At 36.3% G+C, this 120128-nt stretch overlaps 13 protein-coding genes, 1 long non-coding RNA gene and 3 pseudogenes across 20 annotated transcripts; 7 read left to right on the forward strand and 10 right to left on the reverse strand.

The window, feature by feature from the left end:
- Positions 1-1215: 1215 nt before the first annotated feature.
- On the reverse strand, positions 1216-4703 carry LOC147500537 (HMG (high mobility group) box protein with ARID/BRIGHT DNA-binding domain-containing protein). Of its 2 annotated transcripts, none has more exons than XM_086562143.1 (7): positions 4513-4703; positions 4119-4390; positions 3423-3501; positions 2808-2970; positions 2617-2724; positions 2036-2427; positions 1216-1954 (listed from the first exon to the last, which is right to left on the reverse strand). In XM_086562143.1, exons 2-7 carry the CDS (start codon positions 4358-4360, stop codon positions 1484-1486), a joined length of 1455 nt encoding a protein of 484 aa, XP_086418269.1. In that variant the 5' UTR covers positions 4361-4390; positions 4513-4703; the 3' UTR covers positions 1216-1483. The 2 variants fall into 2 exon arrangements, with proteins under 2 accessions (XP_086418269.1, XP_086418270.1); XM_086562144.1 differs by having other exon boundaries at positions 4495-4518.
- LOC147500538 (uncharacterized) lies at positions 2178-2802 on the forward strand. The gene is made up of 2 exons (XR_015196412.1): positions 2178-2317; positions 2638-2802. It is a non-coding gene; the product is annotated as an uncharacterized LOC147500538 (long non-coding RNA).
- Positions 4704-14015: 9312 nt separating the features above from the next.
- On the reverse strand, positions 14016-16302 carry LOC147500539 (dynamin-related protein 4C pseudogene; annotated as a pseudogene). The gene has a single exon (XR_015194694.1). The product of XR_015194694.1 is annotated as a dynamin-related protein 4C pseudogene (transcript).
- An 8347-nt stretch (positions 16303-24649) lies between these two features.
- On the reverse strand, positions 24650-32481 carry LOC147500540 (dynamin-related protein 4C-like). Its single transcript, XM_086559361.1, has 2 exons — positions 30309-32481; positions 24650-24862 (listed from the first exon to the last, which is right to left on the reverse strand). Exons 1-2 carry the CDS (start codon positions 32337-32339, stop codon positions 24833-24835), a joined length of 2061 nt encoding a protein of 686 aa, XP_086415487.1. The 5' UTR covers positions 32340-32481; the 3' UTR covers positions 24650-24832.
- Positions 32482-33490: 1009 nt separating this feature from the next.
- On the reverse strand, positions 33491-35382 carry LOC147500541 (uncharacterized; annotated as a pseudogene).
- An 11354-nt stretch (positions 35383-46736) lies between these two features.
- Positions 46737-52700, forward strand: LOC147500542 (Sec14p-like phosphatidylinositol transfer family protein). The gene is made up of 14 exons (XM_086562145.1): positions 46737-46929; positions 47061-47294; positions 47708-47807; positions 47927-48193; positions 48299-48376; positions 48461-48562; positions 48659-48708; positions 48838-48937; positions 49088-49186; positions 49277-49387; positions 50037-50127; positions 51381-51775; positions 51879-51953; positions 52267-52700. Exons 2-14 carry the CDS (start codon positions 47101-47103, stop codon positions 52294-52296), a joined length of 1692 nt encoding a protein of 563 aa, XP_086418271.1. The 5' UTR covers positions 46737-46929; positions 47061-47100; the 3' UTR covers positions 52297-52700.
- Positions 52701-53434: 734 nt separating this feature from the next.
- LOC147500543 (uncharacterized) lies at positions 53435-56855 on the reverse strand. Its single transcript, XM_086563654.1, has 4 exons — positions 56066-56855; positions 54325-56019; positions 53895-53959; positions 53435-53820 (listed from the first exon to the last, which is right to left on the reverse strand). Exons 1-3 carry the CDS (start codon positions 56720-56722, stop codon positions 53900-53902), a joined length of 2412 nt encoding a protein of 803 aa, XP_086419780.1. The 5' UTR covers positions 56723-56855; the 3' UTR covers positions 53435-53820; positions 53895-53899.
- A 1431-nt stretch (positions 56856-58286) lies between these two features.
- On the forward strand, positions 58287-63631 carry LOC147500544 (uncharacterized). The gene is made up of 11 exons (XM_086562146.1): positions 58287-58547; positions 59002-59343; positions 60558-60630; positions 60801-60913; positions 61096-61180; positions 61347-61419; positions 61711-61766; positions 62033-62098; positions 62587-62652; positions 62744-62868; positions 63323-63631. Exons 1-10 carry the CDS (start codon positions 58378-58380, stop codon positions 62822-62824), a joined length of 1125 nt encoding a protein of 374 aa, XP_086418272.1. The 5' UTR covers positions 58287-58377; the 3' UTR covers positions 62825-62868; positions 63323-63631.
- Positions 63632-66799: 3168 nt separating this feature from the next.
- LOC147500545 (receptor like protein kinase S.2-like) lies at positions 66800-69555 on the forward strand. Its single transcript, XM_086562147.1, is given in 3 exon segments — positions 66800-68706; positions 68709-68761; positions 68763-69555. Coding segments are annotated over 3 exon segments (2463 nt in total). The 5' UTR covers positions 66800-66992; the 3' UTR covers positions 69459-69555.
- An 890-nt stretch (positions 69556-70445) lies between these two features.
- On the reverse strand, positions 70446-72905 carry LOC147500546 (Calcium-binding EF-hand family protein). Its single transcript, XM_086562148.1, has 5 exons — positions 72485-72905; positions 71419-71667; positions 71113-71312; positions 70836-71007; positions 70446-70744 (listed from the first exon to the last, which is right to left on the reverse strand). The coding sequence occupies exons 1-5, from the start codon at positions 72498-72500 to the stop codon at positions 70632-70634; spliced, it is 750 nt and encodes a 249-aa protein (XP_086418274.1). The 5' UTR covers positions 72501-72905; the 3' UTR covers positions 70446-70631.
- A 6-nt stretch (positions 72906-72911) lies between these two features.
- LOC147500547 (protein PHR1-LIKE 3-like) lies at positions 72912-78012 on the reverse strand (annotated as a pseudogene). The gene is made up of 6 exons (XR_015196414.1): positions 77722-78012; positions 74509-74585; positions 74301-74355; positions 73877-73957; positions 73715-73784; positions 72912-73604 (listed from the first exon to the last, which is right to left on the reverse strand). The product of XR_015196414.1 is annotated as a protein PHR1-LIKE 3-like (transcript).
- Positions 78013-81060: 3048 nt separating this feature from the next.
- Positions 81061-86167, reverse strand: LOC147500548 (Leucine-rich repeat protein kinase family protein). Its single transcript, XM_086562149.1, has 17 exons — positions 85956-86167; positions 85251-85794; positions 84980-85170; positions 84719-84835; positions 84504-84621; positions 84355-84423; positions 84211-84279; positions 84044-84112; positions 83766-83837; positions 83614-83682; positions 83296-83534; positions 83007-83212; positions 82625-82751; positions 82443-82511; positions 82108-82297; positions 81900-82032; positions 81061-81633 (listed from the first exon to the last, which is right to left on the reverse strand). The coding sequence occupies exons 1-17, from the start codon at positions 86032-86034 to the stop codon at positions 81415-81417; spliced, it is 2580 nt and encodes an 859-aa protein (XP_086418275.1). The 5' UTR covers positions 86035-86167; the 3' UTR covers positions 81061-81414.
- A 4111-nt stretch (positions 86168-90278) lies between these two features.
- On the forward strand, positions 90279-99101 carry LOC147500549 (NADH dehydrogenase ubiquinone complex I, assembly factor-like protein (DUF185)). 3 transcript variants are annotated; one of them, XM_086562150.1, is made up of 14 exons: positions 90279-90407; positions 90486-90559; positions 90644-90755; positions 91027-91109; positions 91534-91599; positions 91821-91921; positions 92294-92412; positions 92743-92783; positions 93521-93609; positions 93691-93871; positions 95544-95660; positions 96507-96551; positions 97938-98066; positions 98495-99101. In XM_086562150.1, the coding sequence occupies exons 1-14, from the start codon at positions 90341-90343 to the stop codon at positions 98627-98629; spliced, it is 1359 nt and encodes a 452-aa protein (XP_086418276.1). In that variant the 5' UTR covers positions 90279-90340; the 3' UTR covers positions 98630-99101. The 3 variants fall into 3 exon arrangements, with proteins under 3 accessions (XP_086418276.1, XP_086418277.1, XP_086418278.1); XM_086562151.1 differs by having other exon boundaries at positions 98505-99101; XM_086562152.1 differs by having other exon boundaries at positions 90294-90396.
- An 876-nt stretch (positions 99102-99977) lies between these two features.
- Positions 99978-102152, reverse strand: LOC147500550 (large ribosomal subunit protein uL13w). Its single transcript, XM_086562153.1, has 4 exons — positions 101804-102152; positions 101598-101714; positions 101411-101498; positions 99978-100335 (listed from the first exon to the last, which is right to left on the reverse strand). The coding sequence occupies exons 1-4, from the start codon at positions 102073-102075 to the stop codon at positions 100192-100194; spliced, it is 621 nt and encodes a 206-aa protein (XP_086418279.1). The 5' UTR covers positions 102076-102152; the 3' UTR covers positions 99978-100191.
- A 2292-nt stretch (positions 102153-104444) lies between these two features.
- FMA (basic helix-loop-helix (bHLH) DNA-binding superfamily protein) lies at positions 104445-107027 on the reverse strand. Of its 2 annotated transcripts, XM_086559369.1 has the most exons (4): positions 106819-107027; positions 105436-106104; positions 104830-105270; positions 104445-104727 (listed from the first exon to the last, which is right to left on the reverse strand). In XM_086559369.1, the coding sequence occupies exons 1-4, from the start codon at positions 106849-106851 to the stop codon at positions 104638-104640; spliced, it is 1233 nt and encodes a 410-aa protein (XP_086415495.1). In that variant the 5' UTR covers positions 106852-107027; the 3' UTR covers positions 104445-104637. The 2 variants fall into 2 exon arrangements, with proteins under 2 accessions (XP_086415495.1, XP_086415494.1); XM_086559368.1 differs by lacking the exon at positions 106819-107027 and having other exon boundaries at positions 105436-106415.
- A 2913-nt stretch (positions 107028-109940) lies between these two features.
- Positions 109941-111022, forward strand: LOC147500552 (putative germin-like protein 2-1). The gene is made up of 2 exons (XM_086562154.1): positions 109941-110142; positions 110311-111022. The coding sequence occupies exons 1-2, from the start codon at positions 110028-110030 to the stop codon at positions 110844-110846; spliced, it is 651 nt and encodes a 216-aa protein (XP_086418280.1). The 5' UTR covers positions 109941-110027; the 3' UTR covers positions 110847-111022.
- A 1044-nt stretch (positions 111023-112066) lies between these two features.
- LOC147500553 (putative germin-like protein 2-1) lies at positions 112067-112977 on the forward strand. Its single transcript, XM_086559370.1, has 2 exons — positions 112067-112178; positions 112427-112977. The coding sequence occupies exons 1-2, from the start codon at positions 112067-112069 to the stop codon at positions 112960-112962; spliced, it is 648 nt and encodes a 215-aa protein (XP_086415496.1). The 3' UTR covers positions 112963-112977.
- Positions 112978-120128: the final 7151 nt, after the last annotated feature.

Consider the following 120128-nt stretch of genomic DNA (forward strand, 5'->3'; position numbering starts at 1 on the left):
CTTTATTGAATTTAATATGGTTATTGACCTGTTTCTAACTCATTATCGTACACAAATGTAACTAACAAGTAACACCATTGCAGAAAAAGGTGTTGGATCGTACAATTTGATATAGATTAGTAGTAATTAATAGTTACATCTTCTTTTAAGAATGTTCTTGCCTGGTGACCTTTCTTCTTATTAAAACATCATCATTTGAGTATTTCTAACTCGAAAATTAAGCTGACGGCAAATGTACAATACTATAATGTATACAGTGGAAATTGTAAGATTGATTACGACTAGGTAACCACTGTTTGAAAGTGAGGAATACAAAAGTAAACCCTTCCTTGGAATATAAAGGTTATCACATGCGTCGTGCAAAAACTATTTGTTCACCTAGATGGCCCTTATGTGTGTGTGTATATGTCCTGAATAAGAAATGTATGTTAGATTTTTGCTGAGAGAGATGTCATGTGTTCTCCCACATGGCTATCAGTAGTCAGCACCTAATGGATTGTAATGATGATTAGTGAGTTTGTTGCACTAATTTTTGTAGAAAGTGAGGTGACTAACAATTCAGATTATTCTACTTAAACTAGCATTATCATCAACATCATTATTTCCAGGCCCTGATTAGTTAATTTTTGATGAATTTGGGCATTGAGAAATCTGTAGCTGTCTCCCTTCAGATTTTTTGTTTTAAGGGGCCTGAAGATACCAGATTTGGCTTTACTAGAAATAAAATGAATGTTTTTGCCTCTTTGGGCTAGTAAGGAGCCACGTTATACCATTATCTGGACTCGAGCATGAAAAGCAAAATGATGAGACCCCATGAGGTGATTTGCAATCCTACTCTCAAGTCTCAACAACAAATACTCTGAATAGGGTTGTGAATTATCTAGAATTCTATATCAATAGTCAGATCGAAATCTTTTCTAATGAACTAGGCTCGAATTCTAATCCTAATATCATGAATTCATGAACATAACTGTCTCATCCATCTTTTGATTTGACATAATTCTATGCATGACCTTTTGAATTATCTTGTTCAGCTTCCTACTCACTGACAAGTAAGTTTGTGGTTCTACAAGATTGCATCAGTATATGCCTAAGGATTGTGGTTTCACACTAGTAGCACATAAATGTAGAACTATCAAACTTGCAAGTGTAAAGAACAGAAATAGGGTTCAGTGTTCAAATAGTTCAGTAGTTAGTTTAGATTGACATCACGGATGAAACATCAATAATCAGATTCTATTTCCACGGACAAGAGTCAAACTAAGCAAAATTTGAGTTCCCTTTCCGCCACAATGTGTAACATCATTTGCAGCCTACATACAATACAACAAAGATGAAACAAACCATAAACATAAGAGAAAGCTACCTGTGAATCACTAACTATGCTACTCTAGTAAGTATAATTGACAACATTGCTTTCGGACGACTAGAGTTAATGTTCTTAACTAGATTAGTGGTGAATATTGGATGACACTGCAACATTTCACAAGTTTAAATCTTGCACATCGCCATCCTTTTGATCCCTCTGCTGCACGTTGCGCTCATCTCCATCATTTTGTTCCCTCTTCCGCAATTTGAAACCGTCATCCTTAGTTGCCACATTATCAGATTCTATTTTATTCTCTACTCCAACAGATATCTCCATCTCTGAAACCGTATCTGCAATTTTTTCCTCAGAATCACTTCCACCCAAACTACTTCCATTTTCTCGAGTATGGATGGAGTCATCTTCCATTTGATCTTCGCCTGAGTCATCTTCCTCAGTTTCAAATTTATCTTCTTCTCCAACTTCCATTTTCTCATCGCGTTCTACCATAAGTACCTCTGGTGGTGCAAGTCTCTGCTGGATAGGAACGGCATCACTGATAATCTGACCTCTCTTTAAGTTCTCTTTGTACACTAGCATCTCACATTTGTATCTCTCTTTATCCTTTAAGCCTCTTTCCTGATAAACCTAATATCACAATCAAAAGAAAAAGATTAACAATCTTTTGCACGCTTATGTAGAACTGTGTACTTTTACACTTTTACTTACGGCTTTCTCTGTTTCTGTTACTTTGCTCCATAGTTCACCGATCATTTTACTGATTTCCCTGTCCTTTCCAGGATGGAGAGGTTTCAGTCTCGCATGCTGCTCTTGAAAGAAGAAATTGTACCCACTTCTATTGGGTTTTGGATGGGCGGGGTCTCTCTTCTTCAGTTCAGATTTTTTCCGGCGACGGCGACGGCGTACAGCCAGTGGTGCAGTGTCCCTGCCTTTCTTGTTAGCACTAACAACAGTATGTGATGGAGCATGGTCAGTTGGATTGGAAAAGAGGTGATACAGAACACCTTGTAGCTTTTCTGTGCCAACCGAAACTGTAACAAGATAACCATGTTCGAATTTCCCATCAATTACCCCCATCACATGACTCCCTAAAAGACTTGCTGAAAACAGAGCAAAGAGATAGAATTGTTAGTACCATCAAATATGATACGTTTTTAAATTGAAAACTATTGTTTATTATGTATTACTATGGTTCATTCTACTTCTACGTTACCTACTTACGTATCATGTTCACATAACAGGTACGGTTCTTTTTCAACGGAGTGCTGATGAAGAAAATTAATACTCACCTTTTCTTTGTTCCTGGACAGAAGCCACTTGAACTTCTGATATTGGAGGCACTGGTGCAGTGGAGCTTTGAACTGGAATTGGCGTCAGAGGAGAATTCAGTAAAGGATCTGCAAAATGTTGCAAATAGTTGAGATAGGTTCACATAGCTAATAAAGAAGGAGAATGAAGGTATGAAATTTCATCAACGTACCAGGCTCAGAACGAGTCCAACCCTTGGCTCCAAAGTAGTATAGCTGCTCGTAGTGATGAATTAAACTGACATAATATTTGCGGAGGATAAAAGATGCATTTGTAGCCGTAGAGGGAAATTTGAAAACAGAAGTGATCTCTTTCCATCTTCTCTCCCTAACAACCTAGATCATCTTGAACAGTGATTAAGGTGAGCACTATGGGAATAACTTGATATAAAATGAGCAATGTCTAAGCTAATGCTTTTGAGTGTAAAAACCTTCAGAAAAACAACTAATTATTGCAATGCGAGACACATACACTACATTTAGAAGTTTTTTTGAACACACATGAATAATTCCTTTAAGCAAGACATTACAAGCCAATGAAGACAATGATTTGTTTCAGGCAATAACTTGTAAGCACCATAGATAGGCCACATAACCACAGGTACAAATTGATCATCAATCTTCAGATAAAGGAATAAAATCATACAGTTGTCAAAAGATTACTACGTAACACAAACTAATCATAAATTTTTAAATATGGATTCAAAAAGGATGCCAAAGAATGAAAGACACCATTTAAAACCAAACTAATCATGAGAAGTAGCAATGCACATCTCACTCCATCTCACCTTTTCAATACCACCTCGAGAAGTAACCTCCACAAAGAGCCGGTGCAAGTCTAGCTCCTTTCCCCCTATAACGGGAATCCTAAAACCCAAAAATAGAAGTCAAAACACAAAAACATGAATGCTAAACAAGTTAAACTAAAATGAAAAAAAGCAAAAGGAACTTCCAATAAGTCACGAGTCACACCTATTGGGAGAAGTATGTTTTGAGAGAACCAACATTTATGATAGCAGATTTATGAGCTAAATCTTAAATAAAAAAGATTTACTCATAGCTAATAAACTACTTAAAATTCTACTCATTTAAAAAATATAACCACAGTCCAACTTCAACTTCAAAAAGGAAAGCTACATCAAACAAACAAAAGTTTTGCACACATGTGGAAACCTCAATCTCTCAATATGCTTATACCCCTATAATGTATCAAATTAAACAAATAAAGGTGTATACAAAGGGTATTTTTTGCTGAAGTCTGTATATAATGTATCAAACAAATTTCTTCCAAATTCCTAAACCATAATAATGACAATGTAGAACATTGTTACATTGTCATATTTAGCCCATGTGGACTTTACAAACTTAGAGAAGGTTAAACAAAGTTTAAATAAGAACCACATACTGACATACACACAGAGCAAAAGACTAATCATGAATGTAAAATAAAAAGTTCATGATAAACATTTAGGCATTTAGCTTACATGAACTTAGTACGCATAGTGGCATGAAGTTTCTCAAGAGTACTCATGAAGACCCCCGGATCAGCTACAATTTCCTCATATTTTGCAAGTGGTGAAGGGTAAACATATAGCTTAGCGGCAGAAACATCAGCAGCAATAGCAGGATAACAAGAGGAGGGGCCAGCAGAAGAAGATGGGGCCAGTGCCAACTCCTTCTTAGAACTACCACTAATATCTGCCTTTTCACTCTTCTTGTCCACCATTACTTCTTAAAGTTATATTTTCAACCAAAACTGCATTTTCAACACAATATATACAGTGATGAGAACAGAAACCCAGTCATAATGGAAAAGGAAGATGTCATGGAGAAAGCAAAACAAACAAAATGCATGCAAACATTTAAGATCAAACCAACCATCCAAAGAAACAGGTTTCAGAAGAAGAAAGCTCCCACCAGTGAACCAACAAATGAGTAACCACCAATAACAACAAATATTGAAGTGGTTCAAAATCCAAGGAAATCCCCTAGTACAAATTAGCTGGCATATAGCCATGAACTCCTCTAAAGTCTGTGAGAACATAGAACCCAAATCTCCATATCCTCTTAGACCCATTAGCCTACTAGGGGTCAGCTTAAAAACCATAGGTTCAAAGTGTTTTATGTAGGTTATCACAGGGCTATTTGTTACTACTTTCCACCTTTTAACACACTGACACATGTATATATTACATAGCATCATATAGGACACATTGATAGTACTCCTCTTAAATACTGAAAATAAATAGTGCTTTCAATCAATGTTTTTGTTATCTTATCTCTCTCTCTCTCCATAAATCATAGTACTCAAAATATTCCAATCTCTCTCACTGTTCAGTGACTAAAATATTCCTTCCCATTATTTTGCAGCCCCACCTCTTTGAAAGTTCAAAATGATATTATGCATAGATGACATAAGTATAAAGTATAGAATAAAATAATGAAGAATATATTACTCTTAAGTTAACCAGAGAGAGAAATGTAGATTACAAAAACACAAACATGGCCTATAAACATAACATAAACATAAAAGCAAAGCAAAAGAAAACTAACCTTTAAGAAAAAAATAAGATGATGACCTCACAAATATAACAACCTTGTATCTCTCTGTTTAATATTGTGTGTGTGTGCAGTTGATGGAAAAACATATAAAATGTGGGGTAGTGGGAGCTACCCCATATATATATGATATAGAGAAATACTAGCAAATATACAATAACGTGTCATATTGACTGACTCCCGTTGTAACCGGCATATATCTCATATACCAAAGGATAAGAATGATAACAAAAATGTGGTTAATACTTGCTGATAAATCCCCGTAACAGATGCTAATGCAGTTAATACCGCATTCATTTTTACATTTTTAGACCAAGTCATCTTTTCTATTCACATTATTATGTTTCTGTCTCCCCAACTACTTATGAGACCAACATTACTAACTAACCTTTTTTGGGGGGCTATATAGAGTTTTAGCCAATGAGGACATTTTCTGTGCTTATTTGTGTTTAGAAATTTTTTGGGGCTTGGGGTTTAACCAATGAGGATGTTTTTTGCCTATTGTCTTAAGGAATTTGCAATTAATAGCAGTGATTAATACTTTGTAATTTATTCACCAACCAACCATCCTACCGCGTACTTTTCCCAATCCCTATTTAGTTTAGGCGGGACTCAAGGCATGTTTCAGTTGTCAAAGTATTATAATTGACGTTGGTACCTTGGTGGGATCCAGGCCAGTAATAATTTAGGATTTTCAAAAATCTGATACCAAACAGTAGTGCAGTGCCCATGGCAAACTTCAATGTTGTGAAGTTTTGAAAAGTCTAATGAGATGTTTGGTTCTCATTTTTTTTTAAAAAAAATATTTTTATGAAAAAGTATTTATTCTAAAAACAGTTTTTCAATAAATATATTTGGTTGTAATTTTTTTTAAAAGTTATTTTATCAAATTAGATTTCATATTATGTTTCTCGATATATTTTAGTATATCATGGCATAAATCACTAAAGTCTAAAACATCCGGAGAATTCATTTGCCTTGAGCACCAAAGTGTTTCCTTCAAAGAAAAATAATTTTTTAACTTGAAAAACAAATTTTACCTAATTATCATAAAACAAGTTTTTGGGACCAAAAAGTGTTTTTTAGATGAAAAACTATTTTTTTTTAAATAGAAACCAAATACATTTATTTAAAAAAAATATATTTTTTTCACTAATAAACACTTTTTGGCAATAAATAAATAGGATCCAAACACCCCATAATTGTTCTTTCAATTTCTCATACACACTAATTTCTTCAGAATGCTAGAAATGTTCACTTTCCTACATTGTTGGTAGCGTTGGATTTCCATAAATTTTTGGTGTTTGTAGTTGTTGGAATGTTGTAAATTTGTAAGTAATGTTTGAGTCGTCATGGCTTCTCCAAATTAGCTCTAGAAGGACCATTTTCCGGCGTTAATTAGAGGGATTTTTTTTTACTGCAATGTACACCACCTGGGTTCTTAATTACAATTTACAAAACGTTTTTTTCTTCATGCATTTCGGACGTAAAGTTGCATAAATTATTTGTTTTTATAGTTGTTTAATTTCGCACTAGTGAATTAGTTTTGGACTCAAATTTGTTGTTTTACCTCTCCAAGAAGATCAATAATTAAGCCCTCTTTTTTCGTTTCTTTTATAGATTCAAGAATTTATATCAGCTCACTGCATGCAATTACCACCATCACTATGTGAAATTATATATATGTAGATCGATGGTACAAAATTTAAAGTGAGTTGTTTTCACTCTGAGAATGTGAGTTGTGATGCTTCTTTTGAAAAATTTGTGCTGTTTATTTATTTGGAGCAAATTTCTCCTCTGTTGATCTTGATGATTTCAACTTACTCTTGCATAGTTAGATTTTCTAATAGGAAATGAATCAAATGATCGTTAACTACTTAATTAGAATGCTTCTTCCACAATGCTGGAAAACTTTACCAAAAGTGTAGACATTTTTCATAGGACAATCACAATGAAAGATCGAGTAAATAAGCAAGTCACAGGAAAGCACCACTTACAAACAAAAGAATAATTAATTACTTCACGAAAAATGCAAAAGAATAATTAAGAAAATGAATATCATAGGACATATATAGTATACCAAATATGTATGAATTAATGTAAATGGTGAAGATACGAAATAATATTGAATGGTTAGTACTCACATTGGTGAAAAATGGTATTCTAATGACCCATTTTGCGTTTAATGCTTGCTACCATGGGGTTGGTGAAGTGAAACTAATAAGAACATTATATGCCTTTGGAGTTATATTATGGTTAGGAGGTTAGGCCTCGTTTATAACGATATTTGTGTAGCTAGGGAAGACCATCTGTACAACATGTAAAGAATGAGCTAGCAACCGTCTCTGAATCTACATGCACAATTATGAGATAACTATACCCTCAAAATTTACCAATTACTCATGAAATTCTACCTCCAGTCCTCCACTGTTCAATTTTTTTTTATTTTCGCAAGCTTATCATCACAAGCTCTGAATCTCATTCAATTCCTGGGTTTTTAAAAAGATTGAGTTGTGTTTTTCATATTGTGTACACTGCCCTCTACCTTCTCTACGAGGCAAGTATACTATTCTCTTGCCATTGGGCTGTCTATGACAAAATTCTAGGCCCATTGTTTAGTCGCCTAAAACAGAGGCCCAAACCTTTGATCCATATGTTTACCTTGCTAGCATTGTCAACAGAGACGAGTGATTTTTTGCTCCCAGTGTTGGTCCTCCAAGTGCTCCAAGGGAATTTTGAGCCCTACACGTCTAATCGTTTCCACAAAAAGAGAGAAATTACAACCGTCACAAAATCCTCAAAATTTCTAATTTTATTAGTTTGTCCCTCATAAAGGAAATAAAAAGAATGTAAAGTGGAATAAACTAACAAACTGTGTGTATTTCTTCTTTATCTTCTTTTTGCAAAAACGTGTTAATAACAATAATATCATATTCTTGTTATTCTTTATCTTCTTTTTGCAAAAACATGTTAATAACAATAATATCATATTCTTGTTAACTTGTTCTTAATGCATCCATCGAATTTTTCATATTTTAATTCCTATTTTTTGTTTTGTTTCCGTTTCATTTTTATTTCCTTTTAACTAATTGAGGGACAAACTAGTAAAATCGAAATTTTGAAGATTTTGTGCGAGGTGTAATTAGTGTAGGGAATGGGTCGGATATAGTTATATCCGAATCCGAATAGTTTGACAATATCTGAACCCAAACCCGAATCAAACCGAAAATTTCAATCCACTCAAATAAATAAACTGATATAAAAATCGACCCGAACCTGAACTATTCAGATCGGGTAAGATTTTGGTCAAACCCGACCCGATTTCTTATCCTAGGTCTAACTATTTTTTTTTGGAAAAAATGAAAAAGGTGTGAATGTAACTGATAATTTCCTTAAAACGCTTGGAGTAACCAACGCTCGGAGCAAAAAAAATCACTCAAACAAAGACTACATGTAGACGCGCCATCTTATCTGTCATAACCTTTATGTTAATCCTTTTGAAGAGTAATCACAACAATGGCGCGGCATACATCTGGCAAGTGGCAAGGGAAGCCTCCTGATTTGTCATATTTGCATGTAATAAAACACTTGTACAGAGACGGTCAGATACACAGACAAAAGCCTTCCACGCAGACCACCCTTCACAAACAGAAACAGCCCACCCTAAAACCTTCCAGGCCCAAACAAGTTACAGAAAGGGTTGAGAATCGAAGCAAGAAAGCCAAAAAGTAAATAATCGCTTTGTTCTTTAGTCTTTTTTACTAGATTTTTGACCCGGGCATACGCCCGAGATCTATTAAATATTTTGTGTGATGAAAAGGCTTTACAAAATGTCTCACACAAATTTTCAAATCAGAATATATTTTGATTGAAAATAAACCGAAATACGTTAATGAGCAGCGATTATGGTGCATAAGTGTTTGGAAACTAAGGGATCAAATTGAGATAGTATCTTCACTTTGTGGTTTAGGATATTAATCTATAATTTTTCAAATGTAATTATCTTAAACTCGATCTAGCTTGTATAATAGTTTTCTTAGATTTATAATGATTTATCAGTAAATCATCACCGCTCGGCTTACGTACTAATGTGTACAAATCACTAAAATATCTATCAAATCACTAAAACAGATTGATTGTTTCCATATCTTCAAAGAATACACGTACTACTCCCACTTGAAAATATTTATCACATGAACGTGTTCTACGATGAATTAATGAATACAAAAAAATTCTCTTTCAAGAAAATGCATTCACCTACTTAGAATACTATCCCAAGTATTTTCTCTTTTTCTAAGTGATTGTTTATATACATGCAAAATATACTTATTCAATTCCAACATGAATAACATAGAAGATCATGTCGTTCTATGTCTATCGTCAATGTGAACATGTCAAAGTCTTAACGTAAGATTGGGTGGGTAAAATGAGTAATGATCATTAATTTTCAGATTTGAACAATCTAATAATCAAATGGATGGAAGAAGAGTGTGACTTTCAAATAACATTCCCTTTCCAAACTTGAAGCTTCTAACACACACCTTGAACTTACAATAAAATGCTCAAATATTCCATCTTATTTCACCTTTTTCTTTATTTCTTATAGTATATTTATATATTCTCAATATTTCTGCAAGCACATTGCAAAACAAAGTTCAGATGAAGAAATAGTACCACAAAGTTCTTCCAATATTGAACTAATGTTGAAAGGGTTAAGTTTGATAGTATCAATAAAGTGTCACAAAAATAAGTATAATAATAATTAACACAAACACTCTTCACTCTTTTGGACCAAATAATTATCATCCATCAATTATCAGTAGAATACTCGTAAGAATTTTTAAGTTTCAATATAATTTACTTTAAAATATAATTATTAAAATTCCTACAACCAAAAAATGTTTAGGTGACTCTCTTTGCAACCAAAGTTTGTTGTGTATCGAATAAAGGTTGTTGAGCTATTGTAAGTTCAACTATAGTTCCATCGCTTTGAAATGCTAATCACAATGCAAATTCAATAATAGGTTTCTTATGCAATACCAAGAGTAGCTCGTATAGGACATCATATTATTATACAACTTGGCAAAATCCTACTCCATGATGATATGAACATTCTATAAGCATCCACACCCATTTATGAAGTTAGAGAGGTGAAACATACTTGGCAGGATCCTACTCCATGATATGGACATTCTATAAGTATCCTGACCCATATCTTTTAGCATTATCACATCTTCCTACACTCAGAATGAGTACAAATTTTGAAATCTTATTTTTAGCACTATCCCATTTTCCCTCTACGGGAAAAAAAGGAACAAAACTTAGGAAACCAAAGATAGCCGCCTCGATTAGTTAATTTAATCATCGCTCTGAATGAAGTGATTCACTTACGATTATCTTGTATTTGTTATAAAGAGTCGGTTCAATTTATGTTCCAATTTGAAATGAAATGTAAGAAGGTTGTATGTATTCAGTTCAAAGAAAACCAATGTTGTTTATAAATGAAATTAGTTAAGTACATATACTTAAGGTTTTGCTTACCATTTGGGCCCTAAAAGAAATCGTCCCCAGTGCCAAATACAATTTTGCTTTTGAGTTCATTTGTGTTTCCCAATGATATCCGAATACAAAATCTAGATTGTTATAGTCAGCTCTTATTGTGATGGAAAAAGCTCTATGAATTCACATGTAAATGTACTATATTGCTCTATATATATTGAATAGAAAAACAACATCACATGCATAACCACCATGCATTACATCTACCTGTCTTCCAAATATGACTATCGGTGATCGTCCGATCCTTTCAATTCATAGTATTCTTAAACCGATAGAAACACATTTATCTACATTAATGAGAAAGAACTTGGGAGAGTTTGCACCTTAGCATTTGATCTCGTGTTAACTTTGACATTTTCTGAATCGAGTGTTCGAGTGTATGTATGTGAGAGGTTGTATTTGGATGATTATTAAATATATCATTAAATTGTCTAAAGAAACAATGTCATACAAAGAAAAACACCCCTTCATAATAAGTTGGTGTTCTTTTTACAGGTTTAGACTTTCAATATGTATTATCATATTATAGCATGCATGTGTTTGAAAATCAAAATGAGATCCAAGAAAGAAAATCAAAATGAGATCTAAGAAAGAAAAACGAAAAGGAATAAAAGTGTATATGTTAAAAATATGAGAGTGCGTGATGGGTATTCAGGCACTTACTCGAGAAGTATATTGGTCTACTTCTTAAGAAGTTAATAACCAACAACAAATGCAAATTCTAGGTATATGAAAGGGTTATGCGGATAACATTTGGAGTGTTCTAATTCGGTATATCTCACATAATTCTTAGAAAATATGGGGAACCGTCGGAAGCTAATTTTACACCCTATAATAAGTTATTAACTGAAGAATATGTAGTGTTTTTGAAGCCACGTTAAGGATATATTGGAAATAAGTTAGTAGACACTAAAAGTGTATGATTTGTAATAGGAAATTAGCTTATACAAATAATCTATTTTTTAGCAATTTTTTTTTATTTGATAAAATATATAAGAATTTGAACACTAAAAGTGTTTGATTCGTAATAGGAAATTACCTTCTACAAATAACCTATTTTTTAGCAATTACTTTTATTTGATTAAATATATAATAATTGGAATCACTCAAACTCTCCAAATATAAGAATTAGAAATACACTCAGACTCTCCAAAGAGGTTCTATGTATGTGGGATTGTAGGCTATTAGAAAGGACTATATTTCATATTAGAGTGTCATGAGAGAGAAAAAGCTAACTCTTATATTAGAGTGACACATAGGAGAGAGAAAATACTAACTCTCATATTAGAGTGCCACATAAGAGAGAGAAAATCCTCCATTGGAGGTCTCTGCTTTAGTATATAGATAGTAGATTGCTAATGGTATATATAAAGTTTTGTTCATTTGTTGGCACTATCGAAGTACCAAGCTAAAAAAATTCATGAAGACATGACCATGGGCGATGGCACCTCAATCCCTTTCCTTTGTTCTTTAGTCATACTGTTGGAAAGGAGTGCCGCTATTCACCATTTAACCACTTATTGGGTTTGGGTTACATCTTGACCATGGGTGTGGAATTTTATCTTAAAAAAGCTCGGTACTAGTTAGTGAACTTTCCATTTTATCAATCCATGATAAACTCTTTTCTTGTTCAACGTGAAATTATTCTTCTTTTCGATCCACACACTCTAACAAAACTGGTTAACAATCCTTAACTATCGAAGATAAAAACAAGAAAGATCAGCATAGTTTAATTAGGTAACATTCTGTTGTTTTAGGCAAATTTTTAGTTTCGAGTAAAAATAATAAAAAGTGTATCAAGGTCTTTGGTTGTGCTGTTGTGCACAGGTGCTCCTAAGACCCTAACGCTAAATTTTGTGTACAACATGTAAGAAAGTTTTGTTCATTTGTTGCCACTATCGAAGTACCAAGCTAAAAAAATTCATGAAGATATGACCAAGGGCGATGGCCGATGGCACCTCAATCCCTTTCACATCTAGTATATATAAGCAAAATTTTCTCCACATTTTTTCGCTATACAGAGTCTATTACATTATTTTTCTTACTTTAAAGTACTTTTCTTGAGATATTTACGAAACTTTACATAGTTTTATATTTACATGGTTTTTACTACCTTTTATCTCTCCGAGACGGCTTAAAACGAAACTACGTGTTTGAAGTTTGAACACTGGGAGTTGCACTATAGTGGACACTTTCACATCAAACGTCTATATATACACCCAGAGAACGCAAATAAACAAGAACACATGCATCCTCCACACAGAGCTAGGAACTGAGTAGTCACATAATATTGAAAGAAGTATGAAGAGGACTCTCGTATGTCTCTTGGCATTCTTGGCCATGCTTCAATTAATGTTTGAGTCAGGGCAGTCTCTTACTTGCACAGAGGTGAATAAGTCTGTACTCCCATGCGTTTCTTACTTGACTGGTGGAGTAGATAAGCCAGCACCAGAATGTTGTGCTGGAGTTCTGCAACTTAAGTTGGTTGCAACGACTACTGAACTTAAACGTATGGCTTGCAACTGCATCAAGCAAGCAGCTTCTCACTACAGCAACTTAAAGGATTCTGCCATCAGTGATCTTCCATCCAAGTGTGGCACTACAATCTCTTTTTCTGTCTCTAGAAATACAAACTGCAATAAGTGAGTCCGGCCGCTCATTTCCAAATTTAGTCTCCATATATTGATGAACTCAAGGCATCGTAATTTGCAATTTGCAATTTTGTATTAGTTAAGTATTTTTATTTCCCCCTTTCAGGATACCCTAGGTACGAAGCTGCATGTGAAAGGAAGACAACCAGTCAGAAGAAGATCGATCTTGTTGCTAGCTAGTTTTTTTTCTTCGAGGTGCTAGGTCCCTGAGAATCTTGTTTAGAAGACTAACGAGTTATATATTTGCGTTCTAGTTTGTATCAACATGTTGTTGTAATTAAATGGAAGTACTTAGAGAGTTCGTCTTATAGGGTTCCTTGTATAGATCTCACTCCAAAAGCAGAAGGTAAATTTGATCAAGCTTATAGGTCACAGAAGCACTCTTTAGTTGCAGTGATCTCCGATTCTTAATTGGCCAGTAGGACATCCTACGAATCAAACTTCTGCGTTACATTTTGTGCTCTGATAGCAGTATCTGTAAGTAAAACTTTTGTTAAATGCTCTGAAACCAGAAGAACTAATTTAGATAGAACGGAACAAAATAGATGCCGTTGTGTCCATAGAATTCAAAGATACCGTAACATGACATCCAGAAAAAAAGAGATCCGGGGCTGGTTTACCAAACATAAAAAGATCGCACAATATACTAAGATATACCACAGAAGTCCCCACTGAAGAAGCATACCAAAATCACAATCAGAGCTTCCGAGTTAAACAAAATAAAACCTACAGAGAGGTATCTAACCAACTAAGCAAAAACAATGCAACCAAAATGACCTTCAGACAGCAAAGACAATTCATCAAGAAGGAACAACATTCATTCAAGATTCCCTTGTGAAGCAATCTTGTCCATGATCTTTGACACAATTTCTTCTGAATCCTTCAGCAGCTTGATACTTTTCTTGAGCTTTTCTCGCCTTGATGCCACAGAAGGTGATTCCTCCAGCAACCTTTGGATACCTCCACTGTCAGGTCCCATCAGTTCGTTGAGGATCTCCCCCTCCATCTCTTTGTTCACTAGATTTTGCACGCTAAAGAGAAGATGTAGTCCCAAGCTATCAACCAACCTTTCCAGAACAATCTTCCAATATGACGTAAGTCTCATGTTCATATCATAAGCTTGTTGCACCACCGATTCCTCTTCATACCTAAGGTGGCCAATGTCAACCTCTTCATACTCGGAAAGAGTAAACTTAACAGGATTTGACTGGTCGCTGAGTGCTTTCATGAAGTTACTCTGCTGGGACATGAGTGCATTCCATGTACTCGTGTACTCTGGATTACACGTATAATCCGCATTCTTCTCCATCCCAATCATCTCTCTTACTCTATCAACAGAGCTTTGTTTCATCTTCAAAATAAGATTATGAGCTGCCCTCCTAGTAGAGTTCTGAAGTTGAGGGTAACTTTCAGAATGAATTGTTAATATCTTTAGAACAACATCCTCAATGTAATTCCACAACTTTCGGACAAAGTCAATAGGAGTCTCCGAAATCTCCTTCACTCTTCTCTGTAACAGAGTGAGGAAAACTGTTCTAGGGAGGAAATTTGGAAGCCCAATTACCTTGGTTTCCTCCAACAATCGAATTTCTTCCATCAGAAACTTGTATTTAGAACACCAATTATCAGACTTCGAATGAAGATCTTCCGAGAAATCATTCAGCATGTCTGCCATTCGAGCTGTGCAGTGCATTTCCAGCTCATCAGGGTGCTCATCAAATTCTCCTCTGACAAGTACTTTCCTCATAGACTCTTTTGCGGATCCGAGAATTCGCATAAAAGCAGTCATTGCATCAGCAATACAAGCCAAATTCTGAGGCATTCTGTTCAAATCAGAAACATTTTGGTTTAGTTTCTCATTTATCTTCTTGACAATATCAGGCAAGCATCTGCCAATGCTTGTAGCTTGAATCTCAACCAGTTTCTGAGCTAAAATAGGAATACCAACTATAGATTTATCGATTTTAGACAAGAGCTGGTGAGATTCAAACAGCCTCGCCTCCTCCATTCTTGCTTCGTCATAGCTCTCAACACCAACACGATTCCTCACACAGACATACCCAAGACCAATATTTACAGCATCAGTAGTTACCTTCTCAAGTAAACCTTCGGGCGCTTTATCGGCTTTCGTAACCACAGCTAAAGTTCTCGCACCATTCTTGTCAACTCTTTGAGACATTCTAATGGATTCACAAGTAGGAAAATCAACGGTAGCAGACAACACATTAAGAATTATACTTTCCTTTGGACTAATATATTCCAAAATAATATTAGAAATCTGTTCATAGATGTCTTCCGGTTGTCCATGAACAGGAACTCTAGTGATACCAGGCAAATCAATCATAGTAAGATCCGGAACTCCATGCTTTTTAACTACAAGAGTTAACGTGGAGTTCGAAATACCTTTGCCATTACCAGCTATCTCATCTGTAGCAACGGAAATGGCATCTGAGATGTTAGCTTCAGTAGTTGGAACTGTTTTACCATGAAACTCCAAGTAAAGTTCTGGAACTGGAGTGGTGTGGTGCTGCAAACGCATAATGAGAGGCACCCTTGTGCAGATACCTTGACCACGAGGAAGACTAATGCCTGCTAATGATTCAAGAACACTAGATTTCCCTGAAGACTGGTCACCAACTACAACAATTGTAGGGAGTTGAATACCTTCTTTTGTCACATTGAGATGGCGAAGTTTGTCCACAGCATCAAGAATAGGACGAATTTTGTCGTTGTAGTTGGTAATAAGAGAGGGTGGTTGAACTTGAACTTGAATAAGTGGAAGCTTTTCTTCATTGTTGACAGTTTTTAGACCGTCATTGTTGGATGCTTCGATTTTGTTGGAAGATCTGGACATTTTTGTGAGATATGCAAGGGACATTTTCTTCATTGTTCCCTTATATTTTTGTGAGATATTTTTCCCTTACATATACAGGTGGAAGAAGAAGGGGATTGAATTTTGGTTATACGGAGTTCGCTAATTAGCGAGTTCCCTACGTATCTTCTCTTGATTTAGGGGCAGAGAAGAATAATATCTGACGTAGTTTATGTAGGTGGTATTTATAGGCACAAAAGAATGTTGATCTTTCAGATACGTGTACTCTCTTATACATATGTAGGGTGAAAATTACGAATGAGTGTTAGGTTGGTTCTGGTAGGAAGACGGTGATCATTGGGAGCAGTTGCAGTAGTTTATAATTCCCGTAATTGGAAGTACATATGACTTTGGTAATGATTATCTTTGGATTAAGGAAAATGTCTTTATCCGAAGCGTTCCACTCTAGGTCGTTCAGTTTTTTTGGAGCGTTCTTGAGCGAGCTGGAGTGTACTACCTATATAAAGCGAATTGCTTGCGAGTCAGTCTTGGAGGACGATGTCCTAATTACACAGTGATTTCTATTTATATTTAATGTGTGCTTAATATTCTTTAATGAGGATATTATTCTCTTATAAGATAGAAATTATATTTGGAGTAAAATGTTAGTTGAATGTGTTGTAGTTGAATTAGTTGAAAGATATATGTCTCTCAATTTTATAGTGATGCGATAGGAGCTAAAAATTCTGTAAGAACTTTAAAGTTGGAACGCACCATTTGTTGGTGGAGATCTTAAGAGAAACATGAGGCAATGATGGCATTTACCACTCTTACGTCTACTCATAATCTTGAGTATAGCTCTAGAAACGAGAACGATTTTGGAGGTAAGTATGAATGGGAGTACAACGCATGATTATGGACGATACTGCAAATTCTTGGTCCAGATCCTTCTCAAGATCTGATTAATGGGCCAAGTGATTCCTTGAAAGTGTAATCGACATAGTAAGAATGTCTACAGGTGCATGGTTTCAAAATCTCTATACACCGTTCCTCCACTTTAATAGCACGTGGTTACATTGGAATTCGAATGCTAATGATACCAATTATGTCCATTTCGTTGGATTAGTATGATAGAATCGACTGAAATAGATTGTGTAGAGTTCCAACATGTAAAACTAAAAGGAAATCAAGCAAGATAATGTTTTAGAGATTTTTGTCAGTTTATACCCATGGAGTTAAACCACAACACGCTATGTTTACTAATCACTTAATTGGCTACTCACTGCTCATTGGGACAATTTTTTTTGCTTGAATCTCTTCCATTCCCGGCCAACTCGCAATATGTAATTCATGTTTGATCAAGATCCACATAAAATTGTGATTGGTGTGTGACTCATGTTTGATCAAGATCCACATAAAATTGTGATTGGTGTGTGACGATTATCTGCACGTCCTAACTCCCTGAAACCACATAATGTTTCCTTTTCTTATTTTTCATGAGTCCTGTTACTGACAGACTCTGATTTGTGTTGGGCAGACTCTGAGTTGGGTGAGCTAATTGTGTTGGGCAACCATACACCCCCAACATTACCACCTTTCGTAAAATTCACAAACAAACCTACCAAAACCACAAACAAAAAATTGCGCTCGTTAATTCACAAAAAAACCTACCAAAAACAAAAAATTACGCTTGTATTCTCCCTCTCGACAGACCCCATCTTCCAAGTGAACTCCACAAACTTCTTCTCGCACTTTCAAATGTATTTTCTCTAAAAAATTAGTGTTTTTTTTATATTTTTTTTATATTTTGTCGATTATAGATTAGAGATATCGTCTTCTTCTTCACTTGCTTTATCAATGTATTCTTCCAGGTATCCTACCAACAATTGCTTACAAATTTTTCTTGAAGAACATTTCTGGTAAGTGTTTAAACTTTAAAGTTGGGGATTTTGAGTGTGTATTACTGAGACAGTCAAACAATTTGAGTGTACATGCAATTGTTATGTGTTTATACTCTATATTATATACAGGCAGTTTGTGTTATGTGTTATGTGTTTATATTTTATATTATATATGGTGAGAATACTGGTGTGGTGAATAACTCAAAGACAATAGCTACCCAAGGTTGTTATGCAGAACTGAAAGTCCCAGGAACCACACAGCTAGTGTTAGTCCTTATGCAGGCAATTCTGGCATTCAGTAGCAGCAAATGTCAAACTGCAGTAATAGCGTGGTGAAGGCACAGGGTGTGTTATGTACCAGATGAGTTGATGGTTTCGCGTGAATACTCGAGCATAAATTAGTCCACGCCACCATTACTAACAAGTTGATCGAGCTATTATAGTAACCAAATGCCGAGTCACTTAACATTTTACTCAGAGAGTTGCATACATACAACTCTTAACAAAAGTTGTTGCTTCTCTTTTCTATTTTGTCTACTTCTATATTTCCAGTGTATGTTCATATAATCTTATTAACTTATTAGGAAGATGTAGCTTTTGTTGAAACTAGTAGTCTTACGCTAATCCATTGAATACACTACTTTTATGGAAGATATGGTTTCACTTACATTTGTTGTAATTCTTTTCTTTGCTTGTTGGTTTGTTTTTAATATGGGCTTTCTTACATTATTATGCATTCCTTGCAATTAAACGGCGATAAAAGTCCTTTTCAATGAACATTTGTTAATTAGGTATGGTCTGTTCCTATGTGTTTTTATCTGTCCAAGTACATCATCAAATGCCCCTTGAGAGTGGTAGTTTAAGTTAATGATTTCAGTTTGCGGAAAATTGAAAATTGATATATGTTCAGTGGCATCTTAAGTAACTTTCAAATTCTGGTTGGATATGGATGGGTTCATTTTTTTCATTAGCTAATGTTTGCCATGTGAACCAGCGCCCCATCAATCAATATCTTTCTCTTCCTTGAAGTTCATCTCCAATTGAATACTCCAAGTCTAGTTTAGCTTTATCGTTGTTGTAGTATTTGAATTCGTCATATTATTTACCATCTTAATTCCACAAAGCCATTTTTTATTCATCATTGTTTCCCTCTTCCCTTTCATCTCAAATCGTTAACAGTTTCCCCCTGCTCTTAGCAACGTTAACACCCACCTGCTTTCAAATTCCAGCAACTGCTTTTACGACTGGCTCATTAATCGTGCTAAGGTTGATTTAATTTGATTGCTAATGACTATATTGTGTATGTTCTGCCATTAATTTTGTGAAACTGTAGGAAATAAGAACATGCATGTTCCATCTATGAGTTTTGATTGAAAACAAATTTGAGATACTTTTAACCTTCTCTGAATTATATTAATTGATTTCTAGGGACTGGAAATTTATTTATTTATTCAATTTACTTATTATTTATTTATTTTGGTATTTTGTAGCAATATTTCGAACAAAGAATATGAAGAATGTAGCAAAAAGTATTTTCACGGGTGCTAAGAAGTTGTTAGGTTGGAGGAGTAGTAGTTCGGGTCACGGTGACCCGCCTGAGAAAAAGAGAGGAAGGAGAACAACCACTTCAGCATCAGTTCGTAGAGGGGATCGAAAAGCGGATGATCCCAGTAATGTAGTTGTAAGTGGTGTAGAGTTAGGAAATCAAAAGAGAAAAAAAGGGACGGTTTTGAGTGATGTAGATGTAAATGTAGATGACGATGACGTAAATATGGATCGTGGGAAGAGTGTAGTTGTAAGTCATATTGATAGTGAAGAAGATGATGAAGAGGGTGTTGATGATACAGAAGAGAAGAATGACGAGGAGGAGGAGGATGACGAGGAAGTCCCTGTACCTGTACCTCCAGTGAATATTGTGAGAAAGTCTAACAATGACTTGGAGTTCCAGAGAGGTGTTTATGGAGGTGACCCTCGTATGCCACATCTGTTGTATGACTATGCGGTGCACGTGGCTCGCGATGTTTGGGAGGGGCAGGTAATATTATCATATAATGTCTATTAGTATTTAAATTTTGTATTACGAAACCTTGTACATACATTAATACTGAGTTTTTGTTGTTTTAGGCGGAGCGAGGGGTGTTGAAGTGTCATGAGCACCTAAACAAGTTGGTACAATGGGATATCGTCGGAGAGTACGTGTTCAGACTGTTCTAATTTTCACGTGGAGCTTCAAAGGACCGGCTTATGTGCTCTGGTCTTAGGTGTATACAGGCATCAGGATCCTGTGTTGGTCTCTGCGTTTGTGGAGAGGTGGCATCCAGAGACCAACATGTTTCATATGTTGTGGGGCGAGATGACAATCACGTTGGACAATGTTTCCCAACTCTTAGGAGTTCCGATCAGAGGCAAAGCAGTGACTGGGGACACTGATTTGACCCTGGAACATACAAAAAGGCTCATCCACAAAGGTCTTGGCATACCCATGGACAAGATAGATGCGGAGATGAAATCCAATAAGTTCACTTCCAAAGTTAGATTGGATTTCTTGATGAAGCAGTTTGCTGGGAAGGTAACGGATGAAGATTTACGTGATGAAAATGGGTTTGTTGTGAAGAAGGCGTCAACCCAAAAAGAGTTGCAGTTTGTTGTGAGTAAAACTCTATTGGTCGTTGTACTCCCAAAGTGAATGTGTTGATCTGTCCAACAACATACGAATCGATCCTTATAAAGCAACTAAGTCTCTCGCAGATAACTAACAAAATTAAAGTATTCAACCCTATAATGTTTTTCCAAAGCAGCAATTCTACGGTTGAAGATATCCTCAGTCCTCGATTTTACTACAGTGTTCCACGAGAACTGGCCTTTATCTACAAGTTCTGTGGTGGGAAAAAAATCATTGCATTTCTGAAGGACGCACATAGAGATATGCCATCTACAAAGATGCTTGTGCGCGTCAGGAAACACAATATCAGCGGCACTCATTAAGGTCAACTCCCCATCGGACACGCGATCCTGAGATGACCTTTCTTTACCCAACAAGCTGTTAAACTGACGCAAAGCCCACTCATAGTCTATCGCTGTTTCGGACTGAAGCAACACTTGATAGACCGTGAAAGACTTCCAGGTTGAAGTCACCCCCACAAACTGTACAAAAGGCCACCGATACTTATTGGTTTTGTAGGTGGCGTCTATGATGAAAACTTTTGGAAAAGTCCGAGCCATTTTAACACCGTCCGGATGGGCCCATAACAATCCTATTATCTCATTCGTATTCGTATCCTCTCTCACCTCCTCGAAATAATGGTTTTCTGCTAACAACTCACGCAATCTCGCATTTCGCGGCGATCGTTCATATCCAATGTCCTCACCTTGTGCCTGACATTATAGATTTGACATATGCTAGATAGGTTATCAGGAAACCTATGTTTGATGGACTTCAAACTTCTTTAGGCTTAACTCCATTTTGAGTCATCTCTGACAAGAACTCGAATTGTGGAACGGTCAGTCGAGTAGCAAATGCATGTCCTTCAAGGGGTCGCCAATGGATGGTTGTGAACACCATTAAGAACGACAATTTTCCAACTATCGACAGTGCCGCGTTGGAAAATACATCTTAACTTAAATGGACATCCACGTTTCTTGGTTCTCGTATTTCTCTTATTAGCCTTCTCAACTTTTTTGTGTGAACGATACACGGCCGAACTCTTGCAAGCTAAATCCGGCCTTTGGTACTTTCGGTTCTGTTAGTATTCTGCGACTTCCCAATTACCGCAACCACATTATATTGTTTTCCCGGAGCAGTTGTCCAACCAATTACGTCATTACGTGTATGAAATACCTAAAGATATGAAAGCAAACAACAATCAATAAACTAATATAATTTCATTTAGAAAATAAAAACAAGTGAAAACAATGCCTACTATGTACCTCTTCCGTAGTAAATATTTCTGTTGATCCACTGAAAGTGGTTGAACATCATCCACGTCATTCGAGTTTCCAGAGTTCTCGAAACACACTGAAGGATCATAAATGAAGAAAAGTTGTTAATTGATGTATTATGGACCCCGTAAAGACATAGCCACACCGTTTGGCTTAAGTACCAAATGCCACAAACACACCGTTTACCCCTTTGTTTGTGTTTTTTATGTTGTTCAAATCCTAAAACAACATGGCCACACCATTTGGAATAAGTCCCAAATGGTGTGGACATACTGGTAAATAGGCCAAACAATAGAACTCTATGTTTTTCCAAGTTCAAATCCCAAACGACTTGGCCACACCGGTTAAGAAGCCAAAAAACAGAACTTCATATTTTTTCAAAGTTCAAATCCCAAACGACATGGCCACACCGTTTGGACTGGACTAAGTCCAAACGGTGTGGCCATGTCGTTTGGGACTTAGTCCAAATGGTGTGGCCACACCGGTAATTTTTTTTTCAAAGTCCAAATCTCAAACGACATAGCCACATCGTTTTGGACTCATCCCGCGATGATGTGACGGATGTTTGGTGTGTAATAATCTGAAACGACCTAGCCGTGTCGTTTAAGCCTCAGTGTTCCAATTTTTCTCTTTCAAATACTATATATCATCAGACACATGCATAATTACTACATGTATAATTACTACATGCATAATTACGTTTAATTTAAATTTACCTTATTCTTATTAAATGCATCATCATCCATTTCTCTATTTTCTTTACTTTGAATTTGTTCTACATTTTCTTCTTGAATAGGGTCACTTGGAACTTGTTCTATATTTTCTTCTTGAATGGGATCACTTGGAACTTGTTCTACGTTTTCTTCTTGAATGGGGTCACTTGGAACTTGTTCTACATTTTCTTCTTGAATGGGGTCATGATGCATTACATTTTCTTCTTCATCTTCATGTTCTAAAATGGGGTTGGGCTCTTCCATTAGTGTTTAGTGTTATGATATAGTTTTCTTTAGGGTTTAAGGGTTTTGATGGTGGAAGAGAAGAGAATAGAAGAGAAAGACTGAAAAGATTGCAACAAGTCAAATTCACATTGGTCTGGGAGGTGCCCAACACAAAACGACTTTTGGGGCCAATGACACATTTGTAATAATTGTTTTTGTTTTTGGGGTCTACCCAACACAATATGGGTCGTAGTAACAAACACCTTTTTCATTTTGTTGTTGGACTTAAAATTCTTTATATAATGAGTAAAGCCCACCTATACTCCTCAATAAAGCCCAACTTGACATAAACCCGGTGGACTGTAAACGGAGGCCTGCGCAACCAATACTAGAGGTTTGGGTTGTTACGCAGGTTCTCTCCAGGTTGAGCAGAGGTTCCATTGACGTGAGTGGAGGAGGGCATGGAATGCTTATTAATCAAGGACATTCACATCTTTGAGGTCAGTGTTGTAGCTGGGAAACAAGTACGATAACTGCCAAGCCCTGGCCATCATTCCAGATGAACATGTAAGAATACTGAACTTCTACTCAACCAGGAGAGAACCTGTGTAGACTGCATCTTCCACTCAGAGGTGGATAATTATGTGCATCTTACATGAAATCTGTTGAGAAACTCCAAAGCAAATTTTGACGAAAGGTAGTTTGAGTAGAAATACATCGGGAAGGGTTTTGATTCTTGAGGGCTTTGCTTGTTCGCCACTATCAAACTACAAATTTTGATCAGCTTACACTCTTTACCATGCCATGCTAATATGCTATGAAACGAAATGCAATACAAGCCATTAATTACTCCGGAGCATATTCCCCTTGAAGCCTAATAACACAATAAGCAGAATTGGTCGACAATATTTTGGTTTTATGTACAAACTTTATTCGCATTTTATATACAAATTTAGATTCGCATTAACGCATTAGCAGGGGATCGGACATCTTATATAGAACCGTAGAAGGCAGAGAAACAACACACACGGTCACACACACACACTAACACAGGGAGTACATTCACATGAATACAAAGTCTCTTGCCATACTTAGCCATGCACAAATTGATTGTTGATTCAGGACAAGCTCTTACTCAGAAATGGAGCAGATTTATAGCCATGCATTCGTTTACTTGATAGGAGTAGCTCAGCCAGCACCAGGATGTTGTGCGCTGGACTTCTGCAACTTGAGGCGGTTGCAAACTTGCAATAGCTCAAAGGACTCTTCCATCAGTGATCTTCCAGCTAACTGTGATACTGCACCTCATTTTCGTCTCTAGGAATATGGATTGCAACACGTGACTCCACTACCGATTTTGGCTTAAATTAATCATCGACATTCAGATATCATATTCAATCATATATTCTGCAGGATGTATTAGTGTTAGACTGTTAAGCGAAAATGGATTAAGATCAGTTGCAGACACCAATATATATTTGTATGCAACGATAAATAAAAAGGACTAGATTACCAGTAAAGATACCAATATGGAATTATAGAGTAGAGTAGTTGGAAATCACATTCTCAGAATGGACGACCGCTAACATGTAAATACATAGTATTCATTCATCAGTCAAACATTAGAAAACAAACGAATATGAGACAATGAGACTAGATGAAATATAAATTTACTAGACCCAAGAGTTCCCACACCAAAAAAGAAAATTAAAAAAAAAATGAAAAACAATATCACATTCAAACTACCCCAAACATAAAACAAACTAAGCAAGAACAATACTTTAAAACCAAGCCAACTAAAAGCATTTAGACCAATGAAACCATAACAGAAACCAACGACTATTCTGCACCATCATCATAGGTAGCAATCTGTAGAGAAAATTTCTGTTTCTCACGGTCGAGCGCCTGCCCGCTCAGAGTGTCTTAGCGACTTCAGCGCTCACTCTCGATGATTTAAGCTGCGCCAAAGAAAGGCGCCGCCATGGCTTTGGCTTTTTACACCATGGCCAGAGAGGGTAAGGCGGCGCCAGCCTGTAGCCAGTCTTTTTATGGCCTCGCTACAAGAATCGCTGATTTTTGGTTTTGGTATAAAAACAAAATCGAGTTTTGGAAAACCTAACTTTTCCAAAACCAAGAAAAGAGAGTGATTACAAGAGAACAATTCTTTGTGAGTTGAGTGTTCATTCTTTGTGAGTGAATTGAGAGAGACTTGTAATCGTTATCAGGACATCTAGTAAAACTTGGAACTCTCGATGTGGAAGTAGGCAAATTACCCGAACCACGATATATCTCGTCTTGTGGTTTGTTCTTCTTTACATTGATTGTTTTATTTCATATGCTTGTTATTTGATATTGAGAAGTGTTGGGATATTGCTTGGAGGGTGTTGAAGTCTTGTCTATTGAGAAAGATCAATCTTTGTGTAGGATTGATCCCGGTTTGGGTAACGCGTTGTTTCCGCAGCTTAATTATTCTCAACAATTGGTATCGAGGCGTAAGCATATCTGACCAGGATTTTGAGTTTAGTACTAAAAAATTTGTGTAGACAAGGTGTTCGATTAAATTCGAGGTGAAACGTTTTCTTTTGGGTTATGTGTGTAACTTGAAAGATGGCTCCCAAGATGTCAAACGCAAGGTTTGAAGTAGAGAAGTTTAATGGGAAGAATAACTTTGGGATTTGGCAAGTCCAAGTAAAGGACATCCTCATCCAACAAGGTTTGCACAAGGCTTTGAAGGGATTAAATCTAAGGCGCGAAAAGTATGAGTAATGATGATTGGGAAGAGTTCGATCTTTCGGGCTTGTTCATCAATCCGGTTATGTCTTGCTAATGAGGTCATGTATAGTGTGATGGGAGAAAATATTTGCCGGTATTTGGCTCAAACTAGAGTCTATGTATATGACCAAGAGCATGACGAACAAGATGTACCTTAAGAAGCGTCTTTATCGGTACATGATGGTCGATGGTTCAACGATGCAAGAGCACGTGAGTGAGTTCCGACGGCGTCTAGCGGATTATTTGAATGTTGGTATGAAGATGGATGATGAGGATCAAGCGGCATGTTTAATATTCTCCTTGCCGAAAAGCTATGAGCATCTAATGACTACATTCATGAACGAGAGAAGTCGCCGATCTTGACGAAGTTGAGTGCTCTTCTTTCTTATGAGTTAATGAAGAAGACGTGTAGAGAATAGCATTGATGCAAGTCGGGGGCTAGTGGCAAGAGGAAAATCTCGAACAGAATTATTCAAGTAATGATAATTCTAGGTCCAAGTCAAAGAAGCCTTTAAAACATGTACTAAAGGCTACAATTGCAATGAAAAAGGACATTACGCAAGTAATTGTCCCCACCAAGAAAAAGAGAACAAGAGAGATGGTCGAGGAAGAAAGGTAAGGCAAAATTTGAGGCAAAATTATGCTTCAGCTCAAGAGGATGAGTTGGTCTTTGTGTGTCCACACAAGACTATATGACCGGTGAGGTGGATTCTTGATTCGGATGTTCCTATCATATGTGCCCGAATAGAAAGTGGTTTACTTCTTATGAGAGCATTGATGGTGGTTCTGCTTTTAATGGGTAATGACGTTGCTTGTAAGGCGGTAGGAATTGGAACTATACGGGTCAAGATGTATGATGGTGTAGTGAGGACTCTAACCGATGTGAGACATGTTCCCGAAGCTAAAGAAAAGTCTTATTTCTCTTGGTACCTTGGATTCCAAAGGCCACAAGTTTGTGGGCTGAAGGTGGAGTCCTAAATATTGTTAATGGCTCTTTAATTGTTATGAAGGGTCAAAAAATATGGAACCTTGTATACTACGATTGGTAGTACGGTGATAAAGCGATGTAGCGATGGGTGCATGTAGTAATGATTCCGAGTGCACTAAGATGTGGCATATCGTTTAGGGCATATGAGTGAAAAGGGTTTGTCCGAGTTGTGCAAAAGCGAGGGTTCTTGAAGAACTTGAAGAAGCCAAGTATGGGGTTCCGCGGAGCATCAAGCGCCTATGGGAAGCAAGTCTGAGTCAAGTTCAAGTCAAGCAAGCACACGACAACAGGCATCCTTGATTATGTGCATACGGATGTTTGGGGACCCCCGGTGGTGGCTTCAAGGGAGGTAACCGCTATTATGTCTCATTCATTGATGATCGACTTTCGCTATGTGTGGGTGTATATGATGAAATCGAAAGATGAAGTGTTTGAGACATTTAAGAAGTGGAAGGCAAGGGTTGAGAATCGCGAGATAGGAAGGTAAAGACATTACGGTCCGACAATGGTACCGAGTATACCTATGGACCTTTCCAAGAGTTTCAAAAAGTGGAATTGCCGCATTAATCGAAAGGGCACGCCACGCCAGTAATGGAATGGCGAGAGAGGATGAATAGAACTTTGCTTGAAAAGAGCAAGATGTTTATTGTCTAATGCCGGTCTAGGCAAAAGAGTATTAGGCGGATGTAGTGTCCATGGCGTGTTACCTGCATAATAGGTCACCGCATACCGACTATAGATTGCGGGACACCTTATGAGGTGTGGTCGTAACCCAAAGTGATTATAGTATTCTTGAAAGTGTTTGGATCGGCTGACTTACTACCACCATGAGGGGACAAGCTAGATCCTAGAGCTAAGAAGGCCATATTCTTAGTTTCATGAAATGGGGTAAAGGGATACAGATTGTGGTGTCTAGAAGCCCACAAGTTCCCCGGTCGCCAGAGATGTTACTTTTGATGAGACTTCCGTGTTATCTTTCAAGGAAGCGCGGGCGAGAATGGTGAGTCCATAGAAGTTCAAGCTCTTGAGCTTGAGTTGTCTCATGCAGAGATGGACCGGGTTAGATCATGATGAGGTACCAAATCATGGAACCACACGCCAACAGGAAGAAGAGCAAGAGCATCCGCGAACTTGTAGTGGTGACCCTAAAGCCACGAGACAAGTTAAAGAAGTGCACAAGTATGGGCACGGTGGAAGCCGTGAAACACTATGGTCGTGGGGATTTAGTGGCATATGCACTGAATATCGAAGATGATGAGCGGATAGCTTCAAAGGAAGCCGTTAGAGATGCTCATTCTGAGATTGGTTGGTAGCTATGCAAGCAGAGATGGAATCTCTTGATAAAAATCACACATGGGACCTAGTTTTATTGCCAAAGGGCAAAAGGACTATCGGCAATAAATGGGTGTTCGTGAAAGAAAGAGGTCCTTCCCCGAGTCCGACAAGATCGGGTACAAGGCAAAGAGTGGTAGCAAAGGGTTTTTCACGAGAAGGAAAGGAGTTGACTACAATGAGGTATTTTCCCCGTGGTCAAACATACGCCCATTCGTGTGTGTTATTAAGTTTAGTTGCTCACTTCAACCGGGAGTTAGAGCAACTTGATGTGAAAAACCGCTTTCTTGCATGGGGATTTGGAAGAAGAGATCTATATGAGACAACTGAAGGGTTTGTCGTTCGAAAGAAGATTATGTATGCAAATTGAATAGGTCATCAGACGGGTTAAAGCAATCGCCTGCAATGGTACAAGCGCTTTGACATATTCATGATGCAACATGAGTACACCCGGTAAGTATGACTGCTGTGTCTACTTTAGAAGGCTTCGTGGTAATGACTTCATCTATCTCCTGCTTTATGTGGATGACATGCTTATTGCTTCCAAAAGCATGGTGGAGATAGACAAGTTGAAATCTCAACTTAGCTCTAAGTTTGAGATGAAAGACTTAGGTGGAGCCAAGAAGATACTGGGCATGGAGATTGACAGAGATAGGAAGAAGCGACGGATAGTTGTATCTCAGAAGAAATACATTCAGAAAGTAATTTCTCGATTTGGTATGGAGAATGCAAAGTCGGTTTCTACTCCTTTAGCTGGGCATTTTAGGCTTTCAGCTAAGTTCTCTCCTAGTTCGGTGGAGGAACAAAAGCATATGGCTAATGTTCCTTATGCAAGTGCCGTGGGTAGTTTGATGTATGCTATGGTGTGCACACGCCCAGACATTTCACAGGCAGTTAGTGTTGTGAGCAGGTATATGGCAAATCCTGGGAAGCAGCATTGGGAGGCAGTGAAATGGGTACTAAGGTACTTGAAGGGTACTTTGGATGTGGGATTAGCTTATGGTGGAGGCACTTGTTATGTCAGTGGGTTTGTGGATTCCCGATTATGCACGGTGATCTAGATAGACGACGATCGACATCGGTTATGTGTTTATGATGCATGGTGCACGGTTAGTTGGAGGTCTATGCTACAGCTACGATTGCTCTATCTACTACCGAGGCGTAGTATATGGCAAAGCGGGAGAGGCAAATGAAAGAGGCACTATGGCTTCGAGGTCTTCTAGATGATTTGGGTATTGAGCAGAGCAGTGTTGCTGTGTATTGTGATAGTCAGAGTGCTATTCATTTGGCGAAGAACCAAGTTCATCATGGTCGGACCAAGCATATTGATGTCCGATATCACTTTATACGGGATGTCGTTGAGGATGGTGATGTAGCACTTGAGAAAGTAGACACCCATGACAACCCTGCTGATATGCTGACGAAAGTTGTCACCGGAGTTAAGTTCCAACACTGTTTGGACTTGACTTCCAAATCCTACATGTTTGAAAGAGCCCCTGTGTGGGCATAGCCGCTTCAAGATTGATCGCAGTCTTCCTTCTTTGGAGGTGTTCCTACCGGATGTGATCTTCTTTGGATGTGTTCGGCTTGGTTTTATGTGTTAAAACCTCACCGAGGTGGAGAATGTAGAGAAAATTTTCGTTTCTCCACGGTCGAGGCCGAGCGCCAGCGCTTCGAGTGGCGCGACTTCGCCACCACTACTCGATGATTTAGCGCCGCTCAAAAAGCGGCGCCGCCATGGCTTTAATACTGTGGCGCGCCCGCAGGCCAGAGTAGCCTTCGGCCAGTCTTTTGCGGCCTGCACAAGAACCACGATTTTTGGTTTTGGTATAAAAACAAAATCAGTTTTTTGGAAAACCTAACTTTTCCAAAACCAAGAAAGAGAGTGATTACAAGAGAACAATTCTTTGTGAGTTGAGTGTTCATTCTTTGTGAGTGAATTGAGAGAGACTTGTAATCAGTTACTCCGGACATCTAGTAAAGCTTGGAACTCGCAGTGTGGAAGTAGGCAAATTGCCGAACCACGATATATCTCGTCTTGTGGTTTGTTCTTCTTTTACATTGATTGTTTTATTTCATATGCTTGTTATTTGATATTGAGAAGTGTTGGGATATTGCTTGGAGGGTGTTGAAGTCTTGTCTATTGAGAAAGATCAATCTTTGTGTAGGATTGATCCGTTTGGTGTGGGTAACGTTGTTTCCGCAGTTAATTATTCTCAACACAATCCTATCCATGATCTTGGACATAACATCCTTCGAATCCTTGAGAAGCTTAATGCTCTTGTTAAGCTTTTCCCTCTTTGAAGCCATAGAAGGAGATTCTTCAAGAAACCGTTCAATACCACCACTGTTGGGGGCCATCAGTTCATTCACCACTTCAAATTCTAAGTCATTATTCACCAAATTTTTAACACTGAACAAGAGATGCAGTCCCACACTGTCAACCATCCTCTTCAACACTATCTTCCAGTACGCAGTAAGCCTCATCTTCATGTCAAAAGCATTTTGAACAACCAATGGGTACCCCCTCAAGTGTCCAACATCCACCTCTCCATAACCTGGAAGAGAAAACTTCTCAGGTCGGGATTCATCATTCAGGACATTCATGAAATTATTCTGATGAGACATAAACTCATTCCAGCAAGTCATGTATTCTGGATTACAAGTGTAATCGGCAAGCTTCTCCATCTCAACTATTTCTTTTACTCGATCAAAGGACCTCTCTCTCATTTTCATAATCAAGTTGTGAGCAGCCCTTCTACTAGCATTCTGTAGCTGTGGATAACCTTCAGAATGGAATATTATAACTCTAACAACCACCTCCTCCACGTAATTCCAAACCCTTTGAACAAAATCAATTGGAGTGTTTGATACGTCCTTCAATTTTCGCTGCAATATTAATATAAATGCAGCTCGTGGAAGGAAGTTCGGAAGCCCGATGGATTTGCTTTCTTCCAAAACTCGGATTTCTTCCATTAAAAACATATCTTTAGAATTCAAGTTATCAGACTTTGACTGAATCTCTTTTGAGTAGTCATTCAGCATCTCTGCCATTCTCGCAGTGCAATGCATCTTCCGATCATCTGGATAATCATCAAATTCCCCTCTCACAAGGATTTTCTTGAGAGAATCTGTTGCACAACCGAAAATTCGCATGAAAGCAATCATTGCGCCAGCAATACTAACCGAATTTTGCGGCATTCCCTTTATTTCAGCAACATTTTGGTTTAACTTTTCACTTATCTGCTTCACAATATCAGGCAAACATCTTCCAATGCTCGTTGCTTGAATCTGAACTAACTTGTGGGCGAGAATAGGAATTCCCACAATACACCTATCAATCTTAGACAAAAGAGGATGGGACTCAAACAACCTGGCCTCCTCCATTCTTGCTTGTTCATAACTTTCATCACCAATTCGATTGCGCACACAAACATAGCCAAGCCCAATATTAACATCATCAGCAGTAACCTTCTCAAGAAGACCTTCAGGTGCTTTGTCTGCCTTTGTAACAACAGCCAACGTTCTTTCACCAGTTTTATCAACTTTCTGAGACATACGGATGGATTCACATGTTGGGAAATCAACAGTAGCTGACAACACATTTAAGATTATACTTTCTTTGGGACTAATATATTCCATTATAATACTAGAAATCTGTTCATATATATCTTCAGGCTGGCCATGAACAGGTACTCTAGTGATTCCAGGCAAATCAACCATAGTAAGATCAGGTACTCCTTGCTTTTTCACTACAAGAGTCAAAGGAGTGTTAGAGATACCTTTTCCATTGCCAGCTATCTCATCTGTTGCATAACATATAGCTTCTGAGATATGTTGTTCATCAGTTGGGATTATTTTTCCATGGAACTCCAGATAAATCTCGGGAACTGAAGTAGGGTGGTGTTGAAGACGCATAATGAGTGGTACCCTTGTGCAGATGCCTTGCCCCCGAGGGAGACTAATGCCAGCTAGTGATTCAAGAACACTTGATTTACCCGAGGATTGATCTCCAACTACAACAATAGTTGGGAGTTGAATGCCTTCTTTCATCACTTTCATACGGCGGAGAGTGTCTACAGCATCAAGAAGTGGTCGGATCCTATCATTGTAGTTGGTGAGTAGTGCTGGTTCTTGCGCTTGAACTAATGCAAGCTGAGGTTCATCATTGATGACAGTTTTGAGGGTCATCTTATCAACTATGTTCTGTTGGGAAGTAGATCCTCCTCTGGTTTGATTCTTATTTTTTGCCATTTTTGCTTGTTAAAGAATGAAGTCGAACGTTCACTTCAGAAAGCTGGGGTTGTTCAGTTGAATGAATTGTAAGTTCCGACTGTCCATTTTATAGTGGTGGATTGGGAATGGATTTCTGTGACCAGTTGGAAGTTGGAAGGTTGCGGTGTAATCTCTGTTGTTTGAGATGTATGAGTTATTAACCATTCTCTTGTTAACTGTGTGATATCCCTTGAAACGAGAATGATTTCAAATAAGGCTAGTGTTTAACCTAAGAATATATGGTGTTACGTGATTTTTTACCTTTGAAATCTGGACCTATATCTAATGTCCATATTAAAATTTCAGCTGATTACCAAGAAAAGAAAAATGTTTCATATCCAAATCATTAATCACAATGTTGGAGCAGACTCCATGTGATCAGATTGTGAGTTTTTTGCTCACCCGAGCTTTTTATGTTACTAATATTGCCAATTCCTAGGGTCAGGATTACATTGCTATGTCATGTTCGATGTGTTATGACTTATGATCGAATAAATAGTTTTTGGAGTCCAGATGCTATTCACCTAGGCTAAGTACAATGGTTTGGTGCGCCATCCCGCCAAACCACAATATCATAGTGTATAGAAGAGGGGCTATTTGTTTTTTTGGGTTAAAGTTAAAGGGTAATTTTGACTTAACCCCTCCACAGATGGGTAACGGTTTGACTAAACCCCCTATTTTTAAAATCATTTGAGTTTGCCCCACTCCATCAATTTTGCGCCAGAAGCAGGACGTTAGTATTTTTAATTTATTGACCATTTTACCCTTATGAAATAGATGTTGCATTGCCCCCCACATTAACACGTTAAACCTAGCTTTACGAAAACCCCCCAAACATTGCCATTATTTAATTCTTGCACTCTCTCTCTCGTATTTTACCTATTGACCATTTTGCCCTTTCTGACAAATTAAGGTTTTTTTTTTTTTTTTTTTTTTTTTTTTTTTTTTTTTTTTTTTTTTTTTTTTTTTCCTTCCTTTAGTTAAAACAAATTAAGAGGTTTACTATTAGTTAGTGTAAACCCCCCAAACGTCAATATACTATTTGCATAAACCCCCCAATTTTTTAGTTAACAGTAAACAAGAAGAAGAAATCTCACAATTGGGACATAGTTGTTCATTTTCCAAAGTTCTCACAATTGGAAGGGTATTGAGCTCTCATGAACATGATGAAGAAATATTTTCATGGCTTCATACGTGGACCAGCATATGGTAGCTGCAGGAGCATGAAATAACACTCTTGCCTTCAATCCTCGCAACAGAGCTTGGGGCCCTTCTTTTGCAACTATCTGTTTGAGCGTCATTCGGATTGAAGTATTGCTAAATTTGTCAACACCACACACACCCTGACATTGCAATCTGGTTTTGACAACATCCAATGGAGTGGTAATCGCTGACTAGCCAAAGCACCGGCCACTCCACCGGTAGTTAGATGAACCAAGATTTGTTCTTCACTCGCATTCTCTAACGATATCTCACTCAAAACTTTCTTCATCGCTTCGTAAGTAGCAAAGTACACAGCCGTAAAAGGCGCATTCATCACAACCGTAATTCTATACGAAGCATAAAAAGCTCTAAACCCCTATTCCTTCAACATCTTTGTCACACAATCCTTAACTCCACTATAAGGACTCTTCTTTAATTGCAACCTCTTTGTTTCACCACATCCAATGGAGTCAATACTACATCACTTGCAGTCATCGCGAGCACGCCTGATGCTGTGATGTGGGCTAACGGGTGGTGTCCTAGCTTATTTCTGCCTAGTTTTTCTTTAGATACTTCAGAAACCATGAAATAAAAACGGCGCGTGAGCTAGACCGGCACCCTAGACCAATAGCACCTATGCCACAAAGAAAAGCCTAATGGACCTTCTTTTCGCATAATTGAGGTAAAAACTTTACCGTATTGTGGGTGGCGGGGATGATGATGAGGCGGTGGAAGTGGTGCCGAACATTTGCATAACGGATTTTGAGAGTGTCAATCGGGAACATTGCCATGTGTTCAACCATGTCCGCCAGAATCGAAGCTCGCTAACATGAATTTCAAAAGCCCATCCCGTCATGGGCGGAATGGTTGCCCGTCATTACCATTCGACAAGATCCATACAATGTTGTGTCTTCTTTGTTTAATTTGATAAGTTTGCCAAAGTAGATCTAATTAAATAGGAAGCCCAACACTGAAATTATCAAATTGTCATTCAACATCAAATAAATCATAATCTAGTACTGATTTTGGATAGCATGGCAGGAGCATTTAGTGGGGTACTATACTTGCGAGGTTAGCAACGCAAATCAACAATCTCAGGTTCTATTATCATATTTCATCTTCTTCTTTACATTATTCTTTTTTTTTTTTTTTTTTGGTAGGTAAGCGGGGTTTTTTAATTAAGAGGTCCCCTACCCCTTCCTCATTGAGGAAAAAAATAATTTGAAACTATTACAATCTTAAATACTCTTTCCCACTAGCATCTTCAAACACAATTTTCTTTATATCTTCAGAAAAAGAGCTAGGGGTGAGTTCAATGAAATAAACAGTAGGAATATTAGCAGCTAGATTATCCGCTACCCTATTACACTCTCTGAACACATGTATTATAGAGAAGTATTCTAAATTACTTGTTCGCTTCCTGATATCTTCTAGAATCTTCTTTATTCTCCATGGTTGTTTGTCCTTCCTTTCGTAGTAAAAACCGATCACATTTGTAGAGTCCGCATGCGAGCTTTTACTTTCCTTATGTTGTGTCTCTGGGCGAGTTCTATCCCTTTTTGTAGTCCTTCAAGTTCGATGTATGCTATTGTATCAAATCTTGACTTGCCTTTTGCTGCCGCCATGACCATTCCTTGCTCATCTCGATAATAATTTTGCCCAACCACCTTCTATCCTCAGAAGGCCCCATCAAAAGATTTAAATTCATGATACCCAAACCCGCTCTTTCCCACTTCGTCTTCTTCCTATTCTCTTGAACTGGTTCCACAAAAAGATTCCATCTCTCCATGAAATCATCTCTCTCCAGCCCTTCATTCATCTTGGTTTTGATCGATCTTAACTTTGTTCTCACCTCTGTTCTGATTTTGTTTATCATCTGCTCTAGGTAGGATGTTTCATGTTTGAAAATCCTACTATTCCTTTCCCGCCAAATCCAGTAGAAGAACGCGTTCATGGTCAGCTTCAATGCATCTTGTCTTATTCCTTTCCCGCTGCTTTTCTGTAATAGCCATTGTAGTTCAACCTGCCAGCTTGTGTTTCTCTGTCTTACATATCCAAATTAACGACATCAGCACCACCCATACATTGAGGAGAATATGAACACTCGAAAAACAGGTGTGTTACCGTCTCAATCTCTCTCCAGCAGAGCACACAAATATCAGCGTTTATCACCCCCCATTGCTTCATCTTATCTCGCGTTTTCAGGCCATCATTAAAAAACATCCAACCTATAAACGAATGTCGAGGTATTTTATTTGCAAACCACACTAAAAAATGAATGTCGAGGTATTTTATTTACATTATTCTTCTTCTTTTACGGTTAACTAAAAAATTGGGGGGTTTATGCAAATAGCATATTGACGTTTGGGGGGTTTACACTAACTAATAGTAAACCTCTTAATTTGTTTTAACGAAGAAAAAAAAAAAACCCCTTAATTTGTCAGAAAGGGCAAAATGGTCAATAGGTAAAATACAAGAGAGAGAGTGCAAGAATTAAATAATGGCAACGTTTGGGGGGTTTTCGCAAAACTAGGTTTAACGTGTTAATGTGGGGGGCAATGCAACATCTATTTCATAAGGGTAAAATGGTCAATAGCTAAAATACCAACGTCTGTTATACACAAAATTGACGGAGTGGGGGGCAAACTCAAATGATTTTAAAAATGGGGGGTTTAGTCAAACCGCTACCCATCTGTGGGGGGTTAAGTCAAAATTACCCTAAGTTATAAGAGGGTCTTATAAGACCATGTGTTATAAGAGGGTCTTATAAGATGGTCTTATAAAGTGGTTTGTTTTTCATTTTAAGTTCCTCTTATAAACACTTGTAAAAATAGAAAAAACAAATACATGACATCTTATAGATGATTATTTGACAAATATAACCCTACTTTACATCACATTTAACTTGAATAGATTAATTTGAAACAAGCGTATAGTTTGATTTTCGATTTCAAATCAATTTTGATAATTAGAATATCGATTTTAGGAAACTATCTTAATTGGCGGTGGTTGTAATGGAGGTGATGATATTGGTCTTAATAGTACGGTGGTGCTGGTAATAGAATTAGTGGATGTCTTAATAGTACTGTGGTGGTGGCGGTGATAGTCTTAATAGTACGGTGGTAGTGGTAGTTGTAGTGGTGGTGGTGGTGGTGGTGGTGGTAGTGGAGGTGATGATATTGGTTTTAATAACACGGTGGTAGTGATGGTGGTGGTGGTAGTTGTAAAAGTGGTGGTGGTTTTAATAGTACGGTGGTGGTGGTGGTGATAGTTTTAATAGTATGATGGTAGTGGTGGTGGTTTTAATAGTACGGTAGTGGTGGTGGTGATAATTTTAATAGTACGGTGGTAGTGGTGGTGGAGGTAGTGATGGTGGTGGTGGTAGTAGTAGAAGTGGTGGTGGTTTTAATAGCACGGTGGTGATGGTGGTGATAGTTTTAATAGTACGGTGGTAGTGGAGGTGATGATGGTGGTGGTAGTGGTGGTGGTGGTTTTAATAGTTTGGTGGTGGTGGTGGTGGTAGCCGATGGTGTTTAGGGCAATGAAGTTATTTGGAGAAGAAGGTAATGAAAATGGAAGAAGAGATAAATGAGGCTAGGGGTATATGGACGGGGGTGTTTGAGTCATTTTTCAAGTTATAAGACTTATAGAATTGAAGTAGATTCAATTTTGGTACTTATAGAATTGGAACCTCTTATAATACATTTCTAGTAAAATGCCTCTTATAAGAAGCAAAAAACAAACAAAAAAAATGTCCAAAATCACTGGGCCACATCTTATAAGAGGTTATAAGACCTCAAGGTCTTATAAGAGGCAAAAACAAACGGCCCCTTAGTGGGGTAGCGTTTTCCAAGCCAATGGTTTTTTTCACAACCGCCAATACCTATAATTAAAGAAAATAAGTTAGTCAGCAGCAGTCAAGACAAGTTAGTCTGCAACAGTCAAGACAAGAATAAAGACATCAATTCAACTAAGCAGAAGAAAGTTTAGAACATTCTTTTGTGTATTAAATGAATACTATATATAAAGTGTAATAGAATAGAATTATGTAAGAAAGAAAATTAACAAAATTCATTAGTCTCAAAACCTATCTTGGTATCGAAGCCTTCGCAAGGTGAAAATTGATCCGCCATGAAAGCTTATCAAATTTTTCATTTTTTTCTTTTACTTTTTCTTTTATTCTCATTGATTTCTCATTGATTTCAATCAATTTATCTTTTGATTAATATCAAATCAAGAAATCAAGAAATTTTCGATCAATCTAAACTACAAACCCTATAATTTTGTATCCATCAATTGAAATCACAATGGTGAGAACGAATCAAGTTCAACAACCTTCTTCATATGTTGATGGTATTAGATCTGATGCTACTGTTCAACCTACTGATGATGCGGTTCTTTTACAGTTGATTTCTCCAAATCAAGAACATTTCGATCACAGAACATTCAAGGTTTGAATTCTATTTCTTGAGGTTTAAATTCGATGAATCTTTCCGTGCCAATGGTAGTTCCACCTACAAATACTCCATACTTGTTTCAAAACATCTTAAATATGGTTACCTTGAAGCTTACAAGGGAAAATTACTTGTTGTGGAAGACTGTTATCATGCCTTTCTTCATAGGATTTGATCTTATTGGAATGATTGATGGAATTGATATTTGTCCACATCGATTTATTGTCGGTGAGAATGGAAATCTAACAAATCATGTTAATCCTCTTTATACAACTGGATCAAGAAGGATCAAATTCTTATGATATGGATTAATGCAACCCTTTCTGATGAAATCTTGCCCTATGTTGTTGGAGTAACTTCTTCAAGGCAGTTGTGGTTACAATTAGAAAAGAGGCTTTCAATCTTGTCAAGATCTCATGTTATTCAACTTAAGTCTCAGCTTCAAAATCTAAAGAAAGGAACCCTTACAATGCCATAATTTTTATAGAAGCTCAAGTTTCTAGCCGATAGTTTAGCTGCTTCAGGAGAACTTGTCTCTGATGGTGATTTAATCTTTCATACATTAAGAGGTTTGCCAGAGGAATATGGACCTTTTGCAACATCCATAAGAACTAGATCACCAAATGATCCAGTACAAGTGGATGAGTTACATAGCCTCATATTAAGTGAAGAACTGTCAATCCAATAACTCAGTAATACTTTGCATAGTGAACATGTTCAGGCTTTTGCTGCAATTTCTCAACACCAATTCAGAGGAAGAGGTAATGATAGCTATAACAACAGAGGAAATGGCCGATCAAATGGTAGAGGAACTATCAGAGATTATTATAGAGGCAATGGCAGGGGAAATTACAACAATAACAATGGATATAACAGTGGTAGAAACAGTAACAATAACAATGGATATAACAGTGGCAAAGGCAGTACCAATGGATATCAACATAATGGCTTTAATAATGGCTATCAGTCTAGCTCTACAAGACCTCAATGTCAGATTTGCAACAAGTTTGGGCACTTGGCAATCAACTGTCACAATATAATGAATCATTCTTATGTAGGAAGGATTCCTCCTACTAAACTTGCTATGCTTGCTAACATTGGAGACTCAACTCCTCAATATAACAATTTTGCTTAATCTTCTCAGTATACTGGTTATGGTTCTGAATCCAGTCATGATTTTCCATTTGATGGTTATGCATCTATCTCAGTCTAATGGATCATTTATCCCAACATGGCTTCATCATCTCATCAGTTCAATGGCCATAATGGATCACACATACCAAAAGACTCTCATTGGTATGCTGACACAGGAGCTTCTAACCATTTGACAAATGATCTTTCTAATCTTTCCATCCACTCAGATTACAAAGGAGCTGATAAAGTTCTGGTTGGCAATGGTCAAGGTTTGTTTATCTTACACACTGGTTCTACTTATTTTATTTTATCAAATTCATCTCATAAATTTCATATGAACAATATTTTGCATGTGCCTCATATTAAACATAACTTACTTAGTGTTCAGAAGTTTGTTAATGATAACAATTGTGTTCTTATCTTTGCTCCCAATGCCTTTTATGTCAAGGACATTGCAACATGGAGGACTCTTTTTCAAGGTCCAACTGAGCATGGCCTGTATCCCCTTCATCTTACTTCTTCACATTCATATCCTTTTGCCTTCATCACCACTAAAGCATCTGCATCCATTTAGCATAAAAGACTTGGGCATCCTTCTACTTCAGCTTTCAATAAGCTTTTACAGAGTCAAAGCATCATTATTCAAGAAGCAAAGACTTCTTCATTATGTTCAGATTGTGCTTTAGGCAAAAGTACAAAACTTTCTTTTGGTTTATCTGTTTGTAAGTCCAGTAAACCTTTACAGTTACTACATATGGATATTTGGGGTCCATCTCCTGTAACTTCAATAAGTGGTTTCAGATTTTATGCTAGCATAGTTGATGAATATACTAGGTACTGTTGGATTTTTCCTTTATGTTTGAAGTCCGACTTTTGTAATGTGTTTCAATCATTCAAACTTCTTGTTGAAAATCTGTTGAGTTCCAAAATTGTGTGTGTTAGAACTGATAATGGAGGTGAATTCACTAGTACAAGATTTGAAACCTTCTTAACCTCTAATGGCATTAGTCATCAGCTTACATGTCCTCACACCTCTGAACAAAATGACATTGTTGAAAGAAAACACAGACATATTCAAGACATGGCCAGAACTCTCATCTCACAATCATGGTTACCACCTGAATATTGATGTGATATCTTTACTAGTTATGTTTATCTTATAAATAGACTTCCATCTACTTCTCTTCAGAATATGTCTCCTTTGGAAAAGTTATTCAATGTTCAACCTAATTACAATAATCTCAAAGCTTATGGGTGCACTTGTTATCCCTGGTTAAGACCTTATACAAACAACAAACTTGATTTAAGGTCTAAAATATGTGTTTTTCTTGGTTATAGTCTCAATCATAAATGTTACAAATGCATGGATATTAATACTAGAAGAGTTTATGTATCCAGGCATGTTGTTTTCAATGAAGAAGAATTCCCTTTTAAAACATTGTCTGATAATTCATCATCTATGTCCCCTCAAGATTTTCTTCTTTATTCTTTTTATATTGATATAAACATTTCAACTCAAACTCCAACTTCAACATCTTCTCTTCAGCTTAATAACACATCTCTCATTTCTGACACATCTCTCACTTATGGCATATCTCTTTCTTCAGCATGTATTTCTGATACTAGCTCCCATTCCATGACAACTAGATCCAAAAATGGCATTTTCAAACCTAAAAGACTTATCTCAACAAAACATCATATTTCATATGCTCTCCAATCTACTCTTTCATCTCTTCCTACTACACCAACATGCTTTACTCATGCAAACAAGGACCCAAACTAGAGTGCTGCCATGGTTACTGAATTCAATGCACTTCTGAAAAATAGTACATGGAGGCTTGTACCATTTTCTCCATTATACAATCTCATTGATAATAAGTGGGTTTTCAGACTTAAACAAAATGCTGATGGAGCTATAGACAAGTTTAAAGTAAGGTTAGTTGCCAAAGGATTTAATTAGAAACATGGATTTGACTATGATGAGACTTTTAGCCCTGTTGCAAAGCCTACTACAATAAGATTGATCATCTCTTTAGCAGTCTATTTCAATTGGGATATAAGACAATTAGATGTATCAAATGCATTTCTTCATGGCCATCTAAAGGAAGAAGTGTATATGAAGCAACCTCAAGGTTTCATTGATCCTACTAGACCTACACATGTTTGCAAACTGATGAAATCCTTGTATGGACTCAAACAAGCTCCCTGAGCCTGGTATAAAGAATTATATCAAGCACTTTTATCATTTGGCTTTGTTATTTCAAATGTTGATCACTCTCTTTTCATCAAAAAGGATTCAAATACAGTGACTTATGTGTTGGTGTATGTGGATGACATACTCATTACTGGAAGTTCTTCCAAAATTTATTATCATATCATCTCTCAATTGAGCATGTGCTTTGCCATGAAAGATTTAGGCCTTTTGCATTATTTTCTGGGAATGGAAGCTCAAAGAAGTTCAAAAGGATTGTGTTTGTCTCAAGTTAAAAGTATACTTTTGATCTATTGCACAAGGCAAAAATGGCTGATGCAAAGCCAATTTCTACACCTATGTCTATAAGCTGCAAATTGGACAATCATACAGGTGAACTTCTCTCAGATCTAACAAAATATAGGTCTATTGTGGGAGCTCTGCAATATTTAACTTGGTGTAGACCAGATATATCCTTTGCTGTTAATATAGTCTGTCAATTTATGCAAAACCCTAGAGTTACACATATGGCAGTTGTTAAAAGGATTTTGAGATATTTAAAAGGAACAATTCATCATGGTATATGCTTTACAAATACTACTTTGAAGATACAAGCTTTTAGTGACGCTGATTGGGCTGGTTGCCCTATGGACAGAAGATCTATAACTTGGTTTTGTGTGTACATTGGTACCAATTTACTGTCATGGTCACTAAGAAGCGAATACAAGATAGCAAGATCCTCTAGAGAGGCAAAAATCTGAGGGCCTTAGCACATCTTTGCAAAGATAAATTTATTGGATTTATATTCTTCTCAAAGATCTTAGAATTCCAATCTCTTCAACTCCATTGATACATTGTGATAATATAAGTGTCATTTCTCTTGCACACAATCACGTCTTTCATGCTCAAGACCAAACATGTGGAAATAGATTACCACTATGTCGAGAATTGGATATAAGCAAGTTTCGGATGTTCAAGATCTTAACACTAAGGAACAGATGGTCGATATATTTACAAAAGCCCTTTCCTCACAGAGGTTTCATTTTCTTACAAGCAAGGCACATGGTCCTTGATCCCCTTGACTTGAGAGAGGGAATTAAGGAAAATAAGTTAGTCACAAAGAGATCAAGATAAGTTAGTCGACCTTGATCAAGACAAGAATAAAGACGACAATCCAGCTCAACCTTTGTCGTGAGAAGAAGAAAGTTTAGAACATTCTTTTGTGTATTAATGAATACTATATAAAGTGTAATAGAATAGAATTCTGTAAGAAAGAAAATTAACAAAATTCATTAGTCTCAAAACCTATCTCCTATGGCGTATAAGATTTTTTTAATCTTTTTTTTGGACTCTCCAGCCGCCATTCTCAAAAGCGTGTGGGGGAAAAAAATGGACTCTCCAACCGCCATTCTCAACAGCGTGTGGGAAAAAAATAAATAAAAATTATAGCCGTCACACAGTGTGGCGTGTGGCTTAGATTTTTTCTATCATACTGGTGTGTGTAGATTTGATGCTATCTCGTTAAAACTGGCACTATATATAGGTAAATTTATACCGATAGCGTTGGCGGGTTAGCGTTTTAAGTGACGCACCATTGGATCAAAATTTCCGTGATATTTGGTGTTTTGCCACACCATTGGACTTAGCCTTATAATTTAGTTTGGTATACTCTAAATTCCTTCTTAAGCTCCTATTCTTTATTTTTTAGTACAACTTATATTGATTCTAGCAAATTAATTATAAACCACAACTTAAACATGCAAATATTTTAAGTGATTTAATCGGGCACTCATGAAATTGTATTGGGAAACTCCAAAAAAAAATGTTTTGTATTGGGCCCAAGCCCAACAACCAATCCAACCGGTCTCGCCATGTTGAAACCACCTGGTCGTTTGAGTATACACTCAAATGGTTTCGCCATGTCGTTTGAGTGTACACTCAAACAGTTTCGCCATGTTGTTTCAGTGTACACGCAAACAGTTTTCGCGTGTCGTTTGAGACAAAACTCTTGGGTTTTTAGCTAGATGATATGGCGGGGTCGTTTGGGTAGTCTCCAAGACGACATGGCTAGGTTGTTTGGGGATTCTCTTAGGTGCCATAGCTGGGTCGTTTGGATTCACTTGTCCGAAGAAGCTTGAAACTAGAACAAGAGGGATGGCTTGTAAGCAACACCAATACTCGTGCAAGACAGCAAGTGAAACGCTATAATGGATGAATGCCATTATCGATTTCCTTAAACGGTTAACCATATAAACCTTGAATGAACTCTCACGTCGTTAATTTCTTCAAGGGATGTACATTTTTTCCGCTTTCTTTCTTTTTCTATGGCTTATACACGTACATGTATTAATGTCTCCACTTTTTTAACTCTCTTTCATTCTACTTTACAAGATAGGCTTTGGGAATCAATTGATAAAGAATGGATGGATTGTTTTTGTGCCGAGCCTGTCGAAAATTTGCTCAATCTTCCTTCTGGAGTTGTTCAAATATTAGTTGGACAAAATTTTGAGTTATTTATATTAATTAAGTGTTAATTTGTAGTATAAACATGACAGAAAAAAAAAAAAAAAAAAATATATATATATATATATATATATATATATATATATATATATATATATATATATATATATATATATTTTTGGGTTCAGTCTCGCCAAGAAAGATGATACCGGCTAAAACGGTTCGAAAAATTGGTAACCCATATGCGTTTCAGTGTGGGAGTATATTGGGCTATGGCTATTGGGCTTCTTGTTGGGATTGGGCTGGAGGCTGCCCAATCGAATTCCGTGGTTGCCCAATACAGGACCCATATTTTAACTTGGAGTATAAGTAAATAATCTTGTATAAGATGGAAGTTCGATTCGATATGATCCACTTTTATTTTGCAATTTTGTGTCAATTCTTTTTATTTAATTTATGCGGCATGCTAATCATGCATGGGGTTTAGTTGCTTGCAGATCACTATCTCAATAACTCAATAAGCATCAAGATGCCGAGCAATCAAAGCATTACTTAAATTGGATGGTCATTATACTTTAGGTTAACTTGATTATACTCAATTCACAATTCCCATGTCTGATTACAAGGGTAGCATGGCAGGTTCAGAATAAAAAATGAGTTTAAGGGAAAAGATGTGGATCTGACTCCTCTTCCACACAGGGTTAGAAACCTTCCATTTACTGGAAACACTCATTATTTAGAATGAAGGCTTTATCACCTCCATAGAATAGCCAGGCCATATAGTAATTACTATAGATTTGACTAGTATGCAAGCCGAATCTTATTATTAGTATTTATATATATTCGCAAAAAAACAAGTGACATATATAGCATCCGTGAAGATGTTGCTTAATGATTGTGTCACCACTCACCACACCACTTCTTCAATTTGGTAACTCGTTTTCATCTATAATTCTATGTTTTTAGCGTCTTTTTCATTTGGTAGACGGTGAACTGAACGGTGAACCTAAAAGGAATCCAAATAGTTATCAAGAAATTAAACAATATATATTTTGTCCAAGAGGACTGGCATAAATTTAAAACAGTGAATGTCCATGATACTTTCTTATGCTAAGGCCTGAATATGTTGGAGCGGAGCCAGTCGAGCTTCAATATGTTTTGGATCCTTTGTTATTAAATGCCCGCCCCTAAAATCTATACAGGCTCGAATTCCATAGTTACAGGGACGAACCAAGCCCTAACCGAGCACCTGCAGATTGAGTCTGAACAGATTTTCAGGGCTGTGCTCATTTTCCAGCCTTGAGGCCATGTTCTTGGTGATTACAGAATTGTTTCACCAAACATTCTCAAAAGAAACTTTACATTTAGAGGGAACTAATAAAGGTGGAAACTCCCATACTATACCTAGAGTTTCCTATAATATAGGATCTTAAGAACAACAGGACTTCTAAGAAGTCACAAACTCTTGTTATCAAAGCAGAGTTTTCTTTTTTTGTTTCATCATTTTAGTTTTGCTTCCATAGGGGAAATACTTTTTTCCTTTCCATAGCAAACAAAATACACCAAACTTATGCAAAAAGGTGGACCACTCCATACTTTTCCTTTTTCCCATCAGTTTTTGCTAAAACAAACGCAACCTAACTTTCCTCCACAAAAGTCATTTTATCCGATATCACGGATGAGATGTTTGATCATGTTGATTAAAATTTTAGTTTTTTATTTTTATAATCACTTTTCATTATCTGTTAGTTTATGGTGGACTACTGGCTAGGTATAATGTTCTTCTCGATCAGGGGATCGATACGATCGATTTCAGTCATTACTCCAGTACTAATATACTGTTGCACTTCAAGCTAGGTAGGTGTTTGTTTGGGTTAATATCGGTCTTGGGGTGTAAGTGTTTGCTTTTATAATGCATTCTTGAATTGCAATCTGTCTTCACAAATGAGATTATTTGTTCCTAGTTCAGCTTTCCATCATCGGCATTCTTAGTTAACGTCATTTATGGCCAATCTATTGTTGTTCAAAGCCTAATTCCTATAGTGGTCTCAGTCAGTCAGTCCATACCGAACCAGTTACAAAGTATGCACGGTTGGCAGAGCTAGGTAAGACAGCAAGGTGTTGCCGAAACAGTGTGTTATTTCGAGTCATTGAACTGGTCACTGACTTGGGAAGCAAGTTTCACGAGGTTTTGTTTTCCTTTTGTCTACAACGTCTTCTGAATCCTATTGTACCAAACCATTAAAATTTCGCTTAAACAAATAACTTAAGATTACTCTGCCAGTCTGGCGAATTTATTTATTTTTGGCATATAACACAAAATCAGGTAACTAATATAATATGCTATATATATATATATATATATGAAAATAAAATTTCCCTATATAAAATATGGAGTAAAACAGTGATAGTTAGAGAAGGTGAGACTCCAATGCAAATGTGAAAAATAATTTCAGACGGAATGTTAGATTCTGCCTGAATGTAAAAATCGAAAAAACACGTCGGACAGAATGAAACATCCCGTCTGAAGTTAAAAAAACAACCGAAAAAAAAGTCGAAAACACGCTAGACAAAAAATAAACTGATATCCCGTCCGAAATTCACAATTCATCCACTATTTCAATTGAAAATTTTATTCTAATTTTAATTTGGGAAAATAATCACTTTCATATTTACTTTTTAGGCAAAAAATTTAAAATATCTAAAGAGGAATATTTTCCCATTCTCACCGTATCCACCAGCCCACTGACAAGTTGGACCGGTATTTCCAAGGTCTAAAATTGCAGGCTTAAAAACAAAGTACCACTCCGACAATTCATTTATTCTTCTTCTATTATATATTGTCGACACTGAAAGCAACGCAAAGCATTTTTTTTGTACGGCTTATTACGCCATATATATATATACATAAACTGTTTGTAAAGCTAAATAGCAATAACAAAAACACGATAACTTTCCACCTCCCCTCATAACCAACAACAACACACTCTCTCTCTCTCTCTCTCTCTCTTTTTCTTTCTAATTAATTAAAACACCGAAAGCGAAAGAGAGAAAGAGAGAAAGAAAAATAAAATAAAATAAAATAATATTTAATTTCATTTTGTAAAATAATCATACCAAATAGGTACAATTTATTATTCTTCATAGATCAAGTTTGATTCTGAATTGTAATTTGGTTTTGTTTGTGTTTTATTCCAGTTTTTGTCTTTTTTTGTTTATTCTAAATTGAGATCTGGTTATTTTTTTTGAATGTAGAATTTGGGAAATGTTGAAGGTGGAGATCTGAATATAGACAATGCATGCTTCGATGAAATTGTCACATAATCTTAGGAAACGGAGTAAAAGAGTTAGAGATTGTCAGTCTTTATCGTTTCCGATTGAAGATGTTCGAGATGCAAAGGAAGAGGAAGCTGTTGATGCTTTTCGTAGGGTCTTGATTGCTCAGGATCTACTTCCACCTCAGCATGATAGTTATCATACAATGTTGAGGTAAATTTTAGATACTTAGAGTAGTTATAGTTGAATTAGCTGTTCAAAGTTGTGATCTATGTATTGAAACAAGCAGATCCTATTGGTTTGTCTTTGGCTTTACTATTTCTAGCTCACTATTGAATGCTAGAACCTTTTTTGTTGAATTATGATACTTGGGCAGTTGACAATGCGCAACTTCGATATTACTAGGATGGTAGTGGATAGGGACGTGATTAGAGTTAGCTATTCCGTCATTTGTCTTTTCAATTCCTGCAATCGGTGTGATGATTGTATACATATGCAATGGAACTTGGCATTCTTTAGTAATGTGTATCTCTACTGCTATTGTAAGGCCTGTTTAAAAAAAAATTAATAAAAAAAAAAGGGGGAATTTACCAAATGCTCACGGAAACAGGGGTTTGCTACTGCAGATTTTTAAAGGGAAGGAAATTTGACATTGAAAAAGCAGTTATCATGTGGACAGATATGCTCCAATGGAGGAAGGAAAATGGGGTAGACTCTATTATTCAGGTATGGTGTGCAATTAGTGTAACACTCATCTATTCTTCTGTGCTTAAAATCAACGTTGGCTCTACAATTTGTGCACACAATTGTAAAATGAGTTATGGTTATTATGTTACATTGGTCAGGACTTCATTTTTGAAGAATCAGAAGAAGTTCAACATTGTTATCCTCGTGGTTACCATGGAGTGGACAAACAGGGAAGGCCTGTTTATATTGAAAAAATTGGTGCAATTGATGTAGTTAAGCTTATGAGTGTTACCACAATCGAAAGGTATTTACGATACCATGTTCAGGGGTGTGAGAAAGTCTTTATTGAAAAATTTCCAGCTTGTTCCGTTGCAGCCAAGAGACACATTGACTCTACAACAACAATATTGGATGTGCAAGGGGTGGTAAGTATTTGATCCTTGAATGGCATCTCTTGTCCATTTGGTGTTATGTTTTTCTGTTATGGACCTACTTGCTAGTCCCATCACTTTTCACGAATTGTTGAACAGAACTGGATGAGCTTCGGTAGGGTCGCTCGTGATCTTGTTATGCACATGCAGAAAATCGGCAGCGACAACTATCCTGAGGTGTCTAATTAGAATTGATTAAATGCTTATAAGTCACAAAGACAGCTCGCCAATCTTTTATTAATATTAGCTCTAATTATGCAGATGTTACATGAGATGTTCATTGTTAATGCTGGTAGCGGTTTTAGATTGTTATGGAACACTGTAAAAGGTTTTCTTGACCCAAGGACAGCTTCAAAGATACATGTAAGAGGAACTTACAAGTTACAGTTTTGCAGTATACCTGCACATTCTAAGTCCAGAGGAACTGACGAGACAAATTTATCTTTTGATTTTCAACAGGTTCTAGGGAATAAATACGAGGCTGAGCTTCTGGAAGTGATAGATTCAAGGTCCAACTTTCTGTCTGGCTTGTATCTAATGAGCTTGGGTTCTGCTTGGTTATTAAATATTTGAGGTTCCCTGTTTCTTCTATGACTATGCTAAAGTTCTTTGTATCTGTTTATTTTCTTTTCCAACAGTCAACTTCCAGATTTTCTTGGTGGTTCTTGCGCGTGCCCAAATGAAGGAGGGTGTCTTATGTCTGACAAGGGACCATGGAATGACCCCGAAATAGTGGAGGTATGAGTTATTTACACTTATAGATGTTATGATCATTGTAAGTCGATTGAAGTTTCTTTCAAGTAAAATTCATTTTTTAGAACAACCCCAAACTGTTCTCAAGTTCAAGAAGAAAAAAGACGTGTATTTTCGTAATCGGTTTTTTTCCAGCTGCTGATGACAGGAAAACCAACATATTTAAGGGAAGCTAGTAATCTTTCTTATGGGGAAGGGAGAAGGAATGTCGAATTTAAATTACCATTATCTAAGGTGACATACAACTTAAGCATCAGTTCCATTATGCTCGTTGAATGTGAAATCATTTCTGGTGTTGTTTCCTGATATCCTTATTTAATCCAGGATGGCAGTAGTGAAATATCGTCTCCCGGGTCAGGATCAGATTTTGAAAAATTTGACTCTTCAACTAAGATTGAGACATCTGCTTTCTTCCAATCAACTGCATATAGAGAAGTGAGTCTCTGGTATTTGTCTTGCCATAGCATAACTAAGTAGCATCCATTATTTTATTTTATTGTATGGCAGTACTTTTTAATTTTTTATACCTATTCTATCAAACCATGTACAATTGTGATCAATGCGAAAACCTGAATAAGATAATTTGGGTCTGGAATCCGGATATGGCTAGGGATGTATAGATATATTTCTAACAATGTCATCACATGTTCGAAAAAAGAAAAATATTCAATGAACGTATTTTTTTCAGTAAATATTTAAATAATTATGAAATTGAACGAAGGTGTATGAAAAAACTGTCAGATTTATAAAATCAGGTAAAACAAATAAATAGTTTTCTTCTATCAACACAACTTCCACCTTTTTCTCAAGGAAAAGGAAGGCGGATAAATGTGTTTGTGATCCCCAGGTTTAGCTTAATCCCACATCAGATAGGCAGACCCAGCACGGAATAATTATGTGTGAACGGAATTGCAACTAATAACTAGATGTTAAACATATCTTTTCAAATGCAAGCTTCACAAGGTTCCTAATATTATTTTCACATTGTCACATCACATAAAATTTAAGTACTTCCATTTAGTATGGTTGGAGATAGACAGATCCCGGCATCACTATAAGAATATCTTTATGCTTGTGCCTACAGATGTCTCAGGAAAGGATGGTAGATTCTGCAAGCTTACAAAACTTGGTTAAACCTGTCAGGGTTAGCAGCAATATTAAAGAAGATTCAACAGGTATGGGACCAACACGCTCTTCAAGATATATGCTTTGAGCTTGTCAAAGTCACTTAAGTATTTTGTTGTTATTAGGGTTAATTTGTCCAAACCCCCCACTTTTGTCACCACTTAATAATAAACCCCCCACATTTGTAAGCATCACTATTTCCCCCCCCCCCGCTCCGTCTGACTTCCATTCAAGTTCCGTTGGTATTTCACCTAATCCAAGTTCCATACAAAAGCGGGGGGTTTGGACAAATTTCCTCTTGTTATTATGCATATTAAAGGGCATCGGGAAAAGATGAAGTAGGCTCAAGATTGCAAAATGAAGAGATTAAAGCTAGACATGCTTTTTCACCCTCGTACAGAAGTCTATTTGTCAAACCTGGAAATTTAGGAAGGAATCTAACTAAGCTCTGCAATTTATCTTCCCCCAAAAGAAGTTTAAGGCTCATTATGCTGAGAACAGAACAGTGAGGCTCTTCTTGACCTCAAAGTTTATGTTGTTTCTTTGAATTTCTAATGCGCTGCAAACGAGACAGCATTTTAAAGCCTTCAATCTCTTACATGAAAGTCTCATTGCGGCAGTTATTTTGGATATCCGTAAATGGTGTTTGGATATCCAAAATACTTCATAACGTTTTCAACAAGAAGCCAAATAGATTTAGATAGCTACTTACTTTCATATCCGTAAATCCATACTGCTCAAGGACCAAAAGTTGAACCTTGACAATCAATATTGTATGATAGTACTTACTTTAAATACGCAGACCAAATGAAGATGTGTCATCCATTGTGAAAACCTGTTGTGGGGTATCTTTAACCGCAGAATCTTTGAGTCTGCTTGTAGTTTATTTAAAAGACCTATAATCACAAAGAAGTTCAGACGGACGTCGGTTGGCCTCCGATGCTCAAGGCTATAGGAATTTAAGTGCAAGAACTACTGTACCTCAAAAATCAAAACTATAGGATTTGCCACTTGTGGGGTGTAGAAACATCTGTCTGGTTGCCCCGGATAATTTTTTTTTTAAACCCCAGTAAGAGGTCAGACCCACTGCCCTAATTAGTGCACAATCCCAGATCAGTTTCGGCCATGTACACTTTATCAGGTGTGCATAAATATACACCAACAATAGATTTTCCACTCATAATTATTATGTAGTTCATGAGAAAAAGAATTTCCTGATGGTTCTCGGTTATGAAATCCGCTGGTTGGGTGTTCATGTTTGAAGTTGTTCCCTATGATCATTTGAATTTGACATTTGTTGCAGATGGCTCTGTCCATACCATTATCCAAAGGCCGTCAATGAACGTCATTCATTATCTATTACAATCAGTTGTCTATGTTTTAACTAGACTATTATTGATTCTGCATCTTGTGCCCCGAGGGTTTCGAAGAATTGTCCCAGTGTATCATGCTCAGGAACAGGTTGCAAACCATCAGAATATAAATCTGGCTGATGTGAGTTCTCAGGGTCAACTTCCCTCACAGGCTACAGACGAAGACTTTATCCATCCATGCTTGGAGAGGTTGCAGAAATTAGAAGCCCTGGTGATTGAACTGACCAATAAACCCGTTGTAATTCCTCCAGAGAAAGACATCATGCTCCTTGAATCAATGAATCGCATCAAATCTATAGAATATGACTTGCAAAAGACAAGGAAAGTAAGGATTTTCCGCTTTTCCATTCACAGTTTTTACTGGCCATTTTTATCACTAATTGTGGCTGGTTTGGCCTTTTTAACGGATATTAATTATTTATATGTAGGCATTGCATGCAACGGCTTCAAAACAAGTGCAGCTTGCAGAGTCTTTGGAGAATTTAAAAGGAACCAACTTAAGTGTAAGTTTCAGCTCCTGTTGAAAGAAAGCTGGTGAACATCCAGTAATCATGGCCTTTACTTTTGCTTGAGGAATTGTCACACTTGATGATTTCATATAGAACATAAAGAATGATTTTTATTTATTTTTTTCAAAATTAGATAATACTAAAAATTCTCGAAGAAAAATATGGATGTGATGAAATCAAAGATGAGTAGCAAAAAAGGACATTAGAAATGGTTCTGTAGGTGATAATGAACTGCATGATATTTAGTTACAACAGTGTTAGTAACAGCTTCTGTAAATAAGCTGATAGCAGATTTTGTTGATTGCAGAGGAAAAGATCTTGCTGGAAAGGAGATTGAGGATCCATTACCAGAGAATTCAAACTACAGTTTTGAAGAAGAATGAATGCTGCAGCTGCACAACCCCACAAATTTTGGTTTTAGGACTCGCAGCCTTGAGCTGTTGGTGCAAGTGCGTGTACCTCTCAAAGCTGGAGCATCTTCGTTCTGTTTCCCTTTCCGATTTCCCATAGAAGGGGCCTGTGCGGCAGGTCCCAATACCTTATACACACCATGCGGAAGAATAATGGGGCATTTCCTTCGAAGTGGTACGGCAACACTATTGTTGTAAACTGGCTTCCAACTTGCCAGGCCTCCTCAAGGACACATTCCCAAGCTGTGTACATAAATCATACTGAGTTCATTTGTTTCACATTTCAATCATATACATTAAACATTCATTTTATACAAGTAAAGTTAATCAATCTCCAGTGTAAGGAAAGTCTACTCTTTTCACTGCCACCTTTGACTTTATCTTGAATGTCCATTCCTAGTCTTCATCATGCAGTGGTTCTTCGGTTACAGAGTTCAAAAGCCAAGAGAATAAATAAGTAGAGTGACTACAGTAAAATGAAGTGAATTTTGCCCTTCCATTAATGGGGAAAAAGCTACTTAGCTCTCTGATTTTGTTCTGTGTGTGGCAGACCTAAACAACCAACAGCTAAGTGAATTTCAGGTGGGAATTCGCTTGGTGGGGGTTGGGGGATAAGCTAGTGAAAATGAAACTCACTTATACTAGTTCAAAGGAAAACCCAGAACCGCTCTATTTCACCCAGGACTAGGTGGAAAAGAATATGATTTTCAAAATATGTGGTACCCCCCTATCGACAGTAGTCTTTGAACATAATTAAGTGGGAAACGCTAGCAGCCTAGCACAATTGAGTGAGCTTTGGGCTCTTTAATATTTGATACCAGTATTGACTATGCAAATACTTTTGCTTCAACTCTAGGCACGCACTTGTGAAGGGATACAGAAGAACATAATTGCTAATATTCCTGAATTTTATAAAATCCCAAAGAGTAGGTCATTTGCTACTACACACCTCATGGATGCTGACCAAGTCATCCATGGATGCTAAATCAATCAAATATTTGTAGGGAGTAATTCTACACTGACACAGTAAATTGACTGGAATATGCGTGCACCTTCATGAGTATCTGATCTTAAGTATTTGATCTTTATTATTTGCATTTTACCACTATCAAAAAAAAAGGGGGGGTACTAGAACGTGTACAAGATCCTAAAATGTACAAGCCAAAGAAAGTAATACAACTTTAGGGCATATGGCTGCTGTTACTAAAACTTACGAAGTTCATGGAACATAACAACATTCTGCCCCTCCATCAGTTTAGTTACAAAAACTAAACGGAGAAAACCCCACCAGAGCTGCATGAGTCTGATACCAAATGTGTGCAGCTTTACAAGCTTCATTAAGACACTATCAGTGTGTCCAGCCACACCCATATGAAACAGTGCCTCTCTCTGAACTGCTGGACATAAATATGTCAAGTAGAAGCATTGATTCAGATCTATTAACCACAGCCCTACAGTAAGTAAGAAGTTTATGTGAGATACATAATTAAGAAATCTAAATCTGGTGTATCAATGATCCCCATACCTGTTTTAGCTACTCCCATGGACTCCCCAAGATACACTTCTGCATCTTCGCTTCTTCGAACTGACCTGCAAAAAAAAGAGAAAAATAAGCTCCACCAATGAGCAAATTCAAGTGTGAACAGGCATATGCACCATAACTGCACAATTTTCGGACCCTTCTTTTGGTTACAATTTTAAAACAGACTTTTCGGACATTAACCGTATTTTTGGTTTTGAAGTACAAAGGGGAAAACTTGGGATGTCATTATATCCATTAATATGCAAAGGATGCTTTTGGAAGGTCCATAATGAAACCATTGGCTTCTTATGGTATCAGGGTCTGTAGGAACATTACTTATGGACTTATGGTAGTACAATATCTTTTCAGTGAAAGGATCAAATTTCAGGTGAAATTTAAGCTGCTGTTAACAACTAAAGTCACTTGTGTGCACCTTAGAAGATGAGGGTGGTAAAGAAGCCTGGCGAACACTCTTTACGGGTTCTGTTAGATGTCGAATCTCTTTAAGCTGTTTGGCTATGTCCTCCAACAGTTGCAAATGCAACTTTTCTCTTTCCCTGTGCTCAACAGAAAAGCTCAGCTTCTCTCTTCCTTCTTGAACGATCTTTAGCCTTTCTCTAAGCCATCCTACTTCACTTTCAAGCTTCGACCTTTCGCAATCAACTGAAGACATGGAGTTCCTCCTCATATCAGAAAGTGGAAGTTTTTTGCCTTGTGATTTATCCGACACACTTCTCATGTCTGACATGCTTCTGCGGATAGCTGACTGATTCTCTCCCCTACTTGTACTAAGGTGGTCATTTATGATACTGGGCCTCCTTGAACCAGATGCTTCAGACTGATGAACTGACTTTTTACGCCTGTCTGTAGCAGTATTGATCAAAAGTGACACAGCTTCTTCTTCACTCCCCTGATTACACAACTTAGATCTATCATCAATGACATGAACATCAAGAACAGTTGGTTCAGCTTCTGAAATAGAAGTATAGCGATCGATTCCACCTTGGTCTGCATCATTTCCATGCTTCTCCAGATTTGCACCATCATGTGGTACACCAATTGTAATTTCACCAGTTTGACCAGTCTTCACAGCCATTCCTTGGCATAAACCAGCATTATCATTCTTCCCCTGTTCTTCGTCAACAATAATAGTTTTCTCAAGTAAATTATGTTCCTGATCCTCATTCAACTGATAGAACCTAGAATCTACTTCTGTCATCAGGCGTTGGCCCTGTGGATCAGATGACTTTTCTTCAACGGATAACAATCCTTTCTCCTGAAACTTGTGTTTATACTCACTAATGCTCTCGGGTTTATCATTACTTGGACCACTCCTATAATCTCCACGCTTCCATAAATCATCAATTTCATGCCAGCGTGGTGGTGGTGGTGATGGGAGTGGGGGTGAACCTTCCTCAAAAGTAAGGACTCGGCCTTGTTTCTCAACAGACAAGGTGTTTGAAGAATTCTTCATATTTTTTACCATTTCCTTTTTGTCAATGTATTCACTAATCTGCTGAAGCATCAGTTCGGGATCCTCACTTGAGTCAGATAATGAACGAGTTGTTTGTGTTGACAAACCAACCAAATTCTCATTTCTAGGAGTTGTCATCCTATAAGCTTCAACTTCCTTCTCCAAAAAATGCACCTCCCTCTCTCTCCTCACAAGTATTTCTTTAAGGATGTTCATCTCTTCTTCATCATAAGCAGATTTCTCCTCAATCATCCTCTGATACTGCTTCGCTTCCATCTCTACAGATGCCTTCTCCTTCTGTAGACGCAAAATCATTGCCATAGCTTCATCAGCAGCAGATGCGGCAGCACTTCTCTCCTTCTCTAATTCCTGGTACAGTGCAGCACGAGCAGTGTGCTCTTCTTCAAGCGCTTGTTCCAAGACTCGAATAGAATTTATGTCACTCCGATCAGATCCCATTTCTTGTTGAAAACTGTGTTCTACATCAGAAGCAGATGTCATATCCCTTCCAAAGTTCTTACTTTCACCCATAAAATCATTCCACCGAAAGCTATGTTGGGGTCCCTCGTCCGATTGGATACCAGCATGAGCTTCATTATCATCTGGTATCAAAATAACCATATGAAAATTGCACCCACAAAAAAGTGCAAACATCTTAAGACACCAATAGATATGGCTATGCAAAAGTCAAAGTACTCACCTCGAATGCCATCTCCTCCGGAGCTTTCTTCTCCTTGAGAAATATCTCCCTTGCCCAGCCTCCACCAAAAGGCGACGGAGATGAACTTCTCCTTAACACTTGTTTATTCTCAACCAAAGCTCTACGGCGTCTACGAAAAACACCATACCGTGATCTCTGATTCAATACCCCCTTTCCTTTAAAATCATCAACGCCCTTTTGCATCAACCTAGAATTCAAAGAACCAATACTAACCAATTCATTCTTCTCCTTCAGCCTAGCACCAGTAAAAGAGCTACAAGATGATTCACCTTCCATTTCAAGGAACCCCTCACGACATTCTCTCTCTTTAAGAAACTTAACATTCAAATGACGACCCTCCATTAATATAGAATCAAAAGGGAATTTATTCTTAACAGACATTTGAACTGAAGAGATCCTATTAATAGGTGTATCAACAAGTAATCTTTGTATACAATTACGCCTATTATTACTAGGATCACCAAATAATCCATTACTACATGCACAAGGTAGATTCAATTTAAACATATTCAAAAATTTCGAAGCGAAAAAAGCAAGTGTTGATCCACATAGAAGTAAATAAGCAATTGAAAGGTCAAGGAATGCACCAACTAGTCCAGAAAATGTCCATGTATGAATTTCATTGCAAGCCATCATGTGTTTGAAATAAGTCCCCAAAGAAGGAAAAAATTGAGCTGGGCAGTGTTACTTGTTATGAAATGGTGTTTGATGAGTAGTGTTATTGGAGCAATGATTGTTCTTAATTGGTGTGCTGGTTCAGATGTTTACAGTAACATTTGGTAAGATTCGAGGATGGTCTTGGGAACAGAAGTTGGGACAGTGTGTAATAATAATAAGTCAGATGAATGATTGTTAGAGAGTATGAAAGATTCTAGATTCCATACTCCTGGGACTACTTTTAATGATTGTTTACTTACTAGATCCGTTAATTTTGTTGTAAGATTTGGTATGTTAGGATGGTTCTATTTTCTTGTCGGGAGTTGTCCGGTTGCTCACGTGTACTAACTTTTCAAGCCTTCAGCCCAGCCCGTCTCATGCTATGCTATGGAGGTTGGCCCTTAAAAAGTCCAAGACAACTGTTAACATTGGACACACTTGTAGAATGACTCAACTAGACAAAAACTAATCCAAATGTGTTTGGTTGAAATCATAGTCACAAATTCGGAATTCGGCATTAATTCGACAAACAAAAAATTATTAATCCATACAAATTCGTTAAAAAAATCGAAAAAAATTGGAAAAATTATAAATAATTAAAGTATAAAATAGTATGCAGTATGTGATTGTGCATTATGTCAGGATTACTTCGAACGTATATCAAATTCAAAATTTACAAATATATATGTAAAGTCTTGTTATATCTTAAGATACCATCCAAATAATTGTAATTTAGAAAGTAAAATATTAAAAAAAATTAATAGAAAGCTATCCATCATAATAAATAAATAAATAAATAATCAGAAAAAATTGCTAAATATCGAGAATTAAGAGATTTTTATCATTTTTATTGTTTATTCGTTTTGAAATTCGATTATCTGTCAATTCAGAGACTTTTTACCTTTTTTTAAAAAAAAATTGGAAATTTTTGTGGCTATGGTTGAAATGTTTATTTGTGCTAAATATGATTGTCAAATTCAATGACCAAAATATCGATATCGGTGAATATATCGGTGTATCCAAAAACCGATATATATCGGATATATATATATATATATATATCAGATATATCCATTTTTTTTGTGATCAATCCAAGCTATTTAAAATATTGAAAATATCAGATATATCGGAAATATCATAAATATATTGGAAATATCGAATTTATATTAAAAAATGGTCAAAAAGTCAAATGATATATATCGTAAATACCAATTATATAGGTGATATAAAATTTTATATCATAAATTTCGATATATATCAGAAAAAAAGGATTCAATATTCGGTGGATATATATCAAAAATATCGATATCGGTGTACAAAAAAACGATATATATCGGCGATATTTTGGTCCTTGGTCAAATTAATTTCATTTGTTACTGAAAGGTTGATTGCAAGTCTGAAAGTTTGAGTCGGCATTCAACAATGTTATGTACTCAAAAATAAATATATCTTAAGAAAATGAAAATTGGTTTAGGAAAATAACAAGAAAACAGGAATATACTCGAAGTACATTTTTAGAGTACGTGAGCAAACAAGTCCACAGTACACACAGTCCACACACTTCTTCTTCACCCTTGGAAAGAAACTATATATATTCACTTTGCCAACTTCTTCTTCAGCTCAGAAAAGAGGCCATGTCTATAACAAGAGTTCTTTCTCTTCATTATCCTCCTCCATTTTCAAAACAACGTAGTAATAATAATCTCTCCATTTCAACTCTTTTAACTCTGCATTCATTAACAAAGGAGAAGAAACATGGAGGATCTCTTCTCGGCATTTTCAGCTGTCGAAACAGAGCATTAAGGTAGTTATGAGCTCATCTCTTGTTATGCTTCAATATGTATTACCATTTTGTGATATGAGCTGAAAAGGGTGTACAAGTATTGATATTTGTGTGTAGAATTATCACATTGTGTGACATTGTTTCATTTTCAGCTAATGTAATTTGGTATCTGTTAGGCAGATATCTCAACGTCCCTTTTAGCTAAGTTTATTATACTGGTGATTTTGTTTAATTTTTTTTCCTTAAACTATTTGTAGAATTATTTTGTCAACTTTTTTACTGATATAATAAGAGATTGGGAAAATTATGGAGTAGAAAGAAATTTTTAATGATTAACCAATCTGCTAGCGAAGCGGAGAAAGGAAAATGATGGGATTTGGTAGTTCAATTATGTTAATATCTCTTGGTGAGGAACTAGTAGTGAGAAAATTCATTTCGGCTGTAGGCTGTAATATTTCTCATTTGACATGAACAGGGTTAGAGCTTTGGAACCTCGAGAGGAGGGAAACTCGGAGACGTCCACATCTAGTGACATTCAAAATGGACGTGAGAAAAGAGCTGATGAGGTGCTTGGGGATCTCATGATTGAAACTAGTGACTCAGAGAGTTCATTCTTAGCTAAAATGGCAATTGCTCTAGGGATTGCGGCAACACTCACGATTATATGTGTTGGCTTGAAATGGCCTTCTCAAGGTTCAAATGTGATGCTGCCAGTTCTCACCCATGGTTCATCAACTTCAGCTTCGGCAGTTAATTCTACTGGTTTCACTGTGAAGGCTTTTGGATACCAATTTATATTGCCAGCATATGCACCAGGGTAAGCTCCTAATTTTACACACTGAAAACTGCATCTATAAATCTTGCTATTAGAGTCACACCTGTGTCAGATAAATTGACACAATGGCGCAGTCTAATACGCTTGCTTGCACGGGAGGGTATGGTCAATTTACACATTGACATTCTGTGAAATGTGTCTGGTGAAAGAGAGGGTGTGTGACAGATTCTCCATAACATTTAGTTTCTATACAACTACTTGTGATATGTACTGTTTCCTTTCCTCTTTGGTACTTCACATATCTTAGAAATTTTGTTGGTCCTTGGTTTTTATTTGAGCAATTTTAATTTGATCTAAAAGATGCTATAACCGAAGGTATGAATGCTTTACTCCAAGATCCCCAAAGATGTGGTTGTCAGCTGGTCATGCTGTGCAAATGGGAGTTCAAGCCTAACATGTTTACACTTGACTTTGTGTTTTTCCTAGCTCCTAGGCTTAGTATGGGGAACCAATGCATAAACTGGATGACTTTAGTTTCACTAAGGGAACTTCACAAGACCACAAGTCTGGTACAGATTTAATGTCGACCAACTAAACCCACCATTGGAATGGACTCTTTACTACGTATTTGAGACCTTGTACATGTGATTGGCTTCAGCCATGTTATATGTCTATATAGGGACTGAGCACCTGTTTACCAGCCTGAACCTGGCTGAACAGTTTCCTTGGTCCTTACTAAAATAAAACGTATCAAATTCCTTGTGCACGTTGGCAGACAGAGAGACTTGAATGCAAACAAGTTTCTAGCTTCTTTCGTACGCATCGTATGGAATGTGAAAGTTGCTCTTATCTGTTATCACAAATCATTTCTTTGCTAGGTTATTTCAGTAATTAGCTCAAATCATTTTTTTATGTATGCAGTAATGGCGGCAGGTGTTCAGTTTAATGGTACATCGTCGTCTTAATTGGTGACGAGTGTATGACTGTTGCTATATGCCATAAAAAAATCATACATTAAAATATGTTATTTTCGAAAAAAAAAAAAAAAAAAAAAAAATGGTTGGGATCTAGATATGTTGACCCGTGATCTTTAATACAGGAATATCAAATGGACTGTATTAGTTGATTTTCAATGTGGGGTTTATCCTTCATGCTTAAAACTCGAAAGTATTATTAGTTGATTGCTTTCTCTCTTCATGTGTTTTTTTTTTCTCTAAGATGAATGGTAAAGTATTTCACTCATTATATACTTTCAGATGGATATACTTTTGGTTGCTCATGGCTGCTGGGTGTGGACTTTTTGTTAGCGAAGAGGCTCTAAATATTTGGGTCCGTCCTTACTGGTACTTCTGTTTCACCAACTCAGATTGGTTTACTAATATCCTGTGTTAACTATTTAACTTAACTAGCATTTTAAAGGATGCCCTTTCTGAGGTCTTTTCCAGTAGCTAAGATCAGTCGTAGATCCATAACAGCATTGTCCATAACAAATGATGCAGGTCGGCATATCATTAGCTCGGTTGCTCACTTTAGATGGCACTTGGGCATCATTTGCAGAATCTTTCTCAAGGAATGCCTCATACATAATATCCACAGTTCTATGGGTATACTGGTATGTTTCTCATAATAAATCAGATTTCTCTAGGAATTAAAGAAATTCAAAAGGCTTTCTCTAGTCATATGTTTGGGCAGTAGCTGAATACAGAGTTTTCAATTGACGTTTGAGGATTATTTTACTATATATTCTATTGCTGCAACCTGCTACCACGTCTTACTTGGCGACATAATCCTCAGGGGAGTTTGTATTAGCGATATGGTGCCATTTTACTTTGGGAAGCTTTTCAGACGGACTGGGGCATCAAATGATGTTTGTTCTAAGGTGTGTAAACTTATCAAGACCCTGTGTTCCTAATTATCTATTTCTCTTTTGTGTCTCACATTGGCATTTGAATTGTGCAAGTCACCTAGATTTTTGCTAAACAACAGCATGCTTATTATGTTCTTCACTGAAGTTTATGGTCCTGATAAAGTGATAATAACTGTAGTTGGGTATCGACAAGGAGAAGGCAGTATATATCACAAGGGCTGTACAAAAATATGGAAATCTCATAGGTTTTGGTAAGTTTTGAGAGCTTATCAATATGTAAATGTTAAATTTTCATTTCCCATTTTTCATATTAGGAATGCATAATGGTGTCATGATTTAGTTTATTTTGATGGTATCTTTTGTTATGCTCAACCTGCTCATATTTCACATAGCCATATCTTTGTCTTTCTGATTGGTTTTAAGAATCACATTATTAATAGTAAACTAGTAATTTTTGTTACTATTTGTGATTTGTACATCTGACTTGTGGACGTCATTATGATATTGCTTGTTGATGATTTTTATGTGATCGTCTCATGCAGTGGAACGGTTTTCTATTGGAGTGAGAAACCCAACGGCGTTCTTGGCAGGAGCATTGGTAAGTTATGCTCACGTGGGATAAGAACTTCTGTTACCGAATGCTGAGTTCACATACTGCAGTAAAGTTACATGATCTGCATTGCAGTAAAATGACGAAATTACTTTATCAGAGCACATAGCAAACTTTTACGTAAACAGATTCCTTTTCCCTTTAATCCACTTCTGGATTATTTTAGTTCTATTTTTATTGGAGTTGTGGACTTGTGGCATATATGTTTGTCCTATCAATCATTTCTGCTGAAATGGATGAGTTTATCTATGCAGGGGATATCTGCTGACTGCTTTTTCGCTGGTGTTTGTTTGGGTGGCTTGATTACTCTTCCTGTCCAGGTAAGTTCGGTCTTATAGCTTGAGGTTTTATAATGTAGCTTTGCTTGTTGGTGTTTGGTGTTTTGGAGGAGGCAGAAATTCGGTCAAGACCGATCAATATTCTCGCTAAATTTTTTCTGAATATGGATACTCAGAAGGTTTATGAGATTCTTCTCGTAATACCGTAATAGAATTCTGAAGATTAGTGGGGACTTGTATCTTGATCAATATTTGCCGAGTCTGAGTGAGGTGGTCCCTTGGTGCTTGTTTATGAACCAAGAGGAGGGTTTTCCAACATTAAATAAAATCTTTCTTTGTCTCTTCTGTTACTTATTTGCTTGGTGTTTTTCTTTTGGTTATGTTTATTATGATCTTAAGTGCATAACAATAATATCGGGCAGACACAGATAAATCTTTCACTTCTGTTATTTCTGTTCTCTATAGGAACTTTCTCTTTTCTATCAACCTCTTTGGTAACATAACCTGTTTCTTGTGGTTTTTGAGCTCAGTTGGCAATTGGATTCTTCTTGAGGGAGCGCCCGGTGGTGGCCCTTGCTAGTGTTGCAACAATAGTGGTACGCACGATATTAGATGTTTTTTTTTTGTTTTTTCTTTAAGACGTGTGGTTTTGTTGAAACGAAGGGAGCTAACTTTGCGAAAATACAGGGTATCTGGACTGTGTTCCCATATGCTATGGCAGCTTTAACAGCATTATTCCTTCTCTTGCGCCGACGTTACTCCAGTTAGCTGTGATCTGAAATATCTGCTAAGTCTGAACTCTGTCTGCAAAGGTAAAATTTCAGGGTACATGGTTCACGTAGAGACAAACTTCGTTTAATTTACTTTTCTAGATGAAAACTGCCATTACTTGTGAAGAACCATTTCCATTTGTATTTTTATTTCCAAGAGATGGCCTGGCCATCTCCAATATTTAATAATTACTAATTTGTGAAAGAAATCATTTTACCGCAGTGCGCATTATCAACAGCTTGCGCTTTTAATGTATGGAAATTAGTCATTTTGTTATGATTGGTTTGAGGAACTACAACACATTAGCAAACTTGAAAACATGTAATTTTGCGTCAGGCAATTTTGTCCTTCTCAAGCTCTACCTCTATCTCATGTATTTGGTTAACTTGTTAGGAGAAGAAAATCTACTTAATTTGTCTATGCATAATTCAGGCTATAGATACGTCACCAATTTAAAATGGTGTAATCTGAATGCTTCATTTTGTCTGAATGCAGGTCCAGCGTTTAGAGAGGCTGGGCGTCCTGTTGGACTGGCTTAGGTGAAGAAGGTTGTGTTTCATTTCTCAAAATTGAGTAGAATATGGAGAATCAGCTATGTTGTCTGCCAGTGGGTCATGGAATTATATGGTGTAGGTGTATATAATAGGTAGGTTGAGCAATATCCAATTTGATTTTTAAAATAATATAGGTTAGGTATTTATCCCTTTCATGTTTCATGCCGTCATATTACATTTTTAAAATAATAACTAGTGGTAAATACCTCAAGTAAATACTCGTTTACTTGCTCTCTTCTATGCATAAAAATGTTTTTTTTTTATGAGTATGCATAAAAATGTTGCGATGTTACAAAACAATGTCAATTCATATTAATATTTTAAAAGAGTTCATTATCTTAAAATACAATATTTGCAGAAGACTTATCCATAAAAACCACAAGTTTATTTTGTCTTAAAATACAATATTTGCAGAAGACTTATCCACCACAAGTTTATGTCTAGAAAAAAATATGCGGTCTCCACTTCTTAGAAGAGCTCTCAAAATCAAGGCATTGTTTTACAAGAATCAATGACAATGTTGACTAAGTTACCTTTTTGCAAGTAATATTTTCAAATCTGTCGCCAACAGAGACATAAAAATGGCATTACAAGATAAGTCCCGGCCCACGATGGTGGCTTAAATTCTGTTTTGATATGAAAGTATGAAACATTCAAACATCCCAAAAAAAAATGGGGGCACGGTATTTACAACCCAGCTAATGGAATTGATTGGCACCCTTTTGACAAATTCTCTATTCGTACCCCTCCATCAATCCTATAAGTTCTTATACCCCTCCATTCTCATGGCAATAAACTTCCGCAATCTTTACATACTCACGTCAGCGCGCTACTGTGGTTTTAGAGATATCACGACATTTGTTTGTCGTGAGTTTTGGGATATCACGGTATCCATACGCCACGAGTGTCCAAAATCATTTGCGGCAATGCTTGACCGTGAGATGTGGAAACTCACAGCAACTCACTGCCGTGAAACATGAGAACACAGGACAACTCGCTGTCATGGGATTATCGGGCATGTGATGTGTGGGGTGTAAAATGATATATAAGAAATAACTATTATTCTTATGCCCTTTTCCAAAGGGTGTCATTTAATCCTCATAAAATGGAGTGTAAATACTGCACCCCAAAAAATGTCACATTATCTGGTGTGAGGTTTTTTTACGTATTACACTTTCACTCACTAAATTAAGGTTACAACTTACAAGACGATATGATCGCTATAGCAATAAAGTCAGGGATCTGCATTCCCACGGCCACAAGTGCAAAATTAAGGTGATATACTGATATAACAACTGAAGAAATGACTCTGAAGTTGCATCAAAAAGAAAGTTTGTGATTAGGAAACGAGGTTATACAAGAATGATAGTGCTGAGCTGGGCAGAATCGTTACTGAACTATGAAATTAAGCTTGTCCTAATTCTTAAGTTAAGTTGGTTGATGACTGGTGTATGGTGAGAACAGGTATGCCTAGTCGCTCTCACTTAACTACTCGAGTTTAGTTGTTTAGGTTAAACCGCTTTAGGGACTTTTGGGCCAAGCACCTAACACTCTTGAAAATACTGCTTGCTGGGCATTAATGTTGTTGGGTTACACTGAAGTTAGGTATTGTGCACTGCTCTGATACAAACACTACCAATTTATTTGTTGGCTAAACAGGACTTCGTTTACAATTGCGTCTAACTTCTCGCATAAAATTATCACATTATGCTGCATCACAATCCACAAGCGATCATCCCTTATTAGTCACCAATGCTTTAAGAAAATTCCTAATCTAATTGGCCGTGCATATCGTTTTTCTTAGAGACCATTATATTTTAGTGGATACAAATATACTAACTGTTACTTTATTCCATTGACGTTCTCCTACAACACAGGCCCACTTGAAAGAGAAGAAGAAAAATTAGGCAGCCAACAAAAACACCAACCACCGGATCAAAGAAGAGGAATTAGATACCAAGTGAGGCTCCAACTTGAGACAAAATATGGGCTGTGGACACATGGAATATTTCCCACTAAATTAGCCGTGTGAGTGGAATTGATTACCTACTTTACATTTACATGGGCCAAAAATGAAAATGTCCATTATTTCTCCACTTTTTCTTAGTTGCATTCACACGTGTTAAACGTTAAAGTACACCACTTCTAGAAAATGAAGTTCATAAGATGATACTGTCCCGTATAACACCGATTCTAGTTCTTAAGTTTCAACTTCTAGACTTCTAATATTCAAACTTACAATTTAAATGAAGGTTTAGATTCAATAAATCAGTAATGCTATTAGTTACACAGATTCTAATACCCGAAGAAAATGGTGATTCTTCACGGGTGATTTTGGACACACCTTTAAAAATATTCTCATACTCCAATTTTAAAATAAATAAATAAAATTGTTTTAGACACATTTTTTTTATTAGACATAACAAAACAATTCATTTATTAGAATATGTTAAAGGACCTACTACTAAAATTTTCACTTGTAATTGAAGAAGAACATGTTTTTCTATAAAAAAAATGATTTTGATTTCTTTTCTAATAACTTCTTATTTAGCAACATTTCTCTCACTAATAAACATGTAAGCACTCATTTTTAATTTGAATCAACCATACCAAAATAATGAGGATGAATACCAACCTAATGAAGATAAAAAAAAAAAATCGAAATCAAATTTTCACAAATAGGGAAAGAAGAAAATTGTTGAAGAAAAAAACATTTTTTTTTTTTTTTTTTTGTCCCTATTAGAAATACCCCAAATTAATTTGGGAGAAATTATTGGATTGAGGATGGTGGCAAAAACTTTAGACCTTTAGTTAGTTACGGGAAATACGGGGTATAGGATTGTTTTTATGGGTGTGTCCAAAATCACTTTTTTTCACTCATCACACACTCACACTGTCCCAATAGCATCTTATTTCTTTGGATAGCTGTACGCGGATAAACTGAAACATGACAAAAAAAAAACTCGTTTTCAGTTTTTCACTACATAAAATCCGCAAAATCCGCATACTTTTCTAGTTACCATGGGAAGAAAAAAAAGGTGTATGATAGAGGAAAAAATTACAACAGAAGAAGACTTTGGAAGTTTAGAAATGGTATCTACTTGAAAAAATTTAACCGACCATATCCACTTTTTTTTTTCCATGTCAGCACATAAGAAAGGCCAACGTCGTAATGAATATGAACACCAGTATTGGTTTTGGATTGATATGTAGAGAATAAATCGTGTAGACTGATACTCCAATTTATGGTATTTGTTTTTGCTTATTCACAAAAAGATGTACACCTTTCTTTAAATTTATTTCGATGTTTTAATTTTCTATAGGTTAAATTCATTTTCGACTAGATAGATGTATTATGCCAATAAAAAAACACATCTATCAATATTGTTAGCATAACTTGGACAATTGGAGCTACTAGAAATACCAAAATTTCAATAATTTGGGTGTATACTTTTTCCACAAAAGACATCAGTATTTGGTCTAATCTAGTTGGCTTTACAAGTCAACAAATCAACCTCTCTAGGGAACTGGATAAAAAGCTAGTCCATTTGGATACACAGACCAAAGCTCATTTCCATTCTCCATTTTCTCCATCTATTCCAACTAATGCCATGCATTTGAATCACCTTTGCTTCATTTTACCTTCTGATCTCGATGAACTCGAGTTCTCCAGATGTCGTGAAAAACCAACTTCCATTACAAAAAGTAGTCCTAATAAACATCGCCACCACAGGCAACATATTCTTGGGTCTATTCGCCAATTGTTACGTCATATCTGGAAGCGGAGATGGACTGGGTCATGTCTACACAGTCCTGTGAAAAAGGAGCAGTCTGGGATTTTTCAGGATATACCTGGAGTTGTACTGTCAGAAAGGGTGTGCAGCAATCCAAGAATATTCAGTTATGCTGAGCTTTATATTGGTTCTAATGGATTTAGTGAACATGAGGTCCTGGGAAGTGGAGGATTTGGTCGAGTTTATAGAGCAGTGCTACCTAGTGATGGAACAAAGGTTGCGGTTAAGTGTGTGGCTGAGAAAGGAGATAGTTTCGAAAAGACTTTTGTGGCAGAGTTGATGGCAGTGGCTCAGCTACGCCATCGCAATCTTGTTAGGTTGAGGGGATGGTGTATTCATGAAGACCAACTCCTACTTGTTTATGACTACATGCCTAATCGGAGTCTTGACCATATACTATTCCGACGACCTGGTATGTCTGGCACTGAAATTCCTGATTGGAAACGTCGGTTACGAATTATATCTGGCCTGGCAGCTGCACTTTTCTACCTACATGAGCAGTTGGAAACGCAAATTATCCACCGAGATGTGAAGACTAGTAATGTGATGCTTGATTCCAACTACGACGCTCGTCTTGGGGACTTTGGTTTGGCACGATGGCTGGAGCATGAACTTCAGATTTCTAGTCCCATAGCACCGGCATCAGGAAAGAAACATCGTTTCCGATTAGAAGAGACTAGTAGAATAGGGGGAACGATTGGATACTTGTCACCTGAGAGCTTCCAGAAACGTGGTACAACAACAGCAAAATCTGATGTTTTTAGCTTTGGAATTGTTGCGTTGGAAGTGGCCTCAGGTAGACGTGCAGTTGATCTTACTTATCCAGATGAGGAGATCATCCTACTTGACTGGGTCCGGTGGCTTTCTGATGAGGGTAAGCATTTGCAAGCTGGAGATACTCGGCTTCCAGAAGCATCTTACAGGCTTTCAGACATGAAGCGGCTAATCCATCTTGGCCTACTTTGCTCCCTCAATGACCCCCATTCGCGCCCCACCATGAAATGGGTGGTGGAAGCACTTACGGGCAATATTATTGGTGAATTGCCAGCCCTCCCATCATTCAACTCACACCCTTACTATATTTCACTATCGTCCGAGACAAACAGCACCCAAAGCACAACCACTAGCAAAATCACATCAATAAGAACCGCTTCATCCACATCTTCAACTTATGTCACAGCCTCAGTTGACACCATGTTTGTAACAGCTGATAATGGGAATAGTAATGGTACATTTGGCAATAGTCGCAGCCGTTCAATTACTTTCCGCTCAGTGAACGCACCACAAGAGATATCCTACAAAGATATCGTTGCTGCAACAAACAACTTTGCAAAATCTTGGATGGTTGCAGAGCTGGATTTTGGAACTGCTTACTATGGACACCTTAACGACCGTGACCATGTCCTGGTGAAGAGGCTTGGAATGAAGACATGCCCAGCACTAAGGTCCCGTTTCTCTGATGAACTTCGAAATCTTAAACAACTTCGTCACCGCAACCTAGTGCAGCTCCGTGGGTGGTGCACTGAGCAAGGGAAATGCTTGTAGTCTATGACTACTCAGTTAGTTATTTGCTCAGTCATATTCTTTTTTCACCATCAAGAAAAACGGTATCCAATCTTACAGTGGCACCATCGATACAACATAATCAAATCACTGGCATCAGCCATCATTTATCTGCACGAGGAATGGGATGATCAGGTCATTCACAGAAATATAACTTCGTCAGCTGTAGCTCTTGATCAAGATATGAATCCGCGACTTGGTTGCTTTGCGCTGGCTGAGTTCTTAACCAGAAATGAACACGGTCCTCACACTGTTATCAATCCGAATAGATCAGTTCGTGGGATCTTTGGCTACATGCCACCTGAATACATGGAATCAGGTGAAGCAACTCCCTCGGCAGATATTTACAGTTTTGGGGTCGTGGTGCTTGAGGTAGTGAGTGGCCAAATGGCAGTTGACTTTAAGCGTCCTGAAGTCTTACTGGTGAAGAAGGTTCGTGAATTCCAAACCCGACAGCGGCCACTAGTAGAACTAGCAGACCGGAGATTAGATGGAGAATATAACCGTAGGGAACTAGAGAGACTGGTGAATTTGGGGATAGCATGCACTTGCTCAGACCCAGATTCCAGACCAACCATGAGGCAGATTGTCAGCACACTCGACGGAAATGACAAGTGTTTGAAAGAAGCACAAAAGAACGAGAAAATGGAAGAATGGCAACACAGAAACGGTTCTTCTTTGTCATTGATCAGGAGAATTCAAACTCTTGGCATACAGTGAGAATCATCCAAGACATATACACAGGTTGGTAGTATAATAGGTGTTTTTTCTACGATATGTAACAATCTTTACAAGGTAGCATAAGTTTTTTAGTGCATTTTTCTTTTCGGTCTTTTTGTATAGTTGTACATTGTATACTAGTACTAGTAATGTAGATAGAGGAACTGAGTGTCCGTCCCTGGTAGATTTTCAGATAGATAAACTTAGATGTATAACTACTTTGATTTGTCTATGGAATTAATTTACATGGATAGTAGAATATAACATTTCAAAATTTAGCATGCATATCGACTGACCATCTGTTACTTCAACAACTATCAACGTTTACTCACCTTTTGTTCCCAATTTACACTCTTAACAAGATTGAGTGTAAAAGGTTGTCCACTAACAGAATCTGTCTAAACCCTGCATTTACAACATAATATGAAAGAAGTAATTTTTAATACTTCTCACCACATTGAACAGACCGTAGAGATGAAAGACAATAACATAGTAACTCTCCAGATAACTCAGTTTAACTTCCACATTAACACGACAGCAGAGAGGCTTATAATGTTCTGACTGGTCATTGGTGTCAGCCATTTCTGATGCATCTATGTGAACCTATGAAATAATTGGTCCATCGTGTTATGACCACCTTAGCTTCTTTTAAACACGCCTTTAAGAGTTCTTTGCCAATGAAAAATGGCAGAACTAAGATGGGACACTAAAGGTATTATGAACTTCAACTTGCACAGATTCAACCCTGAAACTAGATTGACCTTAGTCATTGAAATGGCTCAACTGGATATGACCAAAAAAAGGAGGGCGTTTTAAACTTCCAACAGTGGGTAGCACCTAATGAGGAACTCATAAAAAATGTGGGCAAACTACAAGTTTACAAATGGAATTTGTCAGACATGAACCAAATTACCAGCGTCCCTACATTTCATAACCATTCAAACAGCTCAAATTTTATGGACTTGTCTAGATGAGATCAATGGAGCATAGTATCAAACTAAACATTAGTTCAAAAAAGAAAAGAAACACGTTGGGAAGGGGTATCTGAACCATAGATAAATCAAAATATAGACAATTTGGTTATACGGAAAAGTTGCATTGTTACATTCTCACCTTGTTCAGCCTGCTTCTTCCATTACAATTGCATCCCTCTTTTTTCCTTTCATCCGATTCTCAAATTGACTGCTCCTCCTCCTCCTCATCAGTATCAACGCCAACCCACTTGATTAATGCAAAGAGGAACTCCTTGAAGCTGACTTGGCCACTCTTGTTTGAGTCCAATTCTTCTGCAGTAATAGAAGAGTGGATAGGTATACGTAATGAAACCCAACTAAGGAACAGTACAATCACGTATAGCAAAGGAAGTGCAGGAAGTACTGAATCGCGACTTGGTGATGTGCCCAGGGGACCTTTCCCAAGGAGACGCCTCATTCATTGCCTTGACCATCTCTTTTCTGTTCAGCTTTCCATCCCCATTTTTATCAAAAAATAAAAATGCTTCAACAATTGTGTTGAAGGTAGCCTCAAGTTCGGATCCCATTTTTGAAGTCTGAAACAAAACCAGTATTAGATGTCTAAATAAATAATCAGCACAATCAAGATAGGTTATAACACATGAAAAATGTCAATAATAGTTAAAGTTTGTAGCAGTTACAGTGTGAGAAGCGGATGGTTCCATTAGAAGATATATGAGGCAGAGAAGGACAATGAACTCATTGAATTGTATTCCTTTATTTCCATTTACGTCACATGATTGGAAAAGATCTTCAATTTCGTTTTCAGTCAGATGAAGTTGCAGGGTAATTAAACATTTTTTTAATTCCTCGCGATCAATAGTTCCATTTGAGTCTTCATCTAGATAAAAAGATTAAAAAAAAATCATTATCAATTAAGTCAATGAAAATATCAAGGGAGTGAAGAGAATGAACAAGGGGAGCAGACATATTCTCATGAAACTCACCATATTGCTCAAACACACCTCTGATGTTTCTCAAACCCTCCTTAAACTGTGGGAACCTCATAATTATGCTGTTGATAGACCTGAAACTGTTCTTTCCAGACGGGCTTCGTTTTTTGATGGATGCAACAAGTTTCCTTTCAAGCTTTGGATCCAGACTCCTATTTTTGTTTGTTCCATTGCAATGCTGAAACATGCCACCCACTTTGTCAGAGAAGAATGACTTCAATGCAGGACATATGCGAGATGTACCTGAAATAAGGTCACTTTCATGATATTAGAGATATCACAGAGTATAATCTCAATAGCATTGTAGCCTTGTAGGGGTTGCTCCCACAGACAAAAAAAACGTGGATTTTGATTTCAGAGCAGTTCTTTTACGAGTGAACAACATGAGAATTATGGAATTACGCCCATAATTCAACTCAAAATATGTAATTGCAGCATACTATATATACAAGTTTACAACCACAGATTCAATCAGTAACGATCAATTATCACCACAATGCACTGCTAACTTGCTTAGTACCCCTAATTAGAATTGTACTGTAAATTGTCTAAAATGTGAATTTCCAATTTTAAAGTACAAAAGAATATTTCAGCTGGTATAAGCGAAAGAGATTTACAGTTTACCTACAGATTCCCAAACTTGTAAATTTTCCAAATTTGTGACAAAATACTGCTTTTTCTATCTTCCCCAACTCTTTCAAATAAGTTTCACTTTGTACAACAAATTCATCCATCTTGACAATAAGGTCATATAAGAAACATTCTCTAGACAAGTCATGACATATATTCTTCAGTGGAAGATGGAATTAAAACCTCATCACTTTTCTGCATCTAATACTAGCTCAAAAGTTTTAACGCTTTTGCAAAGATCAATTGCAATACAAAAGCATTCGGTGAAGAACAAGTTTACATCAAGTGCATTACGAGGACAAATCTTCATGGGATCAAAACCATGTCTAATTACGCATGATATTCAATATTGTAGAAACAACACAATCTAATTTAAGATGAAAACAAAAACTACTTGTAACAAAATGAAAGGATGAACAACAGAACTTACCAGATGATTCTTTCATAGCTCTCTTCTTAACTTTTATTTTCTTTGAGAAGAGTTTTTCTATACTAAAACTAACCAGTGAGGAGTGAAGAGTGAGGAAAGAACAATAAAAAGTCCCCACTAACTAAAAAAAAAAAAAAATACTACAAATAGAGAAGGTGGGCGAGATGCCAAAGTTGCTTTAATATCAAGCAATGGTACGACCGTCGAACTGCATTTCTTATTCAAACTTCTGACATCCCTAGGTTTCCCAGGTTCGTGGGTGCCGGCACTTTTTCGAGGTTATAATATTGTTTGGTTTTTCATTATTGAAGTCTGAACAGTATTACACAGTGGGGTCAGACTAATGGTGGAGTCAGATCTTTCATGTACTCCTGGACATTAATGCAGTTCATCATCTCATGCATCACATACTCTGGGACTTTCATACTTTATCATGGTCTACCGAAACAGCATGAGCATTCTTTTCTTTTGGTTATCCTGTCATAACAACGCATCAAAAGCAAGGTTCAGAACTAAAGTTGCTTTTATCCCTAAATCACAACTGAGTGGTGTCCCTCAAGTATACATCCTCATAACAATATACAGATCACTGATGCAAAGTTGGAAGAAAAAAGGATCAATGCAGTCAGATCAATTACACAATCCGAGTCTTTCCTTAGTGGGGCTTTCTTGGGGCCTCTCAAATGCTAGTTGGAATCCACATGTCGTGCCGCATGTCGCTCTCCCAAGTCAGTGACTCGCCACTTGCAAACATAGGCCTCTGCCTTTTCTTGATTGCTGCGGACTGCAGGCCCACACCTAATGGAGATAATGGGCTTCCAGTTGAAGTCAGGCAACTATCAGAGCAGTCACCAATCCTAGCTTGTCCATTTGAAAGGAACTTCTCATCCAGGCAACCAGCTGCAATCTCTGCCAAAGAAGGTAGTTTGAGGGAGTCAAGTGGAACTGCACCCAGACAGTCGTTGGTGACTTTGATTGCCAGTTCAGAGAGCTCTTGCCTTGCTTCCTCAAGCCCAACTGATGCCACGGGCTGCTCATTGAGAGCTTTGCATGCTTTCTCAAGTATGGACTGCAGGTACTTGCCTTGTGCTTCAATGCGAAGATGAAGGTGACGCTGGACCTAATCACAGGGTTACAAGAAAATGTGCTTATTGATCATCAATACTAAGCCATAAGTTTTTGAGTACTATGACAACCCAGAGTCAAAAGTTAAATGTCAAAGAGACTAACCTCAAGCTGCTCATGCAATCTTCTCTGGACTTCCATTTGAACCCTTAATGCTTCAGTAACCTGGTAACCACTGCTCAAGTTGAAAGCAGAACAAGATATGTGGTGAGAGGAAGTGACATGCTATATAACCCGTGTAGAAGAAAAGTAACATTTATTACATACTCATTCAAGTCTTGGGCCATCATTCTTGATGATGATGAAGATGATGGTTAATCAGTACCCTGACTTTCCCAATCCCAGAAGCTGAATTTAAATGATATGAAATTATCAGCCAAATAACATTCCAAGAAATGCACATATAATAAATATGCTACATGGAAAGGATTGTACTAGTGCAAAGTTTTTGAAAATTATAAAATAAGTAAGGAAAAAGAAAAGGAGATGAAGATAAATCCATTAACAAGGTCATGATTACACAGTTAGAAATATTGCGGTAGAATTATACATAGTGTTATGTCAGCAGCTTTTTATGACCATTGATAAAATAAGACAGAATGTTCCAATGGTAACAACGAAGAGTGTACAGGAAATATGGTGCTTGAACTTATGGATGCCCAAACTTATAAGAGGGGACCAAGACGTATACCATCTTTTGAGCTGTCAGCAAAGTCCTTGCAAGATTGCTTCCCCAACCTATACTTCTGCAAAACACATCATGGACAGTGCATCAGAGATCATAGCTCAATTTGTAGAGATGGAAGTACAGAATTCAACAAAAGGTAAATAGAAATCAAACATATATATATCAGTATCATATATTGGTTCTGGAAATAGAACGGTTGTTAGACAGGCACCTGAAGATGGGACTTCAAATGATAAAGTGTGAGACCCTTTACACCCATAGTCCTCATGATAGTCTTTGGTGTTGCCTCTGCAAGGAAATACAGAACAAAGGACAGCCGTCATTATTGCTTGGAAGAGTTAACCCATCAAACACAGAGAGACGTGAGTGTGCGTGTGTGCCTGGGTGAGTCGGGGGGGGGGGATGGATTGTTTCGGTCTTGAATCACAGGGGAAGGTCCTCAGGAATCCCTAAGTGAAAATTCACTGTAACTGTAAGTACCTCCAATAGGGAGAACATCAGAATGTGATAGGCTAATTAGGAAGAGTCAACCCATCAGACAGAGAGACATGACAGTGCGTGTGTGTGAGTCAGGGGGTGGGGGTGGGGAGCATTCATAATCACAGGGGAGGAGGATATCCTCATTACCATTTGGGAATCCATACACGAAAATTCACTGTAACTATAAGTACCTCCAATAGGGAGAATGTCAGAATGTGATAGGTTCATAACTCATGTACATTTTAGGAGAAAACTCTCAGACCATTAAGAAAAATGTGTGCTTGTACTTCTATCATACATTGCAATTCAAAAAAAAAACACTTGGGGGGGTGAGGTCTTGAAGGTATTAGTATTCATAATCACAGGGGAGGAGGATATCCTCATTACCATTTGGGAATCATTGGGTTTAAAAATTCACTGTAACTATAAGTACCTCCAATAGGGAGAATGTCAGAATGTGATCGGCTAATAGCTCATGTACATAGCCTCAAAGTTTGGAGAAAATTCTCAGACCATTAAGAAAAATGTGTGTTTGTACTTCTATCATACATTGCAATTCAAAAAAAAACTCAGGAAGAAGATGCATTATTCAGGTTCTCATCACTATCTACATGAAACATATATTCTCGATGAGGTAGCAAACAAAAAACTACACAGTGCTTATGTCATGGAATTTGACCATCTTCATGGGACAGAATCAAATGCTACTGAAGTATTGCTAGTTCCTCAAAATCAGATGTCTTTGTATTTAGATAGATATGAAAACTGTGTGTTGTTTTTATGTAATTCTCCACTTTAATTAAACATGCTCTAAACCACATGAAATGATGAAACTAATAATATAGTAGGTTTATATAATTCAACAGGTGTGGACATAAACATTCAAATTATCCCGAATGACATTTTCTCTCTCAATTAATAGAGATACTGTTTTAATAAAAAACTGATGTAGGTGGAGACTGGAGAGGACCTAACAAGAACCAAAAATCAAAAACAAAAGAAAGAAGATTCTTAGAAGTAACTCATATATACCATGCAAAGACAACTATGCCTAATTCTAAATAACAGACTCCCAGAAACCAAAAAAAAACTAGCAAGGCGAATTTATCAAGTTCCTCTGGCTAAAAGGGAAGAGCAAAGTTCCAAAATCTGACGCCAATGATGGATCACGAAACTCGTTAGCAATCGTAATATGTGTTGTATGATACAGTAGCAAAACTATGCACAAAACTACAATTAGGTTATGCTTGATTGATGTAGGATAGAATGCCTATGTTCTAGATGATTCTAGAATAATATTATTAGTAGTTAAGTTATTTCTTAATTTGTGTCAAATTAGAATAAGTATGAGTTTCTATTTTGTATTGCTTAGAGTCCAAGAAACCATATCTATAAATATGGCTTCTCTAGTATTTTGTGAACCAACCCATTATGATTATTATGAATTGAATTACAATCAAGAATTCTCTCAATTGAGTTATCTTTGTTTATTATCTATCTTTCTACTCTAAATAATCATCTTCTTCTTACTTATTGTTCTAATTCGTTTATATTTCTTATCTTTCTTCTTCACTTCTCTACTAATTGAGATTTCCATATCTCTTTCTTCTAAATCTCTACTTCGTTCTGCATTATTGATGCTCATCACACCAAAGATGATAGAAAATGCTTATTCCACAATGGACCAGTAAATCACATTGAAACAGGACATGATCAAGTGATTTTCCTTCCACGTGCAAAAGAGTGCAGCAACCAGTTGAATATTTACTTCTCTAGAGTTCGTTGATGTTAGAACTTGGAGATGAATGAACACTTTTAAAGGGGTCCCTAGCTTCCAAAATTCTGCCCTGGGGCAGTTTTGAACAACTATAAGAGAAGAAAAGTTTAAAACTTTTGAGTAAAAAATATCATTCGAATACACACGCATTAATAAGTCTAAGAGCTTCCTGATTTGATTCATTCCAGTTAACTTGGGCGAGAGGGAAGTGTCACCTGACCTTTTCAATTCTAGAGAAAAGCAAGGCACCAAACTCTGCCTTCTCCTTTCTTTAATCCACAGGAGGTAAAGTTCAGTCTGCTAACAAGTAGTGAAACTATTTCATTGTATTTGACCTAAAAGCACCATCATTCCCTAAAATAGCATCAGACACATCCATTTATTATTTGCATGAATTAGATAGATTTTCTACCCTCTCATCCTTGCTAAGACAAAACCTTCTTAGCTTCCCATCATTAAGGTTTCTTCAAAGTCAAACACCATGCCAACCAGTGAGAGTTACTTCCAAACCAACTCTTAACTTCCCAATCGTTGAAAGATATACGTAATGAGATGAAAAATCCTTGAAAGAGGTGTCCAAAGTCCAAACCAAATTTTTGTTTGAAAATTAGGTTCATTAAAATGATTATTATAGAACAACAAGAATGAGTGCTAAAAGAACCACCTAATTTCCCAAGCTGCATGATAAGTACAGGACAATATTATACTCCCCATACTAACAATATTCTTCCAAGTCCAAGACAAAGAAGACTAATTGTTCTATTTTGTACCCAACTCATTCATTAATATCAAGACAAAGCCATTTGGTCCCACTCCCACCTAATTATGAGTTCTAGGTCAAATTTTTTTCTCACAGCCCAAATCATTTCTTCAAGTATCAAAAAAATAGCAAAACCCCATTAACAACAATGGCAACGAAGATTTTGGTGATTGTTCCTAGACTTGATTAACATAGTAACAAAACGGAACTTCAAGACAGTAATCAGCTTCTAATTAACTAAATAACCATAATTAGTCCAATTCACAATTCCAGCTACACAAAACATAATCAAACTCAATAAAGTGAGCTAAATTAACAATTCAAGCACCATTCAACAAGCCCAGAGTTCAAAATCGAGAAAAAACCAGAACCCAACCAATCAAATTCAGTAAAAAAAAAAAACTTACTATCAGGTCCACCAAGCTGGGTAACAGCATCAACAAATCGTTCATGAAGTTCAGCCGTCCAACGAAGCCGAGGTTTTGGATCAGAAGTAAGAACAACACAAGCATCAAGTGAACCTCCTTGTAAATCATCAAGTGAGTGAATTGACGAGTACATTTTTCTCAATCTCTCTCAAAGATCAGATTTTTAATAAAAATAAATAAAAAAAGTTTTAGTTTTGGGGCTGTTTTGCCCCGGAAATGTTTTCCCCAACCCAAAAAAAAAAGAGTGGGTTTTGTTTTTGAAATGAAAGGGAAAGAAGGAAGAGAAGAGAGAAGTGCGTGTGGGGTAAAAGAAAGTGATGTGTTGTTTCTCTGTGAGTGGAGAAAGAGTAAAGACTTGTGTTTTTGGACAGTTTTGGAGTTCAACTATGCAGTTTTACTGCCGTCTTCAGTTTTTGTCTTTATATGTCGTGTTGTTTTTTTTTTCTAATTTGGGGTGGTAATAATGACTAATGAGTGAGTTTATTATGGTAAAATTGTAAAAGTGGAACTCAAAGTTTTTTATTAGGATGTATTTATTATTTAAGGGCCACTATGCATGAATTTTGTGTTCAATGATTGTTTTCCCACTAAAATTTAGAGTATGCGTTGGAAGTGCTGGCAATGACTTGTAGTCAACCCTAAAAATGCTTAAACCATCCTAATTTTATAAACCGAGATTGTCCCTATTATTCCTGGTTTGATACATGATTGATTATTTTAAAGCTCACAAACCTCATAACAATATCTTAATTTGTCAATCAATTGGCCATACAACTTAGGACTTATGTATGTATGTCAATTTGTCATAACCAATTCTGGCCTTTTGGCTTGTTTGTTCGGATAACAATAAACTGCAAATTGGACAGTATTTCATCACGTCAAATGGCACACAATAAACTGTAAATTGGACATAACCATGATTCAAAACGACTTCCTAACCGATGTGGGACTAAACCCAATCTAGAATATCACAATTAATGTGTCATGTATATGTATAGACAATGTTTCCATATTGATTTACCTTCCATTCCATTAAATATTTTACATCATTTTGATGTTAATATGTCTTCCCAAATTTGTCACAGATCGTGTGTTCCTGTGTTCTTAGCTAGAAAACAGTAACTCAAAGGCTTTATAAAATATCAACATAAGGACGAATTTGCTTTTTTTTTTTTTCTCCACTAAAACATACATTATGTCAAAATTCATCAATCTTCTGTATAAAATGATGAAAGGAATTATCCTAAAAAAACCTATATATTCATCTGGAGGTCGGAGAGCGAAAGAAATGAGTCTAGGTGATGAAAACTCATGTCTCATGATATTCGAGAGCTAAAGAGACTTCATATGAACAAACCTTTTTTTAAAAAAAAACAAAAAACAAAAAAAAAACAACAACTCATCTTTTGACTACTCTTGTATTGTAAATCTTTAAAATAGACTTCTAACTTTAAAAAAACAAACATATTCAAAATATGTCTTCGGATACAACAAAACATCACCATCTTTATTATCAACAACCAAATTAACATTAAATGTTGAAAGAATATCTTTACTAATCTCCACCACTAATTCTTCGTGAATGTAAAGTTGTAAACTTTCAATTTTTCCTTGCCAAGTTCCCAGATATGTTTTATTAGCATAAACGCGATACAAAACACTCCCTCCCCAAACTCATAATTTGAGTCAATCATTTCTACATACAACTTAACAAATCCAAATAAAAACACACAAAAGTGAAATTATATTCCTCAGTTGAAGAAAGAGATTCAAGATGTAGCCTCCAATACAAGAAATAATTATTGTTTTTAATTATTATTCATATGATTGATAAATGAGTTGGAAAGATATGAGTATAGATGGTGAAACCCATGTCCCACAATATTATCGATAGTTAAAAAGACTTCATATGAAGTTATAAGCAAACCTTAATACTATTTTTTTTGTTTTTTTGTTTTTTTTTCCTTCTTAATTTGTTAGGCTCAGGATAACAAAAAAAATTCCTCCATGAAAAAAATTATTGTCATATTTTCATTTTGTTACCCGTGTGCTTATCAAATTATGAAGAATAAAAAATAAACAAACAAAAACGAAAAATATATAATTTTAAGGTGTTCACAACTTCACATGAAATCTCTTTAGCTCTCGAACATCGTGGGACATGGGTTTCATCATCATCTCTTTCGCTCTCTTTCATCCGATTGATGAATATGTAGGTTTTTTTTTATATTATTTTTTTTCAGACAAATTATTTCCATTTGCGTGTTCATCAATTGCAAATGCGTTTAATTTTAGTTGAAGATTACAGTTGTGCTACTTGAGATTATGGACATGAGTTGAGATTCTCGAACTTTGAGTTCTGAAGACTACATTATTTAAATACTTCTTTCCATTTTTTATTTATTTATTTATTTTTGATGTTCTTAAAAAACAAAGACTTAAAATTTCTTTTCAATTTTCAAATTTGTACTGACCCACTTAGTTTATGGAGACTTTCGTTGTGCTATCTTACTACCACTCAATTCTCAATGCTATCTCAATGCTAGTATGCATAGGTACTACAAATTTTTAAGGAAACAAATTAATCACAGGTAGTAGTGCTATGACTTTCAGATCGATTAGGAAAGGTTGTACAACTTATCTTGTTACAGGACTATAGGAGTGCTACAAAAAAGTCGTGGCTCAAATGATGTTGAGTATTTGTTTTTTGTTTTTTTTGGTAATCAATTAAGATGATGTTGAGTATTTGTTAAAAGCTAATATAACCATGTTGGAGAGCGGGAATTCATGGTAAACAATTATTATGAAGAGATACATTCCTTACTAATTAATGATAGTTTTTCAATTCCATTTCTCCAACAACTTAACTGGGATCAATGTTATTTTGTTCTATATACTATGGTTCAATCATTGCCGTAGCACTTGAGTTTGAAACCAATGACTCTCTCATAATTGGAGGTGTTAATCTTATTGTACACCATCATTAATTGCGGCCGTTGGGGCTAGTAAGGCGAGGAGGAAGCTTCTCTTTATAGTCAGTGGAGCTGTGAATCCTGTGATGTTCACATGCCAATGATGCCAGTTAATTGTATATATGACAATTGACAAGTTATGGTAATTTAAGTTTATCAATTTGCTCATACTATCTGTGATAACTATTTAATTCAATGTTTGTTTCTGCTTAATATGAGTGCATACGGCTTATGTAGATCGTTGTTGTGGTTTGGCTCTGTTCCATAGAGATGTAATAAAGGGGATGAAAACATGTAGAAACTTTGCGCTAATTTCAGGCATACTTGAAAGGTAGATTAGACGACGCAACATATAAGATCTAGTTACTTAGTATTATGAAGCTGCAGTATACGAGCTTAAGAACAATGTCTGAGAACAGTCACATTCATTCAGTCTTCATAAACTCTGCAGATGTGGGAGAGTGGGAGACTTCTTTCTATGCTTTACACATTCTTGATCAGATCTTTTGCTTCAGCATATCTTTCGAAGAGCCAGTACATTTTTCATGTTCCATTTCCCAATCCATATATTAGTTTAACACTAATTCTACAAAATAAGGACTCGCCTATATAATAGCAGTTCTGGTATTCTTGGCATTACATACACGATACAACCTACTAAAAATATGTGAAAGCATTAAATGGAACTAAGTATCTAAAGTCAGCAAGCATAACCCATAGTTGCAAGGAATGATAATTGAATGCCGTAGGCTTCTTTGAGCTCTGCCAATACCTCTGCTATTGTCGGCCTTTGGGAAGCATCTCTTTCCACACAACGGGAAGCAACAGAGGCTGTTTTTCTCATGCTCTCCACGTCATAAGTTCCTCTCAAGCAATGATCCACTATCTCAAAAACACCCGCCTGCAAGTAAGGCTTAGCCTGCAATTTCAAACCAAATACATGAATTACTATCATAAGGCTTTTTATAATTAGTATGAGTATGACAATAGTGCCAAAAGGTATGTATTGGCATTTGTCCTTTTTTTCATTTATTTATTTATTTTTATTTTTTATCAAGGTACTGGCAATTATCTATATGTAGCGCAGGTTTCATGAAATAATTAATTTCCAAGCTGGCCAGGGAACAGATCACAAGAATACACATGAACAATTAATCGAAACTTGTTGAAGAATGATGTGAATACCCATAAAACCAAATTGTAAGAATCTGGACAGCCAGCATGACACAGTGGTTCTCGGCCACAAATGATCTCTAGAAGAACGACGCCAAAGCTATAGATATCACTTTTCTCAGTTAACTGCTGGGTGGCATAATATCTGCACATGAAAGTGAATTAAGAATTGGTGTAATCAACTTGATAAACTTTTACTGATGAGATTCCAGGGACTTACTCAGGATCAAGATAACCGGCCGTGCCCTTGACAACTGTCGTAACATGTGTCGCGTCTGCCTGAGATATTTGCTTAGAGAGGCCAAAGTCACACACTTTTGCATTCATCTCCGAGTCCAAGAGGATGTTGCTGCACTTCACGTCCCGGTGTATAATTCGCGGGCTACTTCCATTGTGTAAATAGTCTAACCCTTCAAAGATAATGACCATTAACAATTTTAAGTAAGTGTATAGGGTATACAATCTAACAAGCTCTACTAATTTGTACGGTAGGAGGTGTTCAAATGCAGAAAAGTTTTCATAAAACATAGAGAAACTTAAGAAAGTGTAGTGTACCTTTTGCAGCATCAACAGCAACTTTCAGTCTCCGCACCCAGCTTAATGTGACCTTTTTACTTTTGGTGCCTGAAACAGTGGCTTAAGTGAATTCTACCAAGAAATTTGAATTACATAGGTGTAGCTGAATAAGTTTGTCGTCTGATAAAAGCATGTGAAGTAATTATGTTCTCACAGATTACCATAAAGATTATCAGACAATGAACCACCAGGTAAATACTCATAGACTAGTATTTGCTGCTTTGCTTCACTGCAAAATCCTTCCAAAGTTACCAGATTCTGATGGCGAATTTGTGATAAGAGATAAACCTGCATAGACACATAATGACAATGAAAAGAATTGATCGAAGGGATAAAGTAGCAAGCACTGTAATAGTCCTACAATTATTTCTGTAACTTTTCATACTATATAATGTGTTATTGCTTAGCCAAGATAAAACTCAATAAGTTTTTCTACGATCGAAGTTCTTTCCACCATTTTACTCATCAGTTCATTGTATTTCACATAATACTAGAATGAAATGGAAGATTTATGAATAACGAAAGTGTTAATAAGTACGTCACCTCATTGATAAACGAATCAGCTCCAAGTTGTGTTTTGTCAAACCGTACTTTAACAGCTACTAGTTTGCCTTCTGGAAACTTTCCAATATAGACAGATCCAAAACTACCTCGACCTATAACCTCCTTGAAGTTGTTTGTAGCTACTTTGATCTCTTTGTAACTTAAAATTTTGGCAGAGTTCCAGTTTCGCATATCAGTTATCGTCCCTAAAATATTACCAGTGGTGAAGTTATGAGAATGTAATGATACTCTCATACAACAACCTTATACAATATTAAGCCTTACATACTATTTGCATATCTGCCTTCAGTTCCTTTCTTCTCTCTGCTGTTCACGAATGCTAAAAGCGAAACAAAGAAGAGGGCACTTAAAGCTCCACAAGCTGTGCCAATTATAATGGTTTTCCTATGATGTCCACTTGTTTTGTTTTTACTGAAGATTGTAACTTCTGGTCGTTCAATTGAATTATTGTCTGGAACACTATTGCATGTCGATGAGGAGAAAGAAAGACACAAGTTCCCCGACGTTCTGCACAAGCCATGTAAACTTTGATGCAATTATTACAATTTATAAAACCAGAAGTAATGGACCATCAGTAATGTTGTACCTGACTTCCAAGCTTTTCCTATTCAAAGACTGTGGTAGGCTGCCTCCAAGTTTATTATTTTCCAGATTTCTGCACAATTGCATACCAAAAAATGCTGAGGAAAAAGAACGCCAATAAAAATGACTGACAAAATAATTCAGGAGTATCCTCACAGCAACTTAAGGTTCCTCAAACTTCCCAAGCTTTCTGGAACATTTCCTAGTAAACTATTGTTCTCCAAGTCCCTTCGTAATACAAAGAGTTCCTGTTAGTATCAGATGCAACCAATATTTGACTTTCAATATAGGTTACGTCACTAGTATACATCAGACAGATCAAGGAAATGGACATGTGTGTCATGTATAACTTGTTTAGACACTGAGTAAAACAGAGTTTAACAGAGTACTTGAGTAAGAGAATTCAAAGTGGTGCTGTGAAGTTTTGAACTTACAAAGTCTGAAGACTAGTCAGAGTGGAAAAATCAGATCCAAAGGAAGTAAGCTGATTAAAGCTCAGGTTCCTGCAATATTCAGCTCATGTTATTCCTGCAATATTTGCTCATGTCATTCACAAAAGAGATTTAAAAAGGGAGTTTGAATGATCCAGGGAAAGCCTTACAGTGTTTCAAGTTCCTGAAGGCTAGCCAAGTTCTGTATCTTCTCTGCAAGGGATGTGTTGTGCAAATCCCTGAAGCATAGTGCCGCAGAAAGTTCAAGGAAATTGAAGAATGAAATTATAGTTACAGGCATTTAAAGAGCTTACAATGTCTTAAGATCGAGTAAATCACCAAAAGTTGGGCTGATTGATCTCAAGTTAACTCCTGAAAGCTCTCTGAACGGTATATGTTTAGAAACATATAAAGGAAGAAAAAATAAAAAATATATAACAGATCAATATCAGATTATACTCACAGAGATGTAACTAGACTTCCTACACATCCAATGTGCTTCCATGGTGTTGGAGAGCATGGATCGTCTTCCCATCCTACTTCTAAGCCAGTGGACTGTCGGATAACTTGAAGTGCTGAAACTGCACAAATAACGGAAGGCATGAAAATCAGTTAAGAGAAACCACCTCTTTAGCAGATTGAAAGGACAAACACAGTTATCTTAAGCAGTTACAACACCTGTAGTTGAGGAAGCCTCCAGAGGAATATCAACAAGCTCATACACCTCGATCGCATTCACTTGTGGGTAAAAGCTGATGTTTTTGAATGTGATATTCAAGGCTCTGATTCCCTTTTCTGTAGAGAAGAGAGCACGAGTTTCCAGGCTATTTATGGTAAATTTTGAACTCACAACATTTCCATTAATCAATACATCGAATGTGGGAGACACAGGCATAATTCCAGCGAAATAGAGGACAATGTGATAGTCTCCAAGTTTACCAAGTGGAAACATATAACTCAAGTCATTCCTCCGAATCAACACCCTTGCTGACTGAAGAACACCAATGGGTGGGCTCTCCTTAAGGCCTGACAGATTTAGCGGGAGTTGGATGTTCAACCCAGTTGACAAGCGAGAAGGTAAAAATTTCTCATCCGCGTCCCATATACGATCATAAGAATCAAAAGGGTACCTGAATTCATATATTTCAATCAAAGACCTTGTACAAATATCTAACAGCATGAGTGATATGAGAAGGAGATTATGTGTTACCGGATTGATCCATTGCTATAACCACAGTTGACTCTATAAACCTTTCTTAACGACTTGTACGGGAAATCACCTATGCCACTTCCATAGCCACCTTGAGGAAGCGGACGGATCTCAAGGGAAGAAATAACAGGATAGCCACCATTTGGAATAGAATGCAAACAAAATGGAAGAGTGTCTTTAGTAACTATCCATATGAACTCTTCTACCTGTGGATCTGAAATGGACAGGTTCACAGTAGTAGTAGTGGCTGTCCCAATAGACACTGAGAATGCTGGAGGTTTACCGAGTCCATCATAATTCTTGTAGTAAAATTGTGGTCTAACAAGTACTGGGGATGACATATTCTTTACAGGGATTCTGTAACACTTGCGGCCTTGTTCATAATTCGGGAAGAACCTTAGGGGCATTTGAGACGATGAATTGCCCTCAATGATATTCACAGTAGTCGTGTTGCCTTTAGTCACGTAAGGATCATCGGGAACCCACGAAATGTTAAGGTTATCAACAAAACTTGCAGTTGAACCACAAGATAAACTCAAGAATCCTATTCAAGCCAAAAAGAAAATAAAAAATTTATGAGTTACATTTTCATCTGTATCTAACATACCACTTCAAACTACCTAACCAAAAACTTAGTTTATGTACTCTGGAGTATGAGCTGAATTCATGAATCACAAAAAGAGAAAATGAAATGAAAGAGTTTACCATTTTGATCAGCAAAAGTAGTGGTGAGGAGGACATGTATTATCATGATAAAGCCGAGGCATACACACAAGTAGCCCATTGAATTCTCCACAAGCTGAGCAGCAGGGAAATTCTGCTTGTATTGAGCTTCTGTAATTTGTAGTTCTTGCTTGCTTAAGTTAAAATTTACAACTGACAAAAGATGGAATGAACCAAAAAGTGACAAAAGGTAAAGAATGGACTAATAATTAGTTATGAGTATAATTCATTATGACTGGTGTGGAGAAGGCATAATGATGAACATGATTTTCTTAGAAGAATTGTTTCCTAGACAAAAAAATAAAGAAAGAAATGATGATTTTCCAATCTATTTGAAATTGTCAAATACTCCTTGTTGTTCTTGTAGTATCTTTGTCTGTAAGGTAGACTGAGTCCACTACATTGTTAAGCTTTTTGAAGGTTATTATTATAAAGTTATTGAGGTAGTGGTAGAAGTTGGCATACAGCACCCATGCATCTATCAGTTTAAAAAATCTTCCTGTAAGAACCATACCAACCGATTCACAAGACTTTTATAGTCTTGTGCACCAAGAATCCAATGATAAGTATAAGCAAAATATAATAACAATAAGAAAATGACATAGCAATTAGTGTGCGTAACAGTGTTGGACGCAAGCCTGAGCGAGACACCATATAATTTGTATGGGACAAGTAATTTTTGGGATGTTATCGATTTATTCATCATGTAAATCGTCATGGGGCGACTTTGGTAGTCTTCAGATTTAAAGACCATGAAAACTTAAACGAATGATAGAAACTTCGCATGGCAGTTATACTAAGGGCATCCAAATGGAGTTGTCTGATAATGCTGAAAGTATAGAATCCATGGATTCACATTAGTTAGGAAGAGAAAACTTTGTCATAGAAGAACAGGTTATGTTCAATTTCTTCCACTTTAAAAGAAACTTCAAACTACATAATTTTCCAAAGAAAAAAGGAACATAATTTCTTACCAACTTATTTGAACTTGAATTATATCCATGCTAGTGTTAGAATGTCAGATAATAGTCGCTATAGTACTAAATGTACGCGGGTGTGGCTTGACTTGTTCTTGATCCTGACTTATAAACAAGTAAACCAAGTGATTTTTTTTAACTACTTTTCGTTTTATACATGGATGATCCTGTTTGAGACTTTTATACATGGATAATCCTTAAAGCAGAAGTTATGACTTTTGACCTTAAGTCTGTATGGCATTCCACCTTGGATGCTTGTTGGATACTCTCCTAGAGTATGATGAAAAATTAAAGCGCAAGTTCCGTTTTCTTTGGGGCCATCATATATCTTTAAATTGACAAAACTCCCCCAAATCACGTCTGCATATGACATTCAGAATAGACAACAGGCACCATAATGGCATAATCACAAAATCATTGAGTAGTGTAGCAAATCATGGAGTAGTGCTACATGGACTTATTTTTAGACCTGCTATTGTGACTCACTATTTGGATTTGGATAACGTTAGTTTGCATTGTAATGCACACGAATACGTATCTCAATATAAATCAATAATTATGACTTTTGACACATCAATAGGTCAAAAAAATATGTCAAATAAGTGTGTGGGTCCATTACTGAAAATCATGTCTTCTGAGTTATTTTTAGGGGTGTGCATGGGTACCCAATTATCCAAATCCGAATCAGAACCGAAACCGTTTATAGCGGTTCTGGGTCATAAAATATTAGATCCCTTTTAAAGTGGGTCTTCAAGAACCGAACCGATAAATAACCGAATAGTAAAAAACCAATGGATACCCGAATCGGAATCGAAACCGATTAGTATGATTTTGATATATAGAATTTAATATTATATTACACTAAATAAAGGCAAACCCAGATATTATTATTATATATCTTTAATATATAGAAAAACGAGGGGTCGAGTGAATAGTGAAGGTGTGTGGACGTAGGGGCATTTTGGTAATTTTATATATTTTTTATTAATATTTTAACTTTTTGAGGGGCAAAATATTATTTTAACGTTTATAAGTTTTAAAATAAAAAATATATATTCTATGGATCCCACGTGGGTACCACGTCACAGTAGCTAGTAGTATATATTTGTTAGATGTAAAATTATACTAAATATATATTATATTTAGTATAATAGTGAATGTGTGTTATTAAATGCATATTTTATAATATTACATTAAATATGTGTATTATAAATGTTAATAATAATGTCTACGTCTACACGTATACTATGAATTAACTAATGCACCGTCTATATTAATTAATGTGTGAACGTGTACGTGTTTGATATATTACATGTGTATATATAAGATAATGAATACATGCAATGCTGACTAACAATTGTAGTACATGTGGTATTTATTCTATATATAATGCATTACGTATAATATAATGTACACATATTTGATTTAAAATATACACATACATATAATGTATGAGAATATATTTAAAGTTTTTAGATAACTTTCAAATACTATTATTCAGCACCGAATTTACCATAACGCCGTAGAATAAGTCTCGAAACTGCCACCTCAACATTATCCAACATAACTAGTAGTAACTCATGCGGATCAAATTTGAAGCTCTCAATCACCACCGAATGTACCAATTCCTTGTGGCTCACTTTTTTCACCCAAAAAAAATTTATTGGTCCAAAAAACATGTTTTATGATAAATAACAAAAACTTGTTTTTCAAGTTAAAAAACAAAATTTTCTTCTCACTTTCTTGTCCACCTCCAAAGGCATATGGATTGCCTATTAGCGAAAAAAAATGTCAAGATATGCTAAGATATTTCGATAAATATCACGAAATTTACTAGTTTGAAAAAATAGCTTTTAAGAAAAAAAAAATCTCAACCAAACATACTTATTTAAAAATTGTTTTTAAAATAAATATTTTTTTTCAGGAAAATACTTTTTTAGAAAAAAACATATTTTTTGAAAAAATGAGATCCAAAAACCCAACACCAACTTACTTCCATTTTATAGAAAAACGGCTCTTTAATTTATAAGATAAATTTATAATGTGATCGCCAATACAAAAGAATACATAAATCTTCAAAACCAGTACTGAAACATCAATTATGGAAACAACACCCTCTCTTATCTCAAAAACGAATTTAGACTTTATTCCTTCCACCAAATAACTTTGAAACTTGTTAATAACACCTCAAATGTGTTGTATCAATATTAAAAACACAAAAGAAACAGCCTCCCCGATCTCGTTTCCGATCTCATAAACGAGATCGGCTCTCTCTAAAATTTTTAGGCACGTCAGCAATGAGATAACATAAAAGAATGAGTAGAGGCACCACAGTGAAAACAATCTCCGCTATTTCTCTTACTGCATCAGTACCATATTTTTGGGTGTTAACGATAAATGCGAATGTTTCTACAGCAATAATAATAATAATAATAATAATAATCTTGCCAACTTTCTAGCGGAACAAATTTTCCTGAAAAATAAAAAATAAAATAAAATAAAAAAGTGAAGTGGTATTTCGTGTCCGAATTCACGGTATGACGGGTATGTACTGTGAGTGGTATTATGGCAAATATATATAACCCATGAAATTTATTTTGTTGTTTACCACCCAAACAAAGCAAAAAACTATACCTATACTATCATTGATGTTTTAAAAAACTATACTCAAGAACCATTAAGATAATGATTGTTCTTAAACGAAAACCATGATGTTCTACATATTGGTTTAATTTGTTTGATTAAAAAAAAAAAAAAAAAAACAAATAGTGGTTCAACAAATAAAACATGAAGAACCATTAGAGATACTGAGATATATAATAATGATTGTTCTTAAACAAAAACTATGATGTTCGATACAAGCGTGAAACAAGCTGCACTACAAGTCATTTATAAATTTGTTTTTTGTTTTTTGTTATATTTTTTGGATTGAGGTTTGACGCTTGTTTAAGAATTGAGAATGAAAGAAATGATGAAGAGTTTACGAGTTTGTTATGGATGATTAAAATTATACAAACTGACATGTTGGTCATTTTGACTTTGGTTATTTGTTTGTCTCATTAACCCATCAAACTTTCAAAGACATATTTGTCTCTCTTCAATAGTTTTGGACTCAAAATAAATGATAAATGATAATTTTGCGATCACAAAAAGAAAAGTAAAAAAAATAAATGGTAAGTTCCGTTGTCTTACAGCCATCATCACAATCACAAAAGTCACAAAATCTCGTCTTCTCTATTATTTACTACTTTTACCATTTTGAGTGAGTGATGGGCCGGCCCAAGCCCAATTTATCATTGGGCTGGGCTCGTAAAACATTGATCCAATCCATCCAAATTCAGACCCGATTACAGAACCCGGTTTCCAACACAGAGAGAGAGAGAGAAGGTGATGAGCCACAGATATTCGGCCATGAAAAAGCTTCCATTGCTCTTCTCCACTTACAGGTACTCAAAAGGTAACAAACCAAAACACTCCTTCTTCTATTTTTCCAGCTCATTTTTAAAAAAAAATTGATCTTTACAACTTATTGCAGTTCTGTTGAGTGTACCAACTTCATATTCAGCCTTGTTCTTTTCTACTAGCATTGTTGGAGAGAAACCAATTCTTGTAAGACTCTTTTCTCTCTCTGTATGTTGGATATGTTGTTGTTGTCATGGTTGGCTTGAAGTTTTGTTTTTGGTGTTTTTGTAGGTAAGAGATTTTATTCAGTCTGCATTGTATGATCCAGAACATGGCTATTTCTCACAGAGATCAGGTTCAGTTGGTTTACTTGAGAAAAGCATAAAGTTCAATCAACTTGAAGGTATTATTACATCTAGTGAAATGTAAATGCTCATTCTTGTTAATAGTTATTTGCAACTTTATGTTCAAGTGGAAAATGATTAGGCATTGTGTTAAATAACCAGCCAATGTTTCTCAAAAGCCCACATTGTCAAAGGAGCGGAAAGTTAATTAAACTAGGATTCTAAAATTCCACGCCCAAGTCGTGTGTATCCTTATTTTTGTGGAGATGAATGTACATTTGGTGCATATTACAATTTGTGCTCACTGATGTTTTGTTGTAAACTTTCCAGGTAGGAGAGCTTATATGCGGTACTTGGACGATATTTACAAGAAGAATGACATAGCATGGTTTACACCGGTTGAGCTTTTCAAGGTAATATCTCTATTTAAAAGGAATCTGCGTTTTAACAAGATCAATATCAGAGTTGTGAAATACCTTTAGATGCTTATAAATGTGGTACTAGAGTCTTCTTTCCTTGCTTTAGAGAATTAGAGGTATCTCACCCTTACTAAAGTGCCTTTCAAGTTTATAATACTGGATTCTATTAGTGTTTTTATATGTTGTTCAATGTGGGACTGTTCTTGCGTTGGTTTGGTGTCTGTGGTAGGAAATGGCAGTGCCTTCGAATCAGGCAGCTTGTTTTCCAATTTTAAAAGAAAACTAACTATGTCCATGCATCTTATGTCATTGTATTCCTGTACCTCTGAAAACAAATTAAAATACGATATCCCCATTGAGTTACTTTTCTTTTCAACAAACCAGATTCTGATTCATGCCCTTAATAATTTCTTTGCAGCCTTGGTACGCCCATGGGATCGCCGAAGCTATAATGCGTACTGCTAACTTTTCAGTTCCACTAAAAGTAAGTACACTTACAGTTATTATTACATCTAAAAGTTGGTAGCCAGGACAATGGTTTTTTAATTGAATTTTGGAGTTTCATTGTAGAGTGGTTCTACCTGAATCTTGGTACCAGTTCATGATCTATGAAAGCTTCTATGCTGTGTTTTGTAATACTTTTAATTGCTAATGTGGTCCATCACACTTAACAGTGATCCTGGTGTTTTTACTTTGTGGACTCAGATATATGAAATTGGTGGTGGGTCTGGAACTTGTGCGAAGTGCATAATGGATTACATATTGTTGAACGCACCTGAGCGAGTTTACAAGAATATGACTTATACGTATGTGTAAAGTCCTTTGTATATAGTTAATTGTCAGGAAATTGCTTTGCTCTTTTCATGTGCTATTACTTTAAATTTGCTATGCACTCTGATATGATCTTGTTCTTCCTGAGATTTAGAAAGTGCAAGCAATTTTTGCCTTTCGGGTTAAAGTAACGTGTGACTGAATCTTTTTTTAGGAACTATCAATATGATTATGTTCATTGTAAATAGCATTATAAGAGTAAGGGCCTAAGTGGTTCGCTTCTCCGTAACGTTTATGAAAATATTAGCTTGCAGTACACTGAAGATTTGGAAACCATGTTTATTTCTTTAAAGGTTCTTTGTTTTTATAAAACAATGTATAATATTCTTCACTCCTTTTTTTGGCAGTTCGGTAGAAATCAGTTCATCATTGGCCAAGAAACAAATAGAAACTGTTGGAGAAATTCGTAGTCACTTGTCAAGGTTTAAGGTAGAATGCCGTGATGCTGCAGATCGGAGTGGGTGGGGTATGTTAATTTTATCTTGGATCTGTTTCTCTTAGCATTTTGATTTTAACTCTTTTCTCAATGATATCTCATAATTTGAGTATCATTTTGGACAAATAAAGTTTCTCGAATGACTCAAACATAATGTCGTCTTTGGTGGGCCTTATCGATAGGTCTTGCCTTGTTCTGTATATGCTTCGAGGCTCTGCATAACTCATCATCATGTAGTTGTTCTTTTGTTGATTATATAGATCGTGTTTCACATCCATTGTTACATTGACCTTTCATCCTTAGATAACTTCCATCCTACTATTGATCCATAATTAACTTCCTTTTTCTTTTGAAAATCAGGGGATGTGGACCAACAACCATGCTGGGTTATTATGCTTGAGGTACACTATATCTTCTTCTACATTTGTTTGGTTGAGGACACAAGATGGGTTATGAATGAAACACTAGATGTAAAGATACTAAGATAGGCTGAGCTTGAAATCTGAATCTGAGTGGAACACTGTGATCCGGAATCCGAACATTGATTCCATGCAGTCTATACGCCACTCCCCCCCCAACTAATAAGCTAGTAATGGAGTATTTAGGTTCTCACGACTTCAAATTCGTCCTATTACTTTCATCAATTTCAATACGCCGAAGAGAGTAAAAAACCTTCAGTAATCTAACATATAATTAAGGAACTTGTGAAGTTGTGAGTGCTAGGCTGTGAAGCATTACAAAATCAACTACAAATAATCAAACAATTCCCAACTTTCTAGAGAGCTATAGCTCATCATATTGGGAGGTCTTTTGGGAGAATGTGGATCAACTTAGCTAGCTCAGAGCTGTATGCATGCTCCAGTTTAAGCTCACAGATTGGCTGATTTTCTCACTACCAATGTGGCACAGTATCTAGTGTTTACAATTATCATTTGTTTTCTCGTATCAACTTTTTGCGGATGGCCTTTGTAGTATATGGCTTAAGTGATATAACCGGAAGTAAGAATATACAAAACAGAGTTTTGGTCCATCGATTAATTTTTGTATCGTAACCCCGTAACCATATCTTAGTGAGCTTCTGGCAGACACTAACGGCTAATATGTCACTGAATGTGATTTTCTGTTTCCTTATTTCTAGGTACTTGATAATCTTCCACACGATCTCATCTATTCAGAAAATCAAGTTTCTCCATGGTTGGAAGTTTGGCTTGAGAGAGAACATGATAGGTATTAGATGTCTTTATATTGAGAAATAAACTTCTTTCCAGTGTATGTAAGAAATTCACTCTGAGGTTTGTTTCTATGTAGCACACATGCCTTCGAGGTTTATAAGTCAGTCCAAGATCCATTTATTTCGCGCTGCATTGAGATCATCGACTTGGATCAGGACCATTCTAAAATGGGAAGTAGTGTGGTTTCAGCGGCAAGAAGTATTTGGTCAAAAGTTTTTCCAAAGCCTCGAAAATCTTGGTTACCAACTGGCTGCTTGGTAAGTGATAGTGATTTCTTTCTTTGGTTAATTATTGTGAGGAAGACAGTTCATGTTTTTAATAGTTAATTTAGACAACATCCAGGACTCGTGTCAACAACATCGAAACACGCTTCTTCCAAACAATTAGTTACTTATTCATATAGTTTTCATAACCTTGTATTAGTGGTGTGCACGGGTCAGGTTTAAGGTCAAACCGAGCACCGAACCGACGTACACGGTTTAAACAAAAGCATAACCGAAACTGAAACCGACATTAAGCCTCAACCGATCTGAAACGATTTTTTTGTTTTTTTTTTAATTTCAAACCAAAATATGGAAGAAAAAGAGGAGATCCAGTACCCAAAAAAAAAAAGAATGAAATATTCATATACAAGATTAAATCTTACAATTTTTACACTAATTTAAAGAACACAAACTTGAAACATTTGAACCAAACGAAAATCGAAATTTTACATCTCAAATATGATTAATGAGAGTAGATCCATCTCATTTAAATTCTAATACATGTAATCCCCATCTAGGTTCACCCTTAAATCTTCAAACATTCAAAGACCACACACTCTTCAAGCATAAGCTTCTTCATTTTTTGGGTTAATTATTTTATTAGTAAAGAGGAAGGAGTTTGAGTGGAGTGAGAATTACTATAAATAAAAAGTTTGAGTGGAGTGAGGAGATGAGAAGTTTGTGATTTGGTGATGTTTGGAGAAGTGGGCGGCTTAGTGAGAGAGAGAAGAGGAGATAGGGTAAAAGAAAATGAACTACATTAGGTTTAGTTTGCTTTTATTCAAGATCCAACGCTTTAAAGATCAAGTTTTGCATCTAACGGTTAGAAGTAGAAAGCTAGTACTAAACCTAATTAAAATTCTGGTTCAGGTCAGTTATCTCGGTTTTCAACTGTTTTAAACCGAGGACCGAACCGAGGGAGTCGGTTTTACACTTTTCCGAACCGAACCGGTTCTGTACAAATAACCGACCAAAACTGCTTGGGTCGGTTCGGTTAGGTCGGGTTAGTCGGTTTGATTGGTTTTTTGCACACCCCTACCTTGTATTATTTATCTTTTTGCAGTAGACTCATGGTTAATAAATGTTTATTTTCACTGTATTCTGGACCTCATATCGATAGTAAAAGAAAAAAACAAACAGGATTAGACGTGTCAGCTGTGATGCCCTGTCAATATATCCCAATGGTATGTATGTTGGAAAGGCGCCTGGCCGTGAGTGGTCATGGTAGCGCCAATGTCTAGTCCCACACTGGTTAGGAGTTGTCCTAGATCGTTCATATAAGTATTTATCTATTACTTACTAACTTTGAGGCCTTTTAAAGCACCAGAGCCCCTAACAACTCTACGTTAAGCATGCTTGGGGCAGTTGTAGGATTGGTGACCTCTTAGGAAGTCTCTTCAAGAACAAAATCCCACATTGCTGGAGGTGCGCAGTGGCGAACTGGGGTATCGACACCTAGTATGTGGTTTATTGTTACATCTGACATCCAGAATAAACTGTATAGAATATAGATGTATTGGTATCGTAAATTTGTGGGGGCAAGTGTGTAAAAGTTACCTTGTGCATAATTTTGTATAATAAGCTTCTTCTTCTTCTTCTTCTTCTTCTTTTACTTTTACTTTTTTTCTTTGTTTCCTTTGTCATTTTATGATCTTTGGATGTTCAGAAACTTCTAGAGGTTCTACATGGTGCTCTACCAAAGATGTCTCTTATTGCTTCTGATTTCAACTACCTCCCCGATGTGAGAATACCGGGTGACAGAGCTCCATTGGTATCTACTAAGGTAAGATTCTTATGCAGGCAAATGGACTATTAACTATTTAGGATCTAGGATTTTTTATGTTTATTAGGATCTAGGATTTTTTGTTTGTTTGAAGTTGAATGCTTTAGAAATTTGTTTAGAGTGGGAGTAATTTTATTGTTTCCAAAAAATAGCACTCTTTATTTTTGTCTGTATATGTCATTGTAAACAATTTTGACTAAAATTGAATGAATTTATCTTTGAGTAGTTTGGAAGGTTTGTAGAATATTTGTTTTACAACTCCAACTGCATTTGATTCTTCATTATATGAGGAGACATGAGACAAATTTATGGGTTTTGTCTATTGAGCTCTCTGTGAAAAGCTTGTCTTAAGAAGTTGAATGCAATGTTATGTTTTGAGTATAACTTGTGCTGTCATTTTTGTGGAAGAAAATCGCCCATTAATTTCATTCTGATATAAGACGCTAAATGCGCTAACAGCGAATCCTGCGAGGACATTTTCTGTCACCAGTTGTCATCTCACACTGTACCAATAATCACCAGTTAAATGAATTTGTTTTACATTTGTCTATACGCAAGTATTCTATTATTAGTCAACAAAGCTTAAGAGAAATGTTTGCTATGTGCTCTCTTGTTCAAACAAGCTACCATTTGGAATGAGTGGATACTGCTTTCTTGATTTTTTTAAACAAAACACTCCATAATCACGGAGTTCAGCACCTATTAACGTAACTAACCATGTAATTTCTTCTTAGACCCACATTTTAGGATAATTTTTTCTTCATTCTTAGTTTTTCTCTAGAAACAATACTTTCAAGTTTAACTTATTTAATATGAATCCGAAACTTGTTTGTCCTTTGTCTGCAGAAAGACGGAAAAAGTACAGATCTTAGAAGCTATCTAGATGTAAAGGTATGCATTTCTTATCTGCCTTTCTCAATTTTTCTTTTCCATAACTGAATGGAGTTGTGCCCTTTTGCTCAATATAATGCGCCAACATCATCTGTATATATAGTAAACATCAGATTGCTTAAGGACAGTATTTTTTGGACCCTGTTGGTCATGCCTATGATGCACACATAATCAAGGCCCAAAATATCGATATCGATGAATATATCAGTGTACCCAAAAACTGATATATATCGGATATATCTATTTTTTTGGTGACGACAAGTCCAAACTATTTAAAATATCGGATATATCGGAAATATATTAAAAAATGGTCAAAAAGTCAACCGATATATATTGCAAATATCGGATATATCGATTATATCGGCGATATAAAGTTTTATATCGGAAATTCCAATATATATCGGGAAAAAAGGGTTCTATATTCGGTGGATATATGTCGGAAATATCGATGTCGGTGTACCAAAATACCGACATATATCGGTGATATTTTGGTCCATGCACATAATACCAGTGGTGTGAATGCCATATGCGTCTTCATTTCTGTATCCAATTCATGGAGAAAAGTACATATGTTTACGAAATTTGGTTTTAGCTAGGTTACATGGACACGCCATATTTTGAAAAAAATCTGTGTTGGATACGTATCCACGTGTCCGTGTCCGTATCCGTGTTGGACACACACAGACACATATTGTATTTAATTTACCTCGAATTTCTGATTTACCATCTAATTTAATAAATTTATAATTATTAAAAAATTAATTAATTATTCCTATCCGTGTCCCCATGTCGATCTTCATCTGCTCGCCGTATCCGACACCCCGTATCCGTGTCGGACACCGACACACGTGCCCGTGTCAATGTAACCTAGGGTTTTAGTGTTTTGTATGAATAGCTAAACATCGTCTAAGTAAATGTTTTTGTTGTACCCAATTAAGGATGCTAAATCTACCAAAATCTATCATACCGAATTCTTCTCGTAATAGGATCTGCGATGTACTATTTGTTTAGTGTTTTGACAAAATGAGTAAGAAAACTACTTGAAATCAAAGAGAAAACTACTTGAAATCAAAGAGATAACTACAAGAGTAGGGGAACCTAAGAACGTTGTATGCTTGGAACATCACTCACCTTTGGGTTGGTAGCAGTCTAGTAGATGATTTGTGGCATGTGAACCTAGTTGGGGACGTCTTTGGCGCGTTGACCCAAGTCATTTAGATGCTATAGCCGTCCCTTGATATATCTATACTTTTTCTCTCCTTAAATAAGTTTTCTTAGGATTTTCTTTTGTTTATCTTGGTAAATCATGTTGAATTTCATTACCGTAAATTATTACTAAATCTCAAATGTACTAACTGCGAACCTTTACTACTGTCTCATGGACAGGGGGACTCTGATATCTTTTTCCCGACGGACTTTTGGCTTTTGGAACGTATTGACCATTACTGTTCTGGTTCGGTGAGTCAGTGGAAGGATAAATCATCCAAGCAAGGGAAGAAAAGACGAACAATAAGAGTGAGTTTTATTCTTCAAATGCTTAAATATGTATACTCCCCACTTACTAGTTAGTTTAAGGTAAATTAGGTAGATTGTGTTGGGTGCCATTATTTCTGTCAATATAATTATTTTTTATCAATGATTGAGTGCATTGAATGTTCCAAAATTCTTGCTACGAAATGCATGAAGTTAAGAACTTCAGCAAAGCAGAAATATTAACCTAGAGGTGTAAGCCTCCATTACTTTGTGGGAGGCTATACTTCAAAGAGTCCGATAATTTTTTATCAGTTTCAGAATTTGGAATTCAAACTGATAAAAAGCTTTGACTGAGACCGCACTTGTATTGCTAAAGTTCTGTAAATTGTTGTCTGACAATTGCTTTAATGCTTCAGTAAAATTTTCATCTCAATTGCTATAATCTGCTCACAACTCACCTTTGGATGTAGCTTGGTACAGATCAGTTCATGGAAGAGTTTGGTCTGCCCTCAAAGACAAGGACCAAAGATGGGTACAATCCTCTTCTAGATGACTTCAATAATACACAATTTTACATTAGTGTGCCAACACATAATACCAGATAGATTCGCCAAACCACTGGTACTGACCGAAAGACAGCTACAGTATAGCAATTCTTCTGATTCGATGGTGTTCGAGGCTAACTTGCACAATAAGCTAATTCGGCAGCATGTCACAAAGAGTGAGTTATACCAGGATGCGCCTGTTTCTGGTTGGTTTTTATCGGCATATATCGCGTAATGATTCATTTTTGTGAAACAAAGTAGGTGCCTGTACGTGTAGAAGTGTACTGTTAAAGATTGGAAGCACTAGTTACATCATCGAATGTGTTAAATTAGCAAGAGACATGTTCACATTCCATCTTCCCGGGGAACCATACAGACAGGCAGCTTAGACGGCATTTACAACAGTTTTTATTGTTTACTGCCGAGTATGCATTCAACGGAAAATAAAATTTCACAAATTGTTTTCTACATTTATTGGAGAATACTAGACTCTTGAGGAAACGATAAATATATTTCTATAATTGTTTTTTTTTGCCTGACATGGTTTCAAGTATGATCTACAAGTCAATTTGGTGAATCCCCTTCTCAGCAAGAGGAAGTCTTCCAAAATTGGAAGGTCAAGATTTTGGCCAGATGGCAAATTACAGTACACAGCAACGAGTTTCCGCTCTCCACCTCCTTTCAGTTATGTTCACAAATTAGATTCCACCTTAGATGTTGATAGCGCCATCCACAATCCAATCCAATAGATGATAGATATCACCGCGTGTTTGATTGGGACATTCTGTATTCGCCATGTATTCAATCTTCAGAATATTGGACTTCCATGCTCAAGCAGAAACACTGTTCATCAGGATTTTTTCAATGATGATTTTGGTACTTTGGAGTTTGGACTATCTTGAACGGCAACGTATTCATATAACGCCAGGCAACATACTCCAATTTACCAGTAATTAGAACTGGATACATATCTTTTTTTTTTATGAGCAGAGCATATATGATTTCAAGTATCTTAACATAAACACGTCCCACTTCTCATCAGGACAAATGACTCGAAAGCAAGGGGCACTCTAGCTATAAAAAACTAAGGAGCAAGACTGACCAACAATAACGTTGTCAACTACCAGTATGCTCTTCGAAGTGCTGACATAATAGAGAAACAAAAGACATGATTGTAAGCTGAATAAATTCAAACTTTTGGGATTTATAATAGATACGCAAAAGAAACAGATGTGGTGCTTACAGATGCAACGATACATGCAATTAGATTTTTTCTTTAACCAGAAACACTGCCAAATGCAGGGGCAATACCTAGTTATCAACATAGCAGCACCACTGCTCATCAGGCCAATAGCTTAAGCACTGAAGGCGATGCAAGTAGTGCAACTGAACATAAACTAAGCTGGTAGACACAAATAAAAATTTAACTCCATAGCCAATTCAAAATTTAGACCTTTACCAACTAGCAAAACTACAATACTTCGCACGTCAATGCCGTTGAGAATAAATAGAAAAACAGAAACAAGTTGGTGAACTCAAGAAACTTAAGATATGAAGCAGAAATATGGAAACAATTCCTCACAAAACTCTCAATGTCTTTTGCAACTAGCATATTTTACGACTTAGTACTTAACAGCAGCAAGGATATCCAGCTGTGGGCCAAGTTGCTCCTCAGCAGTCTTCTCAGCCTTGACTCTCAGCTTGGTGAGCTGCTTCTTCCTCTCATAGACAAGTGTGGCTCTCGCCTTTCTCTTCTCCTCAAGTTCCTGCCAACAAGATAACATGAGAATCAGAAAACGACGACATAATTATAATACAAGTATCTCAGACTTAAGTCTAAATGTCAGTGCTACAATTATAACCTCTGGGGATTGGCTGGAGTTGGGATTTCTAGATACATTCAAATAAATAAATTCCCGAAAAGGTGACCACATGAAAAATAGTTCCAATGTTCTTAATTTAATTTATCCCAATATATTGACAATAAGATTCCTAACCTAGGTTGTGTAAATCTGAGTGGGCTTTGGTCAAACATTGAGTTTGGTTTGGCATACTGAAAAGATTTTTTGCACTTGAGCATATAGCTTGGTTTCAGTAACCCAAGAAAATCAAGTAGAACCAGTTGCAGCAATGATTCTTTCATTTCTTAAAAACAACAAAAGAGACTACAAAGAAGTTGAACTTTCTCGAGGTAACACATATTTAAGTACAAGATATCACACGGTAAAATACAAAAACAAGTCTCCAAACTATTGCAGACACTAATGTGTGAATGGCCCAATATTTCTGTTTACAGGAATTCAGCAATGGCATCAATCTTACTAGTACGAAAAATGAAACAATAGACACGAACAATTACCATATCAGATTTGTCATGAAATACAAATCAGTCAACTCACAAATGCACCATAGTCAAATTAAAATTTTCCCAATGTCCAAATTCAGTTACAAGTGAGGCATACATCTCAACATACCAAAACAATTAACAAAATGGAAACCAATAGAGTTCTTTTAATTCAAAACCATTACATTATTACTCAAAAGATGTTGGCTAATAATGGGCACAGATCGATTTCAAGAAGTACAAATCAATCACAAATAGCCATTTCTAGTCAAATATAATATAGGCAACAGGGAAAAAGAGGAAAACCAATTAGTAATAGTTACCTCGGCAAAGTTGCCTTAATGCATTACAATCACTACCAAATCAAATAATATGCTTCATTGTTACTTCTAATTCTTCAAAAATACATAGGCATTCAATTAAAAACTATTTTAAAGTGATACCAGTCATATCACAGTAAGCCATGTAATGATATTAAAAAAAAAAAAAGATTATACCTTGATGGTTTCATAATGATTCCATCCAACCTCATGAGAAAGCTGACCCAACAAACAATACTTGTGTCCAGGCTGAAGTCGCAAAACCCTAACAACAACAAATCAATCAAAAAATTAACACAATCCCATCATATAAAATTAAAAAAAAAAAAAGCCCATAAGAAAAAAAAACAAAAAAGACACTAACTTGATTGCATCAGGAATAACCATCCTCTTAATCTTATCATAAGGTGGTGGGACCCCTTCATAAGCCTTCAATCTAGCCAACGCCGCTGCTCCTCTCTTAGTCTTATGTGGAATCATTCTACAAAACAAACACAAACACATTCATCGAGATACGTAAAATGTGTATGAAATGAAGAAGAAGAAGAAGAAAAAAAAAGAGATACCCACCCACGGATGGTACGCCAGAGGATCTTAGCAGGAGCACGGAAATGAATAGGACCATGTGAAGGTTTAGTATTCATACGTTTACGTAGGAAACGTAAGTACTTCATTTTCTGACGAACGAGACCACCAGATAAACAGATCTCTTCACAACGAACAACAACAACTCGTTGACCATTCAACAGTTCTTTTGCTATGATTGATGATAAACGGCCAAGCATGTGGTGTCGTGCGTCGACAACCACTCTCTTTGCACAGATTCCTGACCCGGATACCATTTTTACTTTTCTCTCTTGTTGGCTGGTTTTGAGTTTTTAGGATGGAGGTGGGAGAAAGAGTTTATTTAGGGTTTTTTAGGGTTTGGGTTGAGTTGAGTGGGGGGTTTATTATAGAGACTGTATTTACTTGTTATTTTCATTTATGCCACTGTACTTTGGCCCATGTCCATGTCTAGACTCATCTGTAATTGAGTTATGTTTTTCAAGGCCTAAAAAAATTTTGGGCCCTTCTGATTGTAATTTTGATTTCGGCTGGTTAGAATTGGTGGTGTCAGCCCGGCCTCAAACAACGAATCCCTTTCGAGAGCCGGGCCAGCCCTACTCTCATTTGTCTCGAGAGCCGGGTCGGGTCAGGCCAATGCTTAAATGTCAAAGTCTTTACCCGTCCCTCAACCCTTTCGAGAGGGCTGGAAGGGCCGGACTTAAGATCCAACGTGAGGGTCGGATACTATGTTATACATTTGATTTACAAAATAAATTTATAAACATTAGTTAAAAATGATAAAATTGAATACACTTCACAATTAAACTTTCAAACTACTAAAAAAAACGCGGTAAAATTGTATTAGTCAATTAAGATCAACTAAATTCATTTCATAAAATATTGTAATGTAATTATAAGATTGGCAAATTTAAGAGATAAACGTTCTTTTGAGTGATTTTTAGTGTATTAATGTTAAAATAAATTATATTGTAGGAAGATTTATTAAAATATATGTGATAAATGTTGACGGACTAATGAGAGTCGGGTTTAAGGGAGGGCTTAAGTTTCAAAGTCTAAGCCCTGACCCTTTCTTGAAAGGCTTGAGGGCTGGGTAGGGCTAGCCCACGAATGTGTGAGTGCCTCATTTTGAGGGCTTTTACGGCCCATGGGCCGGGTCGGGGAGCAGGCGGGCTGGGGCTTGAGGGCCATTTTGACACCCCTCTTAGAACAAGTTCAACCAATAAGATATTGGTTTGGTTTTGAGTTTACCCTCCACCGAACCGATAAGATGACATTTTAGAAATATTTATGATTAATTTTGTATGTGTTTATTAATTGTGTGACTGAAATTAATCTATTTAATTTAGAATTTATTTGACTTTATACTTTTCGGTTCGGATCGGTTCGATTTCGGGTTATAATATGTCATATTGGTTTAGTTTCGAATGAAATATAATATTATTATCAGTTCGGTTTGGTTTCGGGTTTCCAATTTTCTTATTGGTTCAGAACCCGACCCAAACCGATCCATTTATAGCCTAGTTATACATATTATAATGTTAGAGCATCTCTATGTGGAGGTATCACTTGCATTTTGCCTCCACCTAGAGTTAGTCAAATTTTACGGATACCTGCCGAAATTTTCGGCCTCAAGTATCCAGGTAATACCTCTACCACCTACTCACCTAGAGATGCTCATAGGAATGCAAGGGGCGGGGCATGTCACCTCCATAGACGCGAACATGTCTCTTAAGTTTTTTTTCACTCTCGAGTCTTGACGCGTGTTAAACTATTTTCTCTTTTTTTTTTGTACAACTTTCTAAGTATTATTATATTAATTAGTTCGCAGCTGGTGGTGGCAGGAGGAACCAGGGAGCTGGAACAAGCCCATAGCCCCATAGTAGTAGGCAACCAAATCTATCTCCCTAAGTTAAATGAGCATCGCACAATAACCTAAGCTTGCCCAATAACGTACTTCAGACCTCATGAGTAAGTGTGGTGCACTCTGCATCTCTGACAACCTCAGCTAGGAGCTGCTGTGCTGTAATCGCGGTTGACTCCCTCCCTGGCTTCTTCTACAGCACACGTTGTAAATAGAAAGTCAATCCTTTCGACATTATTATCAGTCTATGTCACTTCAAGCTAAGTGCCAAAAGTGGCTGATGTACAGTCCCAGGCATGTTGGGTTTGGGAACAACGAATGGATGGGTTGCATAAGATAACCGATCTGCCAAATAAAAGGATTATTTAGAGATGTGCTGAGAGCCATCAGCCATGCTATCTAGATCCAGAAATATCCAAGGAAAGACCGGAGAAGAGAGAAAGGGACCCAATATATGGTGATTTGCATTACCATGCAAGCCTAATGCTAACAAAAAAGAATTCTGACAAGTCAACCCATGGTCCACTTGGTACGGCTATGTTGACTTTTGAAATCGAAAAGGTGCCAAACCATTTTAATGCACACAAAATAAAATCCGGAGTTTCTTGTCTCCATGACAGAAACCATTCATGCACAAATTACAAAAGAATTTGAGATTCATTGCATCTATGGTGCATAAGGTTGGATGAGCCGCAATGTCTCCGAAGTTGTAAATATTCTAGTGGTAGTATATATATGGTAATTGACCATGCCCAGTAACAGGCATTTTAAGCATAACTAATAGATTCAGTTTCATGAGATACTTGAATTCAAAAAAGCCTTCAATTTGTTTTATAAATTTAAGTTATATTCAGTAATAGTTTTACAAGACAATGATAACCTTCAAATATAGGAGAAAAACATATAATAGTTCAAGGAGCAGTGCATCGATCTCGATTTAGAAACTAAGTACTAAACAATTTTCTTCATCACAGTATCAGATGGTGCTGCTTGCATGGATGAAACTGAATATCTGTTGAACTGAACTCGCAATGTCTTCTGCTGTAAACCTCGACTCGTTTGCAACCTGACATTTGGAAATTAAGATCTTTTTTAGCATATTAACATGTTAAAAAAGGGTTTGCATGTTGGAGCATTCTTTAGAGCAATAATTAAGTAGTACCTATACCTTGACATTGAAGGAATAGAGGACAGTTTGTTCAATGGTAGTAATATTGGTATGAAGAATGTTGAACTGCAAATCTTCCAATGCTGCTATTGTCTTTATAAGCTGTCCAGGCCTTCGTCGAGAGAGAATCTTTATCAAGGCATCAAAGCCTAAAACCTTAACTTCAACATCAGCTAAGCAGGTCTTGTTTTCAGCTGATTCTTCAAGAAGTCCAGTATCATCATAGTCCCCAAGCTTGATCTGATCACTGGGCAGAGGCATTGGAGGGAAAAATGGTGTTTGAGGCTGTTGAATTGGTAAGGAAGTGGAATCACCCATGTGTCTTGGAGCTTCTCCACTCCCATAGAGTCTCCGTCTCTTTTGAGATTCTAAACACTGAAGTAGTTGCTCCAACTCCCTTACAAATTCTATTGCTCCACCAATGATGGATGCTTGATCTCCCTGTAAATTTTGAGTAAACTAATGGATCACGGGAAGAAATCTACATCCAACTTTATGGAGCGCAATAATTATATCATTTACAGAAAGGAAGCTACGAATGAAGTCTAAATTGCATAACAATGTAAATGGATGTCTTGATGAAATAATGTTAAAAGTGAGACATACCCTTTGTACATAAGAACCAGGCATGAGAGCTCTTAACACTCTTAGATGTTCATTCATTTGTTTCCTTCTATTACGTTCAACTGCAATATGAGTCATCCTTTGGCTCTCAACTTCCTCACTTGTCTTAACTGATCTTGGCCTCTTTCTTCGATTCTTCACTTCAGAACCCGGGTTCTTTAGAAGACTTGCTCCTAGAAAACCAAGTGGTATCGAGTTATTCTCTGAGACTCGAGCTTCTTCTTCCTCTTCATCAACTATAGTGGTCACATTCCTTCCTACACTAACTCCATCAAATACATTCTCATTATTTCCTGTCACTGAATGATTCATTAGAGTCTGATCCTGCAACTTATCATTCAGTACTGGAAACTTGAGGAAGTACACTGGGTCGATCCCATTTTCTTCGGTGTTGATCTTGGTTTGATTCAAAGCCAGTTTTGGTCCAAAGTCTGCAAATTGCATAACTTCTGCAAAGTTCAACTTGTCAAGAGAATTTGAGCCTCCAAAATTAGTAGATATTTGTTGGTGTGGAGGGTTGTTGAACATGTAATCCACCATTTCGACGTTGTTTTCACTTGGATTTTCACTTATCCTTGGCTTCATAAGCTGGGAATGAGGATGATGGTCTAGGGAGTAGTCTAGTCCTCCATAACTCCCAGGCAGATCTGTCTGCAAGAATTGGAATTCTGAGTAAAATAACATGGTCATGGATTGAGTATTATAACCTATCAATTGCACTTTTATACGTGAGAGCTTTGCTTCAAACATTTTTGACTAAGATAACTCACAGAAACATGACTTAAGAGTCAACACAGTGAAATATATGACCCGTATTACTGTTACGAGTAGATTAAACCTTGTGTTTGATCATGTTGTAATTCGTAATAATTTAACCTTGTGTTTTTTTTTGCTTGAGTAATAATTCAACCTTGTTCCCTTTGATGATCAATACTGTCTCCCCTGCATCTTTGGTTAAACGTTACTGACTGTTGCTAGTTGCTAGTTGCTAGTTGCTAGTTGCTAGTTGCTACTAATAATAGTCAAAATGGTGAATTTTAGCTCGTCTTCTGCCTCCTCATTGGTTATTGTGTGTTCGTGCTTGTAGAGAAGAGGGGAAACCAATGTGACAATCAAAATATTCAAATGACAAACAAATATGTTCTGCCATTTTAAGCTAATCAAATGCATTAAACCAAGATTATTGATTGTAAAGATGATGCTAATTTATCAAAACATGGTAACTCGAAAGTACCGCGTCAATCATATACTTATAGAAAAATATAAAATTTTAATGATCTCCATACTTAAATGTACTTCTAATTCTCATCTATCCAACTATAGCTGGGCCATGCATAGTACATAACCTTAAGAAAATGCGCTTACCGCGTAGTCCACCTCTGCTTCTCCTTTCTCCATTACTATCTTCTAAGTTGTCTCAGAAGAATGACACAAAAAAATAAAACATCCTCAAATATGTTGGTTCATCACTAACAATTCATTTTTACAAAAATATGATCCAAGTAAAGCTAATAGATGCATGAAAAGGTATTCTATTGTTTTTGGAGAGAGGAGCCTTTGGTATTAAATGAAGTGGAGATAAATTCCACCTCAATTCACCACCTTTAATTTATATTTTTCACAGGCCACCAACGCTCTTTATATAGCTTTTTTACACTTTTTATCTCCCACCCTTATCTCATGACACCTATTTAATTTTAATTGTCAAAGTCCAATCTCACGAAATGTCTTCATTTTCAAAGCAAAATTGTTTCAATTGGTGCATTCTAGTGTCTAACTTGCCTACCACTATATGGATAAATAATTTGGTGGATTCATTTCAATACATATATATAGACACAGCTCTTAACGCAATAGGCAGCAGAACAATGCTAATAACAAAACCTCATAGATTCACCTAAGGCTCTCTCGGCCTAAAAACTAAAAAGTGACACTCACTTTTGGTGAATTAGATTGTGAAGACTCTGGGTTTGGGTTCGAAGGTATACCTATTTTACTTCCAGTGTTGATCTGGCCCTCAACCACATTCGGCCCGCTTGGCCCTAAATCAGTGGTCGACATATTAAGTCATATATTGGTCCGGCCCAGCCCAGCCCAGAGATTCATCACGAGATGGGAGAATTGAGGGAATTGACTTCTTCACGTTATCAAAAAAAAAAAGGAATTGACTTGAAGTGAATTAAGTGGTAAATATACTTTTGCCGTGATCATGGAATTTTTTTATTATGGAAAATCAATACAATTTATGTGTACTATGTACGGTTCTAAAATTTGCATAATAGCTTTAGATAGATTTATTATGTCACACTACAAAACAAGAACAGTGAAGGGAGTAAAATAAACCAACCGTGACAAAATTTTACTCATAAATCGTGAAATTTATAGACAAATCGAAGATGCATGTAAAATCAATAGGTGCCGATGCTAACCTTGAAGAAGTTATCTAAATGCATGTCTCCACCAAAGTCATATCCATACATTGTTCTAAAAAATGGCGTCTTCTTCTCTCACCCGAGTTGTGTTTATTGAGTACAAATCTATTTTAGCGTTCAAAACGCAAGTAATCAAGTGCTTTATTTTGCTTTTACTGGAAATTACGAAGTCAATTTGATACTTGTGCTAATTCCAACTAAGAAATGCAGACGAGTGTCAACAACGAACTGTCCAAGGTTTATTACAATGTAATAGGCATGCGCTCGTGCGTGCATTACGTGTGTTCCATAAGCAATAAAAATTATGTCTCAACTATTTTCTTTTTCTTTTTTCTTATGTACATTTTGCTAAATTATGTCGTATATGATGACTTTGCGTCATAACTAATTTTTATTGGAAGTTTTAATATTAAATGAATAATGTGGAAGTAATATAATATAAAAAGAGCTTTGAATTACCCTATCTCAATTATGAAATAGAAGTCTATCTCATATTGCCCCAAAACTTTTCCTGCTGCCTTGAGAGTGAGATACGTAGATACATATTATGTCTACGTCAAGTAGGTATTCTGCATGGCCATAATACACCACCACAAAGTCGCTAGTAGTCATTTAAGGTGGAAATTTCCTGAAGATACATGTACGTAATGCCGTAATGGTATTGATGAGCAGTATATGAAGCCTACCTGTTCCTTCAAAGTTCGAGCGGGTCAACATTAGCATTCAGCAAAGCAAAGCAAAAAAGTAACCATCACGGGTTAAAAGATATATTGGACCTCTTACCTTACCATCATCACATGATAACCAAATTTTTTTACGTAGTTGACTATAACTTTTCGTTCAAAATAGGAAATCTATCCAACTATAAAACAGTAAGCGTATGGCGTGGTTTTCATTCCTATCTGCGTTGAACAATTCTTAGTCTCTAGTCCAGGCCTGCCCAAGGCATATGTTGTCTAAGCCCTTGCATATGCTCTCGATATAAACCAAAGAAAGGCCCTGTGAAGCTCTAAAAAACAAAAGCTCACTATAGTGTTAGAAACCCAAACAAAAGCCCATCCACAAGAAAAGAAAAATGAAATAAAGTCCTAAATTTGCAAACTTTGCATTGGGCCTTTCAGACACAGGGCTGACCCTAGTCTCCACCACCAATTTTTTAGCTCTGAGCATTGTCATGGACTGGTCCATTAAATGTTTTACAATAACACAAAATTAGGCCAGTTTACTGTTGCGTAAATAATTGTCGGGCTTGCATTTAGGAGACTGCCATATGGTCTGTGCTGAATGAACGTACATGTTTTAATCAGTGTTTAAAAAAACGGATTTAAACAGGTTGAACCGGGGTCCAACTGGAACCGGTAAATTTTCAATTTAGGTTGGTGAAAACCGAAACTTTTGGTTAGACTTGGGTCTAAGCTAAATCGAGGTTGACCGTGTTTTTTTTTTATCGTGTTTTTTTTGTGTGTAATTTTCTATTTAGTGGGGGGAAATCTTCATTAACCCATAAAAATTAATAACTACTACATGATGTCTGGGGTTGTGTTTGGGATTGTGAAAAAACATATTAAACTAATTTTAGCTCAATTATAAACAAAAGGCTAGAGTGCTGCAGTTCCCAATGGCCATCGTCCAAAACTACAAATAATAAACAGTATAGTTGATATCATATGCCCTGTCTTGGATAATATGCGGACAAATAACTTTGATTTCCGTCCTCCAAATAACTCAACCCAATTGCATAAGTACTTCAATAGAAAAACAAATGCAGCATCTTTGTTACAGACTTACAGCCAATATTGAGTGAGAAGCCATTTTCATTCTTCGTTTAGTTTTAACTTTTATGCAAGCAGCAAATGTTTCACTTCATATGTATAAAAACGTCTAAAGAAGTAAGACCTTGCTAATAGAAACTCTAAGCATGGGACAAGACGGCTTGGATTAAGACCTTGTCAATGTGTTTGGACGGCAATTCATAAAAAATGGTTGATTTCATCCTTCATATTCATGCAAGTTATCTGCTCCATGTAAGTATATATTGAGTGCTCAATCCATGCTAATTTCATAACTTCACCTACTTTTACATTCAAACTTCTATTGCATCGATTCTTTGTCTTTCCAAGAAAGGATTAAGTACAGTTTGAGATGGCCAGCCATATCATGCTATTGTCTCTACTAGCTTTAACTTGCTCTGTTGGAGTTCTTGCCTTTGAGCCTAGTCCGTTGCAAGATTTTTGCGTCGCTGATTCTAATAGCTCAGGTAGTCTAAACTGGATAAATAGATGATAGCATTAGCTTAATTTTGTAATCCACACTTGGATAAATTGTTTTGTAAATTACATAGATTTCGGACTATTTATTTGGTGATACTGGTACATTAGTACATTTAGGAAATGTCTCATGTTTCCTCTTATCCTTCTTTTCGCAGCACTAGTCAATGGAAAAGGCTGCAAGGACCCAAAGCTTGCTGAATCAAAGGATTTCTCTTTTTCTGGGCTACACTTACCAGGAAACACATCCAACTTCTTAGGGTCCAATGTTACCCCGGTCAATGTGGCTCAAGTACTAGGACTCAACACTCTTGGCGTTTCCATTGCACGCATAGACTTTGCTCCATGGGGACTTAACCCTCCACATTATCACCCTCGAGCGAGCGAGATCTTGACAGTATTGGAAGGAACACTTCATGTTGGTTTTGTCACCTCAAATCCCGAAAATCGCCTAATCTCTAAGGTCCTTCAAAAGGGGATGTTTTTTGTTTTCCCAATGGGTCTCATTCATTTCCAACGCAATGTGGGATATGGAAATGCTATTGGCATGGCCGCCTTCGGCAGTCAGAATCCAGGTGCGGTCACTATTGCCAATGCGGTATTCGGATCAAACTTGCCTATTCCAAGTGAGGTTCTGACTACAGCCTTCCAAGTGAATAAGAGTGTAGTTGACTTCCTGCAAACAAAATTCTAGAGGACTGAACAAACGGTCTAGGGGACAAGACTAAGAATTCTATTTTCCTTTCAGCAATGTGTGTGCCGTGTATTTCTTGCTTGAAACTAATATTTTCTGGACAGATTGTAATTTAATTAATTGTTAAAAAAATTATTAATTTATGAATGCTCACTTCTGTGCAGGGCATTGGCTAACATCGGCTAGTAACACTTACAGTTAGTATAATTTTAATGTCTATCTGTATCAACTAAAACACCAAATTGTCATGCATATATAGCCTGATATCACCTTCACCGGCCATCTTTTTTTGGAGATTCGATCTACCTATCAAACAGTTGTTGTAGTATAAATCTTCATTTTGTCAGTTTTGTCCAAGCAAACAAACTAGACTCCTTGTTTAATTTACTAGCGAGTTGCAACAAGAATACAATAGATCGTGCAGGACCAGCAGCCGGGAGTCTGAATCTGTTGTGTTGTGGCTTTCCTGATTATATGTATAGTTACCAGTCGAGTTAGATGAGTATCGATCACTTAGGTATGTCCCGCACAATAGGATGTTGCGCTTGCTCATTTGCTCTGTTGCTCAACGGCCTTAAAGCCTATTACCTTTTTGAGATCATGTGGGTGCATTTTTTCAGCATAAAAGAGGTGATCATGTCCATCAAGAGTTTCCTAATTGATGGACTCAAGCAGGCCGGGCAGAATCAAATATACTTGGGTCTATTTGGAAGTTTTCCTATGGAATTGGAATTGAAAATATAATTCCAAGACTGACAATTTCAAATAATTAAAATTTCTGAATATATAGAAATCTCAAGTTTCTGCCCCTTATAGAAACTAACCATTCATTGATTTTGGGGATTTAAGGTTTTGATTCCGGTGCAAAAAAGGTTGCCAAACAGAGTGATTCTTAATTTTCGGAAATATATTATGAATTCCACCCTAAAATCCTGATTGCCAAACACACCCTTGAAGTGATCAGGCATTTACATATTTCTTTGCTTTTTCAATGTATGGGACAAGAAGGCTTGGATTGAAGTAAGTGAAACTTTATATCTATGTGTTCGGACGACAATTTATTAAAAAAGGATGACTTCTTGAATTCACATTTCATGCAGATTGTCTGCTCCATAACTATATATAGAGTGCTCAATCTATGCTAATTTCATAACTCATGCTACTTATACATTTATACTATTACACCATCACTTTGTGTTTTTCTAAATTCAAGTTTTGAGATGGCCAGTTATATCATGATATTGTGCCTAATAGCCTTAACTTGCTCTACTGCTCTTGCCTTTGAGCCAAGTCCTTTGCAAGATTTTTGTGTCGCTGATTCTGCTAGCCCAGGTATCTTATACTAGATGGCCGGAGGCAATACCTTACTTGTGCAACGGAATGTGGATAAAAATTCTTTTGAGAATCACACACATTCTGAATACTTATTCGGTGTTTATAATTTGTTTACATATACATTTCAGAGTACTTGCTCCAAAATTTCTGCTTCTAAACCTGGTTATTTATAAATATTGTACGTTTGTTAAATTATTCATCTCTCACATTTCCCCTTTTCCTTCTTTTGTGTGTTTGTGTGGCAGCACTAGTGAACGGTAAATTCTGCAAGGACCCAAAACTTGCTGATGCAAAGGATTTCTTCTATTCTGGGCTACACTTACCTGGAAACACATCCAACTTCTTAGGATCCAAGATCACCCCGGTCAATGTGGCTCAACTACCAGGACTCAACACTCTTGGAATTTCCATGGTACGCATAGACTTCGCGCCATGTGGTGTCAACCCTCCACATTATCACCCTCGAGCCAGCGAGATCTTCACAGTATTGGAAGGGACACTTCATGTTGGTTTTGTTACGTCGAATCCTGAAAATCGTCTAATTTCCAAAGTCCTTCTAAAGGGAGATGTTTTTGTTTTTCCAATGGGTCTCATTCATTTTCAACGAAACATGGGTTATGGAAATGCTATAGCCATAGCTGCATTCGGCAGTCAGTATCCAGGTTCGGTAACTATAGCCAATGCCGTATTCGGATCAAATTGTAATATCCCAAGTGAAGTTCTCACTAAAGCTTTCCAATTAGATAACAATGTAATTGATTATCTAGAAGCAAAATTTTAGAGGAACTACGGGACAAGATTAAGAACTCTAATTCCCTTCATCAATGTGTGTGCCATGTATTTTTTCGTTCGGAACTAGTACCGACTTGATATATATATTATAATTTGATTTACACGTGATTTTTTTTTTATGAATTAGTGAATGGTTGCTTGAGTTAACACTCTTTGTATGTAAATTTTCAACTTTTAAATCAAAAAAAATTTTGAGACAAAAAAAACAACTCAGTCTTCCGCACCATTTTATTTATGAAATTGTTTGTGATTATTAGGTCTCATTCTAGGAACTCACCTAGGGCCCCCCAAAACTCAGGGATACCCCTAGTTGTTGCATCAACTGAACAAAGCCCAATTGAATTGAAAATTTATGATTTTTTGCGTTGCAGAAGGATAACACTGGACAACTTTAAAAGTTGGCCATTCCTGGAAACAAAATGAAAAATTAAGTCGAAGAAACGATATACAAACGATATACGAATAGGTTGGGCCGGTACCGGTGCAATTCAATCTTGGTTGGACGTGCCATAGTATTTAAGAGTACTATGAATCTTCAATCTCTCTCTAGGAAGTTTTTTCACAGCATATGTAAATTGTGAACCAAAACAAGAATCGAGCAAAAATATACACAAATTTTGTAAAAGTGAGTTTGTAGAGACAAAAAATAAAGTTTGTAGATACAGAATCTCTTTCTTCAACTTTTATAAGATTTCACTGTGAACCCAATATCTTCTTACAAAAGAAAAAAAAAAAACTCATTTACGTTGTACCTGTTGTTGGTGATGTTTTTAGATAATGCAAAAACTTCCAATTCAAGCATAACTAGTGTTCTAAAAAGCGCTAGGCGGTAATTGGGCGGTGGGAGAATGCAGAGCGCCTAGGCTTTCTAGGCAGTGTCTAGACGGGCTAGGCGCTTAAGTTTTTTTCCCCTAATATATATAGTAATACACTAATACACACCTATACTACAAGAAATGAAAAAAATCATTTACTATAACTCAAAAAATAAACATATACAATGATACTTATTACAAAAATGCGTAATAGTTGAATAATATCGACTTCATATAAAAACATACTCTTTGTTATAGTAATATATAATTTACATTAGACTTTAGTCTTTTAAACTCATTCAAATCTTAAGCCTACACGGGCCTTTAATTTTTGACATTTAATCATTCAAAACAAAAAACAAAAAACAAAAAACAAAAAACAAAAAACAAAAAACAAAAAACAAAAAACAAAACTTGACATTGGATGAGCTAAAGAGTCCAACAACCTACCCCCTAAATGGTAGGTATATAGCCTCACCTAAAAAAGTTCCCACCACAATCCCACTCCCAATGAGAAGGTCCTCCACATAGTAACCTAAATTCCAACTGTCTTTCAATTCTTCACTAATTGAATAAAAAATTCCATTCTGCACCCCTCTCCTAATAAACATCCCAAGGGCAGAAAACAAATAATACCTGTGCAAACCCCTCAAACCACCAAGAGAAAACTGTTTCACATAACCTTGTAAGATTGAACATCCACTACTCTTCTTTAGTTTACAAAGAACTCAAAAACACCCGCAAGCCCACCAGTCAAAAATGAATGAGATTTGCCAAAAATAGACTCCCCTAATCCTCTCAAACAAAATACTAGACAATCATTTGAAAAAAAAAATCGACCCATTGGCCAATGCCCCTTTCCAAATTAAAAACTCATGTACCCTAACATTTGTTTTCATATCAGAAAAAACCCTTGTTGTTGTTCTATGAAGATTTGAATACGAGGTATAGATAATTGTTGTAGCACCAACAACAATGGCAAAATAACTTAAATCTTTAACAAAATCTGATTGATAACCATTTCTCAATACAGTTTTCATTGAAAGAACTTTTTGTTCTTGTTTACCATTCAAATAGTCAAAAAATGGTCGTTGAACAGGAAAGATATAGTTGCAAACTCTACTCATTTTGAAATGGAAGGGAGTTAGTCGCTAAAACCGATATTCGCTAGAAGGTAAGGGGTTACGAAGGTAAAGATTTAGTTTATCGGGAAAAAAAAATGAATGTAAGGGTTTTATTCAATGGAAAGTCAAAATCAAAATATAGGGTCTAAATTAACATTTTTTTTATAAATATATAAGAGTCAAAATTAACATTTTTTTTTTATTAATATATAGGAATCAAAATTAACACTTTTTTTATAAATATATATATATATATATATAAGTCAAAATTATTAACGAAGTAAAAATAATAATAAAAAAATAGTTTTTTTTTTTTTTTTTTTTTTTATTAGCTAAAAAAACAACTTTGGCTAAAACAACTAAATGAACCAGGTAGTAACGTGGGACTTAACCTGCATCGAGGACATATTTATAGAATTCTTCACCGCACAACAACTCATCACATCACAAACAAAATTAAAACGATTAGACAAAACAACTAGGCAAACAATTTAATAACCATCTTTCAATTATATAAACATATAGAAATTTTTTTTATAAGATAATAGATTTAAAAGAAAAACCCAAATTACAAAATAAACCAAAAGTTGAAGTATCAAAGACAGGTTGGTATCTACATATAACACTTTGGTACTCTGAAACACAATAACGAGGCATGAATTGAACATGTGGAATGAACCCAGATCAGAGGCCATAATTATTGAATTCTTCACCGCACAACAACTTATCACATCACAAACAAAATTGAAACAACTAGGCAAACAATTGAAAAACCATCTTTCATATATATAAACATATAGAAAATAAATAAATAAATAAATAAAAAGGACTCAGATCTAAATGAAAAAACCAAATTACAATGTCAAACAAAAGTTTTAAGCATCAAAGACATATGCTGGTGACTGTAGTTGACAATTTGGTGTTCAGAAACACAAGATCTAGGCATGAACATGTGGGATGAACCCAAATCAGAGGTCGTAGGGATGTCTATCTTGCCCGAAACACGCCCAAAACCCGAACAAAATATCTGCATCGAACCCTGTCCAAACTTGACAAAACCCGAACTCGAATCCAAACTGATTTACATAGGGTAGGGTTTGGTCACACTCTCGAAACTCGGACTGACCCGATAATTTACCTCCAAACCCGTTAAAAAGGCTAAAAAACCCGAAACTGAACCCAGACCGAAATCAAATCCCAAATCTGGTTTCAATTGCATACTACTAATCTCATATAAAAAAATGAGTTAAATAAATATTTGGATTATGATCTCATTCATGTTTATAATGATGGGTTATTTAATATATTAGATTATGAAAAAAATTTATGTCGGAATTTCTAATTTTTTCAGTAATTGCACGTGATCATATGTCTATAATTTATTCTGAGTCCATCTATTTTTAAATCATATTAAATAATTATGTCCGAGTATAAGTGATAATTACTTCTAAATTTATTAGAAGTTATTTTGTTTAAAGAATTGGTAGATAGCCGAATAAAAAATAAAATGTAGATATATATTTCAAATAAAATTTTTTATTGTATTCTTTTTTCATTTATACCGTGCTTTATTCTATCCGAAATCCGAACCCGATGGATACCCGAAATATAGGATTAGAGTAGAGTTTGGTCACACTTTTCAATAAAATACTTGACTCCGAACCCAACCCGCTGAAAACTGGTCCGGATTTGGGTAATTCGATACCCATTTAAAACCCAAAAAATCGGATTCAAACCGGGTCGGGTACTCCTTTGGACATACTACAGAGGCCATAATTATTGAATTCTTCGCTGCACACCAACTTATCACATCACAAACAAAATTGAAACAACTAGACAAAACCATGATGATTAAATACAAGCACTACATGAACGATGACACATGAAAACAAAGGAAGGAAAAGAGAGAAGGTTGAGAAGATAGGAGAGGAGGCTGCGAGGAGAATGCAAATATGGGAGGTTAGATGGTTAGATAGATAGGAAAAGAAGTTTGTAAACGCACGGGTGTCATTATAGAGTGCCGCTTTTCTCTGAGGCTAAGTCCAATGGTACTGCAAATCATCAAATTTAACGTAAAATGTGATCCAATGGTACGTTAAAACGTTATACCGCCAACGCTATCTTCATAAATTTCTCTATTTTTGCAGTCAATTTTAACGTTATAGCGTATGATGCTCAGACGCCATTGCCAATGGCGGGCAATCAAAAAAATCATTATTAGTGTTGCACGCCGTAGCCAGTGGCGGGTAGGAGTGTGAATTAATTTAAATAATAAGTTACACGCCACTCACAATGGCGTACAGAATTCAATTATTAATTCAAATAATAAGTTACACGCCACTCACAATGGCGTACAGAATTGATTCTTTTTTTTTTTGTTTTTTTAATAACTTAATTTGTGCAATTACCATTCTATCCTACCCTTTTAAATTTTTTGATTTATTTGTATCTCTTTGTTATAATTTCAATTTTAAGATTAAATTTATGATGGCGTGTACACGCCATCCTATCAGAACCAGAAAGCTATTTAACGGCAATGGAAAACTCTAGAATGATAAGACTAGAAATTTTAATTGTGAGAACGTATGTGATCAAGATGAACTATTTCACCAAATTACAGTACGCCGATAAAGTAGTCTTGCCACCTAAGCAAAAACAATACAAACAAAATGGAAATGAATATCTGCCCTAATCCCCTAAGTACCACATTTGGGAATCACATTTATCCCAAACAGCAAAGTGAGCATTTATTATTATAGAAAGAACGGGTTGCTGAACCAGGAAGAAAAGGATTTAGTCCTAATCTGCTCACTTTCACACTACAACAATGATAATATAAAGTCCAGATGATCAATGAGATATTAGGATCAACTTCTACTTCCTACGTATACTAGTCCAGTAAGTAATGGGGACCTCTAATATTGGTGAATTAAGGCCTATTAGCTTGGTAAGCATTTTGCTTAAACCTCAAGAACCTATAACCTCTACAGTGACAAACAAACCGCCATCCACATTGCCAGTAATATAGCCTCCCAATAGCGAATTAAAAACCCTGAGGTCAATTGTCACTTTGTCCACAAGAAAGTTGTTATAATTTATGATGGAACTTGCTGTAAATTTATGATGGGAGAGATACAAAAAACCTTGTACGCCAGAATTTATGATGGCGTATGGTTTTTTTGGTTTTTTTTTTTTTTTTTACACGCCACTGGTGATGGCGTACAAGGTTTTTTGGTTTTTTTTTTTTACGCCATAATTGGTGATGGGCATAAAAAAAGTTTTTGGTTTTTGGTTTTTTTTTTTTTTTTTTTTTTTTTTTTTTGTTTTTTTTTTATTTCTTTTTTGTGTTATGGGTTTTTTTTAAAGGGCAATATAGGAAGATAAATACCTACACGCCACTGGTGATGGCGTACAAAAAAGTTTGGTTTTTTTTTTTTTATTTCTTAAAAAGTTTGGTTTTTTTTTTTTTATTTCTTGCCCGCCACTGGTGATGGCCTACAAAAAAGTTTGTTTTTTTTTTTTACCGATATTTAATATTTTGTGTTGGACGCTGCGGCTGGAAAAATAAACCATTGGATTTGATTTCGCTATCTCACTAACTGTATCTACTGTGTTATTGTGGTTTGGTGTTTTGGCGCACCAAACCATTGGAGTTAGCCTGACTCTTACTGCGTCATGACTCTTGACTTTTCACCTATCGTACACCTGTTGTTACCTGTTACATGTATCCAGCCTAGATTTCCCTGTTAGAAAACCAAAACCACAGAGGTACAATAATAGAAACTCCACACGTACATTTGGGAGATAAATTGTGCCATAATATAATCACGCGTAAATCGTGCCGTAATATCATGGAAGGATTTAAATCTTTTTTTTTCCGAGAATCCATGAAAAGAATTAAATTATAAAAGGAATTATGAATTACAAAACAATAGTTACCGTTTCAATAATATACTAGTCCGTGCATACGCACCGGCTCTTTTGAAAATATTTAGATTTAAAAAAAAAATTAAAGCTACCGTTTTAGTTGCTAACTCGTTTATAATTAAGTTTTAAAAATCCATTTTTAATAAAATTTTAATTAAGTTTTAAAAACCTGTTTTTTCAATTAGGAGAGAGATCATGTTTTAATAGGAGAATAATTCCCGTTCTGATTAGATATGCTAGATTTTCTCTTTTCAATAGGGGAGGAATTTCCATTTTAATAAGAGAATGATTACCGCTTTAATTAGAAGTAATAGAATTTGTTTTAATATGAGAGAAATTCTCGTCGTAAAAAAAAAATTCCGTTTTTCAAATAGGAGAGAAAATTCTCGTTTTAATAGGAGATGACGTGGAATTTTAATAAAGTTCGAAAAATACCTATTGTAGGAGCTTTAATATTAAGACTAGCTTGTAGGCCCGTGCATACGCACCAGCTCTTTTGAAAACATTTATATTTATTTTAGAAAATTAGGATTACCAGAAAATTAGGATTACCGTTTTAGTCGCTAACCCGTTTTAATTATCTAACAAATTGTTTTAAATAAAGTTTAATTAATTTTTAAAAATCCGTTTTTTCAATTGGAAAAAAGACATGTTTTAATAGAAAAATAATTTTCGTTTTAATTAGATATGTTAGATTTTCCCTTTTCAATAGAGGAGGAATTTTCATTTTAATAGGAGAATGATTCTCGCTTTAACTAGAAGTGTTAGAATTCTTTTTAGTAAAAGAGAAATTCTCATTATAATAAGAGAGGAATTCCCGTTGTAAAAAAAAATTCCCGTTTTTCAAATATGAGAAAAATTCTCGTTTTAATAGGAGATGACGTGAAATTTTAATAGAGCTCGAAAAATATCCCTTGTGGGAGCTTTAATATTAAGACTAGAAAGTAGACCCGTGCATACGCACCGGCTATTTTAAAAATTTGCTTAACAATCATAACTATACATATATAAATTTTCTAACAAATCGTGATTCCTATTTTTGTCGCTAACTCGTTTTAATTTCCTAACAAATTGGTTTAATTAAGTTTTAAAAACCCATTTTTTAATTGGGAGAGAGATTCCGTTTTAATTTAAAAGTGTGATTCTCCATTTCTAATAGGAGAATGATTCCCGTTTTAATTAGAAGTGTTAGATTTTTCTTTTTCTATAGGGAAAGAATTTCCATTGTAATAGGAAAAAGATTTCCGTTTTAATTAGAAGTGTTAAAATTTCCCTTTTCAATAGGAGGA

The sequence above is a fragment of the Coptis chinensis genome, chromosome 5 (assembly GCF_015680905.1).
Source record: "Coptis chinensis isolate HL-2020 chromosome 5, ASM1568090v1, whole genome shotgun sequence".
Taxonomy (NCBI): domain Eukaryota; kingdom Viridiplantae; phylum Streptophyta; class Magnoliopsida; order Ranunculales; family Ranunculaceae; genus Coptis; species Coptis chinensis.

What these genes read in the sequence shown, in the direction of transcription:
- LOC147500537 (XM_086562143.1), bottom strand. Translation starts at nt 4,360, where the DNA reads ATGGTGGACAAGAAGAGTGAAAAGGCAGATATTAGTGGTAGTTCTAAG. An exon ending in ACTATGCGTACTAAGTTCAT is followed by an intron (nt 3,502 to 4,118) that starts GTAAGCTAAATG and finishes TTTGGGTTTTAG; the next exon opens with GATTCCCGTTATAGGGGGAA. An exon ending in CTCGAGGTGGTATTGAAAAG is followed by an intron (nt 2,971 to 3,422) that starts GTGAGATGGAGT and finishes AAGATGATCTAG; the next exon opens with GTTGTTAGGGAGAGAAGATG.
- LOC147500540 (XM_086559361.1), bottom strand. Translation starts at nt 32,339, where the DNA reads ATGGCAAAAAATAAGAATCAAACCAGAGGAGGATCTACTTCCCAACAG. An exon ending in CCAAGATCATGGATAGGATT is followed by an intron (nt 24,863 to 30,308) that starts GTGTTGAGAATA and finishes TTTTCTCTACAG; the next exon opens with ATTGCTACCTATGATGATGG.
- LOC147500542 (XM_086562145.1), top strand. Translation starts at nt 47,101, where the DNA reads ATGCATGCTTCGATGAAATTGTCACATAATCTTAGGAAACGGAGTAAA. An exon ending in CTGGAAGTGATAGATTCAAG is followed by an intron (nt 48,709 to 48,837) that starts GTCCAACTTTCT and finishes CTTTTCCAACAG; the next exon opens with TCAACTTCCAGATTTTCTTG. An exon ending in ATGACCCCGAAATAGTGGAG is followed by an intron (nt 48,938 to 49,087) that starts GTATGAGTTATT and finishes GTTTTTTTCCAG; the next exon opens with CTGCTGATGACAGGAAAACC.
- LOC147500543 (XM_086563654.1), bottom strand. Translation starts at nt 56,722, where the DNA reads ATGATGGCTTGCAATGAAATTCATACATGGACATTTTCTGGACTAGTT. An exon ending in CGGAGGAGATGGCATTCGAG is followed by an intron (nt 56,020 to 56,065) that starts GTGAGTACTTTG and finishes TGGTGTCTTAAG; the next exon opens with ATGTTTGCACTTTTTTGTGG. An exon ending in TACCACCCTCATCTTCTAAG is followed by an intron (nt 53,960 to 54,324) that starts GTGCACACAAGT and finishes TTTTTTTTGCAG; the next exon opens with GTCAGTTCGAAGAAGCGAAG.
- LOC147500544 (XM_086562146.1), top strand. Translation starts at nt 58,378, where the DNA reads ATGTCTATAACAAGAGTTCTTTCTCTTCATTATCCTCCTCCATTTTCA. An exon ending in CAAATGATGTTTGTTCTAAG is followed by an intron (nt 61,181 to 61,346) that starts GTGTGTAAACTT and finishes TAATAACTGTAG; the next exon opens with TTGGGTATCGACAAGGAGAA. An exon ending in TGATTACTCTTCCTGTCCAG is followed by an intron (nt 62,099 to 62,586) that starts GTAAGTTCGGTC and finishes TTTTGAGCTCAG; the next exon opens with TTGGCAATTGGATTCTTCTT.
- LOC147500546 (XM_086562148.1), bottom strand. An exon ending in AGGTGTGTTTGAGCAATATG is followed by an intron (nt 71,313 to 71,418) that starts GTGAGTTTCATG and finishes CTTTTTATCTAG; the next exon opens with ATGAAGACTCAAATGGAACT. An exon ending in AACCATCCGCTTCTCACACT is followed by an intron (nt 71,008 to 71,112) that starts GTAACTGCTACA and finishes GTTTTGTTTCAG; the next exon opens with ACTTCAAAAATGGGATCCGA.
- LOC147500548 (XM_086562149.1), bottom strand. Translation starts at nt 86,034, where the DNA reads ATGGGCTACTTGTGTGTATGCCTCGGCTTTATCATGATAATACATGTC. An exon ending in AGGAAAAGCTTGGAAGTCAG is followed by an intron (nt 83,535 to 83,613) that starts GTACAACATTAC and finishes TGGCTTGTGCAG; the next exon opens with AACGTCGGGGAACTTGTGTC. An exon ending in ATTGTCTGATAATCTTTATG is followed by an intron (nt 82,512 to 82,624) that starts GTAATCTGTGAG and finishes CCACTGTTTCAG; the next exon opens with GCACCAAAAGTAAAAAGGTC.
- LOC147500549 (XM_086562150.1), top strand. Translation starts at nt 90,341, where the DNA reads ATGAGCCACAGATATTCGGCCATGAAAAAGCTTCCATTGCTCTTCTCC. An exon ending in TACAAGAATATGACTTATAC is followed by an intron (nt 91,922 to 92,293) that starts GTATGTGTAAAG and finishes TTTTTTTGGCAG; the next exon opens with TTCGGTAGAAATCAGTTCAT. An exon ending in TGCAGATCGGAGTGGGTGGG is followed by an intron (nt 92,413 to 92,742) that starts GTATGTTAATTT and finishes TTTGAAAATCAG; the next exon opens with GGGATGTGGACCAACAACCA.
- LOC147500550 (XM_086562153.1), bottom strand. Translation starts at nt 102,075, where the DNA reads ATGGTATCCGGGTCAGGAATCTGTGCAAAGAGAGTGGTTGTCGACGCA. An exon ending in CTCTGGCGTACCATCCGTGG is followed by an intron (nt 101,715 to 101,803) that starts GTGGGTATCTCT and finishes TTTGTTTTGTAG; the next exon opens with AATGATTCCACATAAGACTA. An exon ending in GTTATTCCTGATGCAATCAA is followed by an intron (nt 101,499 to 101,597) that starts GTTAGTGTCTTT and finishes TGTTGTTGTTAG; the next exon opens with GGTTTTGCGACTTCAGCCTG.
- FMA (XM_086559368.1), bottom strand. Translation starts at nt 106,203, where the DNA reads ATGTTTGAAGCAAAGCTCTCACGTATAAAAGTGCAATTGATAGGTTAT. An exon ending in CTGGTTCTTATGTACAAAGG is followed by an intron (nt 105,271 to 105,435) that starts GTATGTCTCACT and finishes CAAAATTTACAG; the next exon opens with GGAGATCAAGCATCCATCAT. An exon ending in TCTATTCCTTCAATGTCAAG is followed by an intron (nt 104,728 to 104,829) that starts GTATAGGTACTA and finishes TCCAAATGTCAG; the next exon opens with GTTGCAAACGAGTCGAGGTT.
- LOC147500552 (XM_086562154.1), top strand. Translation starts at nt 110,028, where the DNA reads ATGGCCAGCCATATCATGCTATTGTCTCTACTAGCTTTAACTTGCTCT. An exon ending in CGCTGATTCTAATAGCTCAG is followed by an intron (nt 110,143 to 110,310) that starts GTAGTCTAAACT and finishes TTCTTTTCGCAG; the next exon opens with CACTAGTCAATGGAAAAGGC.
- LOC147500553 (XM_086559370.1), top strand. Translation starts at nt 112,067, where the DNA reads ATGGCCAGTTATATCATGATATTGTGCCTAATAGCCTTAACTTGCTCT. An exon ending in CGCTGATTCTGCTAGCCCAG is followed by an intron (nt 112,179 to 112,426) that starts GTATCTTATACT and finishes TTTGTGTGGCAG; the next exon opens with CACTAGTGAACGGTAAATTC.